This window comes from Lagopus muta, chromosome 4 (assembly GCF_023343835.1).
Source record: "Lagopus muta isolate bLagMut1 chromosome 4, bLagMut1 primary, whole genome shotgun sequence".
Taxonomy (NCBI): Eukaryota; Metazoa; Chordata; class Aves; order Galliformes; family Phasianidae; genus Lagopus; species Lagopus muta.
In genome coordinates, this window is record NC_064436.1 from 2,755,290 (window position 1) to 2,874,328 (window position 119,039).

Genomic DNA, 119,039 nt, shown 5'->3' on the forward strand with positions numbered 1-119,039 from the left:
GGACAGGTATCAGCAAAGCATAGGAAAAGCTTTGGGGTAGGCTTTTGGATCGTAGGGTGATTCCCTGGATCTGTATGAGCTAGAAAAGTTCATTTTTGGGGCTGACTTATCTTTTTTCATAAGACATGAACTCCAGTTGTTCGATCTGACCTCAGGCCCTTGGGATCACCTGTTTTCATTGGTGTTGGGCTGTCCATCTGCAAGGCAGAAGGGAAGCAAAGGAGGAGCAGCCTCCTGCTCCTCTTCCCCATGCTGCTCTCCCCTGCACAGCCCTGCTCACCGGGTTGCTGGTCTGGAATTGGTTTCCATGGCCATTGGGGTCTCCTTCTGCCAGGGAAGCCCCTTTGACGAATAGGTGCTGATATGCCAGCACCTGCAGTGGGTTGAGGAGTCAGCAGAGCATAGGAAAAGCTTTGGTGTAAGAACCAGGTGATTGTGGGGGGATTCCATGGACCTGTAGGAGCGAACAGGCTCCATTTTGGGACTGACTTATCTTTTTATGTAGGACAAGAACACCAGTTGTTTGAACTGAGCTCATGACCTTGGGATCCCCTGTTTCCATTTATGTGGGGCTTTCCATCTGCAAGGCAGAAGGGAAGGAAAGGAGGAGCAGCCTCCTGCTCCTCTTCCCCGTGCTGCTCTCCCCTGATCAGCCCTGCTCACCGGGTGGCTGGTTTGGAATTGGTTTCCATGGCCATTGGGTCTCATTCTTCCAGAGAAGCCCCTTTGATGAATAGGTGGTGATATGCCAGCACCTGCAGTGCGTTGAGGAGTCAGCAAAGCAAAGGAAAAGTTTTGGTGAAAGAACCAGGTGATTGTGGGGGGATTCCATGGACCTGAAGGAGCAAGAGTGGCTCCATTTTGGGGCTGACTTATCTTTTTATGCAGGACAAGAACACTAGTAGTTTGAACTGAGCTCATGACCTTGGGATCCCCTGTTTCCATTTATGTGGGGCTGTCCATCTGTAAGGCAGAAGGGAAGCAAAGGAGGAGCAGCTTCCTGCTCCTCTTCCCTGTGCTGCTCTCCTATGCACAGCCCTGCTCACCGGGTTGCTGGTCTGGAATTGGTTTCCATGGCCATTGGGGTCTCATTCTGACAGCATTGCCTCGATGACCAAGGGACTGTAATCAAGTGGTGAGATGCCAGCACCTGTTGTGGAGTCAGAAGTCAGCAAAGCATAGGAAAAGCTTTGGGGTAGGCTTTTGGATCGTGGGAGGGATTCCCTGGATCTGTATGAGCTAGAAAAGTTCATTTTTGGGGCTGACTTATCTTTTTTCATAAGACATGAACTCCAGTTGTTTGATCTGACCTCAGGCCCTTGGGATCACTTGTTTCCATTCATGTTGGGCTTTCCATCTGCAAGGCAGAAGGGAGGCAAAGGAGGAGCAGCCTCCTGCTCCTCTTCCCCGTGCTGCTCTCCCCTGCACAGCCCTGCTCTCCGGGTTACTGGTCTGGAATTGGTTTCTGTGGCCATTGGGGTCTCATTCTGCCAGAGAATCCCCTTTGACGAATGGGTGGAGAGGTGCCAGCACCTGCAGTGGGGACAGGTATCAGCAAAGCATAGGAAAAGCTTTGGGGTAGGCTTTTGGATTGTGGGAGGGATTCCCTGGATCTGTATGAGCTCGAAAAGTTCATTTTTGGGGCAGACTTATCTTTTTTCATAAGACAAGAACTCCAGTTGTTTGATCTGACCTCAGCACCTTGGGATCCCCTGTTTCCATTTATGTGGGGCTTTCCATCTGCAAGGCAGAAGGGAAGCAAAGGAGGAGCAGCCTCCTGCTCCTCTTCCCCGTGCTGCTCTCCCCTGCACAGCCCTGCTCACCGGGTTGCTGGTCTGGAATTGGTTTCCATGGCCATTGGGTCTCATTCTGCCAGCAGCGCCTCGATGACCAAGGGACTGGAATCAGGTGGTGTGTTGTCAGCACCTGCAGTGGGGTGAGGAGTCAGCAAAGCACAGGAAAAGTTTATGGTAAGAACATGAGAATCTTCGGGGGGATTCCCTGGAGTTGTAGGAGCAAGACAGGTTCCATTCTGGGGCTGACTTATCTTTTTTTGTAGGACACGAACACCAGTTGTTGAATCTGAAATGAGGCCCTTGGGATCTCTTGTTTTCATTTGTTTCCATCTGCAAGGCAGAAGGGAAGCAAAGGAGGAGCAGCCTCCTGCTTCGCTTCCCCGTGCTGCTCTCCCCTGCACAGCCCTGCTCACTGGGTTGCTGGTCTGGAATTGGTTTCCATGGCCATTGGGGCCAGCAGCCTTCTGCCAGCAACATCTCGATGACCAAGGGCCTGCAATCAGGTGGTCAGATGCCAGCACCTGCAATGGGGTCAGGTATCAGCAAAGCACAGTAAAAAGCTTTGGGGTAGGCTTTTGGATCATGGGGTATTCCCTGGATCTGTATGAGCTAGAAAAGTTCATTTTTGGGGCTGACTTATCTTTTTCCATAGGACATGAACTCCAGTTATTCGATCTGACCTCAGGCCCTTGGGATCACCTGTTTTCATTGGTGTTGGGCTGTCCATCTGCAAGGCAGAAGGGAAGCAAAGGAGGAGCAGCCTCCTGCTCCTCTTCCCCGTGCTGCTCTCTCCTGCACAGCCCTGCTCACCGGGTTGCTGGTCTGGAATTGGTTTCCATGGCCATTGGGGTCTCCTTCTGCCAGGGAAGCCCCTTTGACGAATAGGTGGTGAGATGCCAGCACCTGCTGTGGGTTGAGGAGTCAGCAAAGCAGTGGAAAAGCTTTGGGGTAAGAACAGGGTGATCTTGAGGGGATTCCCTGGACCTGTAGGAGCAAACAGGCTCCATTTTGGGACTGACTTATCTTTTTATGTAGGACAAGAAAACTTGTTGTTTGAACTGAGCTCATGACCTTGGGATCCCCTGTTTCCATATATGTGGGGCTTTCCATCTGCAAGGCAGAAGGGAAGCAAAGGAGGAGCAGCTTCCTGCTCCTCTTCCCTGTGCTGCTCTCCTATGCACAGCCCTGCTCACCGGGTTGCTGGTCTGGAATTGATTTCCATGGCCATTGGGGTCTCATTCTGCCAGCAATGCCTCGATGACCAAGGGACTGCAATCAGGTGGTGAGATGCCAGCACCTGTTTTGGGGTGAGGAGTCAGCAAAGCAGTGGAAAAGCTTTGGTGTAATTACCGGGCGATTGTGGGGGGATTCCATGGACCTGAAGGAGCAAGACTGGCTCCATTTTGGGGCTGACTTATCTTTTTCTATAGGACACGAATACAGGTTGTTGGATAGGACCTCAAGCCCTTGGGATCTCCTGTTTTCATTTGCTTCCATCTGCAAGGCAGAAGGGAAGCAAAGGAGGAGCAGCCTCCTGCTTCTCTTCCCCATGTTGCTCTCCCCTGCACAGCCCTGCTCACCGGGTTGCTGGTCTGGAATTGGTTTCCATGGCCGTTGGGGTCTCATTCTGCCAGAGAATCCCCTTTGACGAATAGGTGGAGAGATGCCAGCACCTGCAGTGGGGACAGGTATCAGCAAAGCATAGGAAAAGCTTTGGGGTAGGCTTTTGGATCGGGGGGTGATTCCCTGGATCTGTATGAGCTAGAAAAGTTCATTTTTGGGGCTGACTTATCTTTTTTCATAAGACATGCACTCCAGTTGTTTGATCTGACCTCAGGCCCTTGGGATCACTTGTTTCCATTTATGTGGGGCTTTCCATCTGCAAGGCAGTAGGGAAGCAAAGGAGGAGCAGCTTCCTGCTCCTCTTCCCTGTGCTGCCCTCCTCTGATCAGCCCTGCTCACCGGGTTGCTGGTCTGGAATTGGTTTCCATGGCCATTGGGGTCTCCTTCTTCCAGAGAAGCCCCTTTGATGAATAGGTGGTGATATGCCAGCACCTGCAGTGCGTTGAGGAGTCAGCAAAGCATAGGAAAAGTTTTGGTGTAAGAACCAGGTGATTGTGGGGGGATTCCATGGACCTGAAGGAGCAAGACTGGCTTCATTTTGGGGCTGACTTATCTTTTTATGTAGGACAAGAACACTAGTTGTTTGAACTGAGCTCATGACCTTCGGATCACTTGTTTCCATTTATGTGGGGCTTTCCATCTGCAAGGCAGAAGGGAAGCAAAGGAGGAGCAGCCTCCTGCTCCTCTTCCCCATGCTGCTCTCCCCTGCACAGCCCTGCTCACCGGGTTGCTGGTCTGGAATTGGTTTCCATGGCCATTGGGGTCTCATTCTGCCAGAGAATCCCCTTTGACGAATGGGTGGAGAGGTGCCAGCACCTGCAGTGGGGACAGGTATCAGCAAAGCATAGGAAAAGCTTTGGGGTAGGCTTTTGGATCGTAGGGTGATTCCCTGGATCTGTATGAGCTAGAAAAGTTCATTTTTGGGGCTGACTTATCTTTTTTCATAAGACATGAACTCCAGTTGTTCGATCTGACCTCAGGCCCTTGGGATCACCTGTTTTCATTGGTGTTGGGCTGTCCATCTGCAAGGCAGAAGGGAAGCAAAGGAGGAGCAGCCTCCTGCTCCTCTTCCCCATGCTGCTCTCCCCTGCACAGCCCTGCTCACCGGGTTGCTGGTCTGGAATTGGTTTCCATGGCCATTGGGGTCTCCTTCTGCCAGGGAAGCCCCTTTGACGAATAGGTGCTGATATGCCAGCACCTGCAGTGGGTTGAGGAGTCAGCAGAGCATAGGAAAAGCTTTGGTGTAAGAACCAGGTGATTGTGGGGGGATTCCATGGACCTGTAGGAGCGAACAGGCTCCATTTTGGGACTGACTTATCTTTTTATGTAGGACAAGAACACCAGTTGTTTGAACTGAGCTCATGACCTTGGGATCCCCTGTTTCCATTTATGTGGGGCTTTCCATCTGCAAGGCAGAAGGGAAGGAAAGGAGGAGCAGCCTCCTGCTCCTCTTCCCCGTGCTGCTCTCCCCTGATCAGCCCTGCTCACCGGGTGGCTGGTTTGGAATTGGTTTCCATGGCCATTGGGTCTCATTCTTCCAGAGAAGCCCCTTTGATGAATAGGTGGTGATATGCCAGCACCTGCAGTGCGTTGAGGAGTCAGCAAAGCAAAGGAAAAGTTTTGGTGAAAGAACCAGGTGATTGTGGGGGGATTCCATGGACCTGAAGGAGCAAGAGTGGCTCCATTTTGGGGCTGACTTATCTTTTTATGCAGGACAAGAACACTAGTAGTTTGAACTGAGCTCATGACCTTGGGATCCCCTGTTTCCATTTATGTGGGGCTGTCCATCTGTAAGGCAGAAGGGAAGCAAAGGAGGAGCAGCTTCCTGCTCCTCTTCCCTGTGCTGCTCTCCTATGCACAGCCCTGCTCACCGGGTTGCTGGTCTGGAATTGGTTTCCATGGCCATTGGGGTCTCATTCTGACAGCATTGCCTCGATGACCAAGGGACTGTAATCAAGTGGTGAGATGCCAGCACCTGTTGTGGAGTCAGAAGTCAGCAAAGCATAGGAAAAGCTTTGGGGTAGGCTTTTGGATCGTGGGAGGGATTCCCTGGATCTGTATGAGCTAGAAAAGTTCATTTTTGGGGCTGACTTATCTTTTTTCATAAGACATGAACTCCAGTTGTTTGATCTGACCTCAGGCCCTTGGGATCACTTGTTTCCATTCATGTTGGGCTTTCCATCTGCAAGGCAGAAGGGAGGCAAAGGAGGAGCAGCCTCCTGCTCCTCTTCCCCGTGCTGCTCTCCCCTGCACAGCCCTGCTCTCCGGGTTACTGGTCTGGAATTGGTTTCTGTGGCCATTGGGGTCTCATTCTGCCAGAGAATCCCCTTTGACGAATGGGTGGAGAGGTGCCAGCACCTGCAGTGGGGACAGGTATCAGCAAAGCATAGGAAAAGCTTTGGGGTAGGCTTTTGGATTGTGGGAGGGATTCCCTGGATCTGTATGAGCTCGAAAAGTTCATTTTTGGGGCAGACTTATCTTTTTTCATAAGACAAGAACTCCAGTTGTTTGATCTGACCTCAGCACCTTGGGATCCCCTGTTTCCATTTATGTGGGGCTTTCCATCTGCAAGGCAGAAGGGAAGCAAAGGAGGAGCAGCCTCCTGCTCCTCTTCCCCGTGCTGCTCTCCCCTGCACAGCCCTGCTCACCGGGTTGCTGGTCTGGAATTGGTTTCCATGGCCATTGGGTCTCATTCTGCCAGCAGCGCCTCGATGACCAAGGGACTGGAATCAGGTGGTGTGTTGTCAGCACCTGCAGTGGGGTGAGGAGTCAGCAAAGCACAGGAAAAGTTTATGGTAAGAACATGAGAATCTTCGGGGGGATTCCCTGGAGTTGTAGGAGCAAGACAGGTTCCATTCTGGGGCTGACTTATCTTTTTTTGTAGGACACGAACACCAGTTGTTGAATCTGAAATGAGGCCCTTGGGATCTCTTGTTTTCATTTGTTTCCATCTGCAAGGCAGAAGGGAAGCAAAGGAGGAGCAGCCTCCTGCTTCGCTTCCCCGTGCTGCTCTCCCCTGCACAGCCCTGCTCACTGGGTTGCTGGTCTGGAATTGGTTTCCATGGCCATTGGGGCCAGCAGCCTTCTGCCAGCAACATCTCGATGACCAAGGGCCTGCAATCAGGTGGTCAGATGCCAGCACCTGCAATGGGGTCAGGTATCAGCAAAGCACAGTAAAAAGCTTTGGGGTAGGCTTTTGGATCATGGGGTATTCCCTGGATCTGTATGAGCTAGAAAAGTTCATTTTTGGGGCTGACTTATCTTTTTCCATAGGACATGAACTCCAGTTATTCGATCTGACCTCAGGCCCTTGGGATCACCTGTTTTCATTGGTGTTGGGCTGTCCATCTGCAAGGCAGAAGGGAAGCAAAGGAGGAGCAGCCTCCTGCTCCTCTTCCCCGTGCTGCTCTCTCCTGCACAGCCCTGCTCACCGGGTTGCTGGTCTGGAATTGGTTTCCATGGCCATTGGGGTCTCCTTCTGCCAGGGAAGCCCCTTTGACGAATAGGTGGTGAGATGCCAGCACCTGCTGTGGGTTGAGGAGTCAGCAAAGCAGTGGAAAAGCTTTGGGGTAAGAACAGGGTGATCTTGAGGGGATTCCCTGGACCTGTAGGAGCAAACAGGCTCCATTTTGGGACTGACTTATCTTTTTATGTAGGACAAGAAAACTTGTTGTTTGAACTGAGCTCATGACCTTGGGATCCCCTGTTTCCATATATGTGGGGCTTTCCATCTGCAAGGCAGAAGGGAAGCAAATGAGGAGCAGCTTCCTGCTCCTCTTCCCTGTGCTGCTCTCCTATGCACTGCCCTGCTCACCGGGTTGCTGGTCTGGAATTGATTTCCATGGCCATTGGGGTCTCATTCTGCCAGCAATGCCTCGATGACCAAGGGACTGCAATCAGGTGGTGAGATGCCAGCACCTGTTTTGGGGTGAGGAGTCAGCAAAGCAGTGGAAAAGCTTTGGTGTAATTACCGGGCGATTGTGGGGGGATTCCATGGACCTGAAGGAGCAAGACTGGCTCCATTTTGGGGCTGACTTATCTTTTTCTATAGGACACGAATACAGGTTGTTGGATAGGACCTCAAGCCCTTGGGATCTCCTGTTTTCATTTGCTTCCATCTGCAAGGCAGAAGGGAAGCAAAGGAGGAGCAGCCTCCTGCTCCTCTTCCCCATGCTGCTCTCCCCTGCACAGCCCTGCTCACTGGGTTGCTGGTCTGGAATTGGTTTCCATGGCCGTTGGGGTCTCATTCTGCCAGAGAATCCCCTTTGACGAATGGGTGGTGAGATGCCAGCACCTGTTGTGGAGTCAGAAGTCAGCAAAGCATAGGAAAAGCTTTGGGGTAGGCTTTTGGATCGTGGGAGGGATTCCCTGGATCTGTATGAGCTAGAAAAGTTCATTTTTGGGGCTGACTTATCTTTTTTCATAAGACATGCACTCCAGTTGTTTGATCTGACCTCAGGCCCTTGGGATCACCTGTTTCCATTTATGTGGGGCTTTCCATCTGCAAGGCAGTAGGGAAGCAAAGGAGGAGCAGCTTCCTGCTCCTCTTCCCTGTGCTGCCCTCCTCTGATCAGCCCTGCTCACCGGGTTGCTGGTCTGGAATTGGTTTCCATGGCCATTGGGGTCTCCTTCTTCCAGAGAAGCCCCTTTGATGAATAGGTGCTGATATGCCAGCACCTGCAGTGGGTTGAGGAGTCAGCAGAGCATAGGAAAAGCTTTGGTGTAAGAACCAGGTGATTGTGGGGGGATTCCATGGACCTGTAGGAGCGAACAGGCTCCATTTTGGGACTGACTTATCTTTTTATGTAGGACAAGAACACCAGTTGTTTGAACTGAGCTCATGACCTTGGGATCCCCTGTTTCCATTTATGTGGGGCTTTCCATCTGCAAGGCAGAAGGGAAGCAAAGGAGGAGCAGCCTCCTGCTCCTCTTCCCCGTGCTGCTCTCCCCTGCACAGCCCTGCTCACCGGGTTGCTGGTCTGGAATTGGTTTCCATGGCCATTGGGGTCTCCTTCTGCCAGGGAAGCCCCTTTGACGAATAGGTGGTGAGATGCCAGCACCTGCAGTGGGTTGAGGAGTCAGCAAAGCAGTGGAAAAGCTTTGGGGTAAGAACAGGGTGATCTTGAGGGGATTCCCTGCACCTGTAGGAGCGAACAGGCTCCATTTTGGGACTGACTTATCTTTTTATGTAGGACAAGAACACCAGTTGTTCGATATGAGTTGTGGCCCCTGGGATCCCCTTTTTATATTGGTGTTGGGCTGTCCATCTGCAAGGCAGAAGGGAAGCAAAGGAGGAGCAGCCTCCTGCTCCTCTTCCCTGTGCTGCTCTCCCCTGATCAGCCCTGCTCACCGGGTGGCTGGTCTGGAATTGGTTTCCATGGCCATTGGGTCTCATTCTGCCAGCAACAACTCATTGCCAAAGAGACTGCAATCAAGTGGTGATATGCCAGCACCTGCAGTGGGGTGAGGAGTCAGCAAAGCAGTGGAAAAGCTTTGGGGTAAGAACAGGAGGATCTTGGGGGGAATTCCCTGGACTTGTAGGAGCAAACAGGCTCAGTTTTGGGGCTGACTTATCTTTTTCTGTAGGACATTAACACCAGTTGTTCAATTTGAGCCCAGTGCCATGGGATCACTTCTTACCATTGGTATTTGGCTTCCATCTGCAAGGCAGAAGGGAAGCAAAGGAGGAGCAGCCTCCTGCTCCTCTTCCCCGTGCTGCTCTCCCCTGCACAGCCCTGCTCACCGGGTTGCTGGTCTGGAATTGGTTTCCATGGGCATTGGGGTCTCATTCTGACAGCAACGCCTCGATGACCAAGGGACTGCAATCAGGTGGTGAGATGCCAGCACCTGCAGTGGGGTCAGGAGTCAGCAAAGCACAGGAAAAGTTTATGGTAAGAACAGGGGAATCTTGGGGGGGATTCCCTGGAGTTGTAGGAGCAAGACAGGTTCCATTTTGAGGCTGACATCTTTTTTTGTAGGACATTAACACCAGTTGTGTTGTTGTGATATGAGGCCCTTGATCTCCTGTTTTCATTTGTTTCCATCTGCAAGGCAGAAGGGAAGCAAAGGAGGAGCAGCCTCCTGCTCCTCTTCCCCATGCTGCTCTCCCCTGCACAGCCCTGCTCACCGGGTTGCTGGTCTGGAATTGGTTTCCATGGCCATTGTGGTCTCCTTCTGCCTCCGAAGCCCCTTTGTCAGAGACTGCAATCAGGTGGTGTGGTGCCAGCACCTGTTGTGGAGTCAGAAGTCAGCAAAGCAGTGGAAAAGCTTTGATGTAAGAACAGGGTGATCTTGGGGGGATTCCGTGGACCTGAAGGAGCAAACGGGCTCCATTTTGGGACTGACTTATCTTTTTTTGTAGGACACGAACACCAGTTGTTCAATTTGAGCTCATGACCTTGGGATCCCCTGTTTCCATTTATGTGGGGCTGTCCATCTGTAAGGCAGAAGGGAAGCAAAGGAGGAGCAGCTTCCTGTTCCTCTTCCCCGTGCTGCTCTCCCCTGCACAGCCCTGCTTACCGGGTTTCTTTTCTTAAATGTTTTCCTTCCTTGTCATGAAATGTGTCATCATTTAGTTTCCAGTCTTGTTTAGTTTCATGGTGGGATGTAGTTTTCGCATGACTTTTTTCCTGTGGAGCCCTGACCTGCTGTTCGTAGCGTTCGCTCCCTTGGTTGCTGGGCAGAGAACTCTGGTTTGTTCTGCCCTTGTGATCAGCATTCTGTGCTGCTATGACACCTTGCTGACTCATTAGCCCATCCACCACCAGTGCTGATCTCTTTAGACATGGCTGTTTTAGCTGCATTTTGGAGCTGCATCTCTGGAGCTGTAGGCTGCCCCTGTTAACATGGCCATGATGTAGCAGGGCTGGTTCTGGCCTGGGATGGGGCTGCTGCCTTCCACCATCCATGTAATACAGAAAGCAATGAGTTGTTCTTAAGTTTGTGCCCATTGGTGCTTAGGCCATGTGATCATGAAGATCACAGTCATTTTGCCCTTGCCATCTCCTCCTGGATCCAGACAGGACGTGTTGAGAGGGAGGAAGTGCAGTGCCCTATAGTACAGCAGGAGAAGGAGTTGGTAGCAAGGGGGAGGAGAATAGGCATGGGATTATCCATGGTGAGATGACTTTGGACCTGCTCCCAAAGCTGGACACTCACAAGTCTGTGGGGCCAGATGGATTGCACCCTAGAGTGCTGAGGGAGTTGGCAGATGTGGTTGCCAAGCCACTTGCCATCGTTCTTTGGCAGTTCTGGCTAGCCAGGGATGTCCCAGTGGATTGGAGACTGGCAAAAGTGATGCCCGTCTTCAAAAAGGGCATAACGATGGTGCTGGTGCTGGGGAAGGTTATGGAACAGATAGTCTCAGGAGCCATCATGAACAAATTAAAGGTCAACCCAGATCAGATCAGGCCCAGTCAGAATGTGTTTATGGATGGTAGATACTGTCTGACAAATGTGATTTCATTCCATGACATGGTGACTGCATGTCATAGTAATCCTTTGGAGTAACCAAAGGATCTGGGGCTGCTCAGTCTGGGGAAGGGAAGGCTGAGGGGAGACGTTATTGCTCTCTTCAAGTACCTGAAAGGTGCCTCTAGCGAGAGCAGGGTTGGTCTCACTGGTGACAGGATGAGGGGAAATGACCTGAAGTTGTGCCAGGAGAGGTTTAGGTTGGATATGAGGAAACACTTCTTTACAGAAAGGGTTGTTAAGCACTGAAACAGGCTCCCCAGGGAGGTGGTTGAGTCACCATCCCTGGATGTGTTTAAGAACCATTTGGATGTGGGGCTCAGGGACATGATTCAGCAGAGGGCTGTTAGAGTTAGGGTAGGATGGTCAGGTTGTGGTTGGACTTGATGATCTTAAATGTCTTTTCCAACCTGAGCAATTCTATGATTCTATGATATGACACACGTGTTCAAGTTATTCACTGTAGGATGTCAAAATTCCTCTGTCAGTCCAGTGAGGGAGAGACTCTTAGAAGAACACCTGTGCTCATGCTGTCTATGAAGCTCAATAAACTTAACTTTCATATTTATGTTCTCAAGATATTTTGCAAGGATCTCTCCTCATGTTTAAGAGCTCAGTCTTCATGTTTCTACAACTTTAGATCCAGATATAAGCTTCTTTTGAAGTTGAGTCAACGAATCTTAACAGCCTTACCTTATCTAATCTACAATTGTTATTACTTAATGGTCTTGAAAATAGTGAAATCAAAATGATAATAAAGAGCATACAGAGATGTAACTGAGATACTCAATATAATGTTTTAGCATTGTCACAGTACAGAATATAATCATTCACATAATCCTTTCTGATATACAAATACCACAGCTGCATTTGGCATTTCCAGCACATTTTAGAATAAACTGTACTTACGACTAATTAAGGAGCTGATGCAGAGGGATGCTGGCTGGAGTTTATAACTTACTTTGAAAGCAGGACATGGTCTGCTGGGACCCTAGCTAACACGAACTTGAATAACAGAACCATATTTTAGACACCTGTCTCTCCTTTTCCTTTACAGGGACAATCAAGCCACTATTAAGTCTGTGTGGGAATTACATGTCTCAAAGGAAAATGGCAAAACTTGCACACAGAAGCCATGTGGAAGAAAAACTTGGCACAAATTCATTCCAAAATCAATTGATCTTTGATTTCAATGCCCAGATCCACATTTCATAGGCACCAAGAGTACCAAACCTTTATTTTCTTTCCTGCTTTTTCTTCCCCTTCCCTTCCCTTGCTTTCTTCCCCCCCCCTCCTCCCCCCCCCACTTATTTAATAATAAGGCACAGACTTATGAGGGCTTTCAGTCATTACTGCTCTCAGTACCATCTCCTCATGTGCTCTCAACAGAGAACTGAAACTTCTTCCTAATTCTAAGATGCAGAGAGCTCAGCAGAGGCTTTACAACTGCTCAGAATTCATGCAATTATTAGAGAATCAGCTTTTCACTCGGGTAGATGATGATAGAACAAGGGGGAATGGTATTAAGCTTCAGGAGAGAAGGTTTAGATTGGATGCCCAGTTTCCTAGGTCCAGTTTCTTCCAATTGAGAGATTAATTCCTTAGCCACATTTGAGAATAAGCAGGAGAACACTGGCAAGGTATGAAAATTATGAAAAGAACAGCAGCCATGTGATTCCCCTGTACTTTTTCAAGGTGAGGGGGGGCATCGTAAGGAAGCCTATCTTCCCAAATTAGGATATTATCCTGAGAACTCTACAGAAAGGATGAGCTAGAGTGAGATCTTTTCCTTTTTAAAGTCTTTTTGGCTCTGACCTTCTGAAGAAGTGCTTCTGTGCTTGAAATTCTGGTTAAAAGTTTATTTATGTCTGTGTTGATTTGTCTTGTGTTCTTCTGAGGAAGATAAATTGTTGCTGGAATGTGCATAGGTGTTCAGAGTGCTGGAGGAGACTGAGGGATTGCATCTACTGCAAGGTTTAAATAACTACCTGTGAGGCGACTTCTAATAGAACCAAGCATCAGACTACATGTGGGAATCAGAGTCTTTATGGTGAGCTGCCTCAGTCTTGAGACTTAAATAGGTGAGCAACCTCACACCGCTTCTAATGGGCCCATGGGGTGTGAGATGTCAAGCTACCAGCTGAGTTTCTCATTCTGGGGGTTGATAGGCACATCCACAGTGGGATATTGCAAAGTGTTTGGATTAGGTGGCCTCACATGCTGAAAAACAGGTCAGAATTAAATGGTTGTATTTCTTTACGCTCAGTGCAGTTCAGTGTTGGGCTTTGACTTTTGCACTTGTCTTCTCACATAGTATCTTCTAATCTTTGCGAGCTTCTCCGTTTGCCCCTGTTTTGTCTTAGAACAAAAGTCATTGCAGCATCAAAGTCAGTTGCCACAATAATCTATTAAACATCAGAAGATACAATTATGCATAATTCTCAACCCTCGGCTCTCTGTGTTAGCTATTCTTATTAGAGCCACTTACTATAGAGAGGTCTGTATGGGTGCCTGCGTCCTGCTGCAATTTGTAACTATGGAGAGGTTTGTACTTGGCAGCCCTTGGAGGCTACCTGATGAAATCATTCTAATTTAAAATTATTTTCACCCACTTTCAACCCATTGTTCAGAATGCCAATTTTTGTTTGGAGCTGAGATTTCTCATAGAGCCCACGATAACCGCGCTTGGCTGTGCTGCTTTATGTACGGGTGTAAAATGGTATCCTAACAGGGTATTACAGTTAATCTGTCACGGTAATTATGAAATTTATTTACCTCACCATAGTATGGTTGAAACGATATTTAAAGATTCATGTGGTGTTTATTCAGTTCCAGTAGCAATTTAGCTTTCCACACAGCAGCAAGTCATACTCATAAAAATAAGACACATTTTAAACTATTGCCAGTGCACCAGATGAAGTTTATGAGCTTGGAAATGTGTTTATGGTCTGGCTGATTCTTATTTCTCTTAACCAAACAAAATGAAAAAAACACTTTAACAAGTGCAGTCCACTGTTTCAAGACCTCAGAGATGAAGGCCTTCTTCAAAACTCATCTGTTTTAATAAGGACTGAAAGAAATAACCAGTCTAACATTTGACACTTTTGTTTCTTTTTGTTGTTGTTGTTTTGATTGTCTTTGTAAGGACCAAATATTCAAAATGGGAAAGTCAAATTGCTGGCTATGATTCTATGATCATTCTATAATTCTGTCCCATTGTTAGCAGCCTCTCTACTTTTCTGCTGGAAGAAGTGATGCTTTTCAAGGCAGCAGCCTAAGAAAAGCAGGTCAGCTACTAGACCACACTAAAGTCAATGACCGCTCCTGGCAGACTTTCAGACTCATACTGAAGTTCAGTTATAGATTTGAAATGCAGAAATAAGCAGTCATGAGCCTAACCCTTGTTATATGAGAATTATATTTGATTTCAGTATCTTTCTGAAGCTACACACAGCTTCTATTCCCCTTGTTCTCTTTCTGTATCTCAAAATTCCCATGGAATCTGCTGTAATTGTGCACCAGATATACCAAAGCTACATTAAATGTACAACGGTTCATTTGAATATCACTCCTCTATTGGAAATGAATCTATTTTATGCAATCCCTGCATAATGCATGGCTGAATCTAAATAGCTCTTTCCATGAACAGCAATGAAATTTCTTGTACTTAGTTTCTGTACATAATACACAACATTTACTATTGTATCACACCCATGCAACTGATCACATGAGCAGTAAAAAGATCTCTAAACCTAAATTCTTGTAGATAACTGCTCACTGCCAGGGGGGGGCTTTTGGAAATAAGAAGAACTGGACTTTATTTCAAGTCAGCTTCTGAATTTTTTATGGTTTGAGGCAAGTCTTTAATATCTCTGCTATAATTTTCTAATATATGAAAGGGGATAATGATGCCCGATGACCTCTGCGAAAGTGCTTTGGGCTTTTATTGTACAGAAAATGTTATTATTACTGTTCTTCATGAAATAGATCTGTGCCATGGATCTGAGGCAAAGCTTTAAACCACATGAAAAAGTAAGTAAATTTGTAAGAATCCCAGACAGGAGAGAAATTAAACCTACAAAGCTTTGCAACCTGGCTAGTGCTTATATACCAAGTATGAGAAGTGAAATCACAAAAGGTCTTCCCTGTGTCCCCCAGCTGCAAAAGTAAATGGGGTAAAGATCTTTCCTTACAAAGGGCTGAAAGTTGAGAGGATACTGAACCATTTCAGATGCCTGAGCACTGTTAGAGAACTTTCTTGTGGTTTGTCTGCTGTCATTAACAGCAGGAGAGCTCAAACTGACTGCGTTTTACAGACAGCATCCACTGTGCAATTACATCTTATACAAGAGCAAATGCAATCCGGATACCCAAAGACAAAGAAAGAGAGACAAAGAAGAAAACTACATGAAATACAGAAAGATAAATCTCCTAAAATCAAGATCTGAAATTTTAAATAAAGCTGGACACAGTTCAGAGGTGCACCATACCCCTGGATTAGCAGTAGCTTATCACTCAGACTTGAAGAAAATTGGCAAAATGAGGTACTTTTAATCCAGGTAGGCTTTTAGCTTCCTTTCATTCACTTTGTTACTTATGCCTACAAAAGATGAAAGGAAGTATAGAAGTGTATCTGAAAATTATATTTCTTCTTACTCATTACTAGGCTTCTGAACAATAAAGGTCTATGAAATAATGGAAAAACAGTGGAGTGGGAGACATTAGAAAGGAAAAACAGCACAAAAAACATTGAATGAGATATTTACCAAAAAGGAAAGATAATTCTGCAGATATGACTATAGTTGATTTTTGTTATCTGTAAAGAAATGGTGCAGATATGCGCTGTTCCGGACAGACATAATGGGGCAATTAATTCCAAATATACACAAATTAGTTAAAGTAGGGTTTGGGTTTTTTCATTTACTTTCTTTTTTTTTTTAACTAGTTTTTAGATTTCAAACTTTCCTGAGAAAATTGTAGATTATCCTGTCCTAATAACTACTCAATAATTTATGGGATATAATGAAGTCTTTCAGTCTTCCCGCCAGCTTCTGTTCCCATTTTGAAAAACATCTGCATTACTGATATTAAAAATGCACTCTTATTAGATTTCTTCCTTCTTCTGTTTCCATATTCTTAACACTATCAAAAGCAAGGAAATAGTAGCAAATTTCTTTAGCCTTGAGCGCAGTGAACTGATAAAACAGGCTCAAATCAAAACCTTTGAGACTCTCCTCATTTATTTCGGCAGATTCTGTTTGAAGCACTGTATCCAGAAGGATCTGTGTAACTCTGAGAGAGACAAGTTTTGCCACAACAAGGTTGCAGCAGATAACTGACTGCGATTCTTATTTGCAATGAGTCAGAGAATCAGGATTTGTCATTCTGAGTCTTGCCATCCATCTTTATAGGGAAAGAAACTAATAGGAAGGAGGCTTATCATGAATGTACAAAAAATGCATGTATTAGTACAGCTGCACAAATGAATAGCACTATCAATTCCCTTGCATTTTCAGCACAAGCTAATCAGTCTCAATAAAATTATCTTTGTGCAGCTACATTTCAGGAAAGGGCAATTTTTCAACACTTAATTGAAATTTTATTGTTAACTGTGGTGAGAAAACTCAAAAGTTGTTTGATAGAAAACAAGCTGTTTTGTAAGCAGGAGAACTAATGGAGCTGGGTTTCTAGTGGATTTGTGACTTGTTACTTTCCTCCATTTAAAAGTAAATCTCTGGTCGACTTCTGATGCCTTTTGACACTTTCTCTACAATTCCTAGGAGTCTCCACTTCCTCTTATGTTGTTTATTTTTCTTTGCCCTGGCTTTGCCAGTTTTGGGTTAGAGCCATGTGTGGTGGAAATACATGCAGGTTTTAATCATCTGGCTGATATCTGAATGGAAATATATGACTATATTTTTTTCCAGTCTCTCGGTAGACCAGGAATAGTATCCTGCTGTGACTTCCATCCCCAAGTCAGATTTGGCTGCAATTAGCTAATATATTCCAAAGAAATTAGAAGAGGACAGATGTTCACATAAAATGATACAGAAAATTGCACTATTCCCCTCTCTACCCTAAAATTTGAACGCGAATGCCATAACCACAAAATGCATTGCTCTGTTAGCTCACAGTAACTTGAATTGAATGAAACAGTGAAGTGAATGCCATGCTAGCCAAATGGATTACAAAGTGGTTGCAAAGCTAGTGCCCTTCAGCCAGGCAAAATTTTGATTGACACGTACTATAGCTGAATACATGCTTCTGTGAATCTAAAATAAACCTGGATAAATTGGTTTTATACCGGAAGAGGGGGAGTGTTTTTCCTTGGAACTGGAGAGTATTGACTGTATTAATTATTTTTTTAGTGTTCACCTGAGTACAGGGCTGAAGCAGAAGTTAATGTTGTCGAGTAGCTTCTGCTGCAGTATTTTCTTTGTTCTTGATCCAACAGTTGTCATGAGTAGTTCTTCCAGTTTCTAGGGATATATCAGCACAGACGTGCATAGATGGTACATTACAGATAAAGTATGTAATAAATCCAAGGATTTGATGACCCTTCAGATTACAGGCATGAATTTGACAGAATTTTGCCACAATAAACAAGTCTGCGTTGTTAAGGGTGTGCAAAGAGTGTCATGCTTCCCAGCTTCTAGAAAACAAACGTCCACCGATGGCATTAAGCAGTCATACTTGATAACACTGAAAGTTAGAAGAGTAAATTTGCATGAAAAATTCACCACCTTTCTCCATCTCCTCTCTCTTAGGCACAGCTCTTGTAGCTCAGAGATCAGTTGCACGGTGGGAGGTGGGAGAGGTGATGCCTGCCGTGTGGCCGCTGGCAGAGCTGCGCTGTGTGGAGAGCTTTGAAGCTCTGCACCTGTCAGTTCTCTTTCTCAAAGATAATTTCCTCTGAAAATACAAATTCAGGATGAGCAAAATAGAGCCCAAGAAAGGAAGGAGGTGGAAAAAAAGGATGGAAATCTTTGCTGTATGAGCACTGCTCAGTTCAAGTCTTCAGCTGAGGATTGAGAATCATGACTTGTCATCAGCTGAGCAAGCCTATCTAACTTTAAATGTATGCAACTTTAAATGTACATAACTTTAAACATATCTTTAAACTTGCTCAACAGAGACAAGCGTGCACCAGCTCTGTTCTTCACCTGCAGTGAGAGCTTTCAGCTATCACCATTATTAGAAAGGTGTGTCTTAGAAAAAGTGGATGTTTAAATTTGTTTGCAGGGATTTCAGATATTTTTCAAGCTGTATACCCCCAACATTCTTTCTGTGGTGAAAATCATCACTGTGTTCTTGTAGGCTTACTGCTACTCACCACCTATTTGCAGACAATTTCTAGTACCACTGCCACATACGCCTCTTGACCAGAAAGAAGAAAAGACAACTCCTGCACAATGCACACTATTCATGGGGAAAAGAAATATCTGGGACAAGTTCTTATTTTTATGGAAAGTGCTCTGGGAACTTTATTGTCCAGACAGGTCCAGATTGCTGCTGCATTAAATGATCAGAAAGCCATTAGAGCACAAGATCTACTGTTTGGGTTTAAGTTCAATGCTGTGCCACCTCAGTGTCTTGGGAAGAGAAATTAGGACTTTCAAAGGCATTTGGTAAATGTGCAAATACACTGGAGAATTTCTTTCTGAAGAGACTTTTAAAACGATGTCTGGAAGCTTCCTCTTGTTAAACACATAGGTGATGGTGTAAGATAACATGGCATGTTGGTCAGAAGTCAAGTCAGACTACAAACAATCCATTCATTACCCTGTGTACAGTTTATCCTCCTCTGTAACGTCTGAAAATTAGGCTTATACCAGCTGTGACTTACATTCTGCCTTCTTTTTGAGTGTCTTTACGTCAAGCTTTGCTATTCAAAAACTGTCACGACCCCTTTTGTTGCAGTGTATGGATGCAACATACTGAGGTTTGGACCAGTAAGAAAACTTCATCCCCTCACACTCTCCTTACTATTATATCACTTCATCAGTGAGAAATTTCACAGCCCGAAAATGTAACAGCTCACTTTCAAACCTAAAAATCACAGTAATATCACAAATAGAAAAGTGAATTGGTATTTAAGTAAATTGGTGTTTTCTTTCATAAAGAGTGCTGAAAAAAAGAACTTCTGCAGTTGTAGGCTTCAGAGTTGAATCAGTAGATAAAATGTGCAAGTGATATGTATATATTAAAAGTAGGAGTAGCATCTAAAACTTTTCTTGCAAAAGGAAGATGTGAAAATGCCACAGACTGATCAATTCTCTATAGTCTCTGAAGAGTGGTGAATAAAGACAGATACACTTTTAAATGTCTATCTTCTTTTCACAAGTAATCTTTAATGTTACCTCATAAAAATGATAGTCTTTAATGCCTAAGTAATTAAGGTAGGTTATACATTGCCAGGAACCTGTTTGGAAATCTTAATTGCTTTATAGGCCACTCAGTCAGGGTTTGCAAAGCAGCCTACCAAGTTAAAACTAAAATAGCTGTAAATAATTTATATCAATAGGTCATGTATGTTTCCTGTTAAAGGTTTCATTTAAATATAGATGGAAGAACTGAAGCAGAGCATACTCACGAAGAGAAGCTATGTGTTAAGTAGTTATACAGAACAAACGAATGCCAATTTCCTCTATAGTGTTTTGTTACCTATAGTTATGACCAGCTAAGAGAGGATGGTGAGCAGTAAAGGACATGGTATTACATAGCTGGATAACATTATCAATCTTGAAGAAAAATGAAGAACTTAATTAATCATATGTCTTTATATATGACTTCAGCTTCAGTATATAATAATCCACCGTTAGGAGGTTAGAAACTGAGATGGTAGCAAATACACATAACAGTGAACTGATAATCCTGAGCCTTCTGGTTTTTTTCCACAGCAAAATTCTCAATATCAAAATCCTTTCAGGTCAGTTTTGTTTCCAAGTCTGTTTTATGTACCCTAGAAAGATTTTTTAATTCTTTGTTACATCCGAGGGGGAGATGGGTTGCGCTTGCTGAACAAATGCCATACTGAATTGCTGACTTGACAGGAAAAAAAAGAGTAAGGAACATCTTTGATGTTAAGCCAGGAAGCATTTTACAGCCATTCCCTTAGCTCAGCCTCCAGCTCTATCAGTGACCCTGTCCCTGAAGCCTCTGGTAGTCCTATCAGTTGGTTCGTATGATGGGTACGCATATTGGCCGGCTTCTCTGTCCTCAGTCCTGATTTTCCTTCCCATAACCCTCGAATAGGAAAGCTTAATTATATGTCAGAGAACATACAAAGGATTCTAGGAGGGCAGAGCCTTCTTTGCTTGATGCTTCAAAGATATAACTCGTTATATAGTTGAATTCAGATCATTGTCAACACTGAAGGCAGCTAGGGCCACTACAAAATGTACACATTTTTGGTTACCAAACAGGTATTACCTCTCCTTTACTACTAAAAGTAAACACTATTTTCTTATAATGTTATGAATTATCAGCACACTATCAAAAGTTTTACAAATAAGGCTCTTCAGCATTAATTTCAAAGGCTAGGGTTGAAAAGTCAGGAATTCTAAGTTTTGTGTAGATTTTCTGAGGACCTTCTCAGGAAGTTTTACTGTTTTGGGTTTCAGCCTAGAGCCAGCATCTCGTGGATGGAAGTCAACATGTGAGTTCATAAGCTCTTTTTAGATGATTATCATAGTTAAGCCCATTGTTAGCTTACTTCATTGAATGAATCTATTGAAGCTACAGATGGTCAACAGTGGGAGTGGCAAGACATTGATTAGATACTGTTATCTCAGGCAAACAAAAGGCTTCAAAGGTTTTCTCCAATAATCAGTCATGACCATTAAAAGGAAATTTGATTCAAGCTATTCAGGGATATCAAATCACCCTGCAAATGAGAGATTATTCTGGTTTGTATGTTGTTCCTACAGCACATTTTTGCTCTATGAGAGTTAATTCTCAATGCAGTGCATTTTGAGTGTTGCCTTCAGCAGAATAGGTCTATTTTTATGTACAGAAAACTAATTGAGTGTTCTCAAGCAATAAACTCAATCTTCAAAAATGCTATGGTAAAAAAATGTGTGCAGAAGGGAAAAAAGTACTTGGCAATGCATATCTAAGCTATCACAAAGGGCTAAAACTATTTTCCCTAGCTAAAACTTGTGCCAGGATTAAATTCTCAGAAGTTAAATTGTGCTCCTGATGAAGATATTGGGCTAATGAGCTTTGTCTTTGAGGTGTTGTGGACAATATCCTATAGTATATTAATCAGCTTGGAGCTACTTTTTGGCAGAAAAACTCCTGGAAGCTGTTGAAAAAGCCAAAACAGGAATGGAGTGATAACTTCTATGCAGTAATTCCCTGTTAATAATCACAATTTGAAGAATTAGGGTGAGTGCTGGCGGCATCTCTTTCTATTACTTCAGTTTTGACTCTTTTAGAAAGTGTAGCTGTTAATGTAAATCCATCTGTGATGTGTGATGGGTCACATATGTCAGGCAGCACTTATTGGTAGTTCTTATGTCACTGTCATTTATCTTAATTGCCAACTGACTGCTTGACATTGACTTTTAATGCACCGTCTAAGAAATTGAAGTATATTCTTTCACTGAATCCTCCTGCACCATGCACTTTGGATTTTTTTCCAAAGGAAAACCATTTTGCAGAGATATATGGTTCTCATGGGGAAGAATTTTCAATTGCAGGGTGACCAGCTGGTAAAATACCTGTAGGGAGTGTGGGGCACCACGGCAAATGTTCTGGCACAATTCCCTTGCAGCCTGGCATATGTTCCCATGGCTAGGCAAACTTACAGGACAGGTGTTAAATGACAACATTTTTAGCACACATAGAAAGAAAATATGTGGTTTATTCACTGGTGTTTCTCTCTTTTATCATTATCGTGGCCAAACACTTCCCTCCTATCCCATTATTCTTTACCTCTGTGATTCCCCAATGGCATGCTGGGGGCTGCACCTCAGCAAGAGAAAAGACACTAGTGAGAATGTTTCTCTTTCCTTCCCACACGAACATCTGCGTGTATAGGTACACTTGCTATTCATTGCCAAAATGCTTAATTCAAGTTTTTAAATAATGACCTATTCTCGTTTTTTTTCAGTTGTTGCAATATAGAATTTAACCTTCTTCAAGTAGAATTCTATCAGTGAAAACACTCAGAAGGATGCAAAGACTGCTATGAGAAGATGGAGGAGCAATTGAACATTTACATTGGTTACTCTGATGACAGTAATTAGGACTGGAAGAGGACTGTAGCAGAAATGCTAAGTCATGGTCTGAAACCAGTGATTGAGCACCTGGTGGGAAGGCAGGGCCAACCCATGGGAGCTCAGGTGCAAGAAGTGCACCTTTCTGATAGGAGGGGTGGAGATAAGACCCTCCCCTTCCCAGACCTCATTTAAGGGCTGGCAGTGGAGCTAAGGCTTTGTTGCTGGAGATCCCTGCTTACCTGTGACCTTCTGAAGGTAAGCAGCTTTTCTTTTTTTCCTTTATTTCTGTGCTCAAGGTTTTTGGATCTGAGCAAGCTTTCTCTTGCTGCAGCCTAGGACTTTGCTACTGTGCTGTAATTGCTGTGTTTTCTATGGTGTTACAGTATTACAATAGCACATTTTTCCTATTATCCTATACATACAAACACTCACATCTCGCAGAATTCAAACTACAGCACAATGGAGAAAGATAAAGAAAGTTTTTTGGGCTTAAATAACTGTTTTCCAGTAATGGTTTCTCCTAACTGGTTAGTTCTCATTATTCGTGTGACAGTATTATATACATATTAAGTAAATTTATTTAATGGGTTCTTATTTATCAGCTATGTCTTCTCAAAGATTACTGCCTTTTTGGTGAAATATGGCTTACGTTGAAGGTCCATACCCAGATCCGAAAACAATATTCACAATGGTTCCCTCTGATACACCCTCCCCTGTAATATCAGTGTAGGGATTAGTTTTAGTTTTTTCCTACCTAGCTGTATTTTACTGCAAGTATTATAGCATGGTATGAGAAATGTGAAGGGTAAGTGATTTCTATGTTTATACATCCGTGTTTCTTCTATTTGTATACTAGAGTATATTAATATACTGGGTTACTGGGCAGCGCTTTAAGAGCTGTGAGATTCTCTGATAGAAAATATTATGGAACTGCCTTTAAGTAGATGAAATTTATGGCAGGAATACTGAGATTAAAGAGTCAATCTAAGCTAATCCAAGCTGAGCGGTGCAGTCGATGCATTGGAGGGAAGGGAAGCATCCAGAGGGACCTGGGCAGGATGGAGAAGTGGCCATGTGAACCTAATGAGGTTCAACGAGGCCAAGTGCAGGGTGCTGCATTGGGTCGGGGCAACCCCAGGTATTGATACAGACTGGGGGCAGATCTCCTTGAGAGCAGCCCTGTGCAGAAGGACTTGGGGTCCTGGTGGACGAGAAGCTGGCCATGAGGCAGCAGTGTGCGCCTGCAGCCCGGAAGGCCAGCTGTGTTGTGGGCTGCATGAAAAAGGGGTGGCCAGCAGGAGAGGGAGGTGATCGTCCCCCTCTGCTCGGCTCTTGTGAGGCCCCATCTGCAGCGCTGCGTCCAGGCCTGGGGGGCCCCCAGCACAGGAAGGACGTGGAGCTCTGGGAGCGGGGCCAGAGGAGGTGAGGCACTGGCACAGGTTGCCCAAGGAGGCTGTGGATGCCCCATCCCTGCAGGCATTCAAGGTCAGGCTGGATGTGGCTCTGGGCAGCCTGGTCTGCTGGTTGCTGACCTGCACACAGCAGAGGGTTGGAACTGGATGAGCATTGTCGTCTTTTTCAACCCAGGCCATTCTGTGATTCTAACATTTTCCGTATAAGGTTTCTCTGCAGATAAATAAAGTGAAATATATGTATCGTTGATATCAAAACACTGAAGGCATTAATTTTCTAATTTCTTCTTTAAACAGTAGAATTTCTGATTTGAGAACTGATGTGGTTAATTCATCATTAAGGTACTTCTTAGAAGAGATAAGTTAGTTGTTGTATTATGGTAAATGGAAGAAATGAAAAATGTCTTTATCCTGATCAAGTTCTCGTACGTTCCTTTCCTGGTAAAGTTATTTTCAAGCTTAAGCTGGGATGCCAATTGCCAGCCTCTAAGAGTGTAGAACAGTCAGTGAAACCCTAAGAAGGTGCATGTAAATGCCTCCTGACTGAAGAGTCATAGCAGTTGAGAGGTGGGAGGATGTCAAGTTGTTGTTTTGTTTTGGTTTTTTTTTTGCAATAAGAAATGATTAGGCTTGGTTGTAATGTTTGTACACATACTGTAAGACTTTGGTTGTGTTGCATCACCTGTGATCTAAGGCCAGGGCAAAAACTTAAAAGTGATATTTGATGGAGAGGATGAATCTTCTGGTCCTGTTGGAAGGACTGCCTCTGATTTCAGGGATCCACCTGTTCATTTAAGTGTAAACATACGTAAATCCACTCCGAGAAATTCAAGACTGTCTTGGTGGTTCTCTGTCTTTTCCTTGAGTTTAATCAGCATTGATGTCAAAGACCAAACAGAGAACAGAAGCAGACTCTTGTATGAGGTACTAGCACTATTAATAAGAGGAAAAAACCTGGCTGTTCTATAGCAATTGAATGCTTGCTATCTTAATTACCAGCTTCAGAATAGCATATCTGACCAAGCTTTTAAGGGAAAGGAGCCTGATACCATTCTTACCATTATTAAAAAATATAGCTCATTTTTCTCACTTTTAAAACACACACGGGATTTAAAAGGGTTAAGGAGTACAATGTTCCCTCCAGGCAATAGTGTAACCATTTCGCTACAGAAAATTGCAACTATTAATGCTTTCAGTTCTTGAAATTGCTTGCAAATGCATATTGCTGCAGAGTCTGCCAAAGTGGTAAGAATTTCCATGTCTAAAGACATGGCAGGCAAGGGGAAGGTGGTTTGGTGGGACAAGGTTCTCCCAGGTAGCCTAGCAGAACGTGATGTATTATATCCTGCTCTCTTGAGCCTATTACTGGAACAGGGTTGAGTATTACTCCCCATAGGTAGCAGCCTAGTCAAAGCAATATTTTTCTTCTGAAAGGGCGTATTAATACTCAGGGGACATTTGGGAGGTCTCCCAGTTTGATGTGACTTTTCTTTCTTGTTTATTGTGTGTTTGAGGCTCCTCCATCAGACATCTTGAATGCTAAAATAAACTGTGAAGAGGTGGGTTAGTGGTGAAAGAACAAATAGTAGGGAATATGTACACAAGAAAGGCAGTTAGAGATCTGTCACTTATCACAAAAAACACAGGATAATAAGGTACAAATAGGCTTTGAAAAGTCTGCTCTTTTCAAACGTTCTCCTATTTATGGTGTATTATGCTAAGAGCAAGATTTCAGTGAAGAAAAGAAATCTTACAAAAGGGAACATATTTTCAGTTATTTTTTTCAAGCTTTCCCTTAAACATGTTTATCCATACGTAATTAATGTCAGAATTTCATGGAGAGAGAGAGTATGAATTGAGAGAGATTCTAACGCTGCCCTAATATTTTCCAGAAATTACAAGCATGGAATCATAGGTCACAAATGATGTATGTTCTCTGTGACCCATTAGCACGAAAGAGGTTTGGGGTAGTATTATTTATCAGCTCTGCCTGAGTGCAATCCTTCACAAATTAGAAAAACAGAAAATATGACTGGCTCATTCAAGAACTTAGCTAGCTCTCTTCAGTTTCTACCAAATACAATTAAATTAAATACAGGCTGAGTCAGTGAAACAACTTCTAATTTTGTTTGAACTCAGAAAACACATTACTTGAAGTAGTCTATGCTACTGCATGTGCATCACGGATCCAGTCTTTATCACTGGCATGTACATTTCTATCTCAGACATTCAAAATTTAGTGGTGAAGAAGCTTGTAAAAAAGTGTTTGCACAGCAGGGTGAAGTGCCATGAATGTGCCTTTTGTCTGTGGGTACTGTGGTGCTTGAGGGGAATGGTGAGATTTCGACAATTTATGACTAACAAATACTTACCTTAATTAGAAAATTAGGTAGCTAAAGGGGATCAGTGCACAAGACAAGTTTTGCCATAAAAAAATTATGAGAAAGAAAAAAAGCTGAAACCTTAACATTGGCCTTAGTGGTACAGTGTCAGCAAGAAAACACCACCACAAAACTTCCTTACAGAGGACACAAAAGCCATCCAATAACTGCAGTGGGTTATCACAGAATGGCCCAGGTTGGAAGGGACTTCAAGGATCATGAATCTCCAACCCCCCTGCCACAGGCTAGGGGGTTATTATCAGTAGGGTAATGATTTGGGAAATTACATATTCAGTGCCCTTATCCCCTGTATTGTCTGCAAATAAACCCCTCTGGGAGGTGATACAGGAAGAGAAGAGGAGGTGCTCTCCCCTTTCTCTCTTGAATTTGAAGGAATCAGCGCAGGACTGCTTGGCAGCATTGTGTTAGGTGCACTAACAGTAGATCTTATCACCATACCTGTTTGGATTTCTTTAATTCTTCCTTTGCAGGACAGGGTGCAGCTTCTCTAGGCCCTCCATCGCTGCATGCAAAGCCAGATAGGTGCTCTAAAACTCCACTTGCACTTCAGAGTACCTTGAACCATCACCCTTGTGCCCTCATCTCAAATAGTTCTAGAAATACTTCATTGTATGATCCAGTTCCTTGATGAGAATCGTGAAGGGAGGCACGGAATATGAAGGGATAAAAGAGAAGCTGTCTTCAGTGAGCGCACATGGCTCTCTGTCATAACAAATTACCCTGTAATGCTCGTGATTAATTGTGCTGCCTCTTGTTGTATCGCAGTGCAGTAATGCAAGCCAAATAAGCACAATGCAAGACTCTCTGCAGAGTTAGTAAGCTTTTTGCAATGCATATTTATCGCTGTCTGCCAGCTGTGACGGTCTTTCAACATATATGTGATCTTGCCTGTGGTGTCCTGAATTAAAATGGATCATGTAGAGCCTTGGTTCAGCAAAGGTCCAGTGAGCCTATGCAAGCTGACAAGCCAGAAGGTACTACAAATTAAAATGAATTTGTGCCAATCGCTCTGGAGCTAGTTGTGACTTTGTCCCACTCTGCCTTTTCTTTAAGATATTCTGTCATCAGGCTTCTCGATGTATGCAGTCATTTTTTATTCTTTGCAGACATTTTAGAACAGAATAATATAGTTCTGTTGGAAGGGACCTTCGAAGATCACCAAGCCCAATTGCTTGAGACCTTCAGAGCTACCCAAAAGATAAAGCATGCTACTGAGGGCATTTTCCAAATGCCTCCTGGACACTGACAGGCATAAGGCATCAACCACTTCTCTAGGAAGCCTCTTCCAGTGTGTGACCGTCCTCATGGCACAGAAATGTTTCTGTTGGCCAGTGCCTTGATTCTCTTGTAATTGAGATACTCTTCTTGCTTGTACTGAAATTATGCATGTGCTTCTATGTTACTAATGTCTCACCAAGCCTGAGTTATAACAGCACAGCAGAAATCCTAATCCAAACAGGTTACAAAGTGCTTGTTCATGTCAAAATATGAATTGCAATTTAAGGCACCAAATGAACCACAAGCTTTCTGTTACCAGGATTTGTAGAATAATCCTTCTGCCTCAGACAAAAAGCTAGTTAGATATACATTGAGGAAAGCACATAATCTGAACAAAAGTGTTCCTAAAATACCATGTTGTGACATTTATTACTAGTTTATCTTCTGGTGTTTTGATTGTGCTTCTTTTCATATATTTTTTTTTTTTTGAAGGCAAAAGGAAATCTGTCAAAATTTTCTGAGACTGAAATTTGGAGGCAAACTTGGAAATTACATCCCTCTCATGGCAGATAAAATTTCTGGAGTGTTATTAGCAATTTAGATAATCTTTGATGATTTAAACTTTAATATTTACTGAGCTTTGCCCTCCCTTGGGGTGCTACTATGGGAAGGACAATTCTGCCAAACTGAGTGCTTTAGAGAAATTCGTTTTCTCACATCAAGGAAGGCTGTAACTTTGGCTTCAGTAGTAGGTGCAAATATTTTTTGATCTCCAGATTGAAAGCATCATCAATAGCAACTGGAATCACTATGCATTTTTTTCCCCACTTTCTGGAAGAGTAGGTCAGTTTCTGAGTGAAGGAGGTACACATCAGCACTGTACGTGCTGCACTGCTGCACTGCAGCCACTCCACCTGTTTTTCTACAATTAGTGCATAGGCTTAGTTTGTTATGAGGAATCCCTTATATTCCCATGTGACAAACAACTGGCTGCAGAATGTTTCACTAGAGTCCTTGCTGTTACCTTCAGTACAAGAGTTCAGTTTCCCATGCGTTGTTCAGTAGAGGTAAGAGCTTTGATTTTCTGCTCAGCAGGGGACTATGATTTTTCTGTTGGAACAATCACACACTGAGCTACAAGTGGTCGGGACACAATGATCTGCAGAGTTATATGACAGCTAACTAGGAGCATGTTACATGAGCCAGAGGCTGTATCTAGAAGAGACAGGGCACGTAATTCAGCTTCCAGTCAAAATTAAGTGAATGTGTTTTTTCTGCTCAAGTTAGTTATGCAGAAATGCAGACAGATCTTTAGAAGAATTATTACAGTTCCCCTGAGAAAAAAAGTGGGGTTTTTGGAAGAAAAACAGAAGCACGAAGCTCTGCTCCTGGAAAGACATGCATTACTTAGCTTGTTAATGGAGGGCATAAAAGCAACAACTAAAGCTGGTAGAGAGGAAATTCAGGATAAATAGATGAAAAAGTGGTGACTTCAGTCCTCTTCTGTAAATTTTTTCAATTAAATTGAGAAACCACTAGTAAAGATACAGTAGCAACTGACATAAAGACATGCAAGGATTCATCAGGATTTTCTGATGCATTTCTTTGCTTTTTTAGTGCTTGAAAAGAAACTTCTCGCTTTCTGGGAACCTTAATTTTACCTCTTTTTTTCTCTGTAGTGAATCTCTGAATTATTCACTAAATAGATGTGGACTGTGATAGAGGATGTGGAAATATACCAGGGTTAACTTCAATCCATGTTATTTTTTCTGTAGCTCTGAGCAGTTGGGGGGGGGGGAACGTGAGTTCTAGAGGCATGATAAATTAGCTGAATTAGAAGAGAATCCACTGATGCCACTGCTCTATTAACAGGAAAATAAATGTGGTTAATTAATGGTAGCTCTTTCTTAGGCTTAAGTACCTTGCTGGGTTTAGCCTTCTGTGTTTTCTCTCAGGTTGCTTTGGGCAGGAACAGCGTATCAGAATGTCATGCTGCTGGCAGGATATTCATTGGATATTCATGGGCTCCAGGAACTGTACTTGTTCATTCATCTTACCCAGTCACTGTTTGATCCTAAATACTAAAAGAGCAAAGTCTGTATGGGGGAGCCTGAAGAAGCCTGCAGCCTGCTGGTCTGCTCAGCACGTGAATCCTGGCTGCACTGTGGCTATGACAAGGGGAAGACACAGCCACATCAAACACAGAGATGCTTCTGGACAGTTAGGGAAGCAGCCTTTAAGAGCACATCACAGAATCACAAGGTTGGAAACAACCTGCAAGATCATCCAGCCCAACCACCCTCCCATTCCTATCAGTACTACAAGCTACTAAACCATCTCTTGTAGCTCCTCATCCAGGCGCCTCTTGAACACTGCCAGGGACGGCGACTCCACCACCTCCCTGGGCAGCCATTCCATGCCTGACCACCCTTTGAGATAAAAAGTTTCTCCTAATATCCAACCTAAACCTCTGGTATAACTTCTGGCCATTTCCTCGGGTCCTACTGTTTGCCTGGGAGAAGAGGCCAGACCCTTTTGCACCACAACCTCCCTTCAGGGAGAGGTATTTTCTGTGTGCTGCAGGGGAAGCTGACAGAGAATTTTGTGAATAATCAATACAAGGCTCATTGGTTTTGTACCTGTATGGCATTTCTATGACTTAATCATAACCTAGTTGTGCCTTTCATAGAAGCTAAGAGAAAGTGCAAATAGATGACATAATTTAGAAGGCGTTTTTAATCAAATTATTTCTTAGAAGCATTTATAGAGTGATGTCTTGGACAGTAGCATCCAATTACTCACTGAAATTATCAGTGTTAGTTTACCCTTAAATATCCTTTTCTGAAGATAACTAGATCCCAATGAACACAATTATTATCCTGAAATACTGTGTGCTCTTTCACAACTCCTACACACGCTTTGCTGGAACTGGTATGCATTACTCTTGGGCTATCTTCAAGGAGCAAACCTTGTCAACCCTGCTCGGATTTGCGACAACTCACAGCAACTAGCTGCAATAATTTCTGAGCACTTCCTCTTCTCAGCTCTCTGCCAAGTTACAAAATCACACAGTCCTGCAACATAATTGACACTGACAGCAATTAAAACTGAGAAGTTCTTCCCATAATCTTTCACTCCAGAAAGGGCAGTGACCTTCCTGAAAGGCAGTCAGTACTGTCAGAGTAGGAGACATCCCTCTGGTCACTCCTCTGCTGCAGCCCATCAGTCCTTCAGTGGCTCAGTTCCCTAGTTTGGGTTATTAATTTCTTGCCTTGCATGTGAAAGCTAATTGCTCCATGCGACAAACTACATTCAGCTACTGCAGTGATACACACGAAGGGAACACAAGATGGAGAAAAAATATGAATAGTAAAGCATAGCAGCTGTTGCCAGGCCATGTCTTGAGATCCAGTTTTTGTTGCTACTTCAGGGAAGCATTGCAGAAGGTCCTGTTATGCAACACAGAGCCTTAGGAGATGTAAAGCAGATGTAGTAAAACCTGGCACCAAGCAAAGCACAAATATGACCCTGTCCCAAATTGATTATTAAACACTGCATTAATTTTCCCTATAGCTTTGAAGGCAGAATCAATCCAAATCCTGACCTCTCTTACACTCGTGGGACTCTATTGATTTAGCACAATTTTACACCAGCAGGTTTTTCTTTACTGTGATGTCAAGCAATGGTTTTGGTTTGTAGCAGTTGTGACCAATACATCTAAATCTTTTTAGTGAAAGAGAGGGTTCTTTGGAGTTCACAAGCACAAGGAGCTAAATGATATTTCATGCTACAACATTAAGATCCTGTATTTGGAACAACCCCTAAGATATTCGTTTTATTCATTTTATTGTGCAGTCTTCTGCTTCATACCTAATCTGAAGCAACAAAAATGTCAGAGCTCATCCTTATATCTTTCTACTTCTTTACAATTATTTTCTGTCAAATTACTTGTGATTGTGTTGATTAAAGTTTTCCTTCAGTTTTGCCTGTAGCTGAGACGCATTTCTCACTTACAGAGTTTGACTTTCTTCTGTCATTTCATAATGTCATTAAACACATATTTAATGTTTGTTTATAGGGATGAAAGCGAATTCTATTACATCCACAGAGCTATTAAAAACTGCGTTCTCTCAGCAGCCCCTGTCATTGCTGAGTTCTGGTTCTCTGAACGCAAGAGAGCTTTATTTCTGATCTTTTCTCACGTTTTCTTTTCCATGCACGAGAGTGTGCTGGAACATATATATATATATATATATATATATATATATATATATATATATATATAGGCTATGATTTTGAAATGTCATGCTCAAGAACTGAAAATAATCTTTGATGGGCAGCAAATGTAGAAGCTGTGCATGGTTGTTGGCTTCCTTCTGGTGAGAAGTTATAAATCATTTCTTTACTTAGAGAGGGCAGGGGAAAGACAGAAAGGTCTTTCCACAGATGAAAAGCAGCAATACTTTGTAGTCTTCACTATGAAAGCAAACCTCTGAGTGTGCATCCCATTGTGGCTGTGAGAATACAAGGTAAGAAGGAGGACAGCAAATGAAGGCTGAAAACTGGAGATAATGCATTGATTTCTCCTTGTTTCAGGCTGACAGATCCAACTAAACCTGAAGTTTAACTACACCAAAGACAGCACGTTACCTGGTGGTGACAAGATTTTCTAGTAGGTTTGCCCCTGGCAGAGCAACTGCAAAAGTTAAGCCTACTCTTGGTATCAGCAGAAGCCTTCCTTCCAGCGCCCTGTGGCCAACTCTGTTTTGCTGAGTAGTCGAGTCCCTTAGCTTTACCTTTCATTATTTTAATTACCATTCATTTATTTAATTTTTGGCTTAAAATTAAAATATAAAAGAGTTGTGTTAGTAAACATTGGTGCGATAGGAAAATCTCTGAAACTGAAGAGCTACTACTTCCATTTGACTAAAAAACATGCTGCTCTCTGTTCCTTCTGGCTGAGGACCAAGACACCATGGCTTGCAGTCTGTCCTTTCCAAGATGTGTCGCTGCAGACTCTTCCCTCCCACCGATGCAGGGAACAGAACACGTCGCATCGATTCTGCACACACATCCTGACGATCCATCGCCTACCAGATCCTTTTTCAGGTCTCCTTATTCAATCTGTCAGTTCTTTAAAAGGCTCTGCTTGATATATTTCCCCCTGCTGTTCCAGAAGTTTTCTGCTATTGGCCGATATAACCATTAGGAAAGGTGAAAATTGGTCTTTAAAACAAACAAAAAAAAAATTGCTTTAATTCATATGTAGGGTTCAAAAGGAAAAAATGTAGAAAAAAACTCAAAGATATTAGTAATGGTGTTATTGTTGCTATTTAGTTATCCAACATCTTTTTCTGGAAATAATGAGAACAGGAAATAGAAGTGCTTAATTTCATAAACTTGCACTCGTAGCAAGTTACAATCCTTATATTAGTTTCTCTAGTTCTCCAGTTCATTATTCCAATCCTTATCTTGTTCATTCTCCCAGCTTACTAACATCTTATATTCTGTACTTGAATTGTTGGGTGCATGTTTGCATCTTAATTCTGGGACATATGGAGAAAAAACCCTTTTATTTACAACTCAACAATTCTGGTGTTGCATTTCCAGCCATTTCATTTTCTCTTTCAGTAAGAGAAATGCAATTGGTTAATACATATTCATGCGTATTTCCTATGCTGAATATATCTCTAATAGCAACTAGATTTGTTGTTACTGAAAAGCAAAGGATCTGTGCTTGCTTCATAACTATTAGAAACCTTTTCTGTGTGATACCTAACACTGTCTAATTATATATAAAGCAGAACTGTGTAAGTCTACAACATTTTTCCAGCTCCCAATGTAATTTTGTTTACTTCTAACAAATAATCCATTCCTGCAGTTATTTTACTTACACAACAGATGTGTTTTTTTTAGGTAAGAAATAGGGAGGGCAGTGTGCTTTTTATACAATCCATAATTTCAAGCTACTTTGTCAATGAAAAAACTGTTGATGAAACAGTCCTGAGGAAAGGAATGCCCCTTAAGGGAGCCACAGGGAAAAGGGAAGAAAGAGCTAAACTTTTCTGCAAATAGCTGAGCTTTCCTCCTAATAAATCAGGGTTTCTAGAAGGATCCCAATGTCTCCATCCTAATGATGTCACAGCTGTTGGCAAGGAGTGATCAGGGAACTAGCTATGGAGACTTCCTCTGATGGTCTTTTCCCATCAGCTTCCTTGAAAAGGCCCGTATCATTCCTTGAATGCTGAATTCAGAGTAGAAGTTCTGTTATTCAGTTCTGTGCTTCTTTCCCCTCTCAGAAGAGAAAGGGAGGAAGATGAAATAATAAAGTGGGAAGGTACTGAAAAAATAATGCTGAATACTGAAAACTGACAATCCACATCAAGAAATTTGATCATGAACTTAGCTGCCATTGCCACTTAGCAGTTTGGGGATGCCTTGTCAGTTCAATTACTGTTCTTGCCTCTCTAGTCCTTCTTGCGCCTAGGCTCCTGGTAATTGGGCCTGCGAGAGCTGGTTGGCATTTAAACAGCTCTTCTTCCAAGCTCAGGATCAGTGCATCCCTGTGAGCAAGAAATCAGGAAAGGGTGGCAGGAGACCTGTGTGCATGAGCAAGGAGCTCGTGCACAAACTCAAAGGGAAGAAGAAGGTCCATGAAATGTGGAAAAAGGGTCTGACCGCTTGGGAAGAGTATAGAAATGTTGTCAGGGCCTGCAGGGATGCAACAAGGAAGGCTGAAGCCCACCTGGAATTGAATCTCGCGAAAGTGATAAAGGATAATAAAAAAGGCTTTTTTAAGTATGTTAACAGTAAAAGGAAGACTAGGGAGAATGTGGCTCCCCTGCTAAGTGACAGGGGTGTTCTGGTAACGGGGGATGCTGAGAAGGCGGAGATACTGAATGCCTTCTTTGCTTCTGTCTTCAGTGAAAATCTCTCCCTCAGGAATTGGTTTCAGCAAGGCGTTTGATACTGTCCTCCATGGCATCCTTATAACCAAGCTGAGGAAGTGTGGGATGGATGAGTGGGCAGTGAGGTGGGTTGAGAACTGGCTGACTGGCAGAGCACAGAGGGTTGTTGTTGGTGGTGCAGAGTCCGGTTGGAGGCCTGTAACTAGCGGTGTTCCTCAGGGGTCGGTGCTGGGTCCAGTCTTGTTCAACATCTTCATCAATGACCTTGATGAGGAGATAGTGGCCACCCTCAGCAAGTTTGCTGATGATACGAAGTTGGGAGGATTGGCTGACACGCCTGAAGGCTGTGCTGCATTGTGTACACAATGTGATTTTTGTGCATTGTTCAACATACTTAGTGCTTAAAGAATTGTTAACAAAATGAGCATGCCAAGATTAGTAGTCACAAACATTGACAGTGGTGACTGCAGCCAAAGAAAGGAAGGATCTTCGAAGAGAAAGTTGAAGGTTACCAACCTCAGGAAGAAAAGCAGTCTCTTGAATGTGACTTGGTAAGAGAGGAGATTCAGGTGTGCTACTGCACTTCAGTTCAACATGTGCAAATATCATATTCCAGCAGTTTCCATAATATTGAAAGACTTGCCAGTTTTGATGCTTGTACTTAATGCCACATCGCAAGAGAAGTAAGACACATTAACACCTAATTCTGTTTCTAGTGGGAACTAGTTGGTATTCATAATTGTTTTTAAATACTGTCACTAGAAATCACACAAAATATTTATACCAACATGTAAATTGGGCTCTAAAAATTGTACACATCAATTAGAAAAGGTAAAAAATATCTTGAACTCCTCAGATTTTTTATTTTAAATCACTCAGTCATGCTTTATGACAAAAAGCTGTGCAGTCTGAACCTTCAAGCATTAGCAGGTCCACTCAGCTCTGTTTATATGGGGTGCCTTTGTAGTATAACGGATTAAATTTTGAAATTATAGCTCTTGTTATAGATTAGCAACAATTTTTAGAAATGTAACCTTTGTGTTTTCTCCTTTCTGTGCGCTGTTTGTTTTTTCTTGTATTTTTTTGTTGTTTTTTTTTTCTTTTTAAAGTTTACCTTAACTTCACTGGTACTCAATGTAACAAGATGTGAGGTGGGGGATTCACTTTTAAGTTAACATACTATCTTGCCTTTAAGGGAGTCAATGAGACTTTGTTCGCCCACGATTATTTTAGGTAGATGTTATACAAGATTTTTTTCTAAGCTCTTAGTGCCCTGCAGAAGTTCATGCCCAAAGGATGTTCTCTGTTTTAATAATGTTAGGTTGCATTTAGAAGATATCACAAGTATTGATCTTAATGAGAAGGTGATGTTCTATATTGGTCAGGTCAGCTGTGATAGATATTACATTTTGGCAAGGCTTGGTAATTTTTATGTTTTTATTGATCTTCCTTCTGGTCTAAATTGCTGTTCAATAGCTGAATTAGCAGCCCTGTTATAATGAAATAACAAGTGACAAATAATATCGCTTTTAGATCTACAGTGCCCTGTATTAGATTTTGGGATCCTAACAGAGATTCTGCTAATGCTGGTTCAAGCCAAAGGCTATTCCTTTTTCACAAGGCATCAGTTTCTTTGGGTATAGGGTAACATGTCGCACGTATTCATAGCTTGTGGTTGGCCACAAAGGTCAAAATTCAACTATTAGCATTCAAGGACATTACGTTAGTTTGGATGTTGCCTGGGGGATATGTCTAGCAACTTGAGACTGAAAATTTTCTTCCATCTGTCTCCTGTCAAAGAATAGTAAAATACGCCCATGTGCTTTACAGTATCATCCAGGAATGTCAAGAGAGTCTCCTCTCAGCATAAATCAGGAAAAGTCACTGCTGGAAAGAAGCTGAGTGACCTTCCCCTGAGAATAAAGGTCTTTACCATGAGAATAACGGGCAAATTTCTTGAATCTAGTCACCTATCAATATAGCTAGAAACTGGTTAGACCTCAGGTGGAGATGACTTACTTTGTCTATCTCAGTCAAGACCCTGTTGTACCACTGTTGAAAGTAGACCCTAGTGTTGGTTATTCCTAGAACTGAAAGCATTGTCAATGTACTTAATTGTTCTGATACAGTACTCAGCAAACACATACAGAACTATGTGTGATTTTGTGAACTGAGAGATCTTGATGTTTTTAATGTAAGGCAGTGAAGCTGCGTGAAATACCAATGACGTCTCTGGCCCCTGGTGATGTTCTGATGTTGCCAGATTGGCATTATATGCACTGAAGACTACAGCTGCTATTCAAAGTCTTCTTAACTCTGTCAAGTAGGCAAGAACAAACAATAAAGACCATTCCTTTACCAGAATTTTAGGCGGCTGTAAAAAAATCTGTAGCTATTGAGGCCCTTAGAGACAAAAATACTTATTTTTGCCCTTTCAATTGCTGAAGAATTGAAGTTAAGAACTGGTAAGCTCCCCTGCAATTTCTGTGCTCAGCAGAATTGTTCCTTAAGCAGCAAAGTAGACTTAGAGCTGAAAGGTATCTTGATTTTTCTGATCAAGTCTGCAACAGACAAAAAAGTCTACTTATTGTTCTTATCTTTCTGCCACCTCTAGTGCCCTAAACCTTGCATTGTTTTACTTATTTTTAACACAGTTGCATTCAGTATATCTATTTTTTCGAACACTGACAGGAAAAGAATAGTTTATTTCTGACCTACATAGATCACAGGAGACAAACTTTCTGTCCACAGATGCTATGTTCTTAACAGCCAGATTTACCACTTGCATCGCTTAAAAGGTATATATTGGTGTCACGTACTTGCACAAGGAAATCTGAGTGAAAGACACAGATGGGACCACATATGCTGGCATTTTCCTGCGTCATCATCCAATCAATCTCAGTTAAGCACGCAAAATGAAGAATCTCATTCTTAATGAGGATTATGCTGTATTAATTAACTACACATTTACAAGAAAGGATTGATTACCTGTCAAGATCTTCAGCTCCCGTGATCCTTTTTTTTTTTTTTTTTTTTTTTTTTTTAAAGTAAATTCAGTGCATATGATGCTAAGTATCTCAGTCAGAAAACTTGGCTATTGTTTTAGTAATGTTTTGTTTGGCTGCTTATGCCTCCATGAGAACTTCAGGAAATTTTCTCTAGGTTCCATCTCCTCAATACACATCCAACAGAATCATTCAGCCCTTTTGACATCCTAATGGTCTGAAGCTGATTTTGTAGAACAGAATTTTTCTCTCCACTGCAGACCGTACCCAAGCAACAATTTTTCTTAGCCTTTTAGGCAGGATCACTCATAGCTTTGAGCATAGTGTAGAGTTATCCAAGTAAATGCTGACCTTTCAGGAAACAGATAAAGTGATTTTGAGCTTTGGTCATTTGTGTTTTGTCTGGACCACAGCTAGTTAGAATCTATTAGCTCTACACTGCAGTTTGCCATTCGGAGGTACTTTAAGAAAGAGAGCCAATAGAGTAAGCAAATTCAATTACTTTAGGATTCAAAGAAATATTTAGACCACATCTGCCATTATCACCATATATTGGAACAGCAGTTCTGTAAGTGGCCTTCTCATAATAATACGTTTGGTGCAAGATGCAGAATCAATTACAGCAACAGAACTGAAAATCTCTATATTGATAACATTAAATTAACTAAAAGAAAATATAGCTGTGCCTACTGGAGGTAACACAAAATAAGGTTAAAATTTAGTAGTAGAAATATACTATCTGAATATTGACTGTGGAAGATGATTTGGCCCCAGGGATAGTTTGTCTTTATTGCTTCTGTGACAAAATTTGTGCACATTTGTGCAGTTTCACAGAAAGGAAATTACCTTTGCAGTACTTAGAGACAAGGAAAGGAATTATTTTTTTTAGTTTTAATGCACATAGGTTAACAATTGGTTTAATGTATTGATCTAATCTGAATGTCCATGTCATATATATGTGGCTTATTAATTGCGTCAAGAAACCATTGGTAGAGATCACTATAGCCTTGCTATATGGAGAGGAAAGAGAAAGAGTCCTGTTTTTCAGTGCTAATTCCTCTCCATTTGCATTTTGTCTTTCAGTGTTTCATTAAAATAAAAATTACAGTGCTTCAGAGATTGTTTTATTTACCACATAACCAAGGCATTATTACCTAACTGATTGAGTTACCCAATGATCTCTGACCACAAGTGATTGCTGACACTTGCAGCTGTTCACGATGACAAATCATTTACTTACCTGTCACTAATTATTAGTTAATGGTAAATGCCTATCAACACAAACTCTGTACCTGTGCTCTTTCTAATGCTATGATTTCAGCCCAATTACTGTTTAGTGAAGTTTTAATGTTTTATTCCCTGAAATCTATTTACTGCTATATTTTCTGTTAAATGTAAAAGCACTTATTTAAAGTAACCAAGGTTAGAGAACCCTTGTAAACTCATGATGGGGGGGAAAAAATGGATGGGGGGAATACAAATGTCTATTATTTTTAATTAGCAGTTGTATACTAAAACTGAATTAGCAAATACTTCTATTTGGGAGAGAGTTAAATATACTTACAGTTGTTCAGGAACTGTGGCTTTCTGGAATGGCTACCAGGCTGATGTAGTGATTGTGAATTGTTGCTCTCTTTGGTCTACTACTCTACTTACTGGACTGAGAGGTCAGGGCATTGTAATAAGATGTGACAATCAAAGTTCCTTGTGTTTAATGTGTTGCTAATCAATATAACGTGATATGATGGTAGAGGTTTTAAGTGAGTAAGTATAGCTCTACTTTCATGGTGTGTTTCTTTTCCACTAATTAACCCATTTTGTATGTAGCTTTGGTCATTCATAAAAGAATATTTTTAAGCAGCTACTTACTATGTCTAAATGTGGAAGTGCTAAAATTAATTATACAAATTTGCTCCTAAAATATAAATGGCAGTATCTTACTTTTAGTTGCTGATTAGATTTATTACTTCAGAGTTAATAAAAGCAAAGAAGTAGATAATTTAGTGGTAATGAATAATAATAATAATAAAAAAGCACAGCCTGGATAATAGTTCACATAAATTAACAGGAGCAAAAAAGTGAATCTTTAACAGGGTGGTTGAAATTATAGGTGTGTGGAGAATATGTGATCATGAGACCAAGGAAAAACGGGATTAGATGTTTCACTGACTTAGTTCATTTGGGAAGCTGCCCAATTTTGTAAGGAGTTGAACATGTTTCTGCTACCACTGCTATGCGACAACATGGCTGAAACTATTTTTAACCATCCACATCTTTCAAAAAGGAAGAGTAGCCAGTATTTTTTTTCAGCTTATCAAATCTTACTGCTTATTTATGCTAATATGCAAATGTTATTTGTGATCATTGACCGGCTGGGTACAAAATAAGCATGATGCTGCAATTAGTAGTTTAGCCTCCTAATTCACACAGGTGCTGAAAATTAGGTAAAATATTCTCTGACTGCAACTCACTTGAGAAGAAGGGATGGAAGAACATCAGTGGCCATTGATTAACGTCAGTTGCGTTCTTTAGGAGTAGAAAGGAAGGAAAGGAAAAAAAAAAAATGGAATAGAGGGACTGAATATGAACAGACATTAAAATGGACAGAAATTACAATGAGTTGAGTTGGTCTAAAAAGCACTTCACCACAGGGCAAGAGCAATGCATTCAAAAGTGATCTTCCCATGTGATATTCTAGATGAGTAGTTCACCTATTTCTGACTGGCTCCTCAGTGCAGTCTTGCAGTATAGGATAGACAGATGGATATATAGTGATTGGAACCTGTTGTCCTTCTGCCACAGGATCTCCTTCTGAGTTTTAAATTCTCACATCAAATTGCCATTTTATGAGCATTTTGCTCCTTTGCACTCAGTTACATGACACAAACACCTGATGGAGGGTACGCCATTAAGCATTAGTGTGCTCACTGTATTTGTGTCCATACTTGAGTGTTTTTACTTGGCAATGAAAGTGCTGTATCGTTAGGATACAAATACCTCCATGCTGTCTGAGGAAAGAGTAGAAAGGATTAATGAAAACAAAATACTGTATGATAATACAGAAACCTGTCTAGGCAACTGTTTGAGAATGGAGAAAGAGATTCTGAAAGCTCTACCCTCCATGTTCTTCATTATGCAGTTATTACAGTGCCTTCCAGGCGTATTTGCTGCAAAGTTGCTACTGAGGCATGAAACAACTTGCACAACAAGAAAGCTTCAACAAGAAGATGAAACTCCAGTTATTCACAAAGTCTGAACTTGTGGAGTGTTCATCAGACTTCCCAGAGTGAGTTACACTGTGCCCTTTTTGCCCTCAAAAACTGTTGCTTAAGGATTTGGCTAATAAGTTGTAAAAGGGAATATAAGCTATGGAGAAGTAGCCTGGGATTTGAAAGCGGTGTGTTCTGTCAGCTTTGATCATAAATGTGTAGTATAAACAAATCACCTCTCTGTGTATTTGATACCTTAATTGATAAGCTCATTAATCCTATTCCTCTGTCAATTTCTGAGGGGCTTTCTAACCAGTTTGGTAGTGCTATAGTCACCTATGAAGGTATGTAATAATATTTAAGGTAAGTATTAATTGTTATCAGTGCCAGTCAGAGGAGCTCTCAGGATCTCTTATTTCCCAACCTCAGGCATGATCCTGAGCCAAAAAGTTGTTGGTAGACATTCAGAAGAACAGGATGATCTTTAGCTCTTTTTTAATGACATCCTTTTAAATGACACTACTTTCCTAAAACAACCATAAAGGCATTGTGCTTGACTGGAAGACATTCAGAGTGCTTTACAATTCTACATTAAGAGTAGTACACAGCCAGCACATGTATTTAGGGCATTCTTCACAAGGAAAACACTGAATAAGCACATGAGAAACTTGTATAGGACTGTTATTTTGTGCCAGACATTAAAGCAGTTTCACAAGTAACTGAAAGAGAAGAAAAATATCTATTTAAATTTATGTTTTCAAAAGGAAACATTTTCAAATATACACTTCACTTCTCTGCAAAGAAATAGATCACTCTGTTACAAAGTAAGACAGCCATGTAAAATGAGTGTTCAAACCAGAAAGAAATGACTGCGTATAAAAGAATTGCTTAGTATTTTTCTCCAGTGATCCTAGTAGAAAACAGGGACAGTGAACCCATGTGTTACTGCCTCTTTGAAAATATGCTACTTTCTGTCAATATTGTTATTAACCTTCATGAATTCTCCTGGGACTTAATCTGAAAATTAAGCTCAAAGAATCCCAAAGGCATCAATGTTTGGGAACAGGACTGTATCATGTCAATTTCTCTTTAGCCTTGCAGAATTTCTCTCATTGTCGTCCCAAGTAGGCAGAAATTAAAGGTAAACACATCCAGCAACATATGTTATTGCAAATAAAGTATGTCACAAGGTGTTCTTTTATTCTTAAAAGGAATATTGATCTCAGAGTAACATATATGCCCATGCAGAGCTTGAACCTCTCAATTTTTCTCAGCTTTTTAATTGTAACAACTCTTTCACTATCCGTCTTAGAGGGGAAAAAAAAAGACTGATTGCATTCAGATAAAGGTTGAAAGCATACATTCTATTCTTAACAAAGCTTCCAGCTACAGAGAATGCACATCAGGAGTTAATCATGCACAGTGCTGAAAGCAGTTAGTAAGTAATCCCAAAACACATAGGTCCTCTGCTCTTAATTTCAAGGCTGAGATAATCACATTTCGGTCTTTACATCAGCCTCTTTCCTTGATCTGTCAGGAAGCTCTAATTACTTGCTTTGCTGGATACCTTGCTTTCATTCTTAGCAAAACTCCCTTGGGAAGATGCACCACAGCTTTAAGAATGACATAAAATCATCAGATTTTTAGAGCTTTTCTTTCTAATTTGTTTTCTCTCTCCTAATTTTCAGCATAAGATTGATGATCTAGGGCAGATACACTGAAACGTACATCTGCAAAAAGTGGCCTGCCCGTGTAGTTGGGAGCAATGTATTGTTTTCAGAAGTTTTTAATGTAGAACAGGGAAGATATGCACCAAAGGTGACTGTCATATGTCCTTCATCCTGTCATCTCCCACCCACTTGTTCTTTCATCCTCTATTCAATTTACTAAGGTATAAAGTCCTGTAGAGCGCATACTGGGTCTAGACCGCTATTGAAAGATTCATTTCTGTCACCTGTGAAAAGCAGTCTGTGACAGTCTATCATGTTGACAGCTGAATATATATATCAGCTCTCTAAAGAATGTAAGGCTTTACTTGTGTTGAAGTATTAGTCCTTCAAATAAGCGTTTCCAAGGCTAAGTTAGTGCTTTTAACTCTCTTCACAGATTCCTTCTATTTTCAGTTTTAAAACATGAAAAAGATTGTTTCCTATCACAGAAGATCTTTGACACAACCGCTTTTATTTTTCCGATACGATTCCAGAAGCAAAACTACTTTTGACTCTTTGGATGTCGAGAAAGCTAAATAAGAACATTGCAGAGGCTGCAGAAAATGCTGAAGGGCTGATTCCATTATAACAGATACAATTCTCACAGACTGCCTCAGCTCCTTGTTGTGGTGCAGCGAGGTGTCATCTGTTCTTAGTTCACCCCTCTTCCTCAAAGGTAGGGAAGTACGTGTGACAAAGGTTTGTCTACGCCTGGTGCATTAAAAATAGATGGTTGCAAAATGTAGGTCAAGCTTCTTAACAGGAATCCTGATTAAAAGAAAATTGTAAAAAAGAACAAATCAGAGCCAAAAAAATACTCAGTGCCGTCATACTTCTTTGGCTACATCTTAATTGGTGGTAAGAAAAAACACAATACAAACACTTAAGAATTCATTGTAAGTTCTGTGAAATGATGGGAAAATAAAGAGAAAATAAATCTAGAGACGCATCAGAAGGTATTTCCATAAATCAGAAAGCTAAAGGCATATAAAGCATACAAACAGAATTTTGAAAATAGAGCAGGCGTTATATTCCTTTTAGAATAAAATAATCCATGTCCTTTTTCTTTTTTGCCATCTTTGTCTACCAGGACTTGACCTACATCTGTTGAGAATAAGGATGGACAAAGCACACTGAGATAAAACAGTGGAGGATTCCATCCCCTTTAAGGTGCATTCAGGTACGCAAGGTTTGTCAGGTGTATGGATGTGGGTGGTGCTTCTGAAGTAAACAGAAAACAATTGCAGAGTAAGGACATTTGATTACATAAAAATGTTTAGCTGGATGCAGATTCCTTCATTCAAGTCTCTGTTTTATGATGTTTGAATTTTTGAACTGATTTTAGATTGCTTTCCTTACAAATATAATCTTGGCATCAACTGAACATGTGGAACTGCTTTGTTATTGTTACTGAGTTTAAAAAAATGTTTATTTAGCAGACATAACGTAAGAAAAATAAGTTAATAACACGTGATTGCTGTTAAAAGAGGTATTATAGGTAGCTGAAGCATACTGGGGGGCACATACGTGAATAAAACAGTTATAATTTTCAGTTAGTATGCATAAAAGTTGTTCCTCACTGGTTCTGTAAACTGGCTACACTACAATCACTGAAGTCTTCTCTTCAGTATTCATTTTGGTAACATAAATGATACCTGTTCTAGTATGTCTAGAGTCCACTGAATATAGTTATCCTTAGTGACAACATAGGATGCTGGTTTCCAGCTTTGTCAGCTGGTGTCCTAGTTTGGTCTTTATCCCTGTGAACCTGTCTGTTGATGAGCGGGCTGTGTCTGAGCCTAATTACCCTTACTGCCCTGATCCTGAGCAGCAGATGGATTGAAGATCCATATCTTCACCACCACCGTGCCTGATGCCCTTGGCTGCTACTACAGGGATTCCCCACTGAACCCTACTCCTGAGGCAGCAGCTTGCCCTTGCTGTTCCCAAACACTCCCATGGCTTTCAGATACCTCCTCCATCACCTCAGATGAAGAGGCTCAAACTGCCCAGCTTGACTGACATCTATGAGAATTGTGCACTGGCCTTGCAGTTGCTGTAATGCCCATCTTCCCAGTCTTCAAGCCAGTAGGGTTGGTTTCTTCCCAACCTGACTGACAGCCAGGGAGATTGAATGGGCGATGTAACTGAAGACAAAGTCTAGGGCTGACAGCTTTGAAATGGCTCCATGTGATAATGTAGCAACTTGGACGTGTTTGACAGTAACTCTGATTGTAAGCAGAAAGGGCAGAAATTTCTCAAAGCTATCTTAGAGGAAATGTAAAAGAAATGTCCTGTTCTGAAAAGATGATTTGGTTAAAAACTGGATCAGGGAAAACAAACAAACAAAAACAACCTGTCTCTATGCATATGTTGAATATGCTGAGTCTGGAAATAAAAATAGCTGTTTGATGCTTTGTGTTCCCATTTGCCCCGCAACAGCATCACAGCTATAAGAATGAACTAGATTTTATTCCTTATGTGCATCTTCAAGAGTTTTTTTCTGCACCTAGCTGCTTACATCAGCTGACAGGGCATGACTGCATAGCAAAGTTTGTTGCACAGCTGTCAGTGATGCTCTAATTTGGCTTCTAGTAATGATGAGGATGAACAAGATAGAAAGAAGTCAGCTTGATTCCTAGAGCACATGCTGGGTCACTAAGGCTAAATGTTGTAAGAAGAAAATTATGCATGGCAGCTTTGATCCAATTAAGAGCTTAGCCTTATAGTTAACATTAAATATGCACAGAATTTCCTCGCCTTGTGACTTTGTATGTTTGATATATCAAACTGAGAGGGAAATAAATACAATAGAGATTTTATATTTTCTCTATAGTAGGATTTCAAAAATAAATGCACTCCTAGAAAACGCAGAGTTAAACTGATGAATCTTGTTGCCTATTTATTTGAAATTATCTTATGGGCTGTACAGCAGCTTTGAAAGTTTGGCTGCATTTCCATCTCTTCTGTTTAAATGGGATATCAAGTTCAGCCTTCTAGATAGGTCTACTTTGAGGGGTTTTTTTGCCTCCAGGACAGAAAGTAGTACATGTTTTCTCAAAACTACCTTAAAGATCATCTGCATTTTTTAATTTTCAAATCACTTATCTTAGTAGTTGAAAAATAGTAATGGTGGGGAAAAAATGCCATTAAAAAACATTTTCCCAATTGTATTACTGACTTTCACTTACCAGTGATGCCAATTTGCCATCAATCAAATACTGGCTTGCCTGCTGACCATTTAAAGCATCTTTTTCTTCCTCCCCTTATTCCTTAGCACCAGCCAGGAGGAAAAGGTGAGTACTGCCAAGATGCTATGGTGATAGTGCCTTGTTGAAAACTCTTCTCCCTGGGCATTCTGTAGGATATTCCAAAAGGCCAGACAGTATCAGAGTATTCTAGATTTAATGAAGTAAATGAGTCATATTCCAGAGTTATGGGGATGATGATGAAACTGATAAGATGTAATAGAAATAAATCAGTGTTGAAAGCTGCAACAGAAGATGCTATCTGTAGATGACATCTTTTAGGTAGGTGTTTTTCCTTTCTCCTGTAATCAGCTAGGACTGTAGAACAACCAAGTATCTGAACATTTATTTCTCTTCCAAACAGCTGGTAGTGAATGGGAGTGATGAGTGGGATGGAATAGTGGTATTCAGAAACATGGTTCAGCATCACCTTATTTGAAATTTACTTAGCTGATAGTCTGTGTGATGTCCCAACACCATGCAGTAATTGTTTGTAAGCCACTCCTTGTGCCCTGCCAAGAGAATCGTGTTGCCTGGGTCTAGAGCTTCACAGTACAGCAGAGAAACAGAAAGCTTTGTGTTGGAGGTGTGGGGTAGTCAGCTCTCTTAAATTTGGCTGCCCTGTTTTCAAAGCAGCTGGGACAAAACTGCAGTAATCTAGAGCATCCCCTTCAGAAGCTTGAAATCTGGGGTATCACTTTTTGCCTTTAGACACCCTGTAGACAATTTCTGGTTTTCATTCAATTCTATTTAAGTCAAGATGTAAAAATTTGATTTGCTGATTATTTAAATTGTTTTCAGAAATGCATCAGAAGTCTTATTTGGTCAGTGAGAAACAAGTTCTGTGAAAAACACGTTATCATTAGTGACAAAGAGGACACTGTGAGGAAACCTATGTAATTCAACAAATATTCTAAATTGTCAAATTAACCTCAGAGGAAAAAAAAAAATCCTGTTGGGAGACATTCTTACACTGTTGTTCTATGAGTTACGGTGAGCTGTTACCATTAATTGTGAGGAACATAATCATTAGCAAAGCATATAAATGATGCATATTTTTGTTGTTTAGATCAGAAGCTGACTACTCTCAAAGCTGCTGAGCAATGTACTGGAGGACTGAGGACATTCATATCGTTTATAATCTGGAGGGGAACAAAAGCAACAAAAAGAAGAAACAACAACCAAAAACTGCCTTGCAAGATGTCATCTTTCCTCCGGACTCAGAGCTTGACACGGTGGTTCTGCTTAAGTTGAAGTTCCTATTTTAAGCAAATTCAACTACATGTTCCAACTATATTCTCAAATCCTTTGACAGCCAATTGTGTGTACTAAATATTACTAGAAACGATGGATAATTACAAACACTGGAATGTTGCAAGAATTTTTACTTCAATTCCTAGGTGTCTTTCCCAGCAAGATTCTGCTCCTCATCAGGAAGATTTGGGAGTACGTGGTCAGAGTAAGTTTCTTCATGTCTTTAAGGTTTTCCCACACTGTCTACTTTGTTTTCTGTTCCATCTGTGGCTCTATAGCAGCATGTGCCAGAAAGATAAAAGAATAAAGTTTCCATGGACCCATTGTTTCTAATAGGATCTTACCTCTGGTTTAGCTCTTGATTCTTCATGCTTAGCATTTTGCTAGGCGCTAGAAGCCAAATTACTTATGTATAAATGACATCACAAGAAAACTGGTACATTATAATGCAAATTATTTTGTGCATTTAAGGAAATGTATCTATAGGCGTAGTTTGTTTTTAATAGTAAATTTCCTGTAAATTCTGCTATTTAAAGAAAAATATTTTAACCCTTTAAGTTATTGGAAAATAATGTTTGACATATCCTAATTAAATGCAATTCAGAAGCTGCAAAATATGTTCTCGATAAATGAAATCTCAAGTTGACATCCTAAGCTTTGATTAGGCATTTGAGATGAGGGTTGAGTTCTTAAAATTTGAGATTCTTGCTGTGTTCACACAGAATCAGGAACTGACAATCTGTAAGAGATTTCCACTGGATTAATGTCATGAATCTGCTGCTACAGTGAAGAATCCTGGGAGTAATATAATATAATAAATGTAGAGCCATTTGGCATGTCATCACTGCAAAGGAGATATGCATTTTAAAAGGTAAGACTAAAATTTTCAATTCAATAAAGCCATCTATATCAATGGGCTGGACTTTCAAACCAAACCACTCCATCTCACCAATAGGATAGACTAATGTCTCTCGCAGCTGAAGTGGTATATTGACATTTTTTACTGATATTTTTATTATTTTATTATTTATATATTTTATTAACATTGATAATTTTGATGTTTTGTGCTTTGTGTTTTCCTCTTCTTTTTCTAGTTGCAGTATAGCAGTAAGGAGAGAGTGCTGCATACATCAGAACAGTGAAGGGCTTTGTTATATTCTCTTCAGTGCTCAGTTTCTAAAATCTGTTATATAGACACTTTTTCCTCCTTTTCTGAAGATTAAAAAAGAATTCATGTTGTTCTACATCAAAGGAGATTGAAAGTGTGAACTTGGATTTTTCTCCTCTAATTGGAAAGTATAAATGCTGCTGTCTTATTAAATAATTCATGTCTGAGACAATGATAATCACAGTGTGAAACAACCTAATACCTGTTACTCATAGTCTTGATTACATGTAGGTATTATTTTCTTATTGAAAATTTATTTATTTATTGGAGAAAACCTTTAATGTAATCTGTTTGATTTTTCTGTAATACCATTTTTGCTGTTTCCTCTCTCAGAGATTTTTAGGTCTCAGTTCATGTATTTATAAATCCCATGCAAGTTCTTTGTTCGCATGAGGAAACAGTACTGAAAGTACTGGATGATTTAGAAGCACCAAAACTACCAAAGTAGAAATGACAGTAGAAACTGCCTTCTTAAGACAGATTGGACTGGATGGCTTCTATTTTCCCATTTATTTCCCTTGATTTTAGCATTTGGACAGAAGGAGCACAGATCAGATCGTATCAGTGTGGTCTTGAAGACAGAATGGCCTCTGTCCATAGGAAGTGTAGTCTCAAAGAATTTTCTGATGAAAATGATCTTCAAATGCAGATATTTGCTAATCCTTTCAAATCTTTTGTTGAAATGCAGGGAAAAAGAAGCCATGCCAGTATGAGCCATCATCAGAAGGGTGCATACGTAATGCCTTTATTGTGGAGCTGAAAGGTAGCTGCTGGAAACTGCTTTTACTATGTATAGAAGTTCTGGGAAATCATATAAATATGCATAGCTTTCAATCTAACATTTGCTTGCTACTGTAAAAACATTTCCAAACTTTTAGAGGAACTCATAGTGTGTAAAATACGATTTCAAAGTAATAAAAGTGCAGAAATATGTAAACATCAATGTAATTAAAATAAGCTTTCCTACCCTCAGAATGATGGGAATAGAGGGAGAAGGTATTTTCAGGCAGCTACATAAATTTGAAAAGATGACTGCAATAAATACATTCACTTAACAATACCATGCAGAGGGAAAGCTTTCATGGTGTGCCTGCATATACATGCATTAAATGTAAAGTAAAATCTGGAGAAAATAATCATCCATGATCTGTTCATTCTAATGCTAACAGAAGCAAAGCAGCCCTTTCACGAGCACGTTTTTAAACAGACTGCAGTGACAGAAGGTGCTCTGCAGCCCTCTCCTTCCTTTCTGAATTCATGCTAGGCTCCCATCAGCATCCTTTGCATTCAAATGACACAACTGCGGGTCTTGCTCACTCCTCACTGAACACTCAGCCTGATTTCCTTTTCCTTTCCAGCAGTCACTGCGCTGGCAGCATAAGAGAAAAACAGAAATCTGAAAGACCATTTTGTTTCTTTGCTATGCAGATTGTTGCAGTTTACTTAGCACAAGGTTCTGCAGTTCAGGTGGCTGGATAAACAGGAATGGCCTGCAGCAAGACCTACAAATAGGATCAAGATACATTTTTATGATTTCTGGGCTCATGTCATTGTCACAGTTATAGATTTGAGAGGCTGTTCTATGTGTATTTTCAACATCGATTTTTACATTGAAGCCTTTGGAAATGCAGCTTAAGCAACCCTTGGGCATCTGTCATTGACGACCATTTAGGTGAGAGAGGGCATATTGATCTGTTAATTGAACAATCATTGCCCCATTTTTGTCACATATATCCTGCTGTCACTGCTCTTACTCTGTGACCTGAAACCCTGTTTTGGTGAACTCATAACCTTAAAAGATCATATAAAAGAAATCCTACAAGCAAAACAGCAGTAAAAAAATGAATGCTGCAGAAATGTACGAATACAGAAGCACTATACATTACACAAACTGACCTGGAAATACAGCAAAATCTACTTTAAGATTTAAATTCCAGCAAAAGAACGTCAGTGATGATGAGACCTGCCTTTCTGACTTTTTCTAAAGCAGTGAATTTCATTTTGGGGCCATTGCAAATGATGTTGTGCACAGCTGCACAACATCTTGAAGTCTCAGAGATTTTCAGTTCTTCCTTTAACACAAGACTTAAGCTAGACCTGGTCAACGTTTCTAATGCTGACCTATGTGTTTTGTTGTTTTTCTTATAGCTCTGAGAAGTTTTTATCTCTAGACTTTGGCTGGCTTGTGGACAAGAGAATATTTGACCTTTAAATTTCATTTCTCTTACTTCTTGCTCTTCCTTCCTAATGAACATTTTCACATTGTTTTTCTCTTGAAAAGGGAGTGCAAGGTGATGTCTATCATCAATTACTCGCAAACTGGAAAGACTGTTATCAACCTCTGACATAACACTTCATCCCTATCTGAGGAGTCAGCAACAGATTTCGACTGTCACCTGAAGGTAACCGAAAGCTTTCTCATTCTAGAGGTGCTCTCAAAATCTTCAGGACTGAAAATTGCAACTTTTCCATAATTCGTTCCAGTGAACTTCCATTTCAGTGAATTCTCCCATGAACTTCCAGGTTTTCTGATTTCTAAATTGCAATCCAGGGCAAATGGAAGCTTAAAATACTTTCATGCTATTTCCTTCACCTCCCTTCTTCTGCTATGTTCTTCTTCTGGTTAAAATGTTAAAATGGGATGAGAGAGTTGATGCTAAAAGAGAGAGTCACACTGAATTCAAAGCAGGCAAATAAAAAAAAAAAAAAGCTTGCATATTTGTACTACTTGAACCAAGTTTTCAGTTAGAATGAAACTTAGTTCCATAAGATTGTACCAGGATGTGCAGGGTGAGTTATGCTTGTGCCCCCTGATTTTTGTTCTCCGTAAGTACAGGTAAATTATGGATTTGCACTGACTGAATAGTGTCAAAACATACATGATTTTTAAAGCGTTCCATTCAAGTTTTCTATTAAAGTATTGCAGAAATCAGCAGATTGTATTAGAAAGTAGAATCTTGCAAAGATCTTTCAGTTTGTATGACAAAATAGCAGACGTAGTCTGCTATTAGTTTCAGAGGTGGGAAGATTAGTAAAGCAGCAGCTAATAAAAGTGAGGCAGTACAAACAACAGGACTATTGTTTTGTAATTGATCTTCCTCTGGAGCTAATTCGAGGCAAATGGTAGATGTGTGAGAATTGATCATAAGTCCAGGGTGCCTGTGTGTCATTCTGAGTGCATGTTCTGGAATAGATTGCGCTGATGGTTGGACTGGATGACCTTGTAGGTCTTCTCCAACCTTGGTGTTTCTGTGATTCTGTGATGTAAAACAATGGTAGTCATGCTGTTTCTATTATTTGGAGGTATTTTCAAGGCCTTAAATACCTGTTTCAGCTCGTAACAGAGTACATTAGTGGTATGAGTTAAAGGAATTACTTAAAAACATGATAAATGGAAAGTCCATTTTAGGTTTACCCAGTCTAGTCAGAAGAAAAGCTACTCCCTGTCATCAGAGGTAGGATGAAATATCTTTCTTTGCACTCATCCAGCTTGCAGTGCTGCAACTAGGAAATTGTCCCCAGGCATTAGTACTGATAATGGGGAAAACACACTGCCCCTTAGGCTGTATGTGAAGAGGCCTCTCTTTTTCCTTAGTGTTTCAGCTGAAGGCTGGGGTCCATCAGTGAAGTGCTTCAAGTTAAGCAATGTAAATACACCTTCCTCTATGTGCCACTAACATAACAGATGACTTTCATTTTAATATTATGCATTAGCCACATAATGCCACATCCTGCACAGCCATCCAGGAGCAGCAAAAGCACCAGATTATTTAATGCTGAGCACTAATGGCAATCAGATATATTGATAACTTTTGAGAAGGAGTCATTACTTATCCCCCCGAGTGATCTGGTGATTCCCTTGTAACTAAAATCTATCTTTTTCCCCAAATCAACCAGACCTTGTTCTGACAGATTCTGCTCTTTGTCATGTGCTGCTAACCTGCATGCCAAGTCAGTGTTTTATTACATGTGGAGATTGGGGATTTCAGTGTGATTTGTGAAGAAGGATAAAGCAATAGATTCACTCACTCTTCATTCCTTGAAAAACTCAGAACCAAGGACTGTGATGAGTGCAGTTATCTATTTTTGTTACTTCTTGTACTTACAGCTCTTATGAAAGAAAATCATAGATTTATATTTGTTTTCTAAAGCTTATATTAAGACATCCTACATTCAGAAACAAAGCTTCAGACAACCCTGTTTATCTTCTAAAATACAAATGCATTGAATGAATATACTGCCGTGTGTTTGGCTTTTAGGGAAAGTTGGAAATTCAGTCTTCCAGAGAAGACTGCAAAAATGAGTCACTCCAGATGGAGTATATTACATTCCTAATTAAAGAGCACAATACAGTACTCCATGTATTTAGTGCTCTTAAAAAAAACTCACTGGCATAAACATTATGCTGATGGGTCTATTGCGGGGAGAACCACTTCTGATGGTGGCTGTATGTGTTTGGGTGGATGGAAACGGTTCTCCATGTTTCCAGAGAAATCCAAATCGTCTCCTGGACTTCACTTTATTCCATTGCTTAGAAGTGGAACTGAGTAATGCTTAGGGAATTTAATGGGATAAAGGCGTAACTTTTTAAATAAAATTGATATCATGCACAGAAATACACAGCCTTTCACTCCCTCCCTATGGGATGGGAGGAGAACTGGGGGGGAAAAAATGTAAAACTTGTGTGTTGAGATAAAAACTATTTACTAAAAGAGAAGGTAAAAATAGTAGTAATTACATATTTGTATGTATTTACAAAATGAGTGATGGCTCACCCCCCACCAAGGTTGCCCAGCCAGCTCCTGAGCAGCAGCTGCCCCTCTGGCTAACTCCCCTTAGTTTTATAGTGGTTTTTTTTCACATGATGTCATATGGTATGGAATATCTTTTTGAATAAGTTTAGGTGAGCTGTCCTGGTTCCATCCCCTCTCATCTCCTTGTGCCCCTGTAGGGCCCTTGCTCGCAGGACAGCACGAGAAGCTGAAAAACTGAAACCAGAACAGACATGTATAATCTAAGTTGATGTTCCATCCCTCCTACTGAATATGTTTCAGTGTATTTAAATACATCTGGAATGGGCTCCCCGGGGAGGTGGTTGAGTCACCATCCCTGGATGTGTTTAAGAACCGTTTGGATGTGGTGCTTAGGAACACGATTTAGTGGAAGATTGTTAGAGTTAGGGTAGCATGGTCAGGTTGTGGTTGGACTTGATGATCTTGGAGGTCTTTTCCAACCTGAGCTATTCTGTGATCTGAATTGTAGCGGGCACTTGAGTGACATTCATCCGTGAATAACCTGATAACTAGATCAACAAGGTATATAAAGCCAATCTCCTTTCTTCTCTCTTGTTCAGTTAATATTTAGTATATAAAAACTGCAAAAATTGCAATGAAAAAACAAGGAGCATCTGCCCTTTTATATCCTGGTGTACATCCCTACCCTTGATTCGGGCATGTTCACTGTGAGACCACAACAAGCTTTTGGACTAGACAGGTTTTCACTTTAAAATGGATTCCTACTGCTTTGAATTTTATCTTCTTAATAGACATCACATCTCTGCTGAAATTAGACATTCACATTTCTTTTATGCACACAATGATATGCATCAGCGGTAACAAAAAGCTTGATTGGTTTGTTCGACCAGATTCATTACCCTGCATGGTGTCTGGTCTAATTTCAGTCATCATTTTCAGCTTTTGTGAAACAGTCATATGTACCTGATTTAAAGCCAAATTTTGTGAGCAACTTGAATTTACCATCTCCTATCACACTGATGAATTCCCCAGCAGAAAACTCTTGCGTTCCCTAATTTGTAGGTAGGATTGTGTCCTTGTAAAGCACTCTGCTGTAATCAAGGACTTAAGGTCACTGTCTAAACTGAAGAATCGCTATCAGTTGAAATGGAATCTACATAACTGAGAATTTAAGTATACTGCCAATTATTATGTTGTTTCAATTATGGTTAAATAGATTTGTAATGAAAAAAGTGAATTCATTGTCTTAGATGGACAAAATGAAGAAAGTACCTACTAGCACTGGTAATATTTTAGTTTTGCTAAGTGCAAAACTGCTAACGTTGAATCACTTTAATCAGAAAAATATTCCACTGTTGTGGAATTCACTGTTTCGAATGCAAGAAGTGGCAATTCCTTGTGTTCTGCAGCGCTATAAAATGGCCCATGCCTGCCTCAGTTCTCCTATGTCACCATAGGAGGTTGGGCTAGGCCTAGGCACGAGGGTCTCTTGAAGCCTCTCACAGCACATCTCTTTCTTGCATGGCTCAGGGCACTCCTTAACCTTCTTGAAGAAGTCCACGACACTTAGGCACGTCTCAGTTTATCTGCATCGCACACAGTGTTTTAGGGCCCCTTTGCCCTCTGGAAGATCCATAATCATGTTGTGTCAGGTTTTGGTCTGGGCATGGTAAATGTATTTGCCATGTATTTATAAATTTGTATTTGTATGACAGTGTGTAAATGGCCATCAGCCCATCAGAGACCACGATGAGCACATGTGATTTGACATAAAACAGCTCCTTGCCATAAAACAGTGGCTACTAGCACTCTGTCAATCATTATCTTGTAATAGCTCTCCCTATCCTACTTTGGTGCTACAAGCATATGGAACGTCTAGCAGGTGAGCAAGCGAAAAAATAGTAATAAAAGAGGGAAAGAAAGGCGACTATCCTAAAATAATTACAAAAAGGTAATGTACCACATATAATTTGAATAAATGATAGGTGGTAATCGTGTTTATTTAGAGCAGCTATTTCTGTATGATTATTGCTATATAAAGCAGGTTAATTGCTGTTATAACTTTAGAAGTCATTGGATGACTGTTGTCAAAATCCTTCAAAAAAGTCTTTTGAGTTAAAAATTAATTATCTACGTATTGAGTAATTTGCAAGATATTTCTGGCACAGCCATTTACTGTGATAATTACACAATACTTCTTCCAAGGTATAAATAGTTCAAAGTTTGGTGTTCTGTGATAAACTCAGACAATTTTGAACTCAGCTTTGTTTGTTCTGTGTCTTAGACGCATGCTTCTTGAGTATTTCAGCAAAAATACCAAACAGTAATGATTTCATTCATTATTAAAACCTCAGAGAAACTTCTTTTGACATGATTTGGATGAAAGAATTTACTGTTAGGATGGTCAGTGATAAGAATAGCAAAGTGCTCAAGGATGATACAGTTCATGTTTTGTATGTGGAAAAAGAAGTGTAAGACTGGAGGAAAGAATGGTGCAGTGTCAGGGAAGAGCCTAAACCAGAACTACGGAGAATTGAAGTTGAAATATTTAAGGTAGGAGAGTAACAATTGCAGTAGACGAGGCAAAAATATATAGGATGAAACCATAGGCTGGTGTTAGAGTTGAACCAACAGAGCAGGTTATAAGAAGTTATAGATGAGTTGGCTACTGTTATCGTTTTTTTTCCCTCCAGAACTTAGAGCTATATCTAAGACTCCTGAGTCTTGCCATGTATTGGCCAAAACTAAATGCATATCAAATCCACGGGCAAAACTTTTCCTCTAGGACATATCTGTCTATTTGAATGCCAGAATTCCACAAGAGGTCTCTGACTTTTATGTTGAAATAAAGTTGTCGAGGAAGAAAAGTTAAAGGCTCAGAAGTAGGATGGCTCATGTAACCCTAGTTCTGCCATTTGAACAATGCAGGACTCATTGATTGCAAGATCACAGCTCGTTTTTTATCTATGAGACATTTTAATCAGGACAGAAAGTCGACCTGCTTATAGGACTTCTTTTCCTATTTGCAAATTCTGGGAAGAGCAAAGTAATCAAGCAGGAAGACAAAATATCATCTCATCCTTAAGACAACAAAATTCTGTTGAACTGAATCCTAACTTCTGCCACAGGGTTTCTGCATAACACCAGTTTGTAGATTATTTTTTGAAAAGTTAGATATTCTATGTAGTGCTGTAAGGCTCAAGGGGATTGAAATTTAATTTCAAGAATTGTTTTTATTTATGTTCATAAGCCTCACTGTGAACCAGTCCCATGCACTAACTTTTTGCTCATGTGTGCCCGCTGCAAAAACCCCTTTTACCATTGTAGCAAGCAACACTGGGATCTTCATAAAAGGTCGTATGACATCATGTACTGGGGAAAAGAAAAATAACCTAATTAATCAGGCCAGGTGTGAAGTATTATTGCTAGTCCTATCTTCTGGTCTTCAAACACTTCCAGTGTGGAACATTTGCCTTTTAAAGCGTGAGAGGCATCTGAAACTTTTTATATAAGTATTCATTCTCTCTGTAGGTCAATGCCTAGAATTGTCCAGCAGGTTAAAAGCTCAAGAGTTAAATCTGGCTTTGAGACAATCTTCAGGAAGCTTCTGCTGCACACATACAGATATCATATGTATGGCTTTGGGCCTGCATCAATGGAATTAAGACAATCCTGGTCCTCAAACACAAGGTGCCACGGTGAATTAACTGCTTGCTTATGTGAAGCACACCAATACTATGGTAATAAAGAACGCCAGAATAATCTTCAGTTCTCCCTTCAGAGAGTATTGGGACAATGTGCAGTCAACAAAGCATGGCACTGCACAGCATACAACATGCACAAAATAACAAATTAAGTTTGTAATGGCAGCATTTGAGCTTCTTTTAAGCTGACATTGCCTACAGCGTGAATTCTGGCCTCTGCAACCTTAATGTTCTTTTAACATTATTTATCAGGGTAATGTTTTTATGAAAGTATAAAAACACTTGCCCTGTGTGCCCAGGTAGCCAAGAAGGCCAATGGCATGCTGCCTTATATCAGAAACAGTGCTACCAGCAGGAGCAGGGTGGTGAATACTTAGATTCAGCTCTATCATAAGGTTTTACTTGTGGCCCTGTCTCAATAGAACTGCAAAGACCATGCTTATGATAAAAAAGAAAGGATGAAACAGCTTCTGAATATCCCACAGCAGCATTAAGATACAGGGAAAAGTAATGACTTGCAAGGATCCTGGCTGCTTCATCAACAGCTGCACTTAATTTACCCTTCTTTTAATTAGAAGTGCTTAAAAACCTATCAGCTGACACTTCTAATTGACAGCATACTCTGTGATTATAAACTGATTAAGCTCTGTGATCTCATGACCCTTTGTAAATACTTCTGTCCCCTTTTCACCATAAATTAGTCAGAATTATTTCCTGTGCATCTATGTTGTGCTGTTTAGTTCAGCTAAATTTGAACTCCTAAACTCAACTGCCCATTCATTATCATTATCTAGTCACCACAGCAGTTATTTCTGTTCATGTTTCTGTATTTACTAAAGCAGTAAGTCTGATTGAATTTGGCCTAAAAAAAGCAACTAGTGATGGATTTCTGCTAGCAAGCACTTCCTGAAGTACAGTTCCACAGAAATATTGCCCACAGGCTTCCAGTTGCCTATCTGCTCAAATATGGATAAACTGGTACAGCTTGAAGTAGCTTAAAAGCTCTCTCTTAAAACTAGCCAAGACAGCTTCTCAGGCAACTCTTTGAATGCCAGGCTTCTTTGGGTAGCTTTCATCTTATTCAAAGAGGATTACATCTAGCCCCTTTCATGACCGTTTTACTGAGAGTATCATAGAATGGTAGCATGCTTGAGGTGGAGAGAGACATCTAGAGACTGTCCACTTCAGCAAGGTTAGTTAGAGCAAGTTGTTCAGACCTGTGTCCAGTCAGACTTTTGAGTATCTTCAAAGGTGGGGACTCCACAGTCTCTGCTCAGCCCGTTCCAAAGTTCAGCTAAGCTCAAAATGCAACAAAATATTCACATGTTTAAGTGGAATTTCCCTTATTATGTATTGTTATGTTCATCATCTGTTTCAGGTGGATTTTGGAGGATGCTGGTGGGTCTTAGTGCTTTTGAGGAAAAAAAGAGCATCGGGCCACTTGCCTGTTACTTCAAATCAGGAAAGCATGTTGCCATATGCTTTTCTTCAAATATTTTGTTTTCACATCAGTGGAGGTTTAACAGAAGGCAGAATTCTCAAAAATCTCAATAAATGATGGCCCTAATTTTTGAAAGAAACTGAGTTTCACTGAAAAAAAATATTAAGTATCAGCCTTTATATGGTGCAATGCAACTTTTACACTCCTGTTGTAATTTCATGCAAATTAATTTAGTATGCAGCTGATCTATAGCTCTTATTAATAAATATGAATCTCCTACATCCTCAGTTCATAGAATACAGGCATTTACATTGAGGAGCCATTGTCAGAAAGAAATGCTCTTTCCTAAATACAGATTGTAGAATTTCACTTTTGTAATGCAAATCTGAGACTAAGCAGATTGAAGGTCAGGCTCTGAATATAATTACGGGCACTATAATTAAGTCATGAAGAATATTGATTTGAATTCGTAGATGTTCATTTCTGATTTAGTTTTAAACTTCTCTGTAGGCCATATTCTTTAAAATTAATCTTCTATCTCAGAGATAATCCACAAAAAAAAATCAATTTGTAAAAAATAACAATTTTTAGAAGTTTTTTCCTTTCTCTCCCCTCCTTGTTGCTGCCATTTTTTTTTTCCTTATACTGGTGTGCTTTCCCATTAAGAGAGTTTCAATTTAGGAAACAGAGTCCTACCAAGAAACATAAACAATACTTGTATAATCAAGACTAATGGCAAATTGCAAAACACTTCAAATTTTTATAGTAAGCTTATTCTTCATAACTACAAAAAATCATAAGAAATGGCAAGCTATGTTGCAAATCCTACTGCAGAAGAGAAGACAATGCACAATTCACGGTATCTCTTAATGAATTTTGAATTTGCCTGTACTACATCTGCTTTATTTATACAAAGCTGCTAAAAACAAAGGTTACAATTATGCGGTAAAGGAACGCTTGAAACATTTCTAGAGTGGCAAAATGCTGAATATCTAGAACAAGGATTTTCAGATCCCAATCCTGTCCTTCTTTACTTTTCATCTGCCTGCCTGCCAAAGAGTCCATCCAGATTGAGATGAATGAATACTGTATGCCGCATTGTTAGGTTGTAGGGTTTACATAAAAAGTGGTTTATTTGAAACAAAGCAATAGAAAAGCTTCATCAATTTAGCAAGTTTGTACTCTTGGAATATTTAATAAATGCCAAAGTTAGCTTCTTGCAGGAGCTGTAGGGATGCAGAATGAAGATTTGCAAATAGAGTCCATAAAGACACTAGACTTGGTGAAACCGGAAGCAGAAGTCCAACAAATCAAGTTTCTTGTAGAAATACTGGGTAGATTTTTACTTTGTATTGGATAAAAAAATACACATTTCACCATTTTTTACCCCTGGGTTTTTACCCCAGGTGCCCAGTCTTGAATACAGTCACTGTGCTGGAATTCCCAGTTTTCATCCGTGTTCTCTCCTGCATAGATCTGATGGGCAATAACCAAGACCTGCTCTATTTTTCCTTGATCGCATTATGAGCCACACTGGATATTTGACATTTTTTCCTGTTTTCAGAGGCAAAGTTGTCTAAATTACTCCTGTTTCTTGCCTAAATACGCTAGGACAAGAGATTAACCTTATGAGACCTTCACAGCTCAGTCAGATACTAGCTGAATTTGGTCCAGACAACTGCACTTTACACACGCAGAGCAATCCACTAGTCCCCAAGCCAAGAGAAAATGTAGGAAGTTAGGCAATAAGCAGCAGGTCTGAGAGACAAGTAAAGAAATAGTGAACATAAAAGGAGAAATTAGACATGTGGAGTGAGTTGACTGAAGACATTGATACAAACATTGAGTTTCTCTGTTTAGAATCATTACGTGGAAACGAAAGATTTGTATTACATGCTTTATTGATTATGTCAAGAGGTTTAGCCTTTAAAAAGTGAACTGGAATTGTAAAGGAAGGCTGATTTTAAATTCGTAATGCTAAACCAAATATGTTGATCTTAGAATAGCATGAAAAGAGAGCTCAAATTTTAGGTCTTTTTCAGGATTCTCCAGTACTTGCTGAAACAGTACTAAAAAAATTAAAGTAAAAATCTGTTCTCGTATTTAATTGTTTTCAATATCCCAGAATAGAACACAGAGGACATCTTATGCCAATTTTCTGACAGTCACTTGGCACAGCAGTAAACTCTCGCTGGTTTCTGAATAAAACATGTGCCCATCCTGTAGTTCTCAAACTTCACATTGTGTGAAGTGCTAGAAATTTAATGGAGAATGTTAGCTGCACTCTGTCTGCTTGCCAGGGCTTAAGCTAATTAAGTAATTTTTAATTCATTTTTTACAACATATTTATTTGTATCTTTATATTACAGCTGAGGGGACTCTTTAGAAATTCCCATCTCTGAAAAACAACATTGTTGACAGCCTGTATGTGGTCAAGAAAAATAGGGTGAGTGCCTTTTAATACCAGAACAGAAAAAAAGAAGGACCCAACCCTGCTTGGAAAGAAAAGGGAGAAACTGGGACAGAAACAAAAAGTTTGCGTTTTCTTTGGGCCCATAGAGACCAGGTGCAGAAGCCAAATATACAAATTCTACAATTCCTAGCTCAACTATAAAGCAAGAAGATTTCTTTATTAGGAGTAATGGCAAAAGCAGAATATCCCTCATGGTCTCTTGATCTTCAGCAGCCCCTCAGAAATTCAGGTCTTTCAAATCAGAGCTTGACAACAGGCCTAACAAAAACCATTACCCTGTAACTGCAGCTTAAGTTTTGTAAACATTAAAACTCCTACCATCACTTTCTCTACATCCCTCTTTGCTCAACTACCAGCGTGTGGGTCAGAACTTTGTTAAGCACTTTGAATGTGTTACTGCTACAACCTCAAGGAAAGAGATCACAAAACTTCAGGTCCTCCTAGTGCTTCCTTTAATTCTTTTTCTGGTAGGGTTTCAGCCCAGGTGACTCCTCTGACTACAATTGCATTAATGTCTCACAGAGAAAGCCACAATTTGTACTCATGCACAAATGTCTAGACAGCTTTTCAAGGTAATACACGAAAAAATCTTATGGGCAAAAGCTAAATCCAGAATTCCCAATACCTGCCTACACCTACAACTTTATTCCCATCTAACGTTGAAATTTGTGCTGTCACCTTTGCTTATTAGTATTACTTATGTACAGTTTGATTTTTGCTACATCTTCTAGAAATTAGAACATTTTCATGTCTAGAACATACAGTGTGAACACCCTAAATATTAAAATATTCCCAGAAATGATCAGTATGACGTGTAAATCTAATTGGAATTTTAATCTCCACAGTCTATTTTCAGAATATGAAGAAATTTGCAGCAAAAAGCAATACACTCATCTGCAGCAGGAGCTCCAGATTACTGGGAACCACTCATGGATTACAGAAGCACACAGAGTCATAACAAGAACGCATCTGAGTCAAAGCATAGGGCAGACTGGATTTACAACATTTGTTTACAGACTTCTAGGTTTTTTAAAACCTTTGGACAGCAAGACCCTGATAAAGCTTTATGGAGGTGAGTAGGTTGATTTGTTAGATTGATTGGAGTGAATTCAGAAAAAGGTTGTGACACTACGTCCTCCCTGCTACACTCTAACACCTTCCTTCCCTATTAGCAATCTCCTTTGACCTGGCCTTGCAGACAAGGCCTTGCGCAGGTGGACAATGGGCAACAGGACTGATAACGTTCTTGCTAAGACAGATTAACAACCTCATATCTGTCTCAAACTTGGGGGTCTAAAAGAACTGATAGCAGATATCTAGTTCAGCACCTGAAGATCAACTGAGCATGTGCCTGAAAAGCAACCTGTGACTATGAGTCAATCACCTTACCCTATAAATAGTGAGCAGCAGGTGACCCCCTTTGAGCTTCCCTGTGTAGCAGCTGGTTGTGTGGTAGCAGCTTCTCTTGAGCAGGGACACCTGTTGTAAGTACATCTCTACAGAAATTCCTTATGTCTTGATGTCAAGATGCCTTGCCCTGCAGATCTGCAGAAAGTGACTAATTGTTTTAGGCTTTGCTAGCTTTGTTAAGATTGCACTTTTAAGTGTATGCTTTGTTGGCTTTGCTAAGATTATATCTTAAATCGATGGTGCATATATAATCCCTCAGGTGTAAAACATTGGCAAAGTCTAGGGCCAGGAGTAGATTCAGCTCTTACTTGTATGTTTCAAGCTGTTCAGAAAGCAAGGGGGTCTACTATGAAAGCTATGAGTCTATGGGAGGGTTTCCTATGTGTGTTTCCACTTTCTAAGCAGTAAATGATGAAGTGCATCCTTAATCTTCAATTGCTGTTAAATCTCTATGTTATATCTATATTATGTCAAGACATACATTCTTGCTTCTCTCTTAGGAGTGCAGTATAGCATAATTTGTTTCCACCTGTGAAAATAAAGTACTTGACTGATGCTATTAGTGATAGAAGGCAGAAGTTGGAAAGGTCTCTTGAAGGAAAGACAATGCTACCAGTTGATGGCGGTGTTCTTTGTGTCTGTAAGCTGGAACCTCATGTAGAGCAAGAATACAAGTCATCAGGCTTTCTTAGTGTCTCAGAGCAACAAGATCTGAGATCAAACAACTAGCAGTGAAGGATAAATGGCATGAAATTCAAGCTTTGAATGAAGTTCAGTTTGTATGTTTTTCCCTGAAAAAATAAAGTATATGCAGTCATGTAAGGAGAGTGGAGTGGTTGGGGAATTAACTACAGAGAGGAGCTATTTACTTCTTCCTGCACGATGAAAGGCAGTTGCGAATATCACTGTCAGTTTTGAAAGTTTGTTTTGTCCCAAGACTGGCACAATCACACTTAAACAATTTGAGAGTACTCTGGAGAAATCTTTTGTATTAATCCATTTGAATGGGCGTCTAAGGATTCAGCTTCTTCTCCAGCTCTGTGTTTATGTTATGCAACATCGTCACAGTTTGAGAGACTCAGAAACCTTGGACAAGGTCCCTTACATCTATGTTTAAGTTAGCAAAACTATCTTTGTTATGCAAAGATAGTTTTAGATACCAAAGATAATGGAAGAGAGTCAAAACAAGGAAATAAGTGCTGCACTTTTCAATGAATTAGTCAGTAATATTGCAGAGAGTGAATTAGATTGCTTAGATTGGTATGGTAAGAGAAATCTGAGAAATAATAAAGCCTATTGTAATACTGTTCTTAAACACTGTATAGAAACACTTTGCCTCAGCTCATGTCATTTCTAGGACATGTCAGAACATGACACTTTCTTGTTATGGATGATATGAAGATTGAAGATATTTGCCATTTAAGCAATAAGAAGGCTTTTATTAGTTTTCATTTGCCTTTTCCTAAAAAGTAAATACCAAAACAGTATGCTAAATACCTATATAGATATGAGTATGGCAATGAGGCTGTCCAGAAGAGAACACAAACTGGCCATCGAAGCACTAGCCCAAGGGGAAAAGGGTATTACTTCAGTCTGTAGCTCTGAATGCAAGAGGGAATGACAACCCTCACTATTCTGGAACAGCTGGAAGGAAAGAGTTAAAGCCCTTGATACAAACAAGTTTAAAAATAGTTACGTAAGGTAACAAAACAGACCTGTGCTGATGAAATGGGTGATTACTGACAATGACTCAGATGCTAATGCTATAGACTGCATCTCTAAGGCATAGGCAAACGTTTAGGCCAAGATAACTTCTAGCTTACTCTTATCACATCAAATTAGCAGTAAAAATTTTCTGGTGATTCTTTTGCAGAAAGTAGAAAATATGAATCTGAGGGAGATAAGTACTTTGTATTTAAAAACAACAACAACAACAAAACTCTTGCAAGGAGGTTGTTGGATGGAATATGTGGATTGGACAAGGCTCCAAAATATTCTTACTCTTGGCATTGCTGGTTTTACTTAATGTCTTGAAGAATGAGCATTCTTACATAAGGGAATATTACATTACATAAGAGAATAAAAGTCAGTCATGCTACCTTGTCCAGGTGAATTTTATGGATGGGGAAGAAGTCTGACAACTTGAGATCTTATTGCACGAGGTAATATTTCAAAGCCTGATCGAGTAGTAAAGAGCAGCAAAAGTGGAAAGGAAGAAATAATACAAGCTGCAATACACAGGAATAGTTTGTACTTATTTATTCATACTGAAATCAAGGCTATCATTCCATCAATCAGTTCTGAATCATAGAAACTGAAGAGCTTTCCTGATCATGAGACCCAGCCAAGTCTTCAAGCTTATTGTGTTCGGGAACAATGTCTACTGGGAAATGCAGCAAGTATGTGGATGATTGAAGAAAAAAAATTCTAATTCCCAGTAAAGTATTATAGGTCATCTGAGCTGAACATTTTACTTGGTCTGTTTTCAAGTACTGTCACTTTTCCTTCATCTTTGTTTGCTGGCAGGAAAGAAGTTGAATATAATGGGTTTTCTTTCCAACTTCAAATACAGTTGTCCCCTGAAGTAGTGACTCACAATAGTTGATGTGTTAATGCTGCTGCTTATTCATGCACCATGTCATAAAGTGATGGTACTTCTCCCACCTTCAGAAAGGAAGGAGTGATTCTCCTATGAATATAGAATCCTTCATTGAAACCAGTGACCCTCAAATTCATAGGACAAAATAACATTGTCCACGTCAGTGAGATGTCATTTGTTATTTCTTATTACATCGTTAAGGCAAGCACCAAAACTGCTCAGTAAGTGCAATCAACTGGCTGTCCTCCCCAAGTAATTACATCACTGCAAAACTGTTAAGAATAGAAGCCTTGATGAAGATGGAAGAAAGCCCTGCATGATTTCAGAGTTGCCAATCTTTTACTGTCGTCGCTGCTGACACAAGAAAGGATTTGAAAGGCAAATTTTGAAACGGCGAAAATACAACTCATAATTTTAGCACAGTCTTACATAGAGATATTGAAATTTACTTGGACAACTTACTCTAAAATTCTAGGGGAGTTTTAAAGATGGAAGACTTGACGCTTTTCCTAGACTTCAGTCACGTATTTTTTCCTTTGGAAATACACATGTAAGGCACCTGAATTCTAGACATTCCCAAACTACCCTCAGACAGCATAGGCAAACTCAGTTTGATGCTGAGATGAAATATTGTCCTGAGTCCTAAAAGAAAAGCTAGAGCAGTGCCATACACAAGCAGTGCACTCCAAGGGTGTAACTAAGATATTTTTTGTCCTTGGTTGGCATGGCTTGTCGCTTCTGACTGTGGGAGATCTGTGGTGGGTTGTCTGCCTTGGGTAGGGATATCAGGACCTTTTCATGTTGTAGAACTACAACAAGGAGTGAACTGATAACAATGAAAGTGCTGTCTTCCTCTTGTGCGTTTAGTAGATAGCATCACAGTAACATTCCTCATTTTCTATGACATCCTGAATATGGTTGTATTACATTCTAGATAACGTTGATGGAGATAAAACTCCCACTGAACATACAAGCAGGCTATCCAATGTAAAAGAATGTAGAAAATTGCTGATCAAAAGCTCTTCGTGTGGTATAAAGGTCTGAATGTCATCTTTGGTAGCTGAGTAAGGAAAAAAAATCAGGAATTTAAGTTTTTGAACGTAATGAGATCTAGTTCTGTATTTTATTATAGGTATTGTTGGTAGGACTTACATGGCATAAAATAAGAATTAGACTTTAGGTATCAGAAAGTGAACATTTTATGGAATATCTACTTTAGAAGTTTTATAAAATATATATTTAATGATGCTAATAACTTTTAGAGCTGATATATTTTCCTCTGAAGTTATAGACTCTTCTAATAACGCTCAAACGCAGCACGTAGAACCAAGATGAGGGGAACAAAATAGTGCTGCAAGTTTAAATGAAATCAGATTAATTATGAAGTTTAGTTATTTGAATTAGAAGGAAAATAAAAATAAAGAAAGCACCCACACCTCCATGAGATTTATACATATAGCACAGCATTTACTTTTATAGGTCTTGTCCACAGAATATTGCAATAAATAATAAATATGAAGACTAAGCATTGCATTGTATTTCAGTCTTAAAGCATAAAGTCTTAAATACATAAAGATCAAAACCCACGGATAATGGTAGCAATAGAGACAGAATGTTTCTGTTTAAAGGTGAATGGCAGTCAGCTGAGACTTCTTGAAATGCATAGGCATGACTAAATCAATAGGAAAATTCTCAATCCATTATTTTCTAAATGAAGTTTGATCTGTGCCAGTTATACTTTATGTCGGTCTATACAAGGTTGTGCTATATAAATACAAACAATTTAATGAGCTGTTTGTTTTCCATATATTAAGTGGAGTTTTGTGAGATACCACCTGGAAATAGTGCACTGGGAACTGTGACAATACAGACCAAGGCTCTGTTGTTAAAGTTGTGTGCTTTAACCAGCTGCAAAATACAGAAGAAAAAAATGAAACCATTTAAAATGAGTAGGAACAAGAATATGAGAAGCATCTGAACTCATATTGCATTTCAAGCAGCAGAGGAACCAGATTATTCTATAAAGAAAAAAAGAAAATCTTTCATCCCAACAAGGTCATGGTTCATTATTCTGGATGGTTCGTTTGTGTCTGAAAGAGGTGTGAGGTGCAATTTGGTGGTGCTGGCTGGTGTAGATGCTTTTAACCGCTCCCTTAATTTAATACCAAAACTGTCATAAAATAACTCTCCTACTATCAGTCTTAAAGCAGAGATCAGCTTGCACGGCGTTTAAGCAGTTCTCCTAACATGGCATAAGAATCTTGTCAGTCAAACTGAGCACAACAGAAGAAACCTGTAATGCAACTCTTGTATGGCTGCAGATTTCACCATACCTCAGTTCAGAGGCCAATACGTCTACAAGTTCACAAGCATTTAGTTCATTCTTGAAATGTTTGCAGATTGAGTGTTCTCCAGTTTTTTTTTTCTTCCAGTTTCAAAAAGGATGTTGTTGGTGGCCTGAGACCTTACATGCTAAGGTTCATCTCAAAACATATTTTATGGTTGAGTTATTGCAGACCATTTAAATTAAGGATTTATAATGGAATTGCTGACACGACCTTAGTTCTAGTTTTTTGAATGACATCATTATAATTATGAGAATTTAATGTTTTCAGCTTTAGTGGAACTGATGGAGTGTAAGCAAACAACCACCAGCAGCGAGTGAGAAGTAAGTAGTAGCAGAGCTGGGTAAATACACTCATAGGAACCTGAAGGAAATTTCAATAGGAAAACAAATAAAGAATATTTCAGACTATAAATAAATACCATCTTAACTTCCTTTTTGAGTGAAACAGAATAAAGAGTCACGATACCATTACACAGTCCTCCTCTTCCTCTATATAAAAAGCATTTGAGAACATCCAGAGATACAGGATGTGTTTAAACCAGAGAATGACGAGTGACTCATCAATAAGATAAAAATAAATTTAAACTGAGGAACAGGAGCTGAGAGAAACGAGCTCAGCAGTGAATGGGAGACAGAAAAATTAAGAGAAAAAATAATTAAAGGAAATACAAAGTACTGTTACCAAGCATGTATTTCCCTTCTAGCATTCCTTCCTATGCCAAATATTAGCTTGAATGTTGCAGAATGCTGTTAAATTTAAAAGTCAATACACGGTTTATCCTGTTGTGTTTTGTCTTGATTTTTGCATTTAGTTAATCAGTGGAAATGTTGAATTTCAACAGATTGCACAGTAGGACTCATCACATCTTCAGTCTCTTATTTCAGTATCCAATTGATCCAACTCATTCTAGACCAGGATCTTTCAGGTTAGTCACATAATTTGAATAAGTGACCTTCTGTGACCGAGAAGGAAATGAAAACGTGCTGCACTGAAAACACACTGAAAACTGTCACGCAGTGTCACAGTACTGCTCTTATTTGTGCACTTGTCTTTAGTGGAACAGGTAAGTCCATATCAGGTCTACAAATAACTTCAGTGTTGTCAGTGTGAGAGAACAGCAAAACATAGAAATGAAGATACGCTGAAGAGCTGTGTAAGCTCCCTAACTAGAGCTGAAGCCAGTATGCAAATATAAATGTTAATGTCTCTTGAATTTCAGCAAAGCAGAAACCAGAAAGGTTAAGCTCATAACAGTATTTCAGTGACAGCTCTGGGAATCAGAAAGAGTTGGTATAAAACTTGACTTTCTTATCAGCTGAAGGAAGTAAATGATACTCATGATTGGTTGTGTTTTAAAAGAAGAGAAAACAAAATGCAGTCTGCGTTTAGGTGTTCACTATGCTGGTACTGATGTGAACACAATAAGTAAGATCAGGTTTTTGTACATTTGGTTTGCTGACTATCACTTAATTTTCTTCTTATATTTCTAAGCAAAAATACAACAAGAAGCTTCTAATTCAAATGTATTTTTAGTGTAGCACAAAAACTGCAATGAAAGGCCTCTTGGAGCCACTCTGACACATCTCTAGGTTATTCAGAAATACTTCAGATACACATGGCAAAAAGATTCACACCTAGACAAGAAAAATAAATTCAGGATTATTCTGAATTTTTCAGTTTGAGATTTTCACTACCTGGAAATTTTTACAAGTATCCAGTTTCTTGCCTCTGGTATACACTTATTACTCTGAATACAGCTAAGGAATCTACTTAGTCAATCTTGTGTACTCAATTCAAAAGTGAAGTTCATGCAGAGACATGTGTCAGAAGAAACAAAAAATGCAAGTGTTGACCAACGTATAGATTTCAATTCTTATACACATCTTTGACCAGTGCTCTCAGAAATTTGTTTCTAGTGAAAAACAAGTTACTGATGTTGTTTAATTTCATTTCAGTCACATAATTTTCCATTTTAAATTGTGCAGATACCCCTTTCGTGACGTATCTGTCTGCAGTTCCACACTCCCTCTTCATGCTTTCAGTTAAGCATTTAACACGTGTAATGCTTTCAAGAATTCTTCTCAAATAATAGAAAGAGCTCTTGGAGAATACAGTGCATGTATTCATACTTGGTAGACCAAGTAGCTTTTTTTCCAACTTGTTGATTTTTTTTTCTTTTCAATATTCTCCATAAAGTTTTACATAAGCCAGTGTATGGGAACTGCTGAGTCAAGGCCTGAACCTCTGATTGATCACCTGGGGCGAGCCATGAGTCAGCCAGAGGAGCACAGGTGAAGGCAATTCCTGGCTGCACCCCTCCTAGACCTATTTAAGAGCTGGCTACCAGTGGGGAAGGATCTCTGCTGGAGATTTGCTCTGCTCGAGTTTTGTAAGTGAGCCCAGTATAGGGGTAAGCTTTTTATCTATTCTCTTTTTGTTACCATAGTCTGCTTTGCCAAGCTCTCTTGTTTATTTCGTACTTATTGCATCTTAATATTCATTGATTACACAGCCTGACAAATAAATGTGTGCAATATACCTTGCTGGTTATTTCAACAGGTATCCCAATCTTCTTAGATCACTGGGGAATTACACTACTGATGGTTCCCCAAAGGCTTTTAGCACTTGATTTTGAACCCTTCAGACCACAGAGTTGTATCATTGATTTCAGTGATTATAGTGTCCAATCTAAGCAAAGCCTACTTCTCTTTCTTCTAAGCAAAACATACTTGGGCAGAAAAGGCTTCACCCTAAAAATATTCATGCAAGCTGTTCCCTAACTCTGGAAATCACTGAACTCTACGATTCTTCATCAAAGCAGTTTATATCCATAGTTTTCCTTTTTTTTGTACGTATTACAGCATTTTAGTATTGACCAGGTTGACTACAGGCATCTGTCTCATATCTAAATCTAATCAGAATCAAAAATTAGATTTCTCTGCTGCCTTTGTCAGTTCTAGCCTTTATTAAAAAGGCAATCAATATATTTTGCTGTGGGAGATACAGGGTAATACTTACAAGCTGTTCTCAGAACAGGCATGGAAAACAGTACTTCTTTGCCAGGTTGACTGCTTTGAACTGCCAGGCTGTAGAGGTTTCTCTTGCTCCACCTGACTGATCTATTGTATCTTGAATTCTACCTCGCTCAGTGGATTAGATGCAACAAAAGTCAATGACATGTAAGTAAAAACTCGCTCATCTCTTGTCTCCTAATTGCTTAGGTTAGTTGAAACATGCGTAACTGAGTTAAAACTGGATCTGGCCACAGTGATGGAGTAAAGCTAGAGCTATGCTTTAACTGTGAGGAGTGTTCAATACTAAAGTGCTAGCTGCACTAATATCACTCAGGGACTGTACTGAGGAGAGACGAGTCAAAAGGATAAGCTCACATCTAGTTGCACAAGGAGGTCTCGGACTTGTTCCACTGTAACAGTGGGACAGAATCCATTCCCCACACCCTCACCTAGAGGCTCAGGCACGGGAAGCCTGACCACCCATGATGACTGATTGAAAACACTCACTGAGTACCTCAGCTTTTTCCATGTCTGAGGAGGCCAGCTCTCCGTTACCTTTTACCAGAGAGGGAACACTCTCCTTGGCCTGGCTCCTCCTGCCTGCGTACCTGTAGAACCCCTTCTTGTTATCTTTGATAATTCCCTCACCAAATTCAACTCCATCTGTGCCTTGGCTTTCATAATCCTATCTCTACACATGCAGACAACAGCCCTGTATCCTCCCAGTCTACACAATCCTGCTCCCACTTTCTGTATATTTCCCTCAGTTTAAGCTGCAGGTCCTTGCTCAGCCATGCTGGTTGCCTGCTTCCCCTGCTTGGTGACTTCTGCTGGGGGATGGAGAGCATTGTGATCTTTAAAAGCAGGGTGCTTTTAAAGAGCTGCCAGTCCTGTTCTGTGCCCGTGCCCCTAAGGGCAGTTTCCTAGGGAATTCCATCCAGCAATTCCAGCTGCAGTCAGAAATTTGCTATCCTGAAGCACAGGGTCCAAGGACTATAGAAGGTGATGAAAAAGCTCAATATGGTGTATAATTCACACTCCTCCTTTTGTTTCATTCTTATTTCAATGTTAAAACAGAGAGGACACTAATATTATCCCCAGTGCGTTGTTTTGAGCACGTAATTCATTTTTCATCCCCTGTTTTTCTCTGAATGCTTCTGACCCAGTGATAAGCAAGTTTAATGAACTACAAAATGAAAGCTACCAATCATTTCAGGAAGTCAAGTGATGACTAACATTGCTATCTGATTTTAGCTAGATTTTTCTTTCTATTGTTTTACAGTTAGAACGCATAGTGACCCTATGGGGAGTTCTAGCTGTGCTGGGGAAGTCAGCATGAACATAATGAGTAATTATCTGGGCATGACATTTTGTGAAAATTTGCCTAGGATGCTATTCCTAATATAGTTTCCTGTATTTCTTGTAATGTCACTTGTTGTCTACATCAGTTTTTCCAGATATAAAAATGCACATACACAGATGTAGATAGGGAAACTGCAGAGACATTAGTGCTTCAAATTACACTTCTGCTGAGATTGATTATAAGTATGAAAATAAAACACCTCTGAGTGCGTTTCTTTGTCACAGAAATGGTTATGTAGCCCTTTTACTCTTTAAATATTTTCTAGTTCTAGTTCTATAATAATTGTCTACTGAAATAAGTCCCTGAGTACTGGTACTAATTGATGCATATTTATTGTTGAAATGATTTTTCTTCATTTTCATCATATTTGAAACAAAGTAGATGAGATTACATGTGTTGCAGTAATTAGATAACATAATGAAGGCTTGCTTTCCTTTATTTTTCTTACTTATTCTTTCTTGATTAAAAAAAAATCACTAGTTTTATCCCGTTTCTTAATGAAATTGAGTTATTAGTTTTCATAAGATTGCTATGTAGATACCATACTGTAATATACAGATTACAGAAGTATGTAAAATGGCATTACATATAACTCATATACATATACAGAGGAGCTATATATAAAATATAGTCTTTCTCAAATTTGTCATTCTAAGACTAAAATGAATTTCTTTTTTGCCTATTCCTGTGCTAGGAAAATGCTGTGTTAATCTACTGTAGGAGAAATTGATAGTGGCAATCAAGAGAAAAATAATACAATAAAGAAACAAAATATAATCATTGCTTCTCAAACTGTTCAAGATATTTAAAATATTTGTATTAAAATGTTAGTGTTTACAATAGTATATTAGATATCTAATTTAAATATTTATAAATACTTAATGTTTAAGGCTTAGTTAATGTATTTAATATTTAATTTGAGTATTTGCTAATCAGCAGTGCTGAACATGCAGAAATTTGTCTCATATTTTCCTGGGGTAAATATTTAATTTGATTTCTTTCCTTCCTTTCTCAGATTCTAAGGCTTCAAATGGGAAGTATGCACCCAAATTGAAATTGCAAAACCAGAAATGTACTCAATTCTTCGTAAGTTTTAGGACTATGCAGAGAAAAACATTTTCACCTACCTACCTATATTTTCACCTGAAATGCTTCTATGTAAAATTCTGCTTCAGGGCCTGGCTAGTTATGGCTCAAGTTTGAACAGATAGACTCTTCAGCTTCCTTTAACTGCATGCAGCTCAGGGTGTGAAGAAAGCCCCCAGCCCTTGCCACAAGGTGTAAGTAACATAAATTGCTTCGGCACTGACTGGAGCCAAGAAGGAAATGTGGTCAGAAGAGTGCCCTGACCACTACACCAGAGATTCTCTCTGGCCCAGCGGTTTTAATTATTCCGTTGAAAGCCAAGCAGGAGGTAGAGAGAGTGCCTTGTGCCCAACTTGGCAGCGCTGTGCTGTCTGCTGCACTTTGCCATCAGCCTGCTTGCAGCCTCTCGAGCACATGGGTGATTGCATGCCTCCTTTTCTCAGCATCTCTGAGTCTCTTCTTGTAGAGAAACCTTGAGCATCTAATTCAGAATGCAGAACGGATGTACTTGCTGGACTTGCTATCCTGGAAGATCTTCCTATCTCTACTGTTACACAACATGAGGTTTCCATGGCCTGCACAGAAGGGTCATGTAATAAACCAACACTATAGCAAGCGTGACTTTGAAGAGAAGAGAGAAAAACAGAGAACATGAAGGCGGTAGTAGCAAGGTCTCAACATTACTCAACATCAAACTAGCTATATAAACTTGCTGATATGTTTAATTATATTTTTCTTTAGCACTTGAGACTCCCATGACGGCCATCTGCTTCTGTTGCATTTCCTGAAAGCTGTTTGTTCCAAGAAACACGGCTGTGAATGACAGTTTTTACATATTTATTCAAGGAAATTAGTAGAATAAGCTTTATCAGTAGAATAAGCATAATCCATGTTCCCAAGCTTGTTGGTTGAGTGATGCCGAAGAGCAAATTTAAAACACAGGGCAGCTTACAGTTCTCTTATTACATGGTGATGAGCAAAGGCTCATTAGAATTCTCATGATGTTTCTGCTTTTCCGAAGTATGTAAACTGTAAAAATGGATGATAGACAAGCTTTACATCTTGGGTAATGTGTGATTAAATTACAGCCATTTAAACTAAAATACATGAAGATTATCATTTTGGGATGCTGTTTGCTAAAAACGTCTTCTTTACTTTCAGAGCTATCTATGTTTAGTCTGAAATGCACAATACCTCTGTGTCCTTTACCCAAAGCATACAGTTCCTGCTGTGGAACACAATAACCAGGAAGATAGATCAGGCAGGTGAGGAACCACAACCGATTTACAAATAAGTAGAAGCAACAGGAATGTCTTTTCCAGAGCTCAGTTCACAGTGTTCTGTCTGAAGGAGATGGTGAAAGCTGGGAAGTCAAACATGTCTCTTCCCCAAGAACTGGGATTTCAACAGAATATAAAATGTGTTTACATACTCGCCTGGAGAACCTAACAAAGAATACTGCTGGATCTTCAAAGGCCTGCTGTAACAATTATTCAAGCTAGATATTAGAGCATTGTTTTGACATCTTCTCTGCTGTGAAGCCAGATGAAGGAAGTGCTGTGTCACAATTCAAGACTAAACTGAGAAATACAGTTTACAGGATTATCCTTCCAGTTTGTTTGAAATCTGTGAGTGACATGTAAGTAGAATGTTTTAATTAAGGGTTTTACCTTAACAGTGCTATTAACAAATGCCACATAAAGCGTTTATGGAAAATCAATTTAGAGCTATTACACTCTTATCCAGAGAGCCCTCTCCTCAGCAATCTCTAATCTTTCCTCTTTTGGCATTAAATTTTACCACTGGACACCTCTGGGTAGGTAGAGAGATACAGTGAGATAATGATGCTACATTCAATTTTGGATTACAGTCTGTCCTTCCATTAGACTGTCATGTTTACAGTTTACCTGTTCTGATCTAGGACTTCATGCATACCTTTGAGCCTGATTGCGCACCTCCCTTCTGATTTGATCATAACAATGAAGAAAGAACAATGCATTAAAGCATTATTTTGTGTGTGTGTGTATATACACATACATACATACACATATATATTTTTTGGCTCTGTTTATGGAGATGGGATGTTGTTAATACTCAATTTGCGTTATGTTATTTGTATGCTTAAGATATGGGATGCATATTAAATTGAGCTCTCTACTACTACACAAAAAAATCAGTCTGTCTGACATCTCTAAATATCAGACTGCAGTAACATTTTATTTTCCAGCTAGACGTGTGTTTAAATACAGGGAGCCTGGCTTCTTTCCAACGCTCGTTTTTATTAAGGCCAGCTGTGAAGCAATTATTGAATACACTAAAAATGGCTCTTGAGAGTAGGACAATATGAGTTTTGTCCAATATTGATTAACACATTGAGTTTTGACTAAATACAACATTTTAAGAGCTCGCTCTGCTTTGAAGTAGAATATCTGAAAAACTGAAGGAACATAATTTCTGAGAACTGCGTGGATCTAGGTCAAGGGCTGATTGCAACAGAAAGTACAGACATAACTGAGTATGCTTTTTCCTAAATAAATAATGTGCTTTCAAATACCAATAAAGGCAAAATAATGGAGAAAGCACAAACAAGGCAATTCAGTTTGACAATGAAAATGTGCAATGGAAAATACAGCCTATACTGCACATGCATATTATACATAAATGCTATTTATATAATGTTTAAGTCTTATTTTATGGAAGTAGAACGTCTCCTTTCTTTCAGGTTTGTAACCCAGTCATTCTGACAGAGATGTTAAGTATTTCTGATGGATTTCCCTCTTTCTGTATGCTTTTCAGGCACATTTGGATGTGTATTTTTTTTTACCATATGAACTTCTCACGTGTTTGCACAAACACCTGAGGCATTAAGACGACATATAAATGACAAATAACTGTATCTAGGAGGACTGTGGTCCAATTTTAACTTCCTTGTAGTTACTCATATTTTCAAACAACTAAAATTCACTGTTCTAGCTATAAGACTCTGTTCGATTTTACATTTGCATACTAATGGACAAAAGTATTTGAATTCCTACAGATATCTGTTGCTGGCTTGATGCAGCCCTGCTGCTTCCTGTTAAAAATGGTGATTAGAAATTAATATAGCTATCCCATGCATTCACAGCTTGAGATTTGTAATATGTAAAGAACAATCATTCCTAAAGGGGCCTCGCTTGTGAATGCTGTATTTAATTAATGCCCAAGGGAAAGAGCAGAAGAGAAGGAGGAAAAACACTGCAGCTGAATTTATTCTGCAATTGTAGCAACGTTAAACACTGCATGCCAGATTTAATGGCCTGTATTCATCTAGCTAGCAGAGTGCCTCACTCAGAACAAATGGTGCTGTCTGCCTTCAGGAGACGAGGATTTTCAGATGAATTTAGGAGTGTGGAGTAGATCTCATTTTATTTTCTCTACTGACTTACGCTAGGCCTGCCATCACAAACACCCAAGCTCCTCCATGCATACAGTTAGCTTTGTGCCTGGGATATAAAGATTTTTTTTCACTTGTAGCATGTCTTTAGCTTTGTGATGAGGAGGCAGCCACGCAGCAGCAATCTGTTGAAGTCGTACCAGTCATTTAAGTTGAGACTGACACTTTCTTTTAGTGCCTGGCTGCTTCTAGTATGTGTGAGAAGGTGCCTGCAACAGCTACAGAAAGATCAAACACACTAAAGTAAAAGACTGGGATCGTCATGTGCATCCTAAAGGAGTGGCTCTGCATTAAAAGCAAAGATTTGAATATTGCTGCAGGGATTAAAAATGTTAAAATTATATATATGTATATATATATATATATATATATATATATATATATATATATAAAATAAATGCTAACATACCATGTCATTTTTTTTTATTGGTACATTAGAAAGCACTTCCGTGCACATCAAAGATTACCCACTGAGGTAATCCCAAAACAGGCTTTGCTTGGACTGGAATTTGCAATGTGAAGAACACAAGACCACCCCAGTGAGATCAGGCCAGACCCAACCTGCCCAGATGCTCCTGCTGTTTGGTAAACCAGAAGAGAAGCTCCAGGTAAAATTGACAAGTGTTCAGAAATAACATCTTGTGTCCATTGCCTCTTGTCCTAGCACTAGACATGAGCAAAATGAGCTGGATCTGTTTTCTTTACATTCACCTTTCAGATATTTGTACGTATTGATAAGATCCTCCCTGCTGTTTATTTTTGTTTTCATTGCTTATTATTTTTTTTCAAAGCTGGTCTGCTTTTCTCTCTGCAATTGAGAGTTAAACACTAATCACAAAGGTTCTTTCAGCTGAGCAAGAGCATATTTTATTGAAATATGTTATAATTATGAGCATTCAGGCCCAAATATGTATTTCTGATCACACTGGTAAAAACTTCCTTCCGTAAAGAAGGAGAGATAATGTCCATACAGCTATTACAGCAATAATTTTTCTATATATAAATACAGAAAGAGTAGCACATGTTAAACATCAGACTAAACTGTCGCCCTATTTAACCTTCATCTTTTAAACTATGAATAATGTAAGCACACAATGGGAAAGTGCTAGGGATAAAACAACAGAGAGAGAGAGCAAGATAAGGCGTCTCCCCTGGCTAAGCCCAGAGCTCCCAATGCTGAGACCTTTCCTCTGTTTCATCACATCCAGGCCCGCTGTGGACTTCTTGGGCCAGGCAGGAGCATTGAAGGGTATTGCCCATTGAGGGCTCTTCCCAGCTTAAATTTTTGCTGTCACCTTCATTTTCCCATATGCAAAACTGGGCAGAAGCTCTCCCCTTTGAAAGGGGCACCCAACTGTGTGCAGGGCAGTGGAGATAGCCCAAGACTTACAGACAGTTCCATGGCCTTCTGCCATGATGGGGGGCAACTTCTCCCTGTGGCCTTCATCCATATTAAATGGCTAAACAGTGGGTACTCAGTGTAGCAGTGGGCACCTCCAGAAGACTCTTTTCTTGAGGCCATGTCTTTCTGCTCACAACAGAGCAGCCTCAGTGTCCAGTTTCTTGCAAGCTGCAGTGACTGAATCTTGTTTGTAGGTGTCATGCCAAAGGCTTTTGTCTTCTATGATAGTTTTAAAGCAGGTGCACATGAGCAGTATTCAGTCAGAAGCAATGCTGTGGTGTTGGTTCTTCTTGTTTGTGAATGTTATGGTAAGTTTGCTTTCCATCTCAAGATGTGTTTACACACTAAATCATTCCTTTACTTGTTTCAGGGCTTCCAAGCTAGTTTCAAATTTCTCCTTGAAGATTAATGCAAAGATAGCATGGGGTGACATTCAGCTTCAGGCAAATTATCTGAGCTCAAGATAAAATACCTGTGTGAGTCCTTATCAAGGATCCTTTCCACAGAGCCTGCGCTGGGCTCTGCATTACCTCAGATTCACTTGTTGTCTTTGTGAGCTGCACTTGCATCTTGGCTGCGATATAAAAATATCCTCACTGTCAGCTTTCAGAAGCCATCTGCTTCCTGCAGTAGAGAATGAGTGTTTGGGATCCGGATTCTTGAGAGTAATTATTTTCATGCAGTGGTCATTACTTCGCTTCACTACTTATATTTGTGGGCTGCTGTAGATTTCTTGCCCTTCTGGAAAAAGCTTGATTTTATTTTTTTCTCCTGTTTCTTGTTCAACAAAACTGCTAACTCACAAGCCATGATGTGCTGTGGTGTAGCAGATGGCGCTGTGATTCTAACAGTAATGCTGACAGTCACTCAAGAAAGCAAATGGAGGAATGCTCTTTGTGCCTGAGATTCCAGGTCTTGTATCTCCCAGACCTTTGAAGCTTCAGGTCTAGTTATACCACAGACTAACTCTGATATTTTTTTCATTTGCTTTTGGTTAGCTAGCATAAGCAGTTTCCATAATATATTAAAACCAAAACAGTGTCCTAGCAGTGCTATAGAAGTGTCAGAAGGGAGGCTTATCACCACGAGCAAGAAAAAGAAATGTTCTGACAGTCACTTAGAAAAGAGAGCTGATAGCTGTATTTAATTTCTGAAAGTCTCAGTTGTGACGTCACCCTCAAATAACCATAACACAGCAGCAGTGAGATATGTGAGCTTAAAGTACAGGCAGACCATTTCTGGACTTAGATCAGTTGTGTTCTGCATTTGTCCTGTGTTAGAAATTAATAACTTTCTGGCAGCTTTTAGAGGAAGATCTCGCCATTCTTCTGAGATATGTACCATCTTGCATAGAGATACTGCACCAGGAAATGGCAAAATCCCTCTGAAATTCTGCTTTTCCTCTTTCAGGAAACCTTAATAGTTCTGGTAAAAGAGCAATAACGTAATAGAGTTTATATTCTGTGCAGGGAATGCAAAAAACAAATGAAGTGCTTTACATTTCATGTTTTTCTTTAACCTTTTTCAGTAAGACACCTGTTATATTCCATTTGTCTATTAAAATTATGAAATCTGGTCTTGAAAGAGGCCACTTTCATTCCAGGAGCTCTCTTGCAGTTCCTGATCCAACATCACTGACAAGGAGAAGGAAGCCAATCCAAATCTACAGAACCTCTTTTTTCTGTGTTCAACCACTTTGTTCTCTAGGCTTTGAAAGAAATAAGACAGGCAACTACGCCACTGAGACTGAGAACTGGACTCCCTTACTCAAAAAGTTATTAGGAAAGGTAAGCTATTGGTACTTCCTAAACATACTGGGAGGTTAGGTGATATTTGTGCAATTGCTGTTTATAGGTGTGTACTCTACTCATCTTCTGCCATGTCAGACCGTATCTCCAAAGAACTGTTTAGTAATTGTGGATCATTTGTATAGACTTGGAATGCTAGATTTACTTGCTTTTCTGTATTCTCATGTGATTTAAATGTTACTTTCCTGCTGATTCATCAACATTCAGAGACAAAAGTGCAGGAATTGGGCATGACACAGTATGGCTGAGAGACCATACCTATGCTTTAAAACTCTTCCAAACAGAAACAATCTATTTTTCAGTGCACAAATATATTCTCAAAATAAAGAATAAAAAAAAAAAAAGAAGGAAAAAGAAAGAAGATGAACAGCTTTTAGCTTTGACCTTCTAATCAGGAGGTTCATAGAAACAGCAGATGTTGACTTAAGCTCATGTTAAGCTCACCTGCCATTTTTTAAGTCTTCCCAGAGAGGATATAAATATGTGCTATTGTCACTAGATGACTGTATGAAGTTGCACCTACATGCTTAGATGCTGGTATCTTATTAATCTGCTCGAAGGAAGTGTAGCACGAGCAGCTGAGAGGAATTTGAGTGTTCTCCGGTGACACAGGATCGGGAATTCTCACGCACAAAAAAAGCAGAGCAAGTGACATTGCTGAACTCAAAGGTATCACTCAGGAAACAAACTGAAGGGCTGATTCTTGATTAAGTTGTGAGTTCTCCTCTCTCTTCTTGTGTAGGAATGCCTACATGTTTTCCTTTTTGAAAAGGGGCAATTTGGCTGATTAAACCAGGCTGCACTTTAAATACGCAGCTGGTTACCAAGGAAACAGTTTTACTTTGACACACAGCTTATCCTGTTTTAAGTGGTGCAGCCTGTTGTTATGGCAATTTGGAATGCCACTGTTTTTTCCTTCCAAAGCAGCACTACACAAAATAACAAGCCCCCCCCGCTCTGCCCTGTTAAAATGGGTTCAGTAATTAAAAAGCTGGAGTTGATTTAAAATCGTGTAGAATGGTGTCGTTTCTCACACTTAAGAAGCTAAAATTGACTGGAACAGGAAAAAAAAAAAGAATCAGAGCTCATGAAGAAATAAAAGTAAAGGATTCTGTTTTATACACTGAAGGCAAGGGGAAGTTCTTTACTATGAGAGTGGTGAGGTGCTGGAACAGCTGCCCGGAGAGGCTGTGATGCCCCGTCCATCCCTGGAGGTGTTCAAGGCCAGGTTGGATGGGGCCCTGGGCAGCCTGGGCTGCTATGAAATGGGGAGGTTGGTGGCCCTGCGTGTGGCAGGGGGTTGGAGATTTGTGATCCTTGAGGTCCTTCCAACCCTGGCCATTCTGTGGCCATTTCATTAACAGTAGTAGTAAATGATCAGGCTTCTGCTCTGTAACAAATATTTTCCATAAAAAGAAAGGGAAAAAAAAGAACAGCACAAAACACCATTGCTTAAGTATCCTAATGGACCTCTTCCTGATGCCACAAACACCTTGCATTAGACTCTAAGTGATCACAGACCGGCAGCTTCCCTATTTGAAATAGGAGCAAATTCCAGCCCCACTGCAACAGATGTGTTGAAAGAATCCCTAAACTTGGATCTGCAGAAATATTCAGTTCATGTTTAAGCAAGAGCTGCAGTGGTGCTGGGAATGGAGAGAGATCTGAGAGGCTCCCAACTATGCAAAGCCTGGGAACAAAAGCAGTGAACAAGAAACTTCAATCCAATTATCCAGCCCCAAATAAAAATAGTGGAAGAGCTCTCTGCGTGAGACGAGTGCTGTTTCAGTGCACCTGCTGGAGCTGAAGTAATTGCCTGATTAAGTAGTTACACCATTTTGAAGGAAAAAAATGGCTTTCATTTATGAATTTCTCGAGTTGTGAAACAGATGAATATTTGTCCTTTTTCTTCTTCCTTTTTCTTCTTCCTTTTTCTTCTTCCTTTCTTCTAGAAAATTATTCAAGACTTGCCAAGGAATGGTAGTCACCAGAAAGACAAAGATTCCAGATACACCTGCATCCTCCTTTCATCCTCTTCAGTTTTTACCTATGTCTCCTCAACTCACAGACTCTTTACATTGCTGGTCTTCAGCAGAATCTAGGAAGGACAAATCCCCTTCTGCCATCTGCCACTGTAAGAACATCATCTTTTCTGCAAGGGTGCCATCCTGGCATTTAATTCCTGTTTGATACACAGCATAACTTTGTTCATACCTTTTTCAAAAGCATATTACTTTGCTTATTGATTTAACTCAGTGGTTCAACTCTTTCAGTTTTCTGTCCCCAGTAACACCAGCTGCTTGTTGGTTACGTATCCTATGTACGTATGTGGGCTCATGTGCAACAGAGACACTGCAATAGTCTTCAGTGGGATTTCCACCTTTCTTCTCTGTCAACTTTATTGACAGCATTCCGTGGTCTTTTGTCCTCATTAAAGAATTCAATTTAGGTTAAAATTTCCCAGTGTCACAGACAGATTCTCAGTACTTGGGAAGATACTGACTTAAATTTCTACTGCAATTTAGAGATTTGAAATTTGATAACAGAAAAATGTTCCTCTAGAATAAAAGACCTGATCCATTGCAAATATAAGTGTGTAACCTCTTGGGGATTTTGAGGTTCTCTACGTGCGTCCATCTCCTTTTAAAGTGCTTAGATCTCCCTCTATTTGTTATAAGACAACAGGAGTTAAATTTGAGAGTTCGATGTTGCCTCTCTCCTTTTACAATTATAGATTTTAGCAGGTTTGGGGAATTTTAGCTGAAATATCTATTTCATTTATTAATTTATATGTTTAAATATTTGAAGTAACACTATATATGCATCTTATAGTATTGACAACAATTATTCTGGTTTTTGAAATTACTCTTTCAGTCTTTGCTATGAGGAAGATATTATTAATATATCAGAATTATCCACTTTGAAATTCCTCTTCCATTAGTTTCTTTCTGCAAATAAATAAACCTCAGATGTGGTATTTTAAAATAAGTTTATAAGCAATGTTTTAGATAAATCAGATAGATAGAAATAATACCCGACAGATTTACCTCCCAAGTAGACTTTTGGGGAAGCTAGCATGAAAAGAGGTATTTTCAGATCAAACCTGAGTGCTGTGCCTCAGACCCCTCTCTTTTTCTTTTCGCTAGCGTCAAAGTTGCTTTGAGTTTTCCAATTAGTTTCCTTAAAACACTGCTACTGTCTTGCTTTAATATGTCTCTTCCTCTCCTGCGGCGTTTTTTCCCCTCTGATAACTATCAAGAGTCATAACAACTATTATTCCAGTCTTCTCCCCTTTTTTGGTGTCTGTGAATTTAATTTCTTTCTGAGCTTGTATCTTTGAGAGCTACATTCCTTCCAGCATTCTGCACCCTTGTTTCTGGCTTTTTTATCTTTGGTTTTATTTTACACTCTTGCGGATGAGATGCGAGGACAAATCTTTTCTCAGATGTTCCTTTCTTTTCCTTTAAGAAAATCTCACTTGTTGCAGGGAACATGAATTTGAAAAGAGAGCAGAGGAGCCATTTTCTGTACTTCATACATCCACAGAAAGGTGAGCAACAAAGTCAGTCTGAATCAGTTCGACATAAATCTGATCTAGCTTACAGGATACAACTTATTTGGCTGCCACAACAAAGATATTAGGGGTACCTAAATGTCTTTTGACTGCCATTTTATGGGTGACTGCAAAAGTAGTTGGGGAGAATATTTTCTATTTCCCTGAGACTTGTACAAATCTGAACTACGGAAGAATAAATCAGTGATCAGCTTGTACAAGATACCAGCTTTATGTGTTTGGTGTTTATAAGCACTGTGGCAGCACTAGCTAATTAGGGCTATAAAGCTGAGAGTGACCATCTATTTCTGTGTCCAGGCAGACAGAAGAAACTCAGTTGTGGGGTGAGGCTTGTCCACATGTGCCTTTGCATCCGTGGGCTACAAGACTTGCTCAGGACCATGGGGCAGAAGAGCAGTAGCAAAGAGTGGGACCAGCACTCAGCAGCTCCCTGGGCTCTGCTTTAGGTAATGAACCCTTCAGGTCCTGATGTCTTCAGGGTCACCCCAGTCCCTAACCTTTCCCTAACGGGAAAATCAACATTAAAAGTTGGTTTGAATTGCAGAGGTGTGCCACTTTCCAGTTAGCTACTCAAGCACCCTGGAGAATGCAGTTCACATTGAACCTCTAAGCAATTTACCTTATGGTAACATCACATACTGAACAGCTCCTAAATTTTCAGACAATTTGTCTAAACTGTGTGCATCAGCCTCATGCGCTCCTCACTGCAAGATTTCTGCAGTATGATTATTCTTTCTGAAATTAGATTTGCTCATTACTCTTGTCTCCAGGTTGCTGTAGACGTTCTACTTTCTTTTTTACTTCTGTTCTTTTGGATCTGTGCTTTTCTCTTACGTCCCTTCTTCTCTGCGTTGCTTTGCTTTTCGTTTTTCAGCAACAGATTCAGGAATTCAGCACACTGCAGATAAGATCATTAAAATGCCTTTTTAGTGTGACAATACAAGGAGATCAACAGGAGATAACAGAGGGAACATACTTCACTCATTTGTTCAACAGACATTGCTGCTAAATTCAGGAACAGTCTCTAACAAGCCTGTGTATGTGTATGATTTCTGTTTACAACCACTAGCTATGGGATGAAATCAGTAGATTTTAATTTCAATCATCACAAATTCTTCTAACTTATCTTTAGCAAGGCTATCATACCATCAAATAATAGTTATAGTATATTCTTAAGCTACAGAAGACGAAAATTAGAAGGTGTCCTGGATAAAATTAAAAAAAACCACCAATTCTGATTCTTATTTATGCTCACATCTCTAAATCATTGCAGCTGATGTAGATGATAATTACCATTATCGCATTCCCTAATGTCACAAATGCTTACCTCACTAGTAAGTCTGCATGCCCTCTAGCAATTACACTGAATAAAATCCAATTGCAGAAGGAACGCTGGTGAGCATGACATAGAGCTACAGCAAATTGAAATGGCATTTCAAAATTTGCTAGATTCCTTCTATTCAGGCTAGCCCATTTACTCAGCTTGTTCTCATTACACCCTTTGATATGAGTTATTTGATGGGTTGCTGCTGTGTACGTTACCACACTGAGCTGGCAGCAGTTAGCTGTTGTTTTATGAGGGATTATTTCCATAAAGGTGGAAAAATGGAACTTGTACAAAGTACAGGCAGACACCGTAGGAGCGTAGCGTCAGCTCTCACTTTTGCACTTCAGTGTCAGGGCACGGAGAAGCAAATCCAACACAACCCAAAACGATGGGGGTTGGGGCTGGGCAGAATATCGTCAGTGTTACTGTTCCACTCTGAGTCACCAGCTAAACAACAGCACCTAATTTCAGTTTATTCCATGAAACTCAGGATCAACCTAGATAACTGTTTTCAGTAACAGCATTACCTGTTTATTTGGCAGGATTTTTTTTAATAACAAGATTTTTAATAACAAGGTATGAAACTGTATGTGGGCCACAGCTAGCTAAGTAAGCAGGAACAGTTTTTAACTACACTAGAAACTTGCTGCATCAGCTGTACATGCTACACAAGTCTTTGGAACAAGAGAGCACTATGCCTGAAGCTTCAGCCATCTCTGTTCTGTACAACAGAATGATTCTCTCAGGGCACTTGCATTTTGTGTCTCTGGCACTGAGGTGATGTCTTTTCTTGTCTGTCTTTGCTTTCTGCTCACCTCCTTCCCATTAGCGTGGCATCCTAAAATCCTCCAAAGGGTACTTCTGGCTCTGCTCAGTCATTCTATTTGCCTTAAAGCTCCAGAATGTTCAGAGCGCAGTAGGAAAGACTGCAGAACTGTTTGCACAGAGAAATCTGCTCATATTTAGAATCAAAGGGAGGTCAACACACCCCCCAAAAATCAACAATCCTTTCTCCTGTGACATTCCGTGTTAAGAATCACAGAATCACAGAATCACAGAATCACCCGGGTTGGAAGGGACCCCAAGGATCATGTAGTTCCAACCCCCCTGCCTAGCAGGGCCACCAAACATACACATTCAGATCAGGTTGCCCAGGACCCCGTCCAACCTGGCCTTAAACACGTCCAAGGACGGGGCATCCACAACCTCCCTGGGCAGCCCGTTCCAGGGCCCAACCACTCTCCTTGTAAAGAACTTCCCCCTAACATCCAACCTAAATCTTCCCTCCTTCAACTTAAAACCATTTCCCCTAGTCCTGCTGTTGTCAGCCCTTTTGAAGAGTTTACTCCCCTCCTGGGTGTAGGTTCAAGAAACTCCATGACAAACAAAGAGTTGCACAGAAATAGCTTGTTACAGTACACTGTGTGGGGAAGATAAGGGAAACATAAAAGTTGCAAGGAATTATGAAATTGCCTTTTCCCTTTTTTGTTAAGAATTTAATTTATTAATATTTAAGGTTTTATAACAACAACAACAAACTAAAGACCGATGACCAGCTTCATGGACACAAGGATAGAAAAAGGTATTGACTTCTCAGGCAGGCCGTCCTTAAAGAAATTTGATAGCTGGCAGAGGGAAATTTGGCTGAACTGGGAGTGAAGACAATCCAAAAAATGATAAAAAGAGGACGTGGTCTTGAACTGAAGGGATGTTTCCCCTGCCACTGGCCAACATAGGCCGTGTCCCTCCTGTCTCTGATCATCTGTCTTTTTTAGAGCAAACCTATGCAAAAGGTTTCTCTTTGGAGGTGCTCTGATGATTTTCTTCACTCAAACCTCTTTGCTCTGCAATCCAAAGTTATTTATTAGGTGGCTTCTAATCTTTGCCTGTCTTTGGAAAGATATTTTTCACTATCAAACTCGAAATGGAAGAGCGATATGAGAAGTTGTTGCCCTCTGTCGTGAAATGCTGTTAATATGTGCATTTGACTACCATTCTGAATGTTCAGAAATCTGACAGAGCTACTTGACTGCCATGGTTAGAAAGCATAAGCAATCAGAAGCCAATATTTTGTTTGCCCTGCTGCAGATTTATTCCTTTCTTTGTCAGCAAAGCTTGAGAGAGGAAAGAGGCTGAAAAAATTCAACTCCATCCTGCAAGCAAGAGGAGAAAATTCACTCTGAAAGTGAGGAACACATCTGAAGCTGTGCTGAAATTCTCTCACGTTTGCATAGAAAGAACCACAGAAGAACACGAATCCACCAAAAAAATCCCACCCACACCTCTTTCCTTACATAAATTCTTTATCATCCTGCAAAGTTTGTCAGCAACTAAAAATCATAACAACGTTGGAGATAAAATTATATAATGAAAAGAAAAAATCTTGGCGTTTCAAGACTTAAAGTGCAAGCTCCACATTAAACATTCAAGGATGTTGACATTTATTTCCTGCCTATCTGCAGTTTTTGAAAAGACATTTGTTATCTTCCTTTTCCTTTTTTTTCCCTGCCTCCCTACCCATATCTGCCCACAGTAGTAAAGCAGAACACCTTTTTTTTCTCACCCATGCCTGAAGCAGTTGAGAAGCACCCGGGTGCTTCATTGTGTTACACCTTGTGTGGAAACAGAAGCACTGACTACAAGAGAAAAGTGGGTGGGAATGTTTGGGAACTTCAACATTTCTGGAAGATTCATTACAATACATCTTCCAGTGTCCTCATTTCTCATATTCTCTTGTTTCCAGTTACACATGATTAATAATAGGCTTTGTTCTAGTCACAGTCAGGTTCTTAGCACAGTTTTCACTGAACCTAATAGAAATTAAATTGCACAACAACTTCATTTGAGGACATATATAAAAATAAGATGGCCTACTGGACTACTTTTCACAAGCTACATCCTTCAGTGAATTTATTCTTTAAAGGGTGTAGTCTGGTAGCCTGTTGAAAGATAATTCTGTCATTGGGGATTGGGGCTTTCAGCGAAAGGGTTGTTTGGTTGATTTTATTATTATTACTATTATTTATTATTTATTTATTTTGCTTTTTTTTATTTAGCTTTTGTGTTTTGGGGTTTTTGTTGTTGTTGCTGCAGGATGAATTTGCTCATTCCAAGAGTTTCAGAAAGTGCGTTCAAACAAGAGATTTCACATTTCTCTTTCATATTTGTTTCATGTTGATCGTGGAATCATAGGTTTAAAATCATTTGAGTTGGAAGGGACCTGTAAAGACCATCTGCTCCAACTCCCCTGCAATGAATAGGAGCACCTACAGCTCCATCAGGTGCTCAGAGCTCCATCCAGCCTGCCCCTGAGTGTCTCCAGGGATGGGGCATCCACCACCCCTCTGGGCAACCTGTGCCAGTGCCTTACTACTCCTACTGTAAAAAACTTCTTCCTGATATACAGTCTAAATCTTCCCCCTTTTAGTTTGAAACAATTTCCAGTTGTCATATCACAACAGACTCTGCTAAAAAGTCTGTTCCCTTTTTGTATTACAAGTATGTAATTTATTTACAGCACTAGTAAATGAAACATTAGGACAAATATTACAGGTACTGAAGTTTCTTTGTTGCCTCATGGCTTTAAACTTTGTATATCACTGCAGACTTTGAAATAATAGGAGACAGCGACAATAAGAAAAAAATAATTACAAAAATTTCATGTTGAATTTTATGTTGATAAAAACATTTTTCATCTGAAGTTACTGTATTCGTTTAGATCAAAACAAAGCAGGAGAAATTTTTTTTAGTATGTTTTTAAAATATAAAGAAATTTTCCTCAGTGCTTTCTTTCTGGCAGGTAAAGTCTCAGGTTGCAGATAGACCTGCTCACTAACTACATCTGTTTTGCATGATAACAGCTTTATTAAAATTACAAATGTCAAAATCTGAACGGAATGAGCAAGGATCCCAATCTAATATCTTTATTTTCTACTATCTTTAATTGAAACTGGATACCTTCAAAATTTAACTTGCAAGAAGATGGCCAATACTGAGCTTTTTCTTCTAAACTGTTAGCAGTGTATTCCAGCAAAGGAGAATTCAGATATTCAGTTAAATATAAAGAAAGACCTGACCATCAGAGGCTGTCAGGACAGGTTCACGTCTTGTTGTCTGACTTCGGAAGTTGTGGAGATTTTTGGCAATGCACATTGTGCTGTGCAGCAAAGGGGCACTTGGAGAACCTGGCCAATGGACATAAAGCAGCTTAGTCAAACGGTTTCAAAACAGAATTCCTGTAAAAGAAAGTCCAATGGATCTGAAATGTCGCCAACTGTATCTGCACCTAAAATACGTATCAGGCAAAACTTTGAGTGGAAAGGAACATTTCCCATACTTGCACTTTTGGTGACCTGGATCAAGGTTTCCCAGTTTGGAGCACAGTATAGTTAGCCCACTGTCCTTGGGACAGTTTCTGAATCCTCTCAGTCCATTCATCAAGTCACAGTAATTTCCCTTCTCTCACTTTTAACAGTGGGGTCAGAAGGCCCTCTCTTCTGTTTCTTTAGCTCTACCACAGTTCTCTATCTTTCCGCATGCAACTTCCCTTTTACTTCTCTTGCATCAGTCCAGAATACAGCAGACAAAATAATTCCACATCAGAAGTTCGTAATTGCCATCCACATTATAGGTGCTCCACAGCCAGAAACATCTAAATCTCCACTTCTGGCTCCTTCTATTCTTTAACTGGCTCCCATCCTGTCCTTTTATTTTGATTTCCTCTAGCCAGAGAGAAAATGCTTATTTAAAAGCCTTTTTTTTTTCTTCAAAATCTAACAGAGTGCCCTTCCTTTTTTTCACTAATCTCCATCACTGTGTTGGTCGTGCATTTTTTCATTTTCTTTAAAGACATGTTTAGTTCATCCTCATCTCCTTGGGAATAAGATTTACATCTTATGTGAGTGTCCAAAAGAAAACATTAAACTGAAGTGATCTGACATCACTTTTTCTCTTAGGTCAGTGTCTCATATTTTACTATTCATTATGTTGTTGAATCAGCCTTGACACACTAAATCAAGCACTATTTCATGCTAACTTGCCAAGGAAAGCATTATCAAAACACAATTTTGTTAAGACTTTTGAGGAGAGGAGACAGCAGAACGAACATGCTGCTGCAAAATTCTCTTACTGCAGAAATTTAAGATTTCCAGTACTGATTCTAAGAAAGATGAAGAATCTAAATAGCCAAGATAAAAGATACTTGGTATATTCTTCCTCCTCTCACTCTATAAAGTTTAAGCTCTCATAACTTAAACCCACAGCTTAAACATCATGGCATAAACACTGCGAGGGGGCTTCCTTCCTTTGCACTGTCACTGGTTGTATGGGAACTGCTGAGTATGGCCTGAACCTCTGATTGATCACCTGAGTCAGAGAGCCACGAGTCAGCCAGAGCGGCACAGGTGAAGGCAATTCCTAGACCTATTTAAGAGCTGGCTACCAGTAGGGAAAGATCTCTGCTGGAGATCTGCTCTGCTGGAGTTTTGTAAGTGAGCCCAGGATAGGGGTAAGTTTCCTATCCCTTCTCTTTTTGTTATCATAGTCTGTTTTGCCAAACTCTCTTGTTTGTTTTGTAGTTATAACATCTTAATATTCATTGATTATACACTGGTACATCACCAAAGTTAGAAATATTGAATTAAGCGGAAGGCCTCTAAGCTGGTTTTTTAGAGGTGTTTATATAGGACTGTTTATAGCTAATTTTCCATTGCCTTTGCTAAAGGAAATCCTGCCTGTAATTTGTATTGATAATCTCAGTAAAACAAGTTTAATGCCTATTCAACTGTACCAAAAGCCTCAAAGGTATAAATAGGAAATGGTTCCGATTTCATTCGCATTGGTTTTATCAAAACTATGTTCTAAATTACTGCAGGTGGGGATGGAAGAAATGTTATGTCTGTCAGAGATTTCTGAGTAGAGCTGTTATCTATGAAAGAAAATTGAAGTTAAAAGGTATTATGTAACCAACTGGCCATGACTAGTAATCCAGATTTTTTTTTTGTTAGTTCTGAATAATACTGACTTTTTGATTAGCATTGGTAGCAGAATTGAAGAAGTGGGTGTACAAATAAAAACCCAGCATTTTTAATCACAGCCCCACTGCGAATAATGATTACTGCTGCGCTGCTGAGATATTCCTATTCTTCATGTATAAATTATATGCCGACAGCTCCAGGAGAGCCCAATTATTTGGCAGGGTGCTGAGTTCGTGAGGTTTCTTGTTGGGAATGCAGTCAGACTAAGGAAAATAGAGTGAAATCAGATTCTGTACTCTCAAGATAAAATAGATCTGTCCAGTATGTGCAGTGTACTGACAACAAATCAATTTTGTTTTGGATTCAGAACCGTCAATTTCTAACAGCTGACAAAAGATAACATCAGTGTTTTGAAGTAATGAAGGGGGCAGCATGATGGAATGTTTATAGAGTCTTAATTTGTTAATAAAGCTTTCTGCCTTTTGAAAAATGGCATCAATCAGATAAGCTTTAGATGTAATCTATCTAAAACAACGTAGCTTAAATTAATTTGTCAGAAAATAAAGAGGCATTATGTTCCTATCAAATATCCTATCAATAGCTAAGGAGGTTGTAGTTTCAGTCCCACTGTCACTCAACACACGCTGACTTTTGATAGTTTATGGAGGTTATCCAAGTTGAAGGAGGGAAGATTTAGGTTGGATGTTAGGGGGAAGTTCTTTACAAGGAGAGTGGTTAGGCCCTGGAACGGGCTGCCCAGGGAGGTTGTGGATGCCCCGTCCTTGGACGTGTTTAAGGCCAGGTTGGACGGGGTCCTGGGCAACCTGATCTAAATGTGTATGTTTGTTGGCCCTGCCAGGCAGGGGGGTTGGAACTACATGATCCTTGAGGTCCCTTCCAACCCGGGTGATTCTGTGATCCCCAAAATAGTATTGCGGAAATGTCTTAAAATAAAATGCAGTCTTACTAGAACTCCTCAAAAATATTTTCTGTGTACTAAAGAACAAGCATGAGTGCCTTTAAAGAACTGATATAAGGGCATGGTGAAAAAGCTATCTGAGCTTTAATTATTGCATTAATGTAATGTCACAGTATCTGATTCCCAAAGATAAGGTGATATTCTTTATAATGAGTAAAAACATACGTGTCATGACAAGTAGAGAACAGTGCCCAGAGGGTAGTAGTTGATGGAGTGAAGTCCAGCTGGCGACCCGTTACAAGTGGTGTCCTCCAGGGGTCGGTGCTGGGGCCCATCTTGTTTAATATCTTTATTGATGATCTAGATGAGGGCATCGAGTGCACCCTCATAAGTTTGCAGATGACACCAAGTTGGGAGGTGGTGTGGATCTGCCTGAGGGTAGGGCGGCCCTTCAGAGGGATCTGGATAAGCTGGATCGCTGGGCTGTGAATGGGATGAGGTTCAACAAGGACAAGTGCCGGGTCCTGCGCTTTGGCCACAGCAACCCCATGGCCTCTTCTCCCAGGCAACGAGCAGGACACGGGGTAATGGCTGCAAGTTGTACCAGAGCAGGTTTAGGTTGGATGTAAGGAAGAACTTTTTCTCTCAGAGAGTGGTCAGGTGCTGGAATGGCAGCACAGGGAGGTGGTGGAGTCGCTGTCCCTGGCAGTGTTCAAGAGGTGTCTGGATGATGTGCTGTGTGATGTGGTTTTATAGCTTAGTGGTAGTAATGGTGATATGAGGATGTTTGGACTCGATCTCATAGGTTCTTTCCAGTCTTGCGATTTTATGATTCTATGATTCTGAAACACATCTTGTTTCTTCAGTTTCGAGCAGTTAAACTGGCTTGTCTGCTCTATCATACCTCCTTGGAGGAGGGCACAATTTACAGGGATCTGAACAATTTAAACAATGTGTATTCGCTATAAAGGATGGTTATATGCAGCAGAAACACATTTTAATGTGGGTATTCAGTCTCTGCATTGTATATAATCAAATGTATTTCACAGGAAAAAGCAAAGATATGGTTAGACACATCAAGCTTTTGCACATTGAGATTAAATATAGCCACTGTTGTAAGTCTAACAAATAGACTACTTAAATAATCACGAGCTATGAAAGGGGAAAGAAAGAACAAGTATATTTAAATCTAACAGTTGAAAGTTATGGCTTGATATAAACCACTAATAAACTATTGTCTTTTTGTCACCTCCTCCAGAATGAATGGTACAGATTTACCGAATTTGCTTTTGTTGTTTGTTTTGTTTCTTGAGTGTATGCAGTCAGTATGCTGTGGGTAGCAATTTAGCCATTGCAGTGTTCTAAATCATCTTCAGTGTAAGGAATGAATAGGCAAGAACCCACCACTGCCACTACAAACCAGTCCTGAAAGCAGAACTGTAGGCTGGTATGTGCAACTTGATTCAAGTGAACAACCTCAAGTATCTGCCTGCATGTTTGAGCTTCCACTTAATACTGATCATTTTAGAAAGATGTTTAAATGAACGCAAGAGAAATTCTAGCCCTCTGACAGGAACCATTAGAGGAAGGCAAAATGCATTGTATCTCAGTTATTTTTCAATTGTGCTGTCATCGTCCAAATCGTTCCTTTTTTCTCTACTCTGTCTTTTAGGAACAAATTTCAGATCATTGGTATCACAAACTGATGTTTAGTATCTATGTTAAACACTCAGTCTCATAATGGTCCGTAACAAAATTTTGGTACAGCTACAAAAACACCTTAGAAAATAGTTCAAAGGCCACACAAGAACTCAAGTCTTCAGAATTGGCTATCACCTATTCAACAGAAAATTACACTGTTTATGAAGATTTATCCACTATCTATCAAAGTTCTACTTTAAATATTTAAAGTAGTGCAAGTATGAATTTTTCTCAGGCTGCCCATATAGTGCTAATCATAGCTAATTCGCTTAACAGTAATATGGATTTCTAATTGTATTACCTTCTTCAAGAATTCTGCCATAGTCTATCATTAACTGACACTGTAGGAGTGTTATTTTATCATAGCTTTCCTAGTCTGGGCTGCACATTATGACACCTGCTTGGATTAGTATAGCACAGTTATCAGTAATGAATGTTACGCCTGACAGGAAGAAAACATGATTCTTCTTTCAGGTTCAGAATGTTTGGGAGGTTCCTTTGAAAAAAAAAATGTGATTGTCACATAATTCACAGCTTTCAGTTATTCCCCAGCTAGACTTATCTGCTAGTGCAAAGTCCTGAGGATTTTTTGGTTGTAGCCTCTCTTCCTAATTCAACCTCAGGCACCTGATATCCTCTGCAGCATTTTTCAGTCGCATCTATCTCAATCAAATGCACTTGTCACTAGATGTAGTGTCAGAAGTTCAGTAACCACACCAGAGAAAGTCCTGCAACAAAGAGCTCCTAGGTAGTTCAGCAGAGAACAAGCACACCTATGATTACAGCTACAGAGAGACCACAGATGGGTAAGGGAGCCTTCTGCAGATGTTGGCATAAATTCATTTATATGCACATCTTGCACTGCTCCTTTTCATTTTGTGAAATAATCAAAATAATATTCCACCCATCTTGCAAGCAATTTTTATTTCCTGGGTTGTTCTGCTGTGGCATTACCTGGAAAATGAGTTTCAAAAAATTTCCCTTCTATGTTCGGTAGCTATAATTAGTTGAAATTCTTCCTTTTAAACTCTGCTCAAAGACCATCATAAAGTGTGTCGTTTTGGCACAAAATGGTTAGGGTGCAGTTGGACTTGGTGATCTTTAATGCCTTTTCCAACCTGAGCAATTCTATGATTCTAAAATAAGCAAATTTCCAGCAGAGCAGAGAGCAGGGGGCTTTTTTGGATAGGAGTCTCCTAAAGAACTCAGTTTCCTCTGAAATGAAAGATGCATCCCTCTACTCATTTGAAATTCAGGCTGGACAGATTAGTCAGGAACACACACTAGGAGAACAATTCTTGGCAGCATAACAGCATCATAAAGATAACATGGAATAAACTTGAAATATAACAAGAGAGAAAGGGGGGGGGGGGGGGGGGGAACCAACAAAAAAAAACCACCATCTGAACACAATCTGAGCTTGATTGCATTTGACCTCTATTCCCTGCCCCTAAGTCAGCTAGAATCTCTTTTGAGGAAAAAAAGATGAGAACATTGGAGGTCAACTACTCAATGTTGTGCTGCAGACAACATCTGGGCGAGGGAATCTGCTTGATTTCTCTCTCCTTTTGAATCCCCTACCATCCCTGCTGGGAGCCAGGCTGTGGCCTGGGGCTGCAGGAGTCAGGCCCTAGCTGCTCTTTTCCTGGGAGTGGAAAACATGAACTGCTTAGCTGAGAGAAATAACAAAATCTTGCACTCTTGGTCCGGTTTGATGAATTCTTTTGTATTCAACCACTTGGATTTTAAAAGCAAGTCTTCTAATTTGTACCTGAGTTCTGAACTGTGAATTACATGCAGTGCTTGTTAGAGTGTCATGTGCTTCAAGCCATTCACTGGGTGCAATTGAACAGAAAAGTCCTGCTGACCCTTTGAAAGAAGCTACACATACTGACAGGTTTGGCAAGGACAAAGGGCCAAGAGGGTTGCAGATGTCTCACAGACAGAGATATACGTTCTTTCAGAATCCATTTGTAGATAAGTATGATTTAGCAGGTGCAGGAGGCAGGCTCTAATGCACAGCTCTGATCTGTGAAGTCCCTGCCTGTGCCAGTACACTAAACCCAGACCTGCTGTGCACTGTGAATCATGTCAGCTCCTGTTGGTGAAAAGTTTTATGCTGTATAGCCTTGGCAAAACCAACACAATTAAGTCTGAATGAGCTGCAGCACCGTTCCCTATCCTACATCAATAGAGGTGATTAATCTGTTTAATCATGTCAGTGCCAAATGCACTAAGGTAATTGCATCACAGACCTAACAAAAGGGCATCATTTCACTTGCAGCATTTTTTATGACAAGTGATAATGTGCAACATGGAAAGAGGCCAGGAGCTTCTAATAGGCAAGACTGAGTTTGCTGTTCTGCTTTTACAGGGACAAAATCTGCAGTTGCAAACATTATTATTTTATGTGACAAAATAAATGCATATTTGAAGTACATTTGGCCACACTTTGAGGGTTTTACTGTGTTGACCATGTGAAGAGAAAGTGAAGTTAGTGCAAATAGGATGAAAGCCTCCCAGTGAGGAGAATTCAAAAGCTAGCTATTACAGCATTCAGTATATTCAAACCAGGTTTGAACTGTGTCCTCTTGAAATCCCAAATAGGATTAGATTATTCCCTACCAGGCCAGTCACTGGAATTTATCAATGCGAGAGGAGAGCACTGCCCTGCACACAACTGCTCAGTGCATTGCTTCCTGTGCTTCCAAATGAAGGTAACACTCTGAAGAACAGGGACAGGTGATGCTCCAGAGCCAAATCTCTCTCTAGGCCCCAGAACCCTGACTTCCTCAGCAATGCACTCAGCGTGCCAACCTAAAATTGTTCTGCATCCATGCCAAGTTTTGCTTCTTAGTGACTACTTGCTGTGTAAAATCCCATGGCAGAGCAGTTGATACCATTATTTAGTGGGAATGGAACTCCCAGTTCTGATAGGTTTTTTTTAGCCAGAGAATTTAACAGCACATGCAAAAATCTTCATTTTGATTTTGCTTATTCTAACCAGAATTTGTTGCCAATGCAATGAAATAGAACACTGTGTAACCGGTATGAAACCTGTCAAAGCTCAGAACAAGAAGCAGAATTAATGATATGACCACTTCAAGGCCCGGTAGAGGCATATCTGTTCTCCTGAAAGCCTTTTGAATTGTCAGATTTGACACCAAGAAAAGGAAATGCATGAAGTGTTTGGAAGTCTCTCCAACTCATACTAAGCCCTTCACTGCCATTTTAAGGTTAAAAATGGCTTAAATCAGTAGTTCATATTTGTAATATGTTAGGTGCATTTAATTTTTCCAGGACCAGATAGCAACAACACTGTGTATTTATACACAGGGTCTCATCTTTTTTTTTTTTTATAGCAACTTTTAAGCAAAAGAAAAAAATAATCTTGAGACCTCTGGTGCAATAGTCTGCTCTGGTAGAAATAAAAAATTAGCTGCTACTTAGAGTACTGACTTTGTCTAACTTAAGCAGCCAGAGAGTTCAGATTCCTAAAGGTGAATGTTTCTGCTCAGCTAACATCATGGCATGATCACTGGATGTGTATGCCTCACCAGTAGACCTGTTTTCATACCACGTGTTGTGCTTCACTTTACAGTACCTGCAAGTTATGATTATTTACTGTGCTGCTGTGGTAATGCTTTTGGGTGCATGCCACAGTTCCATTTTGATTACCTGTGTATTGTTTGTCAAGGGCATCTGATGCTTTGGCAGGGCATTGTTTTTACTAAGGTGTCATCAATGTACAGAAATGAAGGCTTGCTTACGTTATAGAAGGTGTAAGGTAAAGAGTAGTACAGAGAAAGAGAAACGAGAAAAAATGATGCTAATAGTGGATAGCTACAAAGCAAGAATACCCATCTGCTCCAATGGAGACTGACAAGCTGGAATGATTTTCTCCACAGGCAATAATAACTTTGTCCTTGATAAATGTAGTTTCCAGAGGCTAGCAGTAAGGTTAACCCAACTCTACGTGTAGTGTCCTGAAGCACAGGTGTAACCTTCAAGAAAGCTCTTTAAAAAGAAAAAGAAAACTTGCCAGAAAAGGAGGTTGTACCCAAAGGACATAGAATATGCTACAGGACACAGAATGAAGGAGGCAAGGAACTGATAAACACACACACTCTTTTAACATCAAATTGTTGGGCACTGAACTGAACTTTCTGAGAACAGGAGAATGAAATATACGAATTCTTGCCATGAGTTGTTAGGTTCTCCAAAGAGGCCAGAGTTAGCTAACTGGTATTTTATGCTTTTGGATTTGCAGTACCTTGGCTAAAGGAGTTTTTCACTCACTTTTCTGCTACTAAATTGTACGTATGTGTCTTATATGCTGACTGGGGAAGGAGAGGGATAATGGAAAAGAAAAATGTAAATGCAAAAACATAGAAGATTGCAGTAATACTCTTTAATGGCGCTGCTACACTTTTCTGTAGTCTTCTACATTACAAAGTTTATCATGTGTGTCTGAAATCTTTTATATGCCATTATCACTGGCAGCTTTTGAAAACTTACAGTGATTATGCTGTGTAATTTTTGGAGTGAAAATTTATATTCTTTTAGAGTTTATAGAAAAGTTTTGATTATTTTTTTAGATTAACAATCTGCAGAATTAATCTATTTGGAATCTATTAATACAAACTTTCTTATAATAAAACTACAAATATTAAATATACACTAGACAAAAGAGTTCTATTAGAGTGGCATTGCTATCACTAAAAAGATAGAGACTACTGGAGATGTAGGCAGGAATGGAACTGATTTAAAAATTGCAGTATTCAGACATAAATACTGATGGGCTGTGCAAGTAACTAAAATAAAAGCTACAGAAGAAAGCTACACACCCACACAGAAAATCTGGATTTCAGTTCTGCCAAGGAGATTAAATTCCACAAGACAGTAGCTGTCTACTAAATCCCAGCTTCTAGTCCTGGGCAGTCTTAGAGATATAAGCCTTTCAGATGAAGTTCATCTACCAGTCTAGCATACTGGACACAAGGCTTGTGCAACAAACAGATGATTTTGGTTCACGAGCTATTTCCAAATAATTACTGAAGGTAAATAAAATTGCCATATTTTTAGATATGCTGAAAGCTGGTATGAGATCGCAACAGACCCTGCTAAAGAGTCTGATCCCTTCCTTCTTATAGCCCTGCTTTAGAATCACAGAATCATAGACCATAGAAGGGCTTGAGTTGGAGAAGACCTCAAGGATCACCGAGTTCCAAACCCCCTGCTGCAGACAGAGCTTCCAACCTCCATATCTGATACCAACCCAGGCTGCCCTGGGCCCCATCCAACCTGGCCTTGAACACCTCCAGGGATGGATGGGGCATCCACAGCCTCTCTGGGCAGCTGTTCCAGCACCACTCTTGTTAAAGACCTTCCCCTGACATCCAACTTAAATCTTCCCTCTTTCAACTTAAAACCATTTCCCCCTGTTTGGCCATTATCCACCTGTTCAAAGAGTTGATTCCCCTCCCGTTTATGGGCTCCCTTTAGGTACTGGAAGGCTGCAAAGAGATCACCCTGCAGCCTTCTCTTCTCCAGGCTGAACAAGCCCAGGGCTACTGTGAAGTGTCCCCAGAAAGATATACATACCCATGGAGCCTATACAGACCCATGGAGACCAATCTACTACAGCATAAAAACTATGAGCCTACAGCAGAATTATTGACCTGAAAACAGATACCACCACCCACTGTACAAAACAGTAGGAGAGGGAGGAAACTCTGAAGCTGAAAATGTGTTCAGTAATGGAGAGAGAATGATGAAACACAGAGAAGTACGTAGTCACCACTCTGAGATATCAGAGCTCCAGGCCATAGGGAAAAGGTGCAAGTAAATAAAACTTCAGAGCAGAAGCACTCACAGTGCTACAATAAAAATCAGCTCCTCAGGAGCCAGATTAGGAGCGAAGTCATAGAAGTCATTAGGCAGCTTCAGAAAGAGTTGGGATGCTAGGTCAGCTAAAGGCAATCTTCTCTGGTTGGTACAATAATTGACTTTGAATGTATCTTTTTATAGTGTTTTTCTGACACTGCAAATCTGTTTTTAAACTGCAGGTTCATATAATGCCAGCTTAGAATTGAACTCTAGATAATCTAATTCAACAAAGCCACTTACTTAAGTGTGAAGATTCTTAAAAGAGGTTATTGGAACAGCAGTATTTTTTTTCCCCGTGTTTCCAAATAATCCTGGTTTAAATTTCCAGGCAAATTGCAGATGCCAATTGGAAAGCTGATAGTCCAGGAAGAAGTGGGCTGTCCATACCCAGGACAGCTCTTCTCTATCATGATAAAGCAGAGATGGGTGCTCAGAAACCCTGAGATCCCCACAGATTTAATATCAAAGGTGAATGGCCAGACCTACAGCTGATGTAAATGTTGTTTCAATAAAATGAGACAAGTCGCTCTCTCATATAAGGTTCTGCACCTGATTTCCTCAGCCCAAAATCTCCCATTCTAAATGTTGTGTCTTAGCATTTACACAAAAATTCACAGAACAAGAAAAAAAAATTATTTTTCAGAATGCCTAAAATTGTTAAATCTACCTATATATTTATACATGACTCCAGTAGAGGGTACAGTCCATTTTGAAGACATTCAAGACCAGATGTTGTCTCGAAATGAGAAGCCAGCTGGAACAATTATATTGTGAATGTTTGCATTACCTTACACAAGGCTGCCTTCTACGAAATAGCCTCAGACTGCCAACCACAGTCACTTCTGTGGAGTTAGAGATATGCACTCACCATTATTTTCAAGGGAAAAGTTCCTTTCTCCTGGAAAGGAGACTTTCTTCACTGTGCTCCATCCAAAGACTGCCTACTTAGACAAACATGCAAATAGTCCTATGGATTGTTCATAGATCTCATTTTCTGATAGGGGTCTTTCGTTGCCAACAAGGTCATGCAGCTTTTGTGACTATTATTAATTAATTTCTTATTCCCAGTAAAATGTCCCTTATTAACAAAGCTATTGATCTGACTGTCCTTTTCAGATAAGGCAGTACCTTTACACACAATTGTCTTATCAGCTAAATTAATTTGTTGCATTGATGCAACCATGTGTATCAACCACGTATATCTTATGCCATCATCTGTAAAGAGGGGTAAGACAGAAAAATGCAGCCGTGACACTCTATGTTGGAACACATTTTTGGTAACATAGCACATCATTTTGGGAAAGTGTGGAGGCTGTGATTCTATCAGTGCAGCAGATCTTCAGAGCAAGGTAGCTGGTGCTGACAACCTGACATCCACACAGTAACTACAGCTTTTGAGTGAATACGTGTCTTACTTAATATTTTTTGCTTACTTAATATTATGAAAACTCTGTTTCAGTGTAGCAGAAGAATAAAATTCTGTTCAGCCTTATAGACAGGAAGGAACCATTGCTGTTTTGAAGTAATGGTTAAGGGCAATTAAGTTGGTAGTAGATGAAAAACAACTCTGTAGAGTGCAAAGTGATCACCAAAAAACACAGTAGATGTGTGTGTACTCCTAAGCTAGATGCCAACAGATGTCAGGGAGAGAAGTTTATTTTCAGAAGTTAGGTATTTTGAAAGTCACATTGACATTTGTTAGCTGGAACACCATCCCACAAGCTACTGCAAGCTAATCACCTTGTGGGGTAATAGATCACTGTGAGGCTGAGTCGTAATATTTTTAATGAATACATGAAGACAAGATTCACCCATTTGTAGTTACAATATACAGTGCAAGACCTTTTGTTAGACTAAAGGGATTATTCAGCCTCCTAGTGGACTCATGATTACATGATAGACTGGTTTATTTGACATGAGTGATTCCCAATTAAAAGAAACAAGCACACTGACCGGCTTTAATTGTACTAACGCTCTTCAGCTAGTAATCTTCACATCCCTCAGCAGTATTTCTAATTATTTTTGCTTGACCTTGATATCAGGCTGAACATCCTACAGTTGCTCAGGTCACCCTCTTCATTTTTAGCACCCACTGCAGATTTACTTATTAGCAATTTTTCCGTGTTTCAAGATACATTGAATGCTGGCTTCAGCAGCTCAATTTATCAGCAAGGTGCTTTAATATTTTTCAAGAGTGACTTTTCCAGAGATAATTAATGTGTAGAATAGCCTTATAAGTGATGGCTGAAATATAATGTGAAAAGGATCAGGTGACCACATGAGCTATGGAATCATTAGGAAGAGATGGACAGAAAAGGCTACTGTGATTTTTTGCATAACCTTATCTTCTCCTGATTGACACCTTTTAATCATACTAGAAAACTTACGTGAATGCTTTTACAAAATTCTTTGCAAAAATTCTTTGCAAGCCTTGTTTGTGGAAGGTGCAGAACTTGTAGATCTGCACATTCTAGAAATGAGTATTGTGGTCTGCTTTTAGACACTGCATTAAAGCAAAGAAGAAAAATATTCAGCTATATAAACCAGAGCAAAAATTCTGGTGGACAATGCCCACTAAGAATTTCTGGATACTTTTTAACATTATATCTTTGGCTATTTTTACTGACTTTAGATACACAAACTGATGGCGTTTGAAGCTTTTAAAAAACTTCAAAGGAACTTGAGCCTCTTAGGGAAAAAAAAAAAACCATGGAAAAAAACCATCAGGACATATGGCTTAATTTTGGAGGAATGGTTTGGTTTTGAAATGCCTTCTGGTGACATTCCAAAGTTATTTTGAAATATGCAAAGCAGTTTCTAATGTTTAAATATTCAGCAGTGTAAGACATTGGTACAATAGCAGAGATACTTGATTCTATGGGATTCACGTGAGAAGTGCAAGAGTAGGAAGAGAGTTGATCTTTCAAATCTGAAGGGCTGAGGTCCTTTATACCGACTTGATGGTTTCTTAAACTTTTTTAAGAACATTCCCTAACAGCATGAGATGCTTTCAGTAAGCAGTGTGCTCAACTAAACCTCAACCATCTTAAAGAAAGAAATTAAGAACGGTCACTTTCCATAATTTCCAGTGTCTCCTGATTTTTGTACTCAGTAAGCGTATTTTAAAGCAAAATGGCATGAAGTCCATCAGGTATTTTAATGGGGGTTAGCAAATCCTTGAATGTGCCAGCAGATACATTAATGGTCTTGAGGAAAACAAACCTATGTGATTCAGAATACCCATTCATCATATTTTACCTTATTTTCAACTAAGAGATCAGTGGGATTTCTCTAAATCAAAACAAGCTAGCAGGAGAGAAGGAAGAAAGCAGTAGAAGATATTTAGTGATTATTACCTTCTCAACAGTCCAGGTGAATCGAGTCTATAAATTCTGTACATTGCAAAAATCCTACACTAATATCTGCTAGGCAGTAAAAAAACTCAAATTGTATCAAAACCAATGTTTAAAAGGTTAGCTTTATTTCTTAGGACTCACCTCTGACATCAGCACCACAGGTGGCCAGGGCCTCCCTTGTTCAGCAACTTCAGAAGATGTACTTAGAAGGAGTGGGCATCATGTCAGGAAGATTTATGCAGAGCATTTAAACATTGTGCAGCCCACCTACTGCAAGCTTTTCTGGCTGTGTTTCAGCATTAATTAATCAGCAGTAATGGAAAATTCAGATGTAAGATGCACTGCTAACTGTAGAATCTCAAAGCAAGAATAATTCTAAGAAATTAAGATCTTCAGAACCAGGTGGGGAGAGCAATAAAAAAGAGGGAGACAGAGATGAAGTTTTTTATTTTCTTTCCCTTGAAAGGATACAGTAAATGTCTGCTAAATTTGACATGTCAGTCCATAACTATGAAAAAAGCAACACTCCATTTAAAACACAATACTTTTGTTGTTTTTAAGAAAGTTCTATGCAAGTTCTATAAAGATGGTGCTTACACAGATCATACTTTTTAAAAGAGGAGAGGTAAATAGAGTTCAATGATAGCATAGAAGATAGATATGAAACAATGCTTATGTTATGGAAAATAATGATATCTACCCTAGTGAGGTTGGGGATTATAATCTGGTTCCATGTGTTCCTCGCAAACTAATCTGTAGGCCTGTACAAAAAATTTTATCCAATTAGAGAAAAACAGATTTGGAAGGGACAGGTAGAGTCAGTAGATTTAAATAATTAAAAATAAAATAAAACAACTGGTTGAATTTCTATTTCAGTTTGACTGAAAGCAGGACCTGTGTAGATTATTCCATCACCCAAGCATTTCAATGGTGAGTTATTCTGTCCCAGCTGCAGTTGGTTTCAACAGAATATATTGAGATCGGAAGGGTGATACAACAATTTTAAACCATTTGGTGTAGCACAGGTATGCAGTTATCCTAATATCCTGCAAAGCTACCAAAATAAACGTTTCAAAGGCAAGGAGGCGGTCCTGGTTTGGGGGTAATTAGAAATTTCCTCCAGGGATGTGTCCACACTGTGATTTCTATTTTCTCTGCAACGCTGGCCTAGAAAACTGAAGTTCTTTTGCAATTAGAGTTACAAGAGGTAAAGCTCTGAGAAAACCTTTGAGATTTTGCAGCACTGGTTAAAATGATGCGAACACCTACTTCAGTTAGTAGCTTTGTTCCTTGGTGGAAAGTAGAATGTGGAAACATCAGCTTTGCAACTTTATCCAGAGCCTGTGCTCCCTTTATTTAAAATGCTGTATGCAAAACCCTCTCGTGAAATTTGCAGAGACCCATCATGGTTTTGAGGTGTGACTGAACACTTGTATTTCAGATACAGAAAGATAGTAAAGCGTGGAAGCTGGAAGAGATACAATGGACTACGTGTATAATTTTCTTTGTGTAAAAACCTTCAGCTTGCTGTAGTCCTACAAAATCTCTCACTCAAATGCTTCCTTTTAGCCACAAAAGATTACATGCCTGTACAAGGCATTGAGAAGTTTTTAACTTGGAATGTTGCTACGGAGAGAGAAATACCCACTCCCAAGAGGCAAAAAGATGTGAACGAAACAATCTGGAGCTGCAGCCTCCAATAACCATCTCAGGAGTCTGTCGTGCAACTCCTCTGACTGTGTGCAGGAATGTGGCTATTTTGTTCTAGCAGCACCTCTCTTAACTCATTACTCTGTGTTTGGTCACAGGCACATTTTAGATTCACAGTCAACCCTCAGTTTCATAAAGTTGTCCTAAGATCCTCTGTGCTCGTGACAAGTCAAAATTCTTGCTTGAGCAGGGTAATCAGCTCTGCTGCAAAGAATAAACTGATACTGAAAAATAAATAAATCCTTTCATTTTGCCAGATCAGCTTGTAGTAAGGTAGATTGCAGACAGTTATCTGAAGCGTAGGTATTTACCATGTTGATCTTTTGGCGTTAGATGAATATCAATTCATTTTAAATAGAGAAATTATTCTAAAGCTCTTCTCTCTGAGCATCAGGCTGGAGAATCTGTATAATGAATTTTTCTTTAAATTGAGATTACATTTGAGATAGTTGCTTTTAGTGATTATTATATGAAAGCTACCATGGGCAAAGCCAGCTCCAGCAGCTATCATGATGCACACAACATTATCAGACTGTATATGTTATTCACTTCGTAGTTTCACAGCATTTAATGTCAGAAGAAAACATTTATTCATCTCCTTTGATTTTTAGATCATAGCTCAGTGTATTGCACTTCAAAAGATTCAAATAGTTTTATTTAATCTCTCATTTTTTCCTCCCAACATTATGAGTAACAGGTAATGTGAAAGAAAACACAGTGCTTTGTAAGCATAGCCTGTTCCAGAAGTACACCAGTGCAGCTCAGAGAACAGCTTATTTGCCACTGACAACACTTGTTTGCTGTTGATAAAACTCAGGTTCTTGAGATAAATGTGAAAAACATTTGGGCAATTGTGCGTCATCCTGTGTGATTCAGGCCAGCAACCCACTGCAGAACAAGACTTTCACGGCAGCACAGGCATCAGCAGTTTGCTGATGCCTTTCTAAAAGCTTATAGAGCTTTAGTGGCATAATTGCAGTTAAAGAGAAAAAAGCATTTTTTTTTAAAAGCAACTTGGAGAAATGATCTTAGAAGCTGTAAAAATCACCAGTCAAAAATACGACATAAGAAGATACAAAATAAAACAATACTGCACCGAGTCATGAAATTATAGAAATATTATTCCTTATAGCACAGAGTAAGAAAATCATAGAATTGCAGAAGGGTTTTGGTTGGAAGAGACCTTAATTATCATCCGGAGCTGCCTTTTCTCCAAGCTGAATGAGCCTGACTCAGCCTGGCTTCATAAGAGTGACGCTCTGACCCCCTGATTATCCTCATGGCACTTTGCTGGGCCTTCTCCAATAGCTCCACATCTTTCTTCTGCTGAGGGCTCCAGGCCTGGAGGCAGTAGTGCAGGTGGGACCTCACAAGGATGGAATAGAGGGGGAAAAGCCACTGCTTTAACTTGCTGGCCATCCTCCTTTTGATGCAGCCCAACGTACACTTGGCTTGCTGGGCAGAAAGCACACATTGATGTATTCTTGATGCACCATATCGTCAAGTTTTTTAGGATTTGTGTTTGTTTGTTTTGTGGTTGGTGTTTTTTTTTTGTTTTTTTTGGTTTGATATTTTTTTTTCCACTCTGCTCAGTGGAACGAGACAGAAAGAAACTCTGTATTTCCATGTGAAGCATGTATTTGTGGTATCTTTCTTGTTATTGATCCAATTTCACAATTACAACTGGTCATGTTGCAGAGAAGTAAGAACTGGTATTTTTCTGGCAGCTGGTCAAAACTGTCTTTTGTGCTGTAGACTGGAGTACTCGAGTGCTGCAGTAGCCTGGATGTTAGATCCAGGGCTGTATCTAGGCTAAGGATGTAACTGTCCCTTGCTTACCATTACGACACAGCCAATGTAGGAAAATGCTCCCGGCTTCCAGAGTTCAAATCTTTTCTGTCTGCATTGCCGTACTCCAGTTTTGTTCTACTTTCAAAGTCCTTATATCTCTTTATCTCTAAGTTTTGCTATATTTTATATATATATATATATATATATATATATATATATATATATATACATACATACATACATACATACAGACAGCAGCAGACTTTCAGCTTGCTTTTCTTTCTGTCAGGAAAAAAAAAAAGATTGCTATTTACAGCTTGTAAATCCTTATAATGCAATTTTCTTTATAAATAAAAAAAAAGAGGCACTGATATTTGTGGAGGAGCACCCTATTAACACTAATTGTATTTAAATGACAAGTCTGTTTTAAAGCTCATGCAACTATTAAATTATTACTTCATTTTCTTTGACTATAGATGGAAGGCATTTTAACCACACATACAAAATTCAGCACAGTAAACTGCTGCTGTTTGATTCAATCATTTATGAGGAGTGAATGAGGATTCGATCATTTTATAAGGAGTGCAAAGAAGTGTTGCCAGGATGCCCAAAATTTAGAATCCGCATTTGTGTTTAACTATACATTTTGAAGTCTATCCAACTTCTGATTAGGATAATTTTTTATCATTCCCTGTACTGTGTTATGTTCAGAGCTTTAACAGAATGAAAGTTCACTTGTTTACATGGAGATATCACTTTCAAAGTTACAGAGGGAAGCCAATGTACCTGTGGAAAGTCTTCCTATTGTTTTTCACGTCCCTCGCCAAGTTCAGTTCTGCCTGCGCCTTGGCTTTCCTGATCCCACATCCACAAGTCCAGATGGCATCCCTATATTCTTCCCAGGTGACATGCCCTCGATTTCCGAAGTTTGTACGCACCTTTCTTTGCCCTCAGCTTGCCCAGCAGGTCCTTGCTGAGCCATGCTGGTTTCCTGCCTCCTCTGCCCGCTTTCTTATTCAGAGGGACGGAGAGCTCTTGTGCTCTCAGAAGGGCTCCCTTGAAGAGTAGCCAGCTCTCTTCAACATCTTTGTCTTTAGGGACAGCATCCCAGGAAATCTTGGCCAACAATTCCATTCTGCCTATAGCAGTGCTGCTGGTGATGCATGCACAAGACTGTGCCTCATTAGGAGCAACTTTACATCTGAGATTCAGACAATAATCTTTCCATATCAGCCACAGTTTCCTTCTTCTAAGAATGAGCTGCCTATCTGTCAACAGTTCTTAGCAATGTTCTTTTGGTTGAGCAAATATCAAACAATATAATCTGTCTCTTGAAGATTTAAGAAATAAAGCTGTGTTTAGGTATCTCATGAGATAGGAAAGAGAACATTTATCTCCTAAGTTTTTATAAACACTTCAGTTAATCATTGTACCTCAAAAGCACGAGGGTGTCTGTCATATTCTCGTGGTCCTCATGTGCTTTGACAGTCCTCATATAAACCTCCTATAGGAGCATGGTCACATATGACACTTTGGCTTCCTTCAAAGACTAGAGCAATTTTGCAACTGAGCCTTGGTGTCTAGCAGAAGATCTAGAACAGATATAGGGCCCAGAAACACAAAACTTTTACTTGGCTTTGAACCCGAGGTAGCACAGAACTCCTTAGTAGATCTATTTTCATTTGGCTCATTCTGAAAGCTGACAAGAACGCATCTCCTTCCAGCAAAGCACAGGGTTCCTGATGACAGGCTTACAAAATGGATAAAGAAGATAATCAAATGAAATTCCAGATGATTCCTTAGAAGATGCGACCATTTGATTTGCTTCTCAGTCATCTGAAGCTTTGATGGCTGCCAAATTTGACACCTCCCTTTCCCCCTAAGGTTCTCTTTACTTCCCTTCAATAATTTCCCTTGTGAATTTGCATCAAAATTCTCTTTTGTTGTTGTTGTTGTATCACGACATTTTAAGAACTGTTATAATATTTTGCAAGTCATGTGTCAAAAAGAGCATTTGCTATTTACATACCTTGGGGAAGTTGCAGCCTATTAGCACACTTTTAGTTTCCATCCAGGGAGGCCTCATGTGACAGCTGAAATGCACAGATGGAGACCTGTCATAGTGCCCTGTTTAAATCACCTCTCTTCCTTCTGACCCGCTTGGATCACATTTTCCCACTAAATTGTGGGGGTTTTTGTCAGACATGATGTTAATCACTAACACAAGGTTGTGGGGGGAAAAATGGAACAAAGTATGGCCAGTGCTCTACTTTCTTGTAGCCTAGAGGTACAACAAAAGCATGAGGAAAGTAAGAGGGTCTCTCTCCTGCAGATAGGGTGACACAGTGAGATACCACACTGAACAAGAAAAGCTGTGTAAGGAAGAGGGAAGGCACCTAGCCTGATGACACCAACTGCATCCAGAAAATACAAACTAATCTTTCTCTGAGGTTAAAATTTCACTTCACTTCTTGCTCTTCCCACTCCTGTACAGCTGTGCATCTGCTGTTCCTGAACAGAAGTAAAAATGACATCATAAGACAGCCTGCTTTTAATAAGACATTCCCATTGTCAAAACAAGAGAGTTTTGTCCAATGATATTCCCACGTGTATTACAAAGCCACAGCGTTCAGAACAAACATCAAAACATAAGGAAGAAAAAAAAAGAATCAAACAATAACTGTTTATTCTGAAATCAAGTGAAGTATAAGACAATAATTGCTACCTTTCTTTTTTGAAGCTGTTTAAATTTAGCCCTATATTATATAATACCAATATATTTCACGCACACACACCAAAGAAATTAATATCTGTATTTGTGCAAGTTTGTGCTAAGAGATTCATTCCGACTTTGTCCTAGTTATAAAGCCACTTCAGATAAGGGTAGCCTAGTTGCATCTTATTACTTTTCTAAAATAGCACAAAGTGAAGCAAAAAAAAGAAAAAGAAAAAAAGAAAAAGGACCAAGTAAGAAAAGGGAATCTCTTCCCTGGAAAAGCTGTCCAGATGCAGACAGCAAAAACAAAACAAAACAAAACTGCAAAAGAACATAAGCCTGAAATACACAAGAAAATGTACCTGGATTCTAGAATTTCTGCGAGTCTTCCATTTCTTCTCTCAGTCCAACAATTTTGTCTGTGCCAGGTGTAGGGAAATGAATGCAACAGATTCCAGAGAAAATGCTAACTGCACATCGAAATTGCATGAAAGCTGATAGTCTTAAAATTATCTGAAACTACATTGAAAATCTACTAGAAATAGGATTTTTCCCATCATGCTAGTTTTTCTTCAAGAAGGCCACAGGAATAACAGCATTTGTCTTCTTCAAAACACTGAGTCTTAATTGTTGAAAAGTCACCTAAGAGATAAACATACATTTTGTATTGAGCCAGAAAGTCTCAGTACCCTGTTATCACTAAGATTACTGATGAGCAGCAGCAGTGGAGAGAGGAAAAACAATTTATTCTGAATGTTTCTAAAATTTCTCACTGCTAGACAATTGTATTTTCACAGTGATTTGTTGATTTATCAGTGCTGAAATAAGTTGAGGTGCAAGAATCAGTTTAAGATGGTGAGTGGATGCAAGGAGAGCATGGACTGTGCAAAACAAGGGGCCTGGGACTCTAGGGGAGCAGTTTATTACGGGTCCAAATCTTTCAGTGTTTCAGATAGTTCACGGATCACATCCACTAAAGGTTCAAAGCATTTGCTTTCTTTATTTAAGTGATGAATCAAAACCAAGCTAGATATTTTCACCCATGAATACAGATGTTATGGATTGCTGTTGTTTTGATAAAAAAGATGAAACTGATCAGTTGATACTTTTGAATCAATAAACCAGATCCCTGTTAAGAGTTTAATCACAGCCAATAAGGAATGCAAATGTTCAGGCTTTTTGCTTTCTTTTGCCACTTAAAAATAAGATCTACCTTGAAGAAAGCAGTTTCATAAAAAAATTAAAACCCTATATTTAAACCCAAGAGTTTATGATGTAAAATTTTTGCCACTTGCTGTAACAAGCGGCCTAGGAAGTAATAAATTTCCAATCAAATATATTTGGCTCAACTCAGCAGATCAATTTATAATTTGCTTCTTCTAAGTAAATTCAAAAACACTGAAGTTTTTCTGGATGTTTCCGTTGTTGCTGAGTGAAAAGTTTTCCTTCCAGAGTTGTTCTTCAGAGATCAAAAAAGGGGAAAACACCTCTAGGTCTCACCAAGTACATTTAGTTTCTTTGGGGACATTCATAGCATACATATAGAAAATAAAGGTTGAAACATTCATTTCTTTCCCATATTTCTCATCTTCGACTAAATTTTAATATCGTAATAAATATGACAGAGCAAAGACTCCCCATAGGTATCCAGAAAATAGCATTTTTCCTCAAGCATGTGATATCAAGCATTAGACTTGAGGAAGGAGAATGCATATCTAACAGAAAGAAGTACTGCAGGGGGTCCTATTAGATACCACAGTAAAAGCAACCGTACAAATTAAGGTCTGCATTAGCACAGATAAGCTGTAAACAACCTCCAAATGTCACTCGTTCAAACTCTTCAGATCAGATATTAGAAGGGCCTGCAGTGATCAGTGCAGGTTTTATTTCGTTTTTAAACAGAAAAATCCTGAATCAGCATGGGTCTGGAAGGTCCCTGTACCTTTCAGCTCTCCTCAGCTCTTTTGCAGTAACTCCATGTACAATCCTGGAGGGGCAGCTGCTTTACCACCACATGGTATGGATGGGAAGGATGAGGTCCAATAGAATATCACTAATTGTGTAGGACAAACCAGTCCTCACAAGACAGCTGCCTAAGCTACACGAAACGCTGGTGGGGCATTCATAGTTTAAGTCCCACTTCTCCCAAGAATTTAAGCCCTGATTCTGAGTGAGATTGTGAAACATTGCGTCCTTTCAAACTTTCTGAACTACTGAACTTTCCTTCCATGTGGATGTGTAGCACAAGGGCCCAGTGCTGGGTGCCACTGGTTATTTGGGCAGCACTGGCTGTGAGAGGCTGCACATCTCCAAATCAGCCACCCAAGAGGACAGGCTGCCGGGCTCATGCCTGGGTTAAGTCCATGACTAGCCACAGCTGAGTCTTGTGGGATTTGCTATTGATGAACATGCTTGTGGGAGCTTGTCAAGGAAGCACAGCCCCATGGCTCCCTCACTGTAAGAAAGAGCATTATGAATGGCCTCCATGCACTTGACAACACCTACACACTTTGCCTCTTTTCCTCTCACCCAGTGTGTCTGAATTAGGTGAGTCAAGCTCTGTTCTTTGGTACACTAGGCTAAAACAAAGGAGCTGCAGAGACATTGAGAAGTTACTCCAGGTGGTATTGGAGGGTTAACAGAGTAAAACCTGCATCCGTGCCTGTAGCTACTGCCACTCATCTGCTTGAGTAACAGAGCTTTAAACATTTAAGCAATAGATGTTGGTACGTGCCAGCTGCAAGCCAACGGAGCAGGCTGTAAATGCATTTTGCTTGTTACTCTCTTTGTTTCTTAACGTGCTTTTTCTCAGCTGTGAACCTGCCTCCTCTGCATCGTATCACGCTGACACAACAGGCCCAGCCAGGCAGAGCACAGAGGTGCAGCCTAACATGGCTCACAATGTTCAGCATGTTTCAATCATCAGGCTTACGGTGCAGCTATGGTGAGCACCCAGACTGCAGCATTTAATCCACTGCAAATGTTCTCAGCTACTCCTTCAGCTGGAACAAGCCACTCTTGTGTATCGTCAGGATTTTTTTGTTAAGACCCCTTGTAAGATTACATCTCTTTCAGTAACAATGGCAAGAGAAATGCTTCCAAAACAGTTGGATCTGAAGCAGTCATATTTGTGGAAGCTGTTTGTTCTGGAAATTCAGGTACCTGTTTCCTCAAAGGAAACAATTTGAGCTGTCCTGGCAAAAAAAAAAAAAAAAATATATATATATATATATATATATATATATATATATATATATAAGTATATATATATATAATATATATATATATAGTATATATATATATATATAAATATATATATATTTTTTTTTTTTTTCCACTCTGTATTTGATGAGATTTTATTCTAGAAATCTGATTTCTTTTTACATAAATTGTTCCCTCTGTAAGAAAACATAGTAGGTGATCTTAAATCAGGATCACAGGGAAGCTTCCTTGTTTCAGGTTCCAAGCGTGCACTTCAATGACACCCCAACACACGGTCACCCAGTCTCAGGCCTCAGTCCCTTTGTTCTCTCTCATATATGGTTGATTTGTTAGGGAACACAAGACACAGAGATCAGCAAGAGGCCCTGATTGCCCTGAGCTGCTTCACCTGTGGCCCCCATCCACACCCCCCTCTGCCCACAGGCACTATTTAAGCCCAGACCCTGAGCACTTCTCCTGTTTGAGATACAGTGCAGGTGGTTTTATCTCTGATCTGCTGCTGCTCATGGCTGGAGCCTGCATGCAGTCAATTTTTCTTGTCAGAGACTCTGTTATGAACCCAGATAGATGGGATAGTGCTACAGTGAAAGTCCTCGGTTCCTGGTTCCTTTGGAAGCAGCTGGCCCTTGCTGCACCCTTGCAAAGACAAAGCTGGCAAATGGCCCTAGGAGCAGGCTGCTAGCTGCTGCAGGTAGGTTTGCTTTGTTTGTTTGGCCTCCAAAATGAGCTGTGTGAAGCTTGTTGCAGGAAAAGCTTTTCTTTCTAAGTAGCTACCTAGCTAAACAAAGTGACATCCAGTGGTAGACAAGGGGCGAAGGGTGCAAGCTGGAACGAAAGAGGCTCCATGTAAATATGAGGGAAAGCTTCATAATGTTAAGAGTAATAGAACACTGAAACAGATTCCCCAGAGAGCCTGTGGGATCTCCTCCTCTAGAGACATTCAAAATCTGCCTGGATTTAGGTGTTCCTTCTCCAGCAGGAAACCTCCTTTCGAGGTCCCTTCCTATTTCTGTCATTCTGTCAATGCCCCAAAGTGCCCAAGTTCTGTGTTCAACTGAAATAATGAAAACAAAGTTCAAGTAAAATGGATTGCTTTCATTAAGCTAGCCCAACTAACTGTGTATTGAAAGCAGATCTTCTTCTTAATAGTATCTTCCACAGATGCCCTTTTCTGCTCTTGTTATTGGTATATGATTGTATGTTATTGGTTATCTATACAACTGCTGGCTTCTAAAATTGGAGAGGAAAAAAAGCAAAACTGTATCTGTGGACAGGCTTAACTTCTGTGTCATTCCAGTTACTGTTCCTTTTGCTCTCTGCTTTCTTAGACTCCGAATTGCTTGCAGCACAATAGGTTATTTAAATGCTGAGGTGTATGCTGCTTAACCACTCTCTCACTGGGATTCCAAAGTACAAAACAAATTGAAGTTAATTCTAATGCATCATCAGTGGCATTTATGATTTCTCCTTCCTACATCTGCTCTTGAAGCTTTTTGGATCTCTCTGCCCTGAAAGCTTCTATCTGTAAATAAGGCTTGTAGCCTAGCAACATTGAGAGAATTCATTTCCCTTGCTGAATAATGTTAAGGCATAATCAGATCAGCTTGTTATGCTATCTGTAGTATTAACACTTCAAGTTGGAGACAATTAGAAATATTTCACATATATGGGCATTCAATTCAAATTGGAAACTTGCTTTGGATCCACCGTAATGTCTCTAGACAAACAAAATAAACCAGCTCCTGAACCAGAGAGTCAAAATGAGTTGGTTGAATAACCTTACACCTTAATGAGACTGAAGACACCATTTTGAAGTGCCTTAGTCACCTGGATAATTTTTCATTACCTTAGAAACCTGGCATAGAGAGAACTGCCTTATGGCACGTGGATATTACATTATTCCCTAGGCAGGAAATGAGTCCGTGCCCTAGTGATTGAGCAAACATCTACAGAAACAGTCTGTAGCTTGGTCTCTGGTTCATAGGATTGCCTTGCTCTGAAGGGAAACCTTGCACTGTCAAGCTGCATTTACTGCAGTGCATTTCAGAGGTGGAAGCAAGGCTGTCTTGTCGTGTTTACATGCGAGGAGCGCTACAGAGTCTGAAGGGTGTTATCTCCTGCCTGCTCTGTGCCCTGCAGTGTTATTCACCCTAGCTGGAAGAGGGATGGCATAGGTCATCTTTGGCCTCTGCGCAATCAAACAAGTTAGAGCATGAAAAGCTTCATAATTTCATATCAAAATTCTGTCACAACAAGTTTTTCATTTTCTAGTCCTCTGTGCAGATATGCCGTCGTCTTGAAGACTATTTTATCTGAGCAGAACTTTACATTTTCCTGATGCTACGTCTCTTCAGTATGAGGAAATCTGTCTTCTGTGCCTTTAGTTGACCTTTTTAGTCCAAACAAGTTTGGGCAATGAGTGAATGGTTCCAACGTAATGTTATCACAAGACAGAGCCTGCGATTCCAAGTGCAAAAATAGCTCTGGCTTTTTTCCTCTCTTCTCCCCTCCCATCACTGATTAGCTCAGACGCTAGCAGACAGACAGCAAGAAATCTATTTTTATTTAGATTTTATAAGCTTGAGTACATTTTTGTCATTTGGAAGTAACTTAGGTCTATGGTGAAAAAAAGGAAATGAAAGTATTCATTTCCCTCTCCTAACAGAGATTTCCTTCTGGTATTTTGGTATTTACTTATCTTAATAAATAATTTCACAAGGCTTCGAATACAAAATTTTAGTTCATATTGACATAAATACTACTGAATCAAAATGGCGACTCTGCTGTTTTCTTTTTATTTATTTATTTGTTTGTTTATTTTTTAACACATTCAGTTCTGCCTAAATAGCTTATATTGCTGAGACCTGGCACTGGATGTGTTTTAGATTCACAGCAACAGTTTGGTTTGGTCTTTGCCACAAGTGTAAAGCACACGTAGCTGCTTTCTTAACTTGGTATGCAGACCAGCATGAGTGGGATCACAGGGTTATAAGACAACTGCACTTTTTTCCAGATATCTTGTTCCAGGCTTTGGGGGCTAATGCTGTCTGCTGTCAGTAATTGTACTTGCCATTAGTTTTTCTCACAAGGTGGCAAAACCTTCTGCTCAGCAAAATCACTGCTTGCCACCCTGGGACAGACCAGAATCAGGGCTGTGCATGCCCTGAGGTCATTGCAACCTAGAAGTTAAAACCTGATCCTTGGGTAAAATGGGCGTTTGGAAGAAATTTTGCAGACACCCTGGAAGGTCTGTTTGCCTGCTCCTCGTATTAGCATTGCAATCTGCTTTGCCCCACGGTCCCAAGCACCTCTCAGTGATTATGACTTCTCTCACTCTCAGCTATCCTTTCCCAATTAACTGATGAGAGCTCTTAGCACTGAGTTACCAGGGGAGGGCTGCAGCCAAGCATCTCCTAAACAAAGGAAGGTGTGTCTGACCTTGAAAAAAGGGGTGGTGGAAGGCATAAAGGTGAAATCAAAAGACATGTCTTGATGTAGTTGTAGGATTAGGAATAGGTGAGATGGTGAAAAATGATAGCAAGCAAAAGGATGGGGGCTTTAAATACCCCCAGCAAAATGGAGGATGAAGGAACAGAACTGTAGTGCAAAGGGGGAAAGATATAACAAGACTTGGTGTAGTAACATGGAAAATGACAGAATAGCAATATATTAAAGTGCCTGAGTAGAAGACAATCAGAGACTGTTGATGCAAGGAAGGGTAAATGCTACGAGTGGGAAGAAAATCAAAAGAGGAAGAAAAAGAAAGCTATTTTTTGATACATGTTCTGACTGCAAATGTAGGAATACCATCTCATCTGCTGCGCTCTTACTGATTTGCTTGTGAGAATCACAGCAAGGATCTCTCTTAAAAGGGGACATTTAAGATGATTTTATGTTATTCCATTTCTACTACAGATAAGCTTGTCTTGGTTTCTCTTTCTTTTCTTGTTTCTTAAAGCGGATCCCCCCCTAGTGAGAGTCCTCCCTTTTCACTGTAGGGAGATGGAGCTGCTCATACAGAGCTGAAAGACCTGGCTTCAGGAGGGGGAAAAAAAAGTAGTGTGATTGCAGGGGGTTTCTGGTTGGTTGGTTTGGTGTAAGGAAATCATTACTGAGCTAAGCAAAAAATGACTTAATGAGCTGTTTATTGTGGACTGACTGAAAATGGGGACCCCTTTGCCAGCCTACCTGGATGCAGTATTTTGAGCGGGTAGGGCTACTGATGTGTTTCAACCATACTGTAAAACATGAAAAAAGAAAAAAAGAAGAAGAAAAAAAACCCCAAGCTTATTCAAGGGGAATGTATGCACTTAGAAGGAAGCACTGAGCACAGATCTGCTGCTACAGAGCCTGCCTACGTAGAGGTTTGCTGAGACATTCACAGGGCTGTATAAAGCTGTAACCCTTCCAGCTGGAGGTGGACCGAGCCACGCAGTAATGAATGATCAGTGCTCTGCTGCCTCCAGATCCCCCCAGCCCCGCCTCATATTTGCAAACATTCATTATTTTCTGGAAGGTCCAAGGGAAGCACGCTCCTTCCTGATGCTGCAGTGCCCTCCAGTGCTCGGAGAAAATGGCGTGGCTGCCATTACCAGGAATCCAAAATGCAGACACCATTTTATGTCTTGTAACGAGACGGAATTCTTCGTGATGCTTCAGTGAAATTCTTGCTTGGGTTTCAAAGAAGTCTGGAGTCTGGAGAAAGGGAGGCTGAGACTTCCTTGCTCTCTAGTTAATTGACAGGAAGCTGCAATGAGGAGGCAGCTAATCTCTGTTTCTTCAGAAGTGTTAGGATGCAAGGCAGCAGCCTCAGGTTGCACCGTGGGAAGTTTAAATTGTATACTAGGAAGAATTTCATCGAGGAGACAGTGGTCTTTTCCAGACTCGATGATTCCTCCTCGCTGGAAACCTGCACCAGGGGTTACAGGACACTAGTTTTCAATCCATCTGCATCAGACACAAGATAATTCTGTGTCTGCCTAATGGATGTGGCTGTCTCAATGACTTGCTGCAGGGCCATACTCCCCAGCTTGCCACGCATTTTCTTTTCCAGGGCATTGCTTTTGATGCTTGAAATGCTTTCCATAATAAACAAGCTAACTGAGGTAAATTGTTATCATGTCAGTGACAGATATTCCAAAAGATGTCAGAGTGTTCCTCTACCAAAAGCATTAATAGTGGGGTGTGTACTGTCGTTCAAGGACTGTTTAGTAAAAGTGTTTTTGTGAACATATGTGGCTGCATGCTATTTTAATGGAAGATCTTGATTAGGAATGAGTGAGAAAGCTAGAGAGCAAGTCCATTTCCCATATGTTATATGCTTATTGTGTTTCTAGTGCAGAGATTTAATAAATTCCACTTAAACCAGCACAGATGCTTTTGTGAAAACAAATGAGAGAGACTGTAAGTCCAGAGCAGCTCAAAACAAACACCTGACTAGGTTAAAAAATCTTGGGTTGGTAGGGGTTTTGTTCAATAAGCTGAAGGAATTCAATTTCAAGCTTCCATCAAATGTTGCAAGGAATTGGATGCATAAGCAGTATATTACAAGAAATTAAATTTAACTGGGAGAATCAGCACTCTCTGTATTTTTTTTTAGTGAAGAAGGCATCTTTTTCAGAGAAGTTGCTAGGTGAGCTAAATGTTAAGTAAAGAGCCTGGAGAACAACATCCCTCACATGTTTTTCACTCTCTTCCAGATGTGGACTATCTGCCCACCACAAAGTCAAGGAAATTCAGGTAAGTGAGATGCATCCAATAACAAACAGAAGGAAGGGGGTGACAGAGAAAGAAGAATACACAAGGATATAAGTAAAAGAAAGGAGGTCAGAGGGGACAGTAAGTCCCTATACTCCAGGGACAATGAAAGGATGAGAAGACCCATTAAATGCCTTGTGTTGTGAGTGTACAATCTCCAGTCTTTCTCTGCAGTTTGTATTTGCAGAAGTATTCTGTAATATTATGACCAAGTAATGTAACAGCATAGTCCTGCAGGAAATGAGTTGAAAATCACTTTTCTCTCTGAAAATCTGCCAAATGGATTGAAGGCAAAAGTGTGAAGTTCACTATTGATAACTGGTAGTGGTAGGTTTTGGAACTGGAATTTTGGAACTTTCCTCAGCATTTAAGTGTGTTTCTCATTGTAGGAAGAAGTATCTGTGATTTGAAAGCCTTTTGTTTTATTTTATTTCTACAGGCTTAAATACCCTAAAGAGAGTCTAACATAAAGGGGCATGTTGGTGTTCACAGCTGATTAGGAGCAGATGCTTAGAACTGTAATGAACTATATTTAGCAAGCAATTATGCTAGGCAGGCTGTCAAAACTCATGCCTTATCCTTCTCCTATAAACCAAGAAAAAATGCAGAATCTGACCTCTAACTTGCGCCTAGCACCTGGGTCAGCCCACTGTCTCCAAAGTATCCTGTCCTGTATGCAGCCTCACCTTCTGTGCTGGGAACTTGCATAAGGGCTGGGTTATTATGATTCTGTATACCTAATTTTAACAGAACTGACGGGAGTTTGCAGGAGAACTCAATCTGGTTACAGTTTTAGACTATTATTTGTGTGACTTTGACTGTACCAAAACTGCAAAGCAGTGACCAGCTGACCTGAGCAGCTTAGAGCCAAGTCTGTTCTGATGCAAACTTGCAAGAACCATAGTTTAAAGCAGTCGTTGAAATACAAACGTTGAATAGCTCAGTAATAAAGCTTCAGAAAGAATACTTGAAGCGTGTGCAAACCTTAGAAGTGTTTCTTAAATGGAGATTAGGCTACAGTGGTATTTGTGCATATAGCTATCAAATAAAATGTATTGAAAATTTTCAATAACCAACTTTACCAAACCATAAAAATCAGTGCATATATTGTTAGCTTATTAGGTAGTTAGGGTACACGATCCTTTTTTTCTCTTTTAAAAAAACTTATTTGCAAATGAATACAAGTTAATGCAATTTTTGTTTTTGCATGTCTTTACTCTGGAACAGCTTTGATTTGCAAAAATAGAAATCTATAATATGAGCAATTAATCTCTAATTTTAAGCCTACACAAATGTGCTCTGAGAACAGACATTAACTGCATTAATGATGCAGTGTAATAATGGTCACTGGATTTAGGACAAATTACTCCTATTCAGCAAGAGCATTTTATGACTCAGTCTGCCCAAGCAACATCACTCTAATGCAATAGACAGCGCTGTTTTCATGGTCGTGTTTCTGTGCTTCTTACTATGCAGATGATCCTATTAAAGAAAGGTTGTTTTATGGCATCTTTATTTGATGACTGGCCTCTGTTGAAGAGCTATGCTGATCTGTGTTAGTCTCACCTTTTTACAATAGCCCTCCAGGGTTCATCAGTTGTCTCGCCTTTCATTTTCCTCTTGCAAACATCCTGCCATGATGATCTGAAATTATCATTCATTTTATGACGTACTTCATGGAAAGATTCTTTGTCCAAATATTTTAGTTTTGTGCTGTTCAAATGGATTATCTGTATTACATTGTCTTGATTAGACTTAACAATTGCCATAACAGGAATGCTTTATATGAAATCTGAGTCTGGAAGGATTTAGGACTTAGAATTCCTGTTTTTGGAATTCCAGTTCATATAGTCAGGTGTTGTACTGTATCAGGGAAGCATTTACTGTTTCATTACTGTTACAGTAACTGAAAATCTATTCTCACTGATCTCCTGTGCAGAGGTAGTCAAATACTGCTAAAAGTTAGGTTAGATATTTCTTTTACATATCTTAATTCTTTCATTAATTGTCTCTGCTACATATTTTTAGGTAGGGACCTGAGACAAAAACTATTCCAGAGCTAAAAGATGCTCTCTTCCACATATTAGACTGTTCATAGCTTCCAAAAATACCCATTCATAGATGTGCTGAAAAGACTTGATGCTGCAGGAGAAATGTCAGGTATTTTCCAACCCTAAAAGCTCTTCAGTATGACTGAGTGGCTAGTGGTCAGTCAGCAGGCACAGACAACAAATTGCAGTACAGAATGAGAGGAATGCACCTCAAGTTTTATGACCCAAAACGATCACGTGAGCAGGAGAGCTTGAAAATTTTGTGCCTTACAAGGAAAAGGAAAACTTCCTCTTGTTAGAGTCCGACTTCCAACCCTTACCGCCTACAGTGAAGAAGATGCCATTTTTCTTGTATCCTTCAATTCCAAGTGCATATTTTCCAAAAGGCACAAGAATTCAAATTTGAACTCCAGCAAGGAATTTCAGTGTCTACTTCTGATTGTGGCAATTATTCAGTTCAGAGGTCCCACTTAATCTAAGGTGCCTGTTTTAATTCAGACAAAGGCTGCAGTTGCAGCTGACTCCCCAAGACTGCAATAGGAGGTGGTGACACAGCCTTGGGCTTCTGT

General features: G+C 40.0%; 1 long non-coding RNA gene across 1 annotated transcript; it reads left to right on the forward strand.

Annotated features, from left to right (window-relative positions):
* The first annotated feature begins 21,176 nt into the window (after positions 1-21,176).
* On the forward strand, positions 21,177-82,496 carry LOC125691600 (uncharacterized). The gene is made up of 16 exons (XR_007376180.1): positions 21,177-21,278; positions 22,006-22,369; positions 43,068-43,157; positions 46,295-46,684; positions 47,202-47,350; positions 48,336-48,410; positions 49,929-50,049; positions 59,916-59,992; positions 60,865-61,091; positions 68,573-68,786; positions 69,440-69,555; positions 71,769-71,839; positions 71,929-73,478; positions 75,711-75,880; positions 81,970-82,032; positions 82,354-82,496. It is a non-coding gene; the product is annotated as an uncharacterized LOC125691600 (long non-coding RNA).
* The last annotated feature ends 36,543 nt before the right edge of the window (positions 82,497-119,039 follow it).